Source organism: Lipophrys pholis, assembly GCF_963383615.2.
Source record: "Lipophrys pholis genome assembly, chromosome: 4".
Lineage (NCBI taxonomy): Eukaryota > Metazoa > Chordata > Actinopteri > Blenniiformes > Blenniidae > Lipophrys > Lipophrys pholis.
The window spans coordinates 15,504,910-15,616,022 of NC_137637.1; the positions used below are offsets into that span (position 1 = coordinate 15,504,910).

Consider the following 111,113-nt stretch of genomic DNA (forward strand, 5'->3'; position numbering starts at 1 on the left):
GAATCTGAACACACTTTTATAAGCACTCGTTGACAAAACAGCTTCTTTAGAACAAAGTCGAGCATCGCCTCTTCTGTCTTCAAGATTACAGGATTAGTCCTTGAAAGATTTCTTTCACTAGCACATTCTATGAATAACAGGTTCCTATGGAGAAACAGCGGCTTCTGACAGATTTATCAGGTAATCAGGCTTTGACACAGCCTCAGAGAAGCTACTCTTATTTCAAAGTCTTCACCTCTGTTTCTGTGGGAAACTCCTTCGCTTCAGTTTTCCACTCTTTATCCAATCAAGCACAGCTATCTTTACCAAACACCTCTGCAGCTCACGAGTCAACACAGTCAACCTCTGGATCGTCCTGGACAACAAACCTTGTGAACCTCTCATTAAGACACGACAAAACTATCTTTAAATCTTTCACTTTATCGCACGGATCAATATGGCCTGTTCTCATTAGACACACTCTTTCCAATAATACCTGACCTACTTTGTAACTCATAAGTAAGCATAAAAAACATCTGAAACATGACTTAACTGTCTTACTCCTTTTTTTTTTTTTTTTTTAAATAACATAGTTTCCCCATTGGGACGTGCCCTTCACTTCACCAGCAGCTCATTGCAATTTCAGCAAGTGATTACACAATCAAAGTCCTAAAATAATCAATGTCATTAAGTCATGTATAAGGATGCAGCCATTTTCCTGGCAACTTAACAGAAAAAAGAGCAGTTTCAATTTTCATGCGGAAAAAGGATGCACAGGGTCCACAAATGAGTCAAGGCTGTTCCTCTCTTTGGGATTTAAATATAGCCACGCTCACCATTACTGCCGTCACTCACAGACTTATGGTGGCCTTTTGACCTTGGCTGTACAAAAGAGACTTGAAGCTGACATACTCATTCTGAAAGCTGTGCACTCGTGTGGCAAACACACCCACAGACCCATTTCAATATTGTTATTTTTGCTTCTCTACGTTTTGACGCTATCCGTCTCAATGTTTGTATCGTTTTCACTCACTGAGGTTTCATTTGCACGTCAAAAGCTGCTGTAAGATCGCAGCAGGTAGGCAGTTGAACGTTTCCTGACACCTGATGCATGAGCTGAAGTTGTTGGGTTACAAGTCAGAGGCCCCCGGCTCTTGTTGCTGCTTGCTCGGCCACGTGTGGGCGGTGTGTTCCTGTACACAAGTCACTTTCTATTCACTGTCACAGGCTGCCGATTTCTGAAACTTATTAGTAATTTTATGACTGTGTGTTAGCACCCATAAGTTATTTCTTTGTAAAGTTAGCAACCAATCATTGCATTCTAAGAAAGAGGAAATTACAATCGAGCACAATGTCAAACACTTTTAAAAGTAAATTTCTGGGATCCCACCAGATAAAACCATAAAAGTGTGATTTTGTGATTTAAATTGTCATCATGCTCATGGGTGTATAACCTCTAGTGAGTAGTTTTGTTTCTGTTGCATTAAAATGAGTACTATAGTGTGGGTTTTCCTCCAGAGAGCTTGCTGTGTTGTGTAATCGTGTTCCAACAGCAGGTTAAATGTACAAAACAAAGTATTTTGCATATCTTGTGGCCACCACAAGATGTCCAATGGTATGTCCAGCCTTGTTTGACCTGATTTAACCTGACCCTGTTGTGATTTCTGCTTTAGTGCAGTTGTGGTAAGGGGGAACAATGCCATCCGAACTGTTTTTAGTACCAAACAAGTGGACCAAATACAATTCCAAGCAGGTTTTGGCTAATTTAAAAACAAACTCTGGTGATTGAAGTGACCAAAGAACCCTAAATAACATAAACACAAGACATAATGGCCTTCAGAAATGATGTTTTCCTACTGCAGATTGTAATTGATGTGCACATGGTTGCAAATCCTATTGCTGTTTTTGAGCGTGTATTGAGTCCACTGCACTATACAATCCAGTTAAAGTTATGTCACTGAACTTACAGCCAAGTTTTTATCTTCTGGTCCAATGTTGAGAATAACAATGCATGACCACATTTTTGGCTTTTTTAAACTTTTGACTGGACAAGTGAACTGCGTCACAAATATAACCATTGCCTTACACTTCTGCAAGGGGATTGTTAAGTGTGGCAGTATATCGCTGGTTACAATCTGCAAACGTATTGATAAATTCCACCAAAACCTTACACAATGCACCTTTAAAACTGCTGTAGCCAATATGTTCAGCTATACTAACAGTGCAAAGTCAGCCCATGATTTTGGTTCAGATTGGAAGAAATATTGATCGGATATTGGATGGATTCAAGTGCTTTAAAAACATTTATATTCTGCAGTTGATAAATCCCTGTGACATTAGTGAAGCCATATTTATTCCTTGATGTTGAGTTTTATTGTTTGTTTTTATTTTAAAGAGACATAAACAAATAAAATAAATAAACAGACTAAAAATCAAATGTCATGCACATTTGATTTTCTTTTACCTGCAGAAACCTTTTTTTTACGATCATCAGGCAATCATAATATGCTTCTCGTGATTTATGGATAAGTTGCAAGGGTTTAGAAACTACAGTCAACTGCATTTAAAGTGGATTAATACACAAGAGAAGGCAAACAGGGTTGATGTGATTCGTGACAATTGCTCTCTTTGAAAAATTAAATATTAAACCTTGTTAGCGGGATGCTACATGAGACTTGGTTTATCGACTTAAGATATATTTATAAAGGAAGCAACTGGGTGAATATACAAATTACAACTGTAAGAATGTCCCATAGCAACAATATGCTTAGTAAACATAAGAGTGTCAGTATTAGAATTTGATCCATTTTACTCACATTCAGCTACTTATAAATTCCCAAGCAGCAATTTGTCTTTGTGCTCTGATGGACTAGTACCTGAGTGTATCCTGCCTTCCTTCATACTCAGCTGGGACCCGCTGCAGCAGCCCCTCCACATTGAATTGTATAAAGTGGTATAGAAGATGGATGGGTGGATAGTTGCAATGATTAAAAAGGATGTCACCCAGGCGTTTTAGCTAAACTTGTTTGAGCATTTTTCACTGTTGTCACGCAGTCTTATTCATATGAGTTCGACTCCCACACACAACAGGCAGTTAGAAATAGAGGAGAGAAAAAAAGAAAAGTTAGCTCACATTATGCTAAGAATAAATTAAACTGTGACTCTGTACTTTAACGACCAGCGCAACAGTTAACTTGAGTACAATTTAATAATATAATATTTTAGATATAATAAATGTAAGAAGATAATCAAATAGTTGCATATCTTTATATGTTCATTATTATTTCTTGGACAGTCAAACAAAATTTGTCTTGCAGGTTAAGTTCACTTGGAATTCTTATTATACCCACAATAAACTTTGTTGTTTACGTGTAACCTTTAATTTATATATTTTTGAGAAGTTAGTGTTTCTCTTTTTTATTCTACCACTTAAGAATCCAGAACAAAGCACTTCCTGTATCTTGGCTTCAAAAAGAGCAAACAAGTACATGGGTTCACTGTAGGATAAAGGCCTGCATCCCCTTAAATAGGACTCTTATAAGCTCAGAGCTGGCCAATCACAAGCTTTTTCCCTTAAAGTCTGACCACAGCACTCACTTGGTCGTTCCTCAGTTATTTCAGGGGAGGCTTAACATTGAACATGATGACAAAGATGACCAAAGAATGGGTGTGTGAAGATCCCTCTGCCAAGTCCTCCAGCTGCATTCAAGGCACAGGACGATACAGTGGCGCTAAGATCGGCTCAGAGGAAAAGTAATGTGACTTTTGAGCTCGGGATAACGCTTCTGAGAAACATGGAGGAAGAGTTATGACACAAGAGAGACATTAACATGACACATTAGTGGGAGCGTGGCACACCCAATTCCAAGGAGGCCTGTTAGACTTCACCAAAACGTATCGACACGGCAGCCCGACACTGGAGTCAGCAACACCCGCACAAACTCACAAGAGGGCTGCTGAAGGCTGCATGTGCAGCGACAGTTGGAGTTTCATTTTAAAAAGAATATCACTTGCTCTTATCTACTTCCCTATTTTTGTGAGCTAACAGTTTATTCTTACACTGTGTTTGACAAATTAAACATATTTTTAGACAGAGAATGAAATCCTATGAATTCACTGTTGGGAGCAACTTTATCTCAACAAACACAAACGTATCTTTTTCCCCGGCACACACAAAGATTAAAAATCGCTAAAATCGTGGTTTCTTGTTTTTTCATTGCCTAACAGCAACCAGAAGTGTTTATTTTCCCATCAGAAGTGCTTCCCCCCCCAAAAAAAACCCCAGAGTGCACCCCACGCCATTACGCTTCCCGGATGTGAGTATGTTATAGACCAGAGACACAGCATTATCCCCGGGGGGCTGGACCTGCTTTCCAGGTTGTGTTAAACTCGTCAGGACCCACATGCTGGTGTCTGAGCAGGAGCTGACCCTTAATCAGTGAAGCTTTGTCCACAGCAACTGACAGCAACAATTATCTTCCCTGTAGATAGGTGGGTTGTATACCGGGGGTCCAGTGGGCTGTGGAGAGGAAAGAGGCTGTCAGGGTTGAGGAGGGGAGGGGGGGTCCTGACTTAACCTCTGTGGCTCGTGTTTCTACTGTGCACTAATGGATGCCTGTCATCATTATGGACAGAAACAGGAGGGCGCCTGCCAGCTGCATGACCCCCATAAAACAGAACAGGAAATCCTAAGAGGGAATGAAAGGGAAAGACTCTCTTCTCTTCTTCTCTCTTCAATTATTCTCCCTCCATATTCACACTTATTTACACTTGTTAGCTTCCCTCTTCATGAGACCAGAGTATTTAAAAGTAGCCCCGGAAGAACGGAAAGTTCAGATGTTGAAATTGTTGGAATTCAATGCACCTAAAATGATTTGTTGTTCCTCAGCTGCACAGTTCCTTTACCCTTGCCTTGCATTCAGGTGAACACATCCACCGACTGTTTTTCCACCGTTGTTAACAGTGTGTATTATATTGGTCTTGTCACGCTGAGAGGGACCTGTATAATTATTACAAACGCCGGATCACCCTTTGCTCTTCAACCAAAGTCCAGGGTCTGTAATGTGACAGGACTTTGTCACACTTCTCTCAGTGGTGTCCACTGAAACGTGACAGGCACTTTATCAGAGGGCCTTCCTATCAGATCCCCAGGCGATCACGCACAAACACGCTGCACACAACGTCCCCAGGAAGTGAGATTCCTTATTACAGCCAATCAGATAACAAGACTGGCTTTATTGTAGTTCTGGGGCTATACATTAATCCACTCAGCTGGATCTTGCAGAGCCTGTCATGTGATAACTTTAGTCATTACCAGTAGTGCCATCATAATTACTGTGGAGGTTTTTTTCTTTTTTTCAGAATGTGGTAACAAGAGGGAACATTGCTGTCATAACAGTTTAGGAGCAAACTAGATATACCTGACACAATCACATGATTCGATATGAATATGTGCCTGTGTGTGTGAGAGAGCGAGAAAAGACTATTAAGCTTTTAAATCTGTGTATGGATAAGCCCGTGTGTGTTGTATGTGTGTATGTACCATGTCCATGGAGACATCTGTGTGCGTGTGTGATCAGTGTATGATTCAGAGTGCCACAGAAACAACTGGACATCCTGAGCGGAAACCACAGCCATCGAAGCTGCGTTTTCCTGCAAAATACAACCTAACACTCTCACAAAGAGTCACTTGACTGGACGCTCATATAGGAAGTGAAAGAGGAAGCCCCTCTTCCATCCTGTCCTTCATCCAAATCTTTGCTCTGCTCTTCACGTGAAGACTCACTCACAGCCGCAGCATGAAACTTCACTGTTGCAAAACAACCGAGAGGGAACCGGTTGGGGCTGGAAACGTTGAGCTTTTGGGGGTCAAACGTCTGGCTGGGTTGACTTTTACTGATCACGAGTGAAACTTTGAATTCACCAACCGATTGCCTTTTTAAAAGAGAAGAGTGCTTTACGTCACTATTTGAGTGTTGATTGACCAAAATGTCAACTTCATATGCAATCTCTTCAGTTTGTGTGTCGGTTAGGCCCGGCACAATAATCTGTTTGAGGAGTTGAGCTCGTCAAGGGGAGATGGGTATGATATCACAGATGGAAGCAGTGAGTCCTGTTTGACTGTGGGGGTCTTTTGGCCATCCCTCGTGGCTCGAGGCCTCTGGCTGTGTTCATTGGCGTTAGTGTACGTAGCCTGGCAGCCTGCATTCCTCTGCCTCTCCCTACACAATGGTGACTATCTGCAGCATTCCTCTGTCTGTGTCCGCTGTCTGAGAAGCAGCCAGGCCTTGGCAAATGCCAGCACTCAGCCAAGAGGTTGGCACAGCACTCAACTGACTCTGATGAACACATTTAAGTGTTTTCACTGAGCATTAGCCAATCCGAGGCATTACTCAATGTGTAAACGTGAGCTATAGTTAAATTTAGAGGGGACGTCTTCCCTTGAAGATATAACATACGAGCCCTCTACAGAGCTGGGTTGTGAAATAATATAGTAGGTGATGATGCCTCCCCTTTAACCTGCTTCATCATCTTGTTCTGACTTTTTTCTGTGCGATCTTTCCTTCTCTCTCTCTGTTTTTAAAAAATGCAAGCGTGTCTATTCTGAACCATTTTCTTTATCCTTCTTCAGCTATTTCTCTCTCTCTCTCTCCCGCTCCCTCTCTCTCTTTCCCTCTCTTGTTCTGATGCCACAGCCGTGCAGACACCTTTCCCTCCTGCTGACTCAGTAGCCAGCCTCAGGCGCTGTGGGCTCGGGGTGTTGGTGGCGGGAGGGTGAGGATGGAGGGGGTGGGGGCGGCGGAGGGGAAGTGCGAGGCTCCCACATCAGGCCCAGCAGCCTATCACATGCAAGGGAAAAGAGCTGGCTAATCGTTTCTACAATGGCACACAGCACACTGTCACACAGCACCACAAACCGATCCCCTCGCCAACACTTCTACTGTATTATTCCACTGTTGCTTAGAAATACACATGTGATAAAAGCGAGTGCGCAAACAGGCAGCCGCACACAAAGACATGTTCCCTTTGAAAACCACACCTACGAAAATACACCAGTGTGCGCAACGAAAAGTACATGCAAGAATATGTTAATACGCAGATCCGGCATTCAATTTTCCACAGTATTGCATGTGCAAATATGCCCTTACACAACACATTAATCACAATGCTGTATAATTTTAGACGTTTTTAGTTCATGCTGAAACATGTTCTCATACGTTCTCTTACTCATTGTGTCATTTGAAAATGATACATTTGAAGAAAAGGTTAAATTAATAAAGAAAATACTGTATCTTAGATTTCAATGTGGATTTTTATATTTTGCAAAGTAGTCAAGTAAAATGATTTACTGTGAATTAATCACATCAAAACATGAGGCATCAATCTGTCACTGTAAATAAGTCCTGTAATTATTGATTTGATTTTAATATCATTGATTATTTTTCACACTCTTTGGTAACATTAAAAGGCAGAAAAACAACACGAAGTGCAATAAAGCCTGCCTGCTTATTTTGTGCTGCATCCTTAATATTCCAAAACGCAGTCTATGTCACACACTCCCAGTGCAGCCCCTCGACCTTCATGTTTGGGGCCTGTTTTCAGGAAAAGTGCTTTTGCACCTGTGGTGTGACTCAAGAGCAGCTTTCCCTGAACAGAGGGGTGAGGTCAAAACTGCCAGGGGTCGGATATGAAAAGAGAACCTGGTGTCCCGGGTAAAGGGAGGTGCTGTTTTACCGAGCCACCTGCCCAGCTAAATTGGTGCTAAAAAGCTGAGTGGTGGCAAAGTCTCCAGTGACAAATACTCCCTGAGATCTTCTGCACAGAGGCCGTCACAAAGGTTATAAACTCAACTTACAATGTGACTACTTATCACGCATTATCGCACTGGCCTTGGGACTATTACAGTCATCCAAATATTATTGTAGTCTTGAACTGGGAATAATACGTGTTCAGGAAATTTGCTTGAGGATTAAAGAAAAAAACACAGATCAAGTGAAAAACAAAAACTCAAATCTGTGCTGTGGTTGTTGTTTCTCTCTTCCTCTGTTAATGAATGCCGAGGTGATCTGTTTGTCTGAGGAAAAGAGTGGAGGGGAAGCATGATTTCCACTCCATTTTATCTGTGCCCTACAGCCCCTGCCAGTTAGCCCCCTGTGCTTTCACATGCCGGCGTCCCACAGGAAGCAGCGCTCCATGAAGGCCAAAGGTCGGGGAAGGGGAGAAAACCACTCGTCCTTTCATTCATCACTAAAATCATACGCACTAACACTGTGCTTGTTAGTGCCCTCGTGTTTTAGTTTTAGTTTTTGTCGGTAACTAAAAAAACGTTTATTGCCTCGTATTGAAGTATTGCCAACCGGACAATGTGACTTTGGGCATATATATATATATATATAAAATAATATTAGTTCAATGTGTAAATTTAGAGAAGAGAAGATGTTTTTGTGCGTGTAGTCTTCTTTCCCTGTTTTTCTCTCATATTATTTTACTCTGGCTTCATGTAGTTTATGCAAATGCAATTCTTGCTAAAACTCCTTGTAGATACTTGATAATTAAAACTACTGTTTTGGTGCTTTTATGAGTGATATTAAAATTGTTGAAATAACACCTACCGCTACAAACAAATTGCACATCCCTGATTACAAAAGCAGAAAAAAATGGTTAAGTAAACACTTTCCTGTAGAGACAGAATTTTGTTGTGTTATATAAAATACTGATTTGTGAGGAGATGAGAGACAATTGTAAAAAGTCACAATAGGTTTATTGATCCATGGTAAATGAAAAAAAAAAAATCAGTAAATGAAAAACAATTAGCATTTGTTGCAAAATTGTATATTATGATAAAAAGAAAAGCAAATTACGAACATGTCTGTCCAGCAGAATCAGCTTCATAAAAATAATAGAAGTGTAATTTCTAGCATCATATGTTTCAGAGTGTTTTCTATTTCAACAAAGCATGAAAACAAAATTTCATTTGAGCTTAAAAAAAACAACTAAGCAAAGCAAAATCACCAAAAATGAAAATGAGCAGTAACTGAGTTATTAAAGTTGTATCATAATGAAAAGAAGGAAATATCCTCTGATTTTCAAGTATCTTCTTTCAGACAAAATAGCCTATAGATATGCCTGTATAAAATAAAAACATATCACACATGTCCTGCATGCATGCTTCTTTGCAATCTTTCATTCACAACTTGTTGCTACTTGTGTGGAGAACAATAATTTGAGTCATGTCCCGAGATTATTGAAAACTTGACGGATCCGTGGGATTGTTTGATAGAGAGCACGAAGGCAAGCTGTCAACATGAATGCCACCCTTTGGGGAATCAGTTCCGTGGGATAAAAAGTGGAAAAAGAAAAATCATATTAAATACTCGGGTGAGGAAGGGTTGTCACTGGTGGACCCAGTTTCGTGGTAACAGTTGGCACCAGACAGTTTCTCGCATTTGAGTTTGTATGCGTCCCTCTCCCGGACCAGTCTGTTGAGTTCATGTTTGAGCTGCTCCACCTGTGACACCAGGCTCGTCTTTTCGTGCTCCAATATGTGTTTCTGCTGGACGCGCTTGTAGCGGCAGGACTGTGCGTAACCTCGGTTTTTCAGGGTCCGGCGCTTCTGCTTCAGGCGCATCACCTCGTCTTTGCTGAGGCCCCTGAGGAGCCGGTTGAGCTCCCTGACGGACATGGACACCAACTGGTCGTCCGAGAAGTGCATCTCGGCGTTGGAGCGCCTGTCGTGGCGGCTGTGCGGCTGTGGCTGGAGGTGGTGGTGCGCACCGATGACCTGCTGGCCCTCCGGCGACTGAGGGGACTCGCTCCCCAGGTCATCTTTGAGATAGGGGTCGTGACAGTGGGCGCTGGGGATGCCTTGCAGGTCGGAGTGACCCGGGAGGCCCGCGTAGTGCTGCACAGGCTCGCCCAGATGACCGTAGCCCTCGTAGTCAGCCTGGAAAGGTGGCGGCTGATGGCCGTGGGGCGCACTGGGGTGTCCCTGCTGCGCCGTGGCGCCGATGAGGGCCTCCACTGCGTCTTCGGGCGTCAGGCCGAAAGCTTGAGGATACATCTGCTGAGGGTAACCCCCGTTGTTGGGTATCCAGAACTGGTCGCCCCCCGGGTTATTTCTCTGCTCGTTCGGGTTGAGATGAGGCGAGGAGGGCACCGAGTTGCAAGGTGTGCTGGCGGGGGTGGAGGAGACGGAGTCCGGTCTCTGCAGCTGGCTGCACGGGCCGATGAAGGAGCGGTCCAAACCCTGCATCGTCTCCTTCTTCACGCCAAACTTCATCAAGTCAAAGTCGCTGACGAAATCCATCGGTGTCTTCTGCAGTCCCAAATGTGAGTGCGCTTCAGCGGACATGTTCATCAGCACAGGCTGGTCTCTTCTTCAAAGAGCGCCAAGTGTCCACTGATATTTCATGCAGTCAGTCAAATCGCACTCACGTGTATTGAAATAAAATAGAGATAAAAGTACTTCCAAACTTTGACTTTTTTCTCAAGAAGAAGAAGAAGAAAACATACACGGGGAGAAAAAAAACACGCTCCAACCGAGTAAAGCTCCGCAGGACACTGAGTTGTGAATCAGCTTGTTTGGCTTCAGGAGCGTCAAAACGCTGAAGGACTGGACGCGACGCACCTCTGTCTGTTCAGGAGAAGCGCACTTTCTTCATAAAGCTGCATTGGCATGATGTCACGCCTTCCAGACTACACCTCCACCCGGCTCTCCAATGGAAACACGCTCAAGAGGACGATTTGCATAAAAGCTGCTACGAGTCTTTCCCCACGATCTGTTTCATGACCATCATCTGACCACCAATAAATGTCTGCACAGCGGGACATATTTCATACATTGTAACGTGTTTTACTCTCCTATATGTCGAGTCTACTGTTAGAGATTCAGACCAAGGTATTACACAGGATCAGCCAGAACTGATAACTTTCTCATATGTGCATCAACTTGACCTGTTTCAATAATATATATATATATATATATATATATATATATATTCTTAAAATAAGATACAACATTGTTGTCATGTTTACTTGCCTAGTTTAATTATAACTATCATAACCAATCTAAATTGTCCTATATATTTGTTATTATAATAATTATAATATTAATATGGCCAGAATAGAATGGTGTTCGGTGAGTTTACATTTGTAAAACAGCTGCCTATTTTCAGTTAAACAAACAAAAAAAAAGAGATTGCAACAAAAATTCAACAAACAGTTCCCTGTTCCTTGGTTAGCTCAAAGGTGAATACTGACAGCTTGTGGCCATTACTCTGTACTGCAGCAGTCCAAATGTAATAGTGCATGTACAGCTTTTTTGAATCCCCAGGATCTTGCATATGCACCAAGGGAAACAAGGGTGACGGAATAGTAATGGTGCTTGACAAGCTCACAGGAGATATGAGGGAAACAAACACATGAGTGTTTATGTTCATTCTTCCTGGAGTGCACAAACATGCTCCCCAGATCCTCCATCACTTTGAATGTCGGTTAGATCCTTTAAATATCCTTCTGTTATCTTTTTTTTTGGTGATTCTCACAGTATCAACTGTGCACATGTCTAAAATGAAGATAAATGGCTTAAACATCTTGTAGGATATAGTCACAAGGCAATATAACGGATTCAAAGCTCTTTGCAGATGCATTTCTGATGGTTTCACTGAAACGAAACCCAGTGACACGGAACCAGCAGCTAGCACAGTACAATAAACATGTGTCCAGAGGTCACAGTGTTTTCACAGGATATTGAAGGGTTAAGCCACGTTCTTGCCCTGACATGACCCTCTGAGGCTGTGCTTACTCCAGAGATAGTGAAAGCCTCACTGATGAGCTGGGAGGCTTGAAGCCAAAACCAATACAAACTGCCGTCCCGAGAATGGAGAGCCATTGTTTCAGTGGGCTTTATTTGCTGGGAAGAGAGGAAAAGAGGAGACAAAGTGACTGAGCAAGGATTTCTCAGGGACACATAATAGGATTAATGCCAGCGGGGCAATGTGACACTGTGTAGTGCAACCTATGCTAATTACGGGATGCTAACAGCTTAAATGCACCTGCATTACCAGCTCTAGAAAACTTCTGTTTGGACATTATCTCTGTGATAGAAACTGGGAGTATTGTGCAGACATGGAAACGCAAAACCCCTGAGTGTCCGCCAATCAAAAAACTGCTCTGAAGGCGATAAATGCTGTGGTTGCATGTAGCTTGGGGTTGAGGCTTAAAAAAAGGGACAGTTTATATTCAGCCTCAGAGAACGGACAGAATGTGTAGAAAGCATGGATGCATCCATCTCCCGAGGACACTTCTGTTTGCATTAAACTCTACAGACGATAAATACTGTACCTCTCATATTTTCTGGAGTGACACAGGTTATGATGACCTTTAAAATGTGACCCAATTCAGGCTGTAGTAACACGATCATACTCAATAGCTTTCCTTGTAGGAATCTGTAGCACCAAGACCAAACCCAGATCTATATCCATTTCTTCCACTGTTATGTCTCACCTTTCACATTCATTGTGTAAATCAATCGCATCAAAACATATCCCAGATGATGCAGCCAACTTCAAATCATCCAATAAGCGGTGTTGGCAGGCTGTCTCCCACCATGAAGGTAATAACAGAGATCATTAGTTTCTCCTCAAAGAACTGCAATATCTACAGCCTTGCAGGGGACAAAGGAATAATATCAGATGATTGGGTTTAATAGAAGAATAGAGAGTATTTTAGTCTGAATACAACCAAACAAGTTTTAACACTTGAGGTCCCCTCAGCCTGATGCTCGCCATGCCTTTGTCTCTCTCTTTGTATACACAACATCCCTCCCACATGGCAGGGTGGTTCTCCGTGCTTCAGACGATATTTTGTAAACACAAAACACCAAAACGAAAAGTGAGCTCCACTTACGTGTAGCATGGAGATAACAAACATGGAGCGAACAAGTAGCATTCGGAGAAGAACCGTGGCTCGGCAGCATAAGGCCGAAGTGATGATTGCAGGGGAACAACTCAGGTAGGGTTTTAAAAAAAGTCACAGGAAATTACTGTTACTTATATCTCCATTGTTCAACATGTTTGATTTGAACCAGGCTGAAACTTCACGGTGGAAAACTGATCAAGGACCGACGCTACCACCTGCGCACTTATCCCAACTGCTTTGTGGCACAGGAGCTCATCGACTGGCTTGTGAGCCACAAGGAAGCTGCAGATCGAGTAACAGCTGTCTGTCTCATGCAGCACCTGATGGACCATGACATTGTTCACCACGGTAGGAGTGAAAGCACCAGAGCTAACCTGCAGCACAGGAGATCATTTCCAACATGAGTTTAGAAGACTGCATTTTTTTTTTTTTTTTTTTAGTTTGTGATAAGAGGTCTGTATTCAAGGATGCCAAACTACTGTTCCGCTTCCGCAAAGATGATGGTACGTTTCCCTTCAATACGGAGGTGAAAATCTTCATGCGAGGACAGCGGCTGTATGAACAGTAAGAGCTGCAGTGTTTGAGCAGGGCCAGATAACCTTGAAGTGTCCTGTTAATCATAGAATAAATATAATTGATATCACTCATGACAGTGACTGTACAGGCAACACAGTGACTGCTTGACAAAAAAAGGGGGTTATTTAGTGTGAATAGATGTTCCTTTATGTTTTAGTTTTTTTTGTATATAATACATTTGCATACTCTATGAATCCGATCTATAACTTTGCATCCGTTTCCTCAGTCTCATTGCGGACAAAAACTCCATCCTGCAGCTGAGAGAGGAGCATGGCGTTGCATATCTGCGCTCCTTTCCTGGCTGCCAGTTCATTGACTGGCTCCTTCAGAATGGAGAGGCAGAGAGCCGGCGTCAGGGGCTGGATCTGTGCCGCGCGTTGCAGGAGCATGGCATCATTCAGCACGGTGAGACGAGTCCTCATTCGCCCCGTGATGTAAAGCTGTCAACGGCTGCCAGCAGAGAGTAGCCATCTGGGGCTTTTGCGATTCAAAGAAACCAATTCAATGGCTCTATGTATAAAAAGAACCCTGCATTTATTCCAACATATGTTCTCAAGGTTGATTCATGTTCCTTCTCTCTGTGTCTCAAAGTTGCAAAGAAGCACGAGTTCTTTGACAGTGGGTTACTCTATCAGTTCTGCATCAATTTTCGCCGCCGCCGCCGCCTGTCTGAGCTGTTGAACGAGAGTGAGCGTGACAAGGAGGAGGGCATGGCGGTGCACGCTCAAGAGGACCACCACCTCGACAGTCCATTTGTTGTGCGCAGAAACTCGCAGCGGAACAGCGGTGCCTTCCCGTCTGGTAAAACATGAAATACCTTCTTCTGTATTTTCAACAGACTTTGTGGTGCATATTATTCACATATTTGATATTTTACCTCTGATTTAATAACAGTGAAGTTGAATAAAGACCTTAAACAGGTTACCAGTGGACGTCGGGGCAGCTTGAATTCAGCTGAGTTTAACCCAGAAGAATTTCCACCGCTTGTTCAGCCATCTTCAGTCGTGGCGGTGAGATTCAATCCTAAATCAGGCAAGTGTAGAATTAATATTTGAGCTATCAAAAATGTAGTAAGATTTGAATTACCACCAAGTAGGAATGGTATGGTAAATGATATTCCTTGTCCTGTGGTTTCACATCTCTATCCTGGTGGGAGGGATCTCATCCATGATAACAACGCTTCCATTCATGAGGAGTCACTGACTGCTGTGATGACAATGAAGAAATTGCCAGTTACAGCACAGATGTATCAAGGCCTCTAATAAAAAATGTTATAAGATTTTTAGCTGAAGATATATAGGCAGTGCTACCATTTTCTAAGTATAATGTTCAGATTGTTGTTGTATCTGAAAACATTTTCTAAATTCACAAGATTGCTAATCTAATCTTTGATGGTTTACGATTTATATTTGTCAATCACATGATAATTGAAGCCTATCTGTGATTAACATGTGATTTTAATGGCGTTACAGTTCTTAAAAGAAATGTTACATGTGAAGAGTTGTTGGCACCCGGCGCACCCTTCATCAAGAAAGTGTTGACGGTAAGTTAGTACAACAAATCTCTATTTAGAATATAAACTAGATGTAGTTTGTGACATTTAACAGCATTGATTTAGTATCCTGTGAACAACAGTTTCTGAAAAACCCAAATGCCAATACTATTATTAGTGATGAAGTTGTACTCCAATGAACCTAAAGTGCAATTTACCTCCCCCGTCATCCCAGGTGATCGGGGACGCTCTGGGCTGGGGCTTTGTTGTCCGAGGTGTGGCTCCCTGTTATGTGCAGGCTGTTGACCCAGGAAGTCCTGCAGCAGCTGCTGGAATCAAGGTGAAATGAATGTCACCCAAACTGAAGAGCAAGTGGTAGCATTTCCTTGTAAAATGCAGAGATTGCACCAAAAATTTAGAGTATAACTCAGCTATATGATTGTGTTTAGGTGCAGCAGTTTGTGTGTCAGGTGAATGGACAGTGTGTACTTCACCTGGACTACAGGACCGTCTCCAGACTGGTGAAGACAGGACCTCGAACTGTTGTGTTGGAACTACTGGAACCAATCGAATAAAACTGCTGTCCAACTCATGTCCATCTTCTGTTCCGCTTGATCCAGTTTATACACTTTGGGCCAGTCGCCAGTCCAAACACAGGGACACACTACTACATTGACCTCAACAGGCAAGGTGGAGTCACCAGTTAACCTCAAATGCGTTTGGATTATGGGAAACACCTGGAAAAAACCCACAAAAGCAAAGGAAGAACATTTAAACTCAATGCCGAAAGCACCCCCCCCACACACACACACACAAACACACCTTTGAATTCAAACTTTGCAGTTTTCACTGGCTGAGATGCATCATTAAAATGTCAATATTTTTGCAAAACCAAACAATTATTACAACAACCTCAACATAAAGCCAATTTTGATTAAACCTTCTGGTGCAAAATACTGTGAAATGTCCCAAAAATAAAACTTTCCCTATAGCTGTTGCATTATGCATGTTTTCACAAACTCCTCCTGACAGCATGGCTCCGAACCTCATGATAGTTTTCATTTTTGCAATAAGGCAGCTATTTTTAATGGACGCATCAGCTTGGTTCTGAGGCCCCGTTTACACAACGTTTAAGTGAACACACACACACACACACACACACACACACACACACACACACACACACACACACACACACACACACAACTTTGGGTAATTCAGTGCTTATAATCTGACGTTAAAGCATATTAATCTTTCGGTCATTCAACAACTTTCTAAATTGTAATTTGACGTTAAAGCATATTCAACTTTAGGTCATTCAGTCCTGCCCACCAGCTCTTCGCGTCGACTTCCGTCTTTTTTCAGTCGCCATTTTGGACTGAATTCATCATTTGTAGTGGGTAGCCTTTAGCTAGCAGACACTCTCGAGCACCGGTGCAAGTTCAGTAGATATTCCTGCGACATAAAGTGGTCCTGTTGGCCATTCCTTCAGGGTTATCCCGTTCCTATGACATACGCGCCGCTCCTTTGTGCCCTTCGTCCCTTTTAGCGAGCAGCTGCAGCGTGGCAGATGTGACGGCTAACTCGCGAGCTTCGCTTACCCAGCAGCGGAGCGCCCGCACCGGCGCTGAGGAGCGCGAGCATCCCCCCCATCCCCGCCCGCTAACGCGCCCGTTCTCCAGCCCTTGATGTCGTGAGGCTTCGCCTGCAAAGCTGTACTGTAGGCGCATCACATGGTGAGTGAAACGCTGCGCTTTTATCCCCCTCAACCTTAGGAGCTAAGTGGCTATGAGACGCTAGCTTCGCTGCTCATGCTAAGAGCGGGACACGGTGCTAATTCCTGCTAAAGCTAACAATGTGCACTCTCCGCTTCAGTGTGATTAAATCACAGATCACAGCTTGAGAATAAAAAGTGGTGTCCAGAAACGGGGCTGACGCATCCTGGCAGAAAACAACCGCAGAATCGCTGATGCTTTATTCTCGGCATTATAATTCACATGTTATGATAGTAATTTACCGAGGAGGGTCAGGGTGAGGTGTGCCATCTCCTCTGCTGTGAGCTTTAACTATGTGGGTAACCTATTGAAGGGTTGGTTCCGTTTTGCGTGTATTTTGCAGCAAAGATGTATCAACTCCCAGTGAATAACCTGACAAGAATCAGGAAAGCCAGGAAAGAAGTGAAGAGGGCACTGGAAGACATTGGTTTGGACTTCTGCAAGGAAGCCGCAGAGGTGAGTGCATTCAAAGTTGCATGAAAGAAACGTGATATTATCATATCACCAGAAACGTGATATGCTAATTTTATGGAATGTCATTATTATTGAGTTCACCTGTAAACATTTACATGTATTTCGCATAAAACGAATATTTAGCAAAGATTTGAAATGTTCAGTAATTGCAATAATTGTAATTAATGCTACCCTAAACATTTCTGTCACTCATCAGCTGATTTTTATTGATATTTGTCTTGCAGGGATTCAAAGATTTTTGCCCTGATGAGCAGGTTGTACAAGACAGTCTTTATGTTGATCTCTGCGGATGGGACCCTTCATACTCCAAAAGACAGGTATGTTTTCTTCAGTGTACGGCCTTTTTTTTTTTTTTTTTTTACAATATTTATGCGCACAAGGACATGCTTCACTACATATGACGTTTTGTTTGTTTTTGTTTCTGTGATATCTTTTAGGATTACCGATCAAAGCCATTCTGCTGCACCGAGTGCCCATTTTCTTCCAAATACTACTCAGGCTACAAGAATCACTTCCGCAGCGTACACAGGAAAACCTTTGACAAAATCCTCATCAATTGTCCATACTGCACATTCATTGCAAGCAAGAGAATTGTGGAGACGCATGTTAGAATTTTTCACATACCCAACTCAACACGACAGAATTATGGCAACGCGCAGGGATCTTTGCCTGGAAGGAACTTGGTTCGACAGGGAGATGGAGTGGAGAAACCAATGTACTTTTGCAAAAAATGTACATATCGTGACTCTTTATACAACGTTGTGAGGAGGCACATCTACAGGGAACACTTTAAGCATATCGTTGCTCCGTATCTTGGTATGGTTACCGATTCGTCGCAGAAAAATGGCGCTAATCTGGTCAGTGGCAACAACATATTCTGTAAGCGTTGCCAGTTTTCCACTCGTAACTATGAGGTGCTAGTTCAGCATGTTATAGAGTACCACGAGCGCATTGGGGCTCAAGTAACAACCATGATCGGACATGCTAACATTACTGTGTCCAAACCTCAAGGCCTACCCCACAAGGCTCCTCTGATGGGTGGGCGGGGCCACGGCGTTAGAGCAGAGCCGATAACGCAACCGGTGATTGGCTATTTAAAGCCAGTGGGTCTTGCTAAAAGTCATTCATCCATGGCAGCCAGTCAGGTACGCGTCACAATACCTAGCAACAGCACTGTGGGTGACAACAGTGTCGCAGGTGTAAACACATCACAGACACAAAAGTGGAAGATTTGCACAGTTTGCAATGAGTTATTTCCCGAAAACCTGTACAGTGTTCACTTTGAAAGTGCACACAAAGCAAAAAAAGTGTGGGCACTGGCCAAGTACATCATGAAAATCCACAACTTCACCAGCAAGTGTCTGCTTTGCAATCGGTACCTGCCCAGCGATACGCTGCTGAACCACATGCTGATCCACGGCTTAACCTGTCCGCAGTGCCACTTAGTGTTCCACAATGTTGAGAAGATGATGGAACACGTGGCTCAGACCCACCCCGATGATTTCTCAGGACCACCCGGTGCAGCTCCTTTGACCTTTGACCTGACCGTCAAACAAGATAAATCCAGTAATGTTCAGCTTTCCGTTCTCACTTTTAACATGAAGGAGCCGGTCAATGGTCAGGATCAGTCAGTGGCTGCTCGGCCTGTCCTCCCGCCTCTTGTCAAACTGCCCAGTTCCAGAATGGCAGAGAAGAAAAGCGAGTCACTTGGCAGAGGTTTCCAGTCAATTCTTCAAGCGGGTGAGGTAGGCAAGACTGTGTGTCCGCTGTGCTTCACCATCCTCAAAGGTCCCATCACTGATGCTTTAGCCATGCATCTGAGAGAGCGACATCAAGTGCTGCAAACGATGCATCCTGTTGAGAAAAAGTTGACCTACAAGTGCATCCATTGCTTGGGGGTGTACACCAGTAATATGGTTGCATCCACTATCACACTGCATCTTGTGCAGTGCAGGGCTGTTGGTAGATCCCAGACTAGCTCCAGCTTCAGGTCTGCCCTGACTCTCAACTCGTCCGGGGCAGGTATCCTCAAGAGGCAGCTACCGACACTGACTGCTGCTAACGCGAAGAAGATGAAGCTTGGCAAGGAGTCCAAGTTACCTGGAAATCCTGCTGAGTCTGAGGACTTTGCTCTGGATCCTAGAAGCTATGAACACAAGACGTATGAGGCCAGGAAGAACTTCCTGACAGCCTACTTCAACCGGAGACCCTACCTTTCTTCCCAAGAGGAAGAAAAGCTGTCTGCAAGTCTGTGGCTGTGGAAATCCGACATCGCCAGTCACTTTGCGGCCAAAAGGAAGGTGTGCGAGACGAGCTGCGAGACTAAGAAGCTGTCCGTACTGCTGGGCTTTGACATGCAAGCTTTAAACAAAGTTAAACATGACATGGTTTTCCCAAGTAGCAAGATTGATGGCACTTCGGGCACACCATCTGTAGGCTTGAAATCTAAAGCCACAAACCAAAAAAAGAGGGACGCGACATTAAAAAGTCCCCCGAAACTCACGACGTGCACAGAGCCCATTTCACTTGACTCGGACAATGAAGCAGAAACCGAGGTTAAACCTACCGAGAATGGTGACGTGGAGAAAAACCAGCCTGAGAGCGTACTGTGCGACAAGTCTGAAGAGCCTGTAAACCCCACAAGTGAGACTCAATCTTTGGAAGAAATTGATAATTTGATCAACCAGGAGAGCTCTTTGGCAGAAGAGGACACGAATGCCTGTGTGAGCCTCTCTTAGTGGCCCTGCCAAGTTTTGTGCCTTGGTTAAGCAGCAGTTCAGTTTTAAAAAGGATGAATTGCATTTGAAATGGCAAAGCTGCTCAAGGCAGTTTCAAGTTTGAAATGACATGGGTCACTAAAACACTTCAATTCCAAATGTGGAAGTCATGGTAAAGAAGAGCCTAGTTACATTACAGCGCATCAGTACACAACTGTGGGTGACATTGTATATATTTTAGACATTGTTCTATGTTAGTTTCTCCATATAATTTGTGTTACTCACTGGTTGACTGTCACAAAAACATGAAGCAATTCTACCAATTGACCTACTTCCACACTTTGTTTCCTCAGCTGTGACAAATGTATAATATTTTCATTTCATATTTAGGATGTGTAGAATATGCTAATTGCTTATGTACACGTTTTAATAATTTTGTTTGTCTAATAAAAGACCACTTTAACGGCCTGTTAGTCATCCATTTTATTTCATGATGAAACAGTTGTCCATGTAGCCTGTGATGGAGTTATACAATGTAAAGCACAATAGAAGTTTTAATCATTTATTCATTTTAGTGCAAACTTTGTTGGTAATCCTACTTTTAGTTATTTACATTTTATAGATGGAATTAGTCACTGAGAATGTTTTACACACCATCTTTTAAAGATCTATATTGGAATTTAAAAAAGTTCTTAGATTGCATAACACTAAAATACTTCGAACTGACCAGCAACATTTATTATCAAAATGTAATTTGAACACAACATTTAGAAGTGCTAGTTTTATGACTGGTAGAAAAAGGAAAACTTTGCAGAGAGACTGCAGAGAGGACTCTACTGCCCTCCCACCCACAGCATGGACCGTGCTCACTTCTGCCTTCAGGCTGGAGGTACAGAAGTGTGAAATGCAGAACTGTAAGATTTAAAAAATCCTTCCCCACTGCCATCAGACTCCTGAACAGCTGGTATTCATAACTACATTGATAACACATAATTGATCAAACTGTTATGCCTGTTGTACATAAACACTTCTTTATGTAATTTGGCAATTTTTACGTACTGTTTTTTTCTTTTTTTTTTAAAGCACTTTCTTTTGCAGGCTCTTTTTGCAACATTAATGATACTTAATTGTGCACAGGAACATGTTTTCTGATATACTTGTAAACTTGAGATTGAAATTGCTCCATATGAATTTGTTAATGTTGATCAGTAGTCATTAAATGTAGCAAAAACATTTAGCTAAATAAAAAACTCTCCCATAAAGGGTTACTTACAGAAAGTCCCCTATAATTCGGATTTCTACACCTGCGCTCATCATGAATGGCAAAAGCACGCCCCGCCCTTCTCAGCCTCTGATTGGTCTCCACTGGTACTCGCGCTACCTGCAGCCAGTCATGAGCCTTCATGTTTAGGCTTTAACGAACCAGCTCTCCGTCACGGATGGATCACCTGTGATTTTTCGGGGCTTTCTGAGAAAACGCCCCGTGGGACAAACTTCTCCCGCTGCGCGCTGTCATATCACAACCCTCCTTATTTCCGGGGTGTGTCTGTCGCTGATTGGTTGATCAACAGGCGGGGGCGGGACTTCTGGTTGGTTCTGCAGCGCAATTGGCTAACCGCCGGCCTGTATCAGGCCAGTCTGCAGCTGCTAAAATGTACTGGTGGTGTCAAGCCAGCCCCCACTTCAGAAAACAGTCAAGCCAGCCGCCGCTCTATTTCGCGGTGCGCCCATATAACATGCATTACCGTAAGAGTCTACTAAACGGATTTCAAAATAAAATTGACGTTCCAGTGAACGAGATCTCACGTTCATTAAGTTAGTTAACACAACACAAATTAATACTACTGCTAATATTAACAACAAACAAAGAAAAATGATTGGGTCATTAATACAAACTATTAATAAAGAAATAATAAAACTTACTGCCCGCTGAAGCAAAAAACAAAACACATACACACATTTCAAGTCAGTGATGTATTGATGTTACTATAATACTATAAACATCAGCCGATTCTAATCACTTATCTTAAGTTAAAAGCCCAACAAAACAGTATAGCTTGGCAAAATTCATATATAACCCATTTGACTTCAGATTATTAGTCGGCCAGCTAATGATGTGGCATATCAACACAAGAGCCTTCTGAAATAACACATCTGGGCTCCAATTCCATCCAAATTCAGACTGAGATTAAAAGGAAATTCCCTGTTATCATAAACCCATTCCATGTCAGACTGATAGTAGGCCACCTCAGGATGTCACTCACCAAGGACCAGCCGAATCTGATGTGGGATATCAAATTGGACATTTTTGACATTGAGATGTAATAGTTAGCTAACATTTCTATCGCACTCTGATGTGCACCAGAACTCAACATGCACTGCGTCCCAACGTGCGTGGGTGTGCGAGGACCCCTTTAACGCTGCTTGAATCTTTAATTATCATTATTATTTGACTTTCTTCTTCTTAAGTTTATTGTCATTGCGCAATTGTCAAAATTGCTCCATAGCACCCCCTATAATGTTTTCACGTTTGTAACATCTACTACGAGCAACACGTTTAACAGGTTTCACCTATATGTCCAAGAAATTCTTTAGATATATGCAACACGTCAAACGGCACAAAAATGTCACTGACCCCCATATTCTAAACCCAACACGGAGTCCATTTTGTGTAATGCGTGAAACGCATGAAACACAATCCTCTTAGGTGGTAAATTCTAGAGGCCCGAAATCTAGTCAGAATACACAAGAGGCCTTCCTGATGAAACGTATCAAAATGTAACTATAATCTCAAATAGTGTGGCCTCAGTGCGCCAGTGAATATGTGATGGTTCGTCATGAAACAGCAGGTGATGTGTAACTCTGCTCTACATTCTGTGATCTGCCTAAAACTTCACGTGCCATCACAGTGCCGTGCCGAACGCATCCATATGTTAATGTCCATTCATAGCCATAGCGCCACCTAATGGTAAGATTGTAAGATGGTAAGAGGAAGTTTAAGGAATATATTTTCACATAACGTGGCCCCAATCTTTGTGACAACATCCTTGAGAATGGCAGGGATATGAAGCACACTAGGACAAAAATGTATCGCAATACCAAAGGATTTAATCTGGACAATATTGAACCATCCAAGGTGGATGTCATTCAGTTAGCTGACACTACAAAGAATCATCTCCGTTTGAGTTCATGTTTGAGTTCATGCAAAACCTTCCTGATCACCAGGTTTCATGACATTACTGTGGAACTTTAGCTGCACAACAAATTCAATAGTCTTATTTTCATTGCTTAAAATTATGCTGAAATTCACTCTGTTGAATTGAATAAAGACTGTAGGCGGAGTAGTGAGCCACAAAAACACACAGAAGACTGGGAAGTAATTGTGCAATTTATTGCAGTAGTCACACAATTCTGTGTAAATATTTGAAAAGAAACTGAAAAGGATGGAAATTGTTTTTTTTTGTTTTTTTTCCCCCCATTCGGGCTGTGGGCGTGGCCCAAGTATGCAAATTGGCCACGCCCACATCCCATATGCAATTTGCACTTTGCAAATGACATCATGTTGCTAACATCCCAAGATGAAAGGTTCAGGACAGCTTGGGATGTCAACGCAGAACATTGCCTTTGACGTTTTCACCTTAAATGTGTGTGTATGGTCAGCTTTCATTTGTTCGTGAAAATTTATTGCACAAACAGTTCAGCGAATAACTCAGCGAATATCTCAGTGAATCTCTCAGTGAATAACTCAGCGGATATCTCAGGTGAATATCTCAGCGAATATCTCAGTGAATCTCTCAGCGGATATCTCAGGTGAGTATCTCAGCGAATATCTCAGGTGAATATATCAGTGAATCTCTCAGTGAGTATCTCAGCGAATATCTCAGTGAATCTCTCAGCGGATATCTCAGGTGAGTATCTCAGCGAATATCTCAGGTGAATCTCTCAGTGAATCTCTCAGTGAGTATCTCAGCGAATATCTCAGTGAATCTCTCAGTGAGTATCTCAGCGAATATCTCAGAAGCTATGTCTACACAAACAGCTCAACCTACTGACACAAGGGAAAAGGTAAGTATATTTTTTTAACTCTAGACCACAAAACATTGGGTGAAAATTGAACATGAAACTAAAACTGGTGTGAGCCATTCTGGCTGGGCGACCATGAGCTTTGTTGGTTATTTAAGTATTAATAATGCGCTCATTTATTAGCTTTAGTAGTATTAATTTGTGTAATTTGTAACTTAGAGATCTCGTTCACAAGAACGTCAATTTTATTTTGAAATATATGTGGGAAGGCTTTTACGGTAACGCGTGTTATATGGGCGCACCGCTATACAGAGCGGCGGCTCGCTTGACTGTTTTCCGAAGTGGGGGCTGGCTTGACACCAGTAAAAATGTCTGTGTGGTGTTTGCATCCACAACTGTATCCTTTATTAAGCTCATAGCTGCACCCCCAACAGGAAAACAGCATTCCCATTACAGTAAGTATATCTGTCAGTGATGAAAGCCTCATGTTGGCACGCTGGGTGTAGTTCGGGGCTGTTTAGAAGCGTTTCCTGTGCAGTGTTTAGCAGCTAGTTAGCACATGAAGCTAAAACTGGTAAGAGCCAGTCTGGCTTGGCGACTCTGAGCTGTCAGTGAGGGCAAGTTGGCACGGGGGCGCACATATGTGCGTAATGTTGCATCGTAATGTTACATCGTCACGTTGCATCGTCCTGTTACTGGGCCTCGTGAGCTGCTCCTCCACTAATGTAGTTTACTCGGTCATCTCATATTTATTCTAAAGTCTTTCCTGGTGTGTTTTCTAACGGGTTTAATCCCTTTTTGTTGGTATGGTATGGTATGGTCATACATCTGTGTTTGCAGCATTTTCTTTAAATGAACATAATGTTGACTGAACTAAAAAGTCAACATTGTGTTTCTACCTTATTGTTGGGAAACGTGGTCTAGAGTAAATCTGTGTTGAACTTGTATGAGGGATGAATTTGTATGCCACATAACTTTTGGTTCAGTGAGATGCTGTGGTTAATAGCTCTATGTTTCCAGGTTACTACTTCCGTCCTCAACCAGAAGATTTCCATGACTGCCGGAGGTCTTCTGTCCGATTTGGCTGGCAGCCTGTTGGAGGGCCAGCGTGCGAGAGGAATGCCGTGCAGCAACCGAGAGCTGGTTGAATTCTTTTTGAGCCAAAGGCTGTCTCAGAACAATTATCCGTCCTCCCTGCTGAGGCCGCAGGATGAATTGACTGATGAAAACGACGCCAACCCGTTCAGCAATGGCTCGGCGGTCAGCGGCAGTGCTGAGGTGTCACAGCCTCTGAGCGGTGACACTCACCCTGCCAAGATGACTCTTGTGGAATCGGCTGACAGGTTTGAAGATCTCTTCAAGCAAGAGTTTAGTGAGCTCTCCTTGCAGCTCAACGTCAGTCGAAACATGACCTATCACGGCTTCAAGAGCGTGATGGACGAGGTCTTCAAGGATGGTGTCAACTGGGGCCGTATAATAGGCCTGTTCGTCTTCGGCAGCACATTGTGTCTGCAGTGTGTGGAGAAGGACTTAGGCAGAATGGTGCCATGCGTCGCAGACTGGATGACCATGTACCTGGATGAGCACATCACTCCGTGGGTCGAGAGCCAAGGGGGATGGGTGAGTCAGCATGTGGTACAATGTCTCCTATACAGATTTGTTTGGTTCCTGACAGTTTTCAAAAAGAGCTCTGATGTTGGCTCTAATGTAATCCGGACAAAACCGTTTCTGTTGTGAATAGTGTGTTTTCGTCGTTTCCACGAGAGCTTCCAATCATTCAGATAGACTGGGCTGTGTGCGACACACCTTCCCATGGCCTTGTTTGATATTATATCAGCTCTTTCCTTTGAGCCACACATAAGGTGTACATACTGTAGAAAAGAGGCTTTTCGTGTATTTTGCTTACATGGAATAAGTTCTGGGCTTATAGAAACGCCATTTCAGTGTGTGAGGCATTTGGGTGACTTTATAACGTCAACTGGTCTGTGCAGAGCTAACAAGCTGCCAACCGTAAAGAAATCCAGTGTTTGAGTCAGCCAGGCAGAAGAAACACTTAATGGTGCTACTCCACCTTAAAGACACAGACTGACGGCTGCACGCTCTTGACAGAGCTCAGAAAAAAATTTAGACATAAAGAAACAACTTATCAATAGATGTTTTTGTGAGTGCTTCAAAGTGTTTGCTTGCCGAAAGCAAATCTGACAATAGAAATCCAGAAAAGTGAAAACAACAACTACTACTAATCTAATCAACATTAATAGTTGATACCAGCAATGTCTAAAGTATATGTCAGGGTATATTTAAAGCCAAATACAAGAAACTTGCCTTCAATGAGAGAGTTACACATGATAACATGTTTTTTTTTTGGGGTGATTTCAGCAAACCTTCGCGGACATTTATGGGAACCACGATGCTGCCGGCCAGAAGAAACCCCGATGGGCGATGAAGAAGTGGCTGCTAGTCGGAGGGGTGCTGCTAACTGGAGTGCTGGTCGGCGTGTACATGGCTAAGAAAGGGTGAAGGGGCTGCTCCTCGGTCACCAAGGCTTGCCCCGTGTGATGCTCGGTCAACAGAAGCAGAACATGTTTACAAATAAAGCCTAGTTTGCTTGTGCACTGACAGGATGTGGATTCTTGGCTGATTCTTGGTGAAAGCATCCGTAACATGTAGCTTGGTGAGCTGGTATACGTCTCACCCCGCTTCGTCCAGTGTTTTGTTTTTGGTTTTTTTTGGAAAGTATTTTTTTTATTTTTTTTTTTGAACACACAGCAGAGTATTTAAAGGCGTTCGTCTACAGACTGGAAGTGCTTTAAATGAACCTGATAAGCTACAAAACAGGGGAACAGATTCAGCTGGTTTGATGAGCCTGCTTGTTTGTTTTATATTGTTTTGTTTTGTTTTTCTTTTGTGCGTTACCTGAGGACCAATTTTTATGACTTACAAACTGACAGAGTTATATTTCCTTTTCACTGTGTAATTTTCAGCTCCTTTTTTTGGCTGTACCAGAAGCATGCTTCACAAATAAATATATTTATGTTTTTTCTTGAGTCTTGAGCTCATTTTGTTCCATCGGTTGTCCAGAAAACATTCAACATGCCCTCTCAAGTTCTGATGTGATGAGCGATATACTACAATATGTGGGAAGCACTTTTGCCAATATTGTCATCGAGTTATATTTATTTCAAGTTCAAAGTTAAAGAGAGAAGAAGGACTTCATGAAGGCAGTCGATGAGCAGGAAGTGCTCTTGTGACTTCCAACAGCAGCAGGAGATGGCCAGGATCTCACACAAGACTTGAAGCAGCTTGAAATAAGCTTATGACTCTTTTCATCTTTCCAGTCAGCTTTAAGTGAATCTGTTTGGGTCCAGAGCTCTAAACAGCAGCTGCTCTCGCCAAACGTCTTACACCTTCTTGTATCTTCAGGCAACTGTCAAGTAAGAAGTCTCGCTCACGATGGCAGCGATTTTGTCTATGAAGAATAAAATCTTACAGGGAACAGTTCAGTGTGAAATTATCTGTATTTGATCTTTTACTTTCAAATTCAAATCAAGAAATGCTTGATACAATATAGGTTTAAAAAGACAGACCTACATAATGGTCACTTTGTAAAATAACTATTGACAAAGGCCTTTGCACATAATTATATTTAGTAAGATTCACTTCCATGTCTTTATTCTACATACTCCCATTTTGTTTTACATCTCACAGAGGAATATCAGTGATCTTTAAAATCCACAGCTCAGTTTTTTTTTAATTCAAGTTCACGCAATCATTCAATGAAATGCACATTATAACAATCATGACGGGAACATTGAGTTCAGGAGAATACCAAACAATCTAAGCTGACACTATTGGAAGTTGTAAAAGGTTATTGGTGTTTAAGTTATGTCCCCGGCCAGCTCAGTTGGTAGAGCATGAGACTCACCACCTGCAGGAAAGGTGGAAAGGTTCTTAATCGGTGCAAGGTGATCTGGGTGACAGTGCTCACACTGCCACCCCCGGAAACGGATAACGGAATTGGATGGATGTTTGTGTGTGTGTGTGTGTGTGTGTGTGTGTGTGTGTGTGTGTGAGGTTTGCCCACTGGATGTGGTCGGAACTATTGCTGGGAGGCCCACAGCGACAGTCCGGGACCAGTGGTCATCGAGCCCGAACACTGCCCCCCCACCCCCGAACCCCACAGAGCAGAGAAGGCCCGAGCCGCAGCGCCCCGGGCCAGCTATTTTGATGACAGGACTGAAAATATAATTTTCAAGTATTTTGGGTTAATGAGCTAATGGGTTAAGCTCAGACAAGAAAATCTGCTACTGCACATAAAAACAAGTCTTGAAATTCACCTATAAATCAATTTATTTTATTTTATTTAGCTTTTACCATTTTGATTTAATATGGTGTGTTTTATTTTGATTAATTTTTCATATTTTTTTAAATATAAAGTTATGTATTGTGGTATTTCTTTATTTTGTTTACAGCACTTTAGTTGTGTGTACTTGTTTTAGATTGATTTATAAATAAAGCTTGGTTGTATTGAATATCAAAAGCAGATATTGATTTGGGATGGGATTTTGTAGCAAAGCAGTTTTGTAGATATTTCTTCCTAAATGCAGAAAGTGAAAGATACTGAAATGATTTCAGTCATAAGAGACTGAATATGAAAAATACAAATTGTAAAAAGAGGATATAATTACAAACATACAATAGAGCGTGGTAAACGCGCACAGACAATACAGATAATAGAAACACAGGTTCATTCTATCTTTTCTGTTAACATTCATGGGTGGGATGACTAAAACATTTCCAACATTCCTATGGTTTGCACAAACTCCATGTAATCTTCTCACATTAATGCTGCTGGAATGAAAATGGAATGCCGTCCTCATGCACCCAGTTCAATGCCATGATCAGGAACAGCTGATTTGTAGACCGACAGACGAAGCACACTGAGATGCAGAAATGTGGCGCTATCTCTCCCCTGCAGCGTGCATTGTCCTGTGTACATCCTGTTGCGGGGGGAAATGGAGCAGCAGTAAGTCGCTTTAACCATCTGGGGGAGCTTTTATACCACACATTTCATGGAGGGTGTGAGCTGTGCTTGCTTGCTTGTTTTTTTTAATGACACAGTATTAATTGCGATCTGGGAGTTTTTTTCCTCCAGAAGATCTCACAGCAGTGAGGAAGTTTTAAATTATTATTATTATTTTTTTTTATCTGTCTCACACTTTCTTCCAAACTCACAAGCAACACAACTTTTGTTCAGTCACTTCAATGTTGTAGCTGCTTCTGGAGTAGTAAACCGTAGTAGTACGAGTAATGATAGTAATAGTAGTAGTAGTAGTGGTGGTGGTAGTGGTGTTGGTGTGGTAGTGGTAGAGTCCTGGAGTACATTGTGGGGAGCAGGGAGAGGGCAGCCAACGGATGGCCTTGTGATTGAGCTTGAGCAGGCCTGTGGTTGCTAATCTACCCCCGTCATTTGTTGCCATTTCCCCAGAGCAGAGCTGACAGCTGCAGCAGATAAACAGCAGATAGAGACAGTTGAGGAAAAGAGTATAAATTATGAATGTGCTTGCAAAATCATCATCATCTTTTTTTTTTTCTTGCACTTGTGGCTACTCATGATGATCACTCCTGGTAGAAATCGATAGATTTCTTCTTTTTTCTTTCTCCACTCTCGGGGTGTTTTTAGGGGGAAACTGTGTATATCTGGTGAGTGGAATCAAATTGAAATACTTTTCATTTCACTCTGTAAACGTGCACGGCGTCATGAAGATCAATTCCTATCACCACGATAGGCCGCCTATCGACTGTGACGATTTCACGAGGCCGCACTAAGAGGAACCGGTTGAATATTGTTTGATGAGTAGCTTGTGTGAAACGCTCCGAATCGCCAGTCCTGCCTCTGAGCTCGTTTAGTCCAAAAAACAGTCGGTGGTGTGTGTCATGCACCGTCATGAGTGTGCGGTGTGGCCGGACGTTCAACGGGCCACGCAACGTGAAAACAAATGCATAAATGAAATTGTATTTCTCTTGGAGGTCTGCAGTGATGACGATAACACTAATAAATACATGGATGTGTCTCTAGCGGAGCGTTCTCCGTGCACTCGTGGGTTCAGTAAGATGGCGGGATTCAGTTGTGACATAGTGATTTTGAAACCAAACTGTTTTTGTGGAGCAGATTCGCACCGTCGCCCGTCTTCTCCTGACAGGCCCCCACCAGCCTTCAGACGAGCCCTCTGATGTACTGTATGTGTTTATCTTTATTACCTTAAAGTGCAGCGCTGTGGCCCTCGCTGACTAACTGACAGGGGGTGTGAGGGTGGCGGTGCCAACAGCAGGTGGATTGTTTGGGGGATCTGTGGCCTCAGTGATAAGTTATCAGTCATCCCCCAGTCCTGACTGAGCAACCCCAGCCCTGCTGCTCCGCGTGAAAAATACACTAAACACGGTCTCTGAGCTGTGCTGTGTTTACTGCAGGATGTTTTAAGACTACTGTAAAGGAAATGTCATTCAGGTGACTTTCGATTCAAAGAGTTTCCTTTATCTGAGTGTATAAGTGAGAGATTACAGTAGAGGAATTTTGCAGAAAATAATGTAATCTAATCTTCAAGCCGCAAAACATGATCAATATGAAACAGCCTTCTGTGGTTTATTGTGTCGGATTACCCTGCATAAGCAATCACAGGAGACTTCCTTCAAAACAAATGTCTTCAGACGGCTTAACGAAAAGCATTCACTCAGATATATGTTCAGTTTGTTTGCAATTAGAGATATTCAGGGAGAAAAACAATTTTAAGGGACGGTTTATACACAATAGCTCCTGTCACATACAAAACACACGACACCAGGAGGCAATCCTTCACAAAATATCAGCTCATCCTACTTTTTAATGTTATTTACTTGACAGTACAACTAATTTGTTCTTTAATTTGCCCTTGATGAGGCAATTTCTTTCATTCATTTTGGTCTGTCTGTGTGGCGGCTGAAGTTATTTTTCAGACCATACAGTCAGTTGTTTTTGGGTTGATTTTGTTCAAGATGAAGCTGCACAACAGCGATTAAAGGATGATTATTATCATGTATAACTACAGCAAAAAATATAATTGTGTTGAATGTTTTTTAGTGTCACAGGATATAAGTACATCAATGAAATTTTTATATTTTCAGGTGCTTTCACTCTGATTGTTCAAATCCTCAGACCTGAATGCTTATTATATAACTATACTGTATTATACTCCTACATACATTATACACAGATGACAAGCTCTGATGCCAATAAACATCATTTTACATGTGATTACGAGTAAGTCTCCCACACCATCATCATCTCAGACCTATACATCAAGACATGGTAATAGAAAGCTGATGCGCACGCACGCACACACACACACACACACACACACACACACACACACACACACACACACACACACACACACACACACACACACACACACACACACACACACACACACACACACACACACACACACACACACAACTCCTTCTCTCTATTCTACTGGGGATGAGTAACTGTGTGTGGCTGAGCTCGTTTAAATTTTAAACCAAACTTAAGTGTTGCACTTTAGTTGGATTTTGCCCAAATTCTGTGGCGTGAACTATTTGCATACCTGCTCTGCACTCCAATTACACTGCCAAAGTGGAGCGCTGCCTGCACAAAGGCACCATTATACCTGAGTAGAAGAGTACAATACCATCACACAAGAGACTTTACTTCAGTCAGGTCACTGGGCTGAATGGGTGAGCAGATAATTCAAATGATTTGAATAGCAGAGAAAATGTCACACGTTTCTTTTTTTTCTTCTTTCTGTAGAGTTTTATTGTGGCAAAATCATTTTATGCAAATACAAAACAGAGTCATGTAACACAAAGCTAAAGTGTAGTTATACTACCTGAATATAAAAAAAAGGAGGGGTTGTCACTCGGATAGGGAAGTCAAATCAGATTGATCTTTGTATTTACAGCTGACCGAATTCCCTCATCAGTGTGTTTGAGTAAAGCGATTTTTATCAGACTTTCAACAAGGGTTCAATCTAGATAATAGTGTGTGTTTTCTCCAGAAGACAGTAAGTGGTTGAAATACATATGTACAAAATCCACGTCAATAGCTGCCAGAAAAGCAAACAAGCATGCTGATTCCTAAGTATTTAAATATATGTAACAGGGACCTCTTGTGTTGGCTCACACCAGAGTAGGCACCATGCCAGTGTTGAGGTGGTGTGCGTAGGGTAAGCTTGCAGACGTGTGCAAGGGAGACGGTGTAGGGATGAGGTGTGACGCGTGGCCGTAGGTGAGGAGAGTCCCGGGGCCCAGGGAATAGGGTCCAACATTGTCATCCAGCGAAATCGGCTGAGTCGCCTCCGAGTACGAGTCCAGCAAGGCCGCCTTCTTGCTCTTCTTGTTCTTATTGGAGACTTTTCGGTTGCGGGTTTGAATGCCGTCTTTCTTCATGGTGAGAGGGCGGTTGACCTGGGCCAAGAGAGGAGATGGGTTGTTTAGTGCAAAGGTTGAGTGACATTCCTTCTTGAAAAGATGTAATTGTGAGTTTGGGTGAGTTCACTCACATTGTGCAGTTTAAAGTAGAGCCCACAGGCATTGCACACGGGCTCTCCATTGGCGTTGCGCCGCCACAGCGTTGTGGTGCTTGTGTGGCAGTTGGCGCACAGAGTACCGGCACGCTTGCTCACAATCTGGAATCCAAAGAAAGGGAAATGATCATGGCTTCCAAACCATTTCATACGGTTGTGTCCAGAAAGAGCCACCTCAGTGTGTCATACCAGTCTCTTCTTGGGCCGGATCAGAGGTCGATTCTGGCCGTTCATCTTGTGGTACAGTCCACAGGCATTACACAGGTAGTGGCCCGTACCATCTCGGCGCCACAGAGGAGTCGCTGTGGCTCCACAGTTAACACACTCTCTGGCCTCTATTCAAACACATAACAACATTGTCATTTGCTCATGGATTGCATATCTTTTGTGGAATTACACATGTTTGCAAATCTATTTTGTGAGGGAGTTCTTTTCTTTTGAAGATTACTTGTAAAACTTGCAGCATCATAACCCGGTATGGTACTGATTATAAACTACATATGTTTTCAGTATACAACAACTGTGACAGAAAATGAGACATCTCTGTGAATCTTTACCTGGAGTGGATATCCTCATCTTGTTGCGGAGTTTGGGGGAGTACGAGGGGCTGATCCATGCTCCAGGGCTGGAGTAAAGGGCAGCAGAGCTGTAATCCTGTGGGCTGCCACTCATGTATGAGCTGTAGGGACTCAGCATGTGTGAGTGGGTGGAAGGCGTGTACATACTCCCAGCTGCAGGAGTCAGGTTCAGGAAACTGCTGCTGGCACCCGACCCCCCCAGTGGGCTCAGGCGCTCAGCCTTCAGGGCCTCCTGAAGTCGTGGGCTCTCACTGCCCTCTCTGCTTGGGGACAAGTATCCATCCCTGCAGGAGGCAAAGGGGGAGGTGACACCGGGGGTGTAAAGCGAGGTTGGTGTCGGCGAGAACAGCGAGGTCTTATTGAGAGGGCTGCCGCTCCAGGAGGAGGATGGGGGGTTGTAGGGTGAGGTCAGGGAGTGGCTGGTAGGCCCATCCAGGAGCTGGAGGTTGCTTAGGAGACTCGGAGAGGTGAACATCTGCCGAACTTTAGAAAAGACGGACAAGAAATAATAAAGTTTGATTTGTTTTGATTTGATTTGAAGAGAAAGTCAGGTTACTGTTCAAAGGTTGGATGATGATATTAATTTGCTGAAAGACAGTGGGTTTAACAACCCACCCGCGCTGTGCCTGTAGACGGACGGTGCTCGGTTATGGCTCTGGTTGGAGAAGAAAGAGGGAAGACTGGTGTAGTCGCTGTCCTGGCTGGAGAAAAAACCCTCTCCATCTTCTCCAGGAGGCAACAGAGTAGCATCGGAGGGGAAACCAGCCAGAGGGTCTGAACTGAGGAGAGCTGGAGACACCCAGTGGGAATGTTCTGATGAATCATCCATGTTGATCTGTGGCAGGAAACCAGTAAAACACAAAGAAATCATCATAATGTTTCTGTCAAATCCACTCTTTAAGATCATTTTACCAAAATGTCAAACTGAAATTACATTTTATACTGTCATAATGGAAAAACCCTGTAGACATTATTGGAAGCTATACTGTTGAATTTTACATGTAGAGCAACTTAAATGTACAGTTTCCAGTGTTTCCAGCAAACAGTGTTGCTGTGAGAGACAAGTTGTGTGTCAGTATTTGTGCCTTTTATATGAGGAAGCCCATATCTTCATTCTCAGATATCTTTCTTTCATCATCTTTCTACTGAATTCATTCACTGCAGGCCCTTCATCCAGTCTCTCTTTATTCTCAATGCCCACACCACCACTTTCTACCAAACAGCCAACATTCAGGAAGCTCTTCTTTCAATACCAGAGTTTAATGACTTTGCTGCATTGAGAGCTCGTCATTTGGCACCAGCCTCACTGTGTGGCTTGCTCCTGTGCTTGGGGGAGATGACCGTATAAAAGAATATATGATGAGTTGACATGGAGACTGAGGGTTCACAGCAGTCTGAGGCGTTCTCTTTAAAAATGTTACTTAACCGCGTGGTTGACGTCAGTACTTTATATTTTTGGTCGTGTTTAACATACATGAACACCCAACACTCCGAATATAGTCCTTGAACCTGTCTCGACGCTCACTGGAAACAGACCAAAAAAAGCAGAGCGAAGTTCCTCGAATTTCTGATATTGCTCAAGACGATGAATGAAGGAAGCCGTGACTCTGATTGAAGCGGTGGTATTATCACCCAGTTCTTCACCTCATAACAAGCAGTGCGACTTGAAGTGATCATGGACGAGATCTCTCGACACCAAGCTTCTTCAAACTTCCTTTTCTAGGATCCTCATTTGACTGCGGCTGAAAGTTACAACTAAAAATAAATGTCACTATAAATGCACTGACACAGCCAGTGACCAAACGGTTGCTGAGTGGCCTGACTACAATAGGTGTGTGCCAGTTATTGGAAAGGCGAAACTTGCCACCCCGGGGGACGCCCTTTGGGGTGGACACAGAGCACAATGTACAGAAAAAGATCAACTGAGTTGCGTTTGCAAATTTAATTTTTTTTTCAGTTGTGAAAGTGTGAACAACACTCTGCGTGACACATCTCAGAGGAGCGTGTGAGAAAACGAGTAACAATTTTTTTTCAAAGGTATGACAGTATTTGAACAATAAGTTGAAATGTTGAAATTCGCCGCTTCAAAATTGTGACAGATGATTGAATTGCACTGCGTTATAACAATATAAAAGGAAGTTTCGCTGCAGTGGAGGCCAGTGTCATTGGTATCTTTAGAACGAGGCTGATAGTGACCGATAAAGCCTGAGAAAATCTGATAGACACCCTTATTATTATGACAGATATATGCCGCTCCACTGATACAATGTGACCCTAATCTCATCTGATTAATCGAACTTTGCTGGACGAGATGTGTAAAAACAGAGCAGGCTGAAACGGCACGCCTTATGGTGTCTGGTCTGATGACAGCGTTCAGACAAACTGTTTCAAAGACAGGAGAACGGCCGAAAGAAGTTAAGAAACATTTCGTTTTTTATGCAAATTAATTCAACTGTTTTGCAAACGCTGGAACAAATGGACTCCACCTCTTCAGTTAGATGCTTGCAGTGTCGGCAAATATACATTCAGGTGAACGAACTAAGCTTCAAAAGAAGCGTTACTTTAATCCCACATGAAATCAACCACGTCACCCGAATGCATTGCTGTCACCTGTCATATCTCTACGAGTCACAACCAGGCGATTAAAAGCCTGAAATCATCAGATTCCTAATTGTTGTCAAATGAATTCATTCAACAAAGTGAACAACTTATTTTTTTTTCTCTTAAATTCAATTTTTGTTTGTTCTACAACCAAAAGGAGACAAAACACAGATAGGTCACTCACCGGTGGTTGTCAGAGATGAGCGAATGGAGCCGAAGGACCTGGTGGTCTACTTTATACTGCCGGGTGGAAGGTGGCGCGACTTGATTGTTGACCTCAGTGGTCGAGTGATGGATACAAGAACAAGTTCTCCAAACAGCAAACTTTAGGGCGATGAGGCAGTTTGTGGGAGGGGTTGAGGGGAAACAACTTTTTGAAAGACACACCTCTCTGGTCCAGAGACCTTACACTGGGTCCCACATATACTGAACGTACAACAGCCAACTCCTACTGAACTGTGTAAATAATTCCCTGAGAACACGATCAGTGGATGTTTGTAGCATCTAATAGCATGAAAGTGAAATGAAGGTTTTAAAACGGGGGCTGCTGTGCTCTTCCTTTAGTACTGCGTGTGCTGCTTGTGAAGTTTGGATAACGTGTGTTTTCCCTGATGAGATGAGCTGAAGCAGCAAATATGAAATGTTTATCAGCAACAAACCAAAGTCACTATCAAACCAGTCGGCGAGACAGACTGGCAGGAATCAGCAGGTTGAGCTCCTTTAATGCGATGCATCTAAATTAGTCCGATTCAGACAAGAACACATATTTAAATGTTCTTATTATCCCACAAGACAAGTGTACACATACAGTACACACGCAGGGCTGTTGATGAAATGTTCATGCAGGCCCTGATAACATCAAGCCAACATGGAAAAGAGTTTAAGAGACATTTGAACAAAGCAAATGTAAAATGCAAAGACGCAATTTCTTTGTGGTCCGGTGAAGCTTTTAGTGGAACACAGTAATGCAAATAGGGGAAAAAGTGCCGCAATCATAAGGACAAGATATGGTCAGCACGTGTCCTGGCTTTGCACAAGACTGACACTGTCTCACTCATTTGATAGTCAAAACAGTTCCCAAACTTTCCTTTACTCTTTGTTCATTTACAGTTTCCAGGGAAATCAGGGGAGGAAAAACAGTTAGGAGCAAGAAACGCTTTTATTTTATCCTTTGACTTTGGGACTTTTTTCAGGCATTTAGGGGCCTGCTGCAGTAAATGAAAATGTAAAATGAAAGTTAAGGTAGATGAATGTCTTTGTTGTGCGTGAATCACCTATTACTCCAAAGTTGCAGCGTGAAGTTCTCCCTGTGTGCCAACGGTGATGAACTGTTAAAAACTAGTCAAGGTCAAGAAGGTCAGCACCTTTGAAGATGGATATCAGAGGAAACAGATCCCCAATTAAATATTCCCCTCATCAGGGATGCCCCTTCTGAAGGTGATAACTTTGTTATTGGGAGCGCAGGAGAAATAGATACCTGTCGCTTATCTTAATTGCTTGTTGAAATAAGGTGGGGATAAGATAAGATTCTGAACGATGTGTCAAACTCGGTCTTGTTTCCAGGAATCCTCTGGTAAAAGTGTCTTTAGGTCATTCTTGTCGGTATTTCCACCTCAAAACACAAAGACGCACCAGAATAGAAAGCAGAAAATGAAGAATATAAGGGGAGCCAGATTCCCATTTCTTAATACGGGTTTATCGAGGGCACTGTTTCCTCAGTTAAAGAGGTGATCTGAACACCCCAGCTTGCTGGAGCATGCTGTGCTCGAGGGACAGACTGTAATGTCTGATAGGTTTGATCCTAATTAGTGCGATCTCCAACGACATTTGTTTCATTTTCACAGAAATCCACTGTTTTGTATGTATTCCGTGCTCCTTTTCTGGGGCTGAGTGACGCGAAAATGAACTGGGAGTGAGCCGAACCGCTCAGAGAGCATCAATGTGGAGTGAGTGCAGCGCGAGGAGAGCGAAAGTGATAGAGTGAGTGAGACGAGGTCTCTGTGGACAGCTGGGCAGGGATGTGGCGGCTGCTGCTTGTGCAGGCGGGCTGCTCTGCCCTGATAAGACTTTATCAAGATGAAAGGAGGAGGCCAGGAATTACATGCCCGCCTGCGAGCTGTCATACAGCAGCACCAGCGTACAGTCAGACCTCCGGGACCCTGCAGCCTGTCCGTGGTTGTAACGTGTACAGCCAGTGTACACCCCTCCACCCCCACCCCATCTCTCCCGGGCAAACACACACACACACACACACACACACGCACACGCACACGCACACGCACACGCACACGCACACACACACACACACACACACACACACACACACACACACACACACACACACACACACACACACACACACACACACACACACACACACACACACACACACACCACATGCCCACTCTGCTGACAGTATCTCAACAGAAGCAGCTTGAGCTGACACTGGAGCATCTTGTTGGGCAGTTGGGGGGAATTGTTGTACGAGCTCTTTGTAACTGGGTGACGGACGGCTCTATGTTTCATCAGTGGACTTTGAGGACAGCGTTCTGACTCCCAAGAAACTGGCTTCCGTGAAGACAGTGGTCTTATCTGTGCGATGCAGAGCTCTCTCGCTCTCTCTCTCTCTCTCTCTCTCTCTTTCTCTCTCTCTCTCTCTCTCTCTCTCTCTCTCTGTCAGAGTCAGTGTCAAAAGTATGAAAGCAAATATGGATCAAAAATCTATTTGAAACGTATCAGTCGTAATGTCTTTTCATTTTCAGATTAAAACTGCACTTTTGACTCAAATAAAATTAATAATCAATCATTCAATCTGCATTTTATTTTTTTTATTTTTCATGACTGCTTATTCTGTGACTTTATTAAAATGAAAAAGTAAATGACGTTTATGATCTCATTTTCAAAAGATTCCCCGGCAAATAGTGACCAAAATTCAATTTGGAATGTCAAATTTGAAAATTAAAATGCATCAGCAGAAATGCTTTTTCAAGCTTATAGCTGCATTATTTACTCATATACTGTATAAAATTAATAGAAAATCACCCAAACTGCATTTTCATTTTCTTATTCAGGTTGCACATTTTATGAGAGAACTCAAAAGAAAACACAAAGAAGAGATTGCTTTTTCGTTTTCATACAAAGAAAAGGAGCAAAACCCGACTTTGCATTCCCAAGCGGCGCAGGAGAGTGACCTCAGTGGCCGCTCTCCTAATTCCATACAAAAGTTGGTCACAGCTATTATTTGCCGAACCCTAATCCTAATCTGGGCCTATAACTTCAGTCTACCTGTGGAACATGTTTTCACCTCTCAGTTTTAAAGATCATCCTCAAATTCAGTCTAAATGTTTACATCAGTCCCTATGAGTCAGTGTACAAACACATACACACACACGCATGCATGCGCGTATGTCTATTTTTGTGATGTTTTCATTGTTTAATTTAACACTGACAGCCCCTAGGGTACCCGCACTTTAACCTTCCTCCCACCATCTTCTGTAGTCCCTTATCCAACTCAAGGTGGTGGAGTAAAATCCAATTATGTAACAAATGACTGTTTGCCCAAAGGCCTGAAATCTCAGCTGCAGCAGGCAGGATTACCAAGTTATAGAATGTTTTGCTAAACAGACCTGACTATGGACCTGCTTATTCTCACTATGAAGCACGTTTATTAACCACTACACTGCCAGGCAGCCCACTAATCTCAGTAGAACATAATAAAGTGTGTTTTAACAGTCAAGACCTGTTTGAATTCACCGTGGACACTCAAAAGATGAAATTACAAGGAAATTACAAGGAATCCAGTTTTTATCATATAATTTATCATATCAACATCCTAAAATCAGGATGCATCATTACAGCCCAATTTCTATCAAATTTATCTCGTTATTCCTCACGTAGGCTTTGTGAAATTATCGATGAAAAAAAACAAGACCATCAACAGAAAAGCGAAAATAGTACCAGTTGTTGTATAATCTTCCTTTAGTGACTTTCCATTCAGTGAGAGGAATGCTTAAAATATCACAATGAAGATCAATCTGAATCGAACCTGTGTTTCTCTCTTCAGTTGACTTTTTCCTGTATGTTTATTATTATAATGATCCTTTAAATTCACACTGCAGATTCTGTTCTAAAACAATGAAGTGGAGGACATAGTGTAGATGCGTCCGTAATTACTTACAGTGCTGCTAAGGCTCCAGATATTTCAAAGTGTTTATTTCAAATTCAATTTTATTGATTTTCAGTGGACACTACAGATAATAACACGTGAGTGGAGCAAAGGTGGAACACCTGAAGGCTATACTGCCCTCAAGTGGAAGATAAAGAAACGACATACATGACTGAATTTATCAAGGCTGCTGTGGAATGTTTTATATTTTTGAACTATAATTTGATTAAATTAAATTTCAATATATTTCAGTTATTCAGGATTACGCGCTGGAGTTTTTCTTTCTTTCTTTGTAAATTTGTAGTTTTCCTAATACCATAAAAGTTCTGGTTTTGATTATATGCAAAGCAAAGCAAGATGAGAATATAAGGGTTAAATAACTTACTAAAAATGACTTACTAATTACTCTGCAAAACTTTGAAAGTACACAAATGTTAACGATAAATAGACCTTTTTATATTAGGGCATTAACACTTTGAACTCTTTCGCACTTTGAACTTTGTCTTGTTTAGTGTTTGTTTTCTTTATAAATAAAGTTTCTTCTGCTGATCCTGACAAAAAGAGGTGAGAGGTCATCTGTGATCACAAGCAGACATATGAAACCTTCCAAACAGCGAGGACCTACTCCTGACTGACAGAGCTGAGAGCTGGAGACACTAATGCGATTGTAAACAGTTACGCCTTGAATATAAAAAAGAAGAAAAAAAAATCGTTTGGCAAACTGCCACGAGCTCCGGTTGGGAATATCTCATCTCGCTATTCACCTCTGTGGCGCAGTGAAGCGCAGTTTTCCGGGAGCACGTGAAGGAACAGCAGGAGGAGAAGCACCTGATCGCACCTGAACATGAGTGACAGGGTCAGAGACGCTCCGGTTACCCTGAAGATCATCCTCATAGGAAACTCTGGGTAACTTTACCTTCTGTTCTTATTCACTGAGACGCTTTAAACTGACTGACTTCCCCGACTCTTTCACTTTCACTGTGATTTACTGTCGCGTTTTACCAGAAGGTTCCTTTGTGTGTGTGTGTGTGTGTGTGTGTGTGTGTGTGTGTGTGCGCGTGTGCGCGCTCAGGGTGGGGAAATCCTCCTTCATGAACAGATATGTGTATCACCGCTTCACCAACATGTACCGGGCCACGATCGGAAGCGACCTGCTGTCCAAAACAGTGCACGTGGACGGAAAGACGGTCACCCTGCAGGTGCGCGTGTCTCGCGGTACTTTATATCTCTGTCTTTTGTCTGCCCCGGAATCAAGAGATCCACAAGTTTATTTGAGAGTTCACATGTAGTTTTAGGGCTGAAGTCACAGTTAAATTTAAAATTTGTCAAAAATGAAATTTTGCTTGAAATATAATTTATTTTTTTAAGCTGGGGGTCAGGGGGAGGCTTTTTCCCCAGCATGGATTTAGAATTTTTGACAAGAAATCGTGATAATCAATGGTTGGATCATAAAACAGTTTACACTCCAACCATTGATTATTGTGTTTTATTTATTGCTTAATGTTCTTGGTCGCTAATTAATATGATATAATAAACCTTTGTGTGACAACAGTTGCAGTCTGTTTATACAGAATCTGTTTATACAGAATCAAGAATCAAATTACCTCAAATGTGACTGTTCAGCTTAGGAACATACTTGGATAGGATCAGGTCTTACATTCAGTTACTAGAAAGGCTGCACTAAAATAGGGATCTATGTATGTGTGTATAGTCTTGTGTTTTCGTGGGGCCTAAAAACATTTATGCCGATCCAGCCGACTTTTGCCCAAAGTGCTGGACTTTATTGCAGTTTATGTGTCTTCAGAGGTCAAGATTTGATTTTGATTGAAGGTTAGGGACTCAGTTGTGACCGTTCGGTTTAAGGACAAGTTCATAGGAAAGCCCTACAAAGATAGTGACGCAAGTCCGGAGCTGATGTGAGGACCTACATCTCTTTAAACACTCACCGCAGTGGGGACAGAAAGTCTTGAGCCAAGTGTAAAGTAGGATGTATGGTTCTGGCCGTGCGATCTAAGGGTAGAGCCCGTCTGTAGGAAGCAAACGCAAGTCAACAAGAAGTAAGGTGTGTGTGTGTTTTCAGATCTGGGACACGGCGGGCACAGAGAGGTTCCAGTCTCTGGGCACACCGCTGTACAGAGGAGCCCACTGCTGCATGCTGGTGTTTGATGTCACCTCCAAGGCCAGTTTCTCTGCACTGGACGCCTGGAGGAAAGAGTTCCTGATCCAGGGTGAACCACGGGATCCCACCGACTTCCCCTTCATCGTCCTGGGAAACAAAACGGATTCGAGCGACCGGGAGGTAAATCTAAGTCATCACCTCCCCAGAGAGCAGAAGCATTCAGACTTTATTGCTTCAACAAAGTAAAAATCTTCCAAATACAATTTACTTTTCTTTTTGAGCATAGTTACTTTCCATCTTGTGGTTACTTCAGGGAGCAGTTTACATTTCTGTTCTAATGTAACTTTTTTTTTTTTTGCAGGTGTCTCGGGGTAAAGCCCTGCAGTGGTGTGAGGAAATAAATGCCGAGTACTTTGAAGGCAGCGCCAAAGAGGACCTGGGCGTGGAGAAGCCCTTTACGAGAGCAGCTCGGTGCGGCTTGCAGCAGGTAACCCGGAGACGACAAAACACACGGAGCCTCCGTATGTTTAACATGTTTATTTTATTTTATTTTTTTTGTTTGATGATAAAAGATACATTACTCCCTACAGTACAAAAAACACACATTGGAAAATACAGGACATTTCCAGATAACCTGCAAACAGCCGAGAGAAACTCGCAACACCTGTGAGTGCTGAGCGGAGCACTCGTCCCAGTGTGGGAGCGGGGGGGGAAAGTTCAGAGAGACCTCGGCACTGCTGATGATGACCTATCTAACGAGGGTGCAAAAAGAGTGACCCAGCAAAGGTACTGTGGAAGGAAAGGACACAATTGTATACCACATGGAGAGAGGAACAAACTCATTAAATGTTGTTTTTTTTTTTTCCATCTTTTTTTTTTTTTTTTTGTTTTTCTGAGGACCTTCAGCTTATGGGCTAACTTAAGGCATCACTACTAAAATACACTGCTTGTTTTTTTTTCGTTTTTTTTTTGCATGCATGTCTAGTTTTGTTCAACAGACACACCGACACGCACAAAATTATGAATGCATATGAAGAAAAAGTTCGTTGTTTTTTTTCCCCCCTGGAAAGAAATCGGGAGAAGTCACAAACGGGGGGTGGCCGAGGTCACGAGCCACAGAAAAAGGCGGCGGGTGGGGGGAAAACCTCGGCTCTTGCTCTTCCTGGCCGTTACCACCACAAATGAATCCGCCCTTACAAAGTAGATATACACTCGTGTCCAGTCAGAGGCCTCCCTGTACAAGTTTGTACTGTAATGAACCTAGCAGTGATTCAGACTCCTACAGTGAATCCGCTTGACAGAAGCAAATTAGAACAATCAGGGAGACTATATATATTTATATATATATTTGTTTCTTTTATAAGTAAAGACACAAAAGGCAATCAAGCGATGACCAACATGTAAAAACTGTTTGTTACAGGTAATTATATAAAAGGCCAAGATGTCGTCTTTGTTGTTTTGTTTTATTCTTGCTCTATGAAGGAACTAATTTACAAGTGAGTACACTCCGGCTATGTAAGCTTTCTTCCCCAGACACCCTCATTCAAAGACATACGGGTCGACATGTCACAGTCAGCTTGCACACCATCTGTAGTCTGAAATACAGAGCCGTGAAAAGAAAAAAAAAATTGAATTTATTAAATGGTTTCACATACATCAATTGGGGGCGGGGGGGTCTACTAATATAATTTGCCATTCTAAAAATTAAAGAAGAGGTGAGACACCACATTCATAAGCATAAAAAGTGTACAACTGATCGGGATGCTGAATGGTGGGGGGGGAAGAGCTGATGTTAGGTTGTTGTTTTCTTTTTTCCTTATTACCCCGTGAAACAGTCCACGTTTGGCAAACGAAGCAACACAAGCATTGAGCAGTAAACAGTAAAGTAAAAACTCTCCTCTCCCTGGGTCCACTTCAAAGTTCCCTTCAGTCCTATAACCTCTGTGGTTCTACTTGGAACAATTACAAAAGTCTCTCTCTTTCGTGAACGTCTGGTAACAACATACAACCAACTGAATGAAAGTTTTCTTTTTTAAAAATATAGTGGCAACCTTAACACAGCCACCCATCTTCCCACGAACACAAACTATGGAGGGGAGGGGAGGGGGGGGGTGAACAAGTTAAAAAAAGTGATGCCTTTTAAAAATGCACGCAACATACACACAGGAGAAAAAAGAAACTGCTTAAAAAATACAAAAATAAACTACACAAAAGTTCTTCTGCGTCATTGCTTTTGCTAATTTTTTGGGAAGCTTTTGCAAGATTTTTTTTCTTTTAATGTGTGCTGCAAGTCACAGTCCTAGCAAAGTCCGTCATTCATTCTCTACAAAACTCTCTTCCGCTGCCATTTTCTCCTCCAATTATTTGTTTTCTTCTTCCACTTCCACGTGTCGGCCACCAGTCCTCGTCGTGGGGTAAAAAGCGTGCACAGTGATGACATTACCAGGAGACTGGAGTCCAATACGATGACTGTACAGACTTGGTTCTTGATGGGGCAAATTAGTTTGAGAAAAAAAAAAAAAAAAAGACGGGGGAGAGAAAAAAAAAAAAGAAAAAAAAAAAAAAGGATGTCCTCACTTGTGGAGGACAAGTGCTTTATTTGTTTCCATACCGATTTTTCCTCTCATCGCATGCCTACGCAGCCTTTTTCAAACACTGTACATCAATTTATGTAGTCTCTCTCTACATCGCCCCAGAATTCACATAACAGACAAAAAACAAAACAAAAAGGTAACATAGCGCTCAGGCTGGTTCCCAGTTTGTGAAAGATGTAAATGCTTCTCTATACTGTTCCAACTACTGAAACAAGCCAAAAATAGATGTTAAAAGGATGGAGAGGGTATGTGGTTGAAAAAGATAATGTGCTTCTAGGTTTGTGTTGCTCTAAAAATAGTACGACCAACAGAACGAGGAAGAGGAGGGTTTATCTACAGAAACATCTCGGATCGACTTTCATCTCGGCTTCATACTGTTGTTCTGCCTCCATTGCTGTCTTGATCTGAGACGTTGGGGTAGGTGGAGGATGAGATTAGGATGAGGATGAGGAGGTGGAGAAGAGGGTGAAGATCAGTCTTCCTGATAAAAAGGACAGCGAGTGGAAAAGGGGGCAAAAGACTGGGAGGGGTCTCTGGGCAACCTCACTGGTCCGTCCTTGCTTTCTTTGGACCAGTAGTCTTACTGCAAGTGGGAAAACCAGAGTGAGTATCACATGCGGCTGTTTACATTAAGCCGACATGAACATTAAGACACACTAACACTGTACTTACGTATCAGGAGAGGTGCCGGGTCTTTTGGGGGCCGGTTTCGCAGACGCTGCATCTTTGCCAGACTCTACAATGCAGAGAGATGGTTAGACGATATCTACTTATCTAGGAACTTTACTTTCTTTGACCATTTGCGAATGTGTGTGGTCACCTTGTAGCCATCGGACTTGGGTGGCAGGACCGTAGCCCTTCTCGTTGCGGGCGGCGATGCGGAAGATGATGGCAGGCTTGGTGGTGTAGTCGATGTGAGCGTTGGAGAGGCTGGTCGACTGCACCAAGCACGAGGGATTGGGTCCACAGTACACGCGCATGAAGGCGAGCTGGGCCGGGGTGGAGGCCTTGGCTTCCGCTGTCTGGTTGCTCTGAATTGCCAAGTACACAGAGTACTCGATGATCTTCCCCGACGTCACCGAGGGCGGCTCCCAGGTCAGGTGTGCACCATCTGGACTCTGAAGAGGGACAGTGTACAGATGTTAATCAGAGTACAAAACCATGGCTCACACCATGACGTTCAGCACGTCTGTTGAAGGGAAAAGTATCACAAGGTGTGCTCACCTTGCTGATTTTGATGGCGCAAGGTGCCCCCGGGAAGCCTGGTAGGCAGGTCTTGAACGCAGAAATCTCTGAGAAAGCTCCACGCCCGCAGGCATTGATTCCAGCCACACGGAACTTGTATGCGGTTCCAGGCTGCAACTCCATTTTCTTCATCTGGCTGTAGTCTGGCATATTACCAGAGTCATCCTATCCAATAATAAAAAAAAATGGCTGATGAGATATACTGAAAGCCATGAAAGCACCCCTCCCCCCCGGGTGAGAGACACTTACATCTCCTTGAGAATCATCTGTGGGCACGAAGAAGTGGGTGACAACCATATTTGTCACTTTAACTATTCCAACGTCAAACCATTGGTTCTCTTTTTTTACAACAGGCTTCACAGGAGTTGGCTGAGGAGCTCGTTTCTGTATGAAAAACACACATACACACCATTGTGTCAAAATATTTTTCATTCCAAAGCAACAGAATGAGCTGTATTCCTCGAGGGACTCACCTCTCCCTCGATGCCATTGGCGACCTCCGCTAGTGCAGCTGCTGCTTGCAGCTTGGCCGGACTGGCCACAGATACAGAGGGTGCAAAAGTACTTGATGGAGCGAGTGCTGTGTGATGGAAAGAGCAACACAAAAACGGTCAATCTGATGCGCAACACAACAAAGCGAAGAAAACAAACGAACCCTAAATAGATCTAGCAAAGAGACTCACTCTCAGCAGTGGTGCGTGGCAGGAGAGATGCCACTGCGCTGGTGACTGAAGCAGCCATTTCGTTGTGTCCGTTGCTCTCGACAGAGGGGTCGTTGAGGCTGTCGGCAGGCGCGAGGCCTTCGGTGGGCAGGCTTGTGTCCACGGCGGCCTGCTGGGCTGCGGCTTGAGCCTCCTGCAGCTGCTGCTGCTGTTGGACTAGTGCAGCCAGCTCCTGCTGGGTCAGCATGATGGGGATGCTTGTGGTTTGCTGGCTCTCTCCAGCAGCATCACCCTCATCTGTGAACAGAGCTCACTTTTAAAAGGGAAACATGATGCAAGCCTTAAAAGAACAAATTTATAGAGAGAGAGAGAGAGAGAGAGAGAGAGAGAGAGAGAGAGAGAGAGAAAAAAAGACCAAGCACTTTCCATGGATAAACAAAACCTTGATAAGAATGACATCAAGTCTATATAAAACTGCTTCCACTCACTCATTACGGCTTGCTGTGCTGCCTGGAGGACAGCCTGTATAGCCAGGGCCTGAGCTTCTTCTGTGGCCGCCGCCTGAGCAGCTGCCTCTGCTGCTGCGGTCACGGCCAGCTCCTCGTCTGACAGCCCCGTCACCATTAGTGTGGCGCCCTGGCCTTCAGACATGAGCTCTGATGGCAGATTTAAGGCTGCCGCTGCTGTTGCTTCTCCCTGGAAGTACACATCAGAGCACCTCCAATGAATTAAACAACAAAAAACAAACCAAAACAACTAACTTCATGCCAGCATGAATATTCCACATTTAAGGCAGCAAATGACTGTGTGACATTTTACAGTCTTTACCTCTGCTTGTGTTTCCATGGCAGTAGCACCCTCCGCTGTTGGAGCAGCTTCTGCCGACGCCGCTTCATCGGTTTGCATGGGTTCCTCTGTGGAGCTGGCGGCAGTGCTCACTCCCTCTGTGATCGAGGAGATCAACTGCAGGGAGATTAAAAAAAAATAAAAATTGCATCATAACAAAATATACTATCCTCCTCTTATCATCAAATCCAAACATGAAGAGCAACTAATTGAAAAAGAAACGGCGAGGTACACTTACAGGTACAGAGGGTCCTGGGGCTGGCGTCGACTGAGTGACAGTAGTAATGGCCCTGCCCTGGGTGGTGGTAGCCAGGCCAGCAGCTGCAGTTGTTGAGGCCACTTCTGTGCTGCTGGTGCCTTCTGCTCCTTCTTCTGTCTGCTGGGCTGCTGAGGGGACACAAACACATTAAGTTTGCAACCAGTGGTATGAAAATACAAGACTTGTGTACCAGGGCGGGCAGCCTGTTTACATACCTGTGTCTTCCCCCGTCTCCATGCTGCAGCTGGCAGTGGTGGCTGTGTTGGTGGTCCCAGTCTCATGTGTTTCACAGGGAGGGTTGGAGCAAACCCTCTGGACCGTGCCCGTTGCTGTGCTGGTCTGATCTCCTCCCATATTGGAGGTGGCTGTGGACGGAGTGTTGGTGGTCCCCGTCTCGTGAGTTTCACAGGGAGGGTTGGAGCAAACCCTCTGGACCGTGCCCGTTGCTGTGCTGGTCTGATCGCCTCCCATGCTGGAGGTGGCTGTAGACGGAGTGTTGGTGGTCCCCGTCTCATGAGTTTCACAGGTTGGGTTGGAGCTCCCACTCTGCACGGTACCCGTTTGGCCTGTGTTCATGTTCGATGAAGCTTGGGTGGCTGTATTGGTGGTGCCCGTTACGTGGGTCTCACAGGGTGGGTTAGAGCACAACGGCTGTCCACCTTGTGTATTGGACGACACTGTGGTGGCTGTGTTCGTTGTCCCTGTTTCATGAGTCTCGCACGGCGGGTTGGAGCACATGCGAAGGGCAGACATGTTGGAAGATGCGGTTGTGGCTGTGTTGGTGGTTCCTGTTTCATGGGTCTCGCATGGAGGGTTTGAACACACTTTCCCAGCGCCCATCGCAGCGGAGGAGGTGGTGGCGGTGTTGGTGGTTCCTGTCTCATGAGTCTCGCATGGCGGGTTGGAGCACACCTGTCCAGCTCCCATGGTGGCGGACGAGGTGGTGGCGGTGTTGGTAGTTCCTGTCTCATGAGTCTCGCACGGCGGGTTGGAGCAGACCAGGGTTACTGTTCCTGAGCCTTCTCCTGTTGCACCAGCCTCAGTGGAGCTGGGCTGCTCAGACGTTGGTGAAGCCAGGATGGAAACAGGCAGGTCCTGCACTGGTTGAGCCTCAACACCACTGGGAGTCGTGATCAGAGTCACTTGTGTGGGCTGGTTCTGAAAAAAGAAAACAATCTCAGATTTCCTGAAGACTTGCTAAATATTCAAAAACGGGAATTACACAAGCTACCCCGAAATCGTTTTGTGGTAATTGCTGTTGCTCCTTGGTAGTTTCCAGCAGCAACATTTAAAATTTGTAGCATTTGTCTGAAGTTACAACACAGTAAAAAATGAGATACAAAAATAAAACGACACTTAAAATGATGTGGTCTCTGTAGCACCCAATTATTTTGCAAACTCTTTTTCTGAAATTCCAATATGGTTTCTTGCCAGAGTAGGTTGAAGTTTCCGTGATTGTGTTTACGTGTCAGTGTCTGGTGCTTTGTCATCGCATTGGCTCCAAATGCTAGAGTGAGCAACTACATCATGTGATAGAAAAAGGACAAGTAAAAAGATCTTGACTTTGTAAGTGAGCTTGATATTCTGAGTGAATAATCCTGTGGCACAAGGCAAAGATCTTTGAGATATTAGTAGTTTCTTCCATTGTAATTTATTGGCCAGCCTCACTTTGAAATGATTTTGTACTAAATCTATATTGAACTATAAAAGATTACAATGAACTACTGTGACTACTTTGTGACCTGATGAAGATGATTCAGTCTGATGAGTAATGCAGCCATTGCACCCTACCTGCACTGTAATTGTGGAAGTGGGCAGTGTAGAGGCAGAAGTCAGACTTGTCTGGGCAGCGGACACAGTTATGGCAGATGGGCTGATGACCTGGCTGGACAAGGTAGCAATGGTTCCCAGTGTGGTAATGGGAGTAACCAGCGAGGCATTGGAGCTGTCTACGGCGCCTCCTGCCAAGCTTGTGGAGACTGTACCGGTGACTGTGCCAAGAGTGGTGACGCCTGGAAGGAAACGGGCATCAAAAAATGAAAAAAAGAGGACAATGCACAAAGTGCCAATTCTGTGTAATCCAATAATAAGTTATCAAACAAATCATAGTATTGGTCCTCACCGGTAGTTCCCTTAACAACCAGAGTGGTGACAGTGGGCTTCACAGCAGACACAGTCACTGGTGTAACAAGACGAACACCGCCTACTGTGCTCATGGGCACAGTGCGCAGAATCGTGCCGGGCTGCCCAGGAGCACCCTTCAAGACCACCTACAGACAGAGGAGCCAGGTTTAGCTTCTTCAAGTGAACAATAACTGGGCAGAAAAAAGAAAAGCACGTGCAAAGAGATCATCGTTTGGCCAGATTACCTGTGTGAGTCCCTGCTGGCCGGCTGCAGTGGCGAGTTTTGGCATTGCAGTGATGATTTTACCAGGAGTTCCAGTGGTCATTACTTTTGTGGTAAGGATTGTAATGGGTGTTTTCATGCCTGCACTGCTTGTCACACCTGCAAGTACCAAATAAGTTTGCATACTTAAAAGTCAACATTCATCCGATTACGTTGACTGAAAACACATATTACGTCATATGAATATACTTAAGCTTTATTTTTTTTTTTAAATGTCTTAAGGTACACAACTTGCACCCTGTTCAGATTAATGGTTCTGTCAGTGTAAACTTTAATGGGGTTATACCTGTAGCTCCAGGTTGGGACATGATGGCGGACATCGGGATGGTCTTAATGATGGTGGTGCCCTGTTTAGTGGTGGCCGGAGAGACGCCACTGATGTTGAGGATAGTGGGCTTGTTGCCTGCACCTCCTGCCTGCGAGGTGGTGATGATGGTCGTGGGCTTGCCGTCAGCAGAAGTGACCAGCTTCAGGATTGTTCCGGCAGGGAGAGGACCCTTTGTCTGAGGAGAGAGGTACATGTTATGCGATCCATTTGGAGAAAGACACCTGGCACCTGTCTCCTGTTTTTTGTCCTGCACTCATGCAGATAGCTGACCTGTATGAGCTGTGTGAGAGGGTTACTGGAAGCCTGGCCTGTGACAGCTGATGTCTGCACTGGCTTGGTTTGTACCACAGACATCATCTTGCCAAGGTTGGAGATCTGCAGACATAGGAGAGAGACACAAGTTCACAAGTCACCAGAAAGCATCAGACAGCACAGGGAGGTCAGTGGGACGACGGGCCACTGAACTTCATCATTCTAGCCCCAACTGAAACAGTCATGCAGATCACTAACATCAGTCACTTTAACACCCCCCCCCAAATGACTCAAACTGACTCATGTCACTATATTGTGACTAAACACAGTACGCACAAACAAAAACACACAGCAAGTGCACAGAAGAAATGTGTCATCATGGTATGACTGACAGTGTGGAAGTGCTCTCGGTGAAGTGTTTCAGTATTACATTGTGCTACAGAATTTGTGTTTTCTTACCAGAGTTCCACTGCCACCCATGGTGAGGGGGCTCTTGACCAGCGTTATAGTCTTGGTGACTCCACCCACCACAGTGGTGACCACCTGGGCCTGCTGAGCAACTGTGACGGCACCAGACTTGTGCACAGTGATGATGGGTCTGGTGGTGGTGGGAGAAGAGGCCGTTGCTGTGCCCACCTGAGCTGCAGCCGTCTTCAACATGCGGGTGGCCGGGTTACTGACCTACAAGCACAGAAGTATCTCAGCAACTGACTTGTGACTGCCAGAATGTACACACTGTTGGAAACAATGACAATTCCTGAGTGCATACCATGACTGGAGAAGCCACCTTCACTGTGGCTGTTCCAGGGGAAACTGCTACGGTTTTGAGGATGGTGGCACCTGCAGGAACGTTGAGTAAAGTGCCCGCAGAGGTTGGGGGTGGGATTTTCTGTGTTGCTGCAGCTGCAGCAGCTAAAGCTGCCATGCCACTCATCTGAGGGCTGCTTCCAATTGGCTGCAAACCGCAGAATAAAATTTTGTTGAGCACAATTGTTTTACTTTGAGTTAACCGTTATCAAAATGAAAAGCTTTGCAGAAGAGCACGTACCGATCCTTGGGTGGTTTGGGCAGGCACTACCATTCGAACACCCGGAGGAAGGGATGTCACAGTGACGGGGGATTTTCCTGGCTGGCTGGGTCGAACTGTGACAATGGATGCTCCTGTTGCCGACTGCTGGGCTGCAACCTTTAAAACAGCTGTAAAAACACAGGAAGCAAAATGAATATTTTCAGTATTGGCTCTAAATAATTATTGGGCATTTACAAATGTTGAGCTTTCTCATTAAGAAACAGTCAATATAGAAAGTTGGAATGATTGGTTATTGTGTATTACCTGTCTGTGGTAAGCTCTGAGCAGACGTTGCTGCAGCAGCCAGTGCAGGGCTCTTTGGAGAGTTAAGTGGCTGCGATGGGGTTGCGCTCATGGCTGGTGAGGCAGCTGGAGTTGCAGGGATGTCGTACTTCTGCAGCTGCAACAAGTAGGTGTCAGCTGTGGAGACGGCACCCCAGCTCACCTCCAGAGAGTTCGTGTTGGCACGGACTAGCTGGACCCTGGCTGGCGCATGTGGGCGCTCTGAGGATTAAAAAACATAAAAAACAAAACATTTTAACAAAAGTATGAACTTAAATACCCAAAACAACAATGTAGCTCATGTAACAGCAACACCTCACCGGTTTCCAGGTACCAGAGGTCTTTACAACAGACTTGGTTGTTCCAAGCTTTACGATAACCATCACGACCGCTCCAAACGTAGAGTCTAGAATTGATGGCTACAGCACAGTGGCCGGCGCGGGCCCTCGGGATGTTGTCTTCCAGAGTATCCATCAACACGGTTTCCCAACACATGGAGTCTAGACAAGCAACATACAATCAGTACTGGTATTAACTATTTCACTTGATTGTTTCTTAAGGGAAACCTTTGATAATAATATGATGAACAAACCAAGATTTAGGCAGGCGAGAGTGTTTGTGCATTTCCACTCTTTCTCATGTGTGGCCACTTTGACATCGTCCATTACCAATGGAACCCATCCCCCAAAAACATACATCCTGCACCAAGAAAAAAAACATGACATTGACACCCTCATAAACAGTTTGTCTATAGAGACATGCTACTAAAATGAAAATGGAAACTGGTTGTGCTCTTTGAGATGGGCAGAAATTGTCGTACTTGTTTGTGATGGTGGTGGCAGAGTGGAGACTTCGTGGAAGGGGTGCTGTGCCGCTTACTGATGGTTTATTCCATGTCAAGGAGTCTGGAAACAAAGAAAAGCAGCAGGGTGATTTATAAGACAAAACAAAATGAGGAATTCTTGAAAGCAACCAAACAAATCAAAGCACTTTGTGACACAGAATAACACACTGCAGTGAAATGTTCAAGTCCCTGAAAGTGAGGCCAATTGTTCAATTGTCTTTGTGACTGAATTTAAATATCTCTCTTTACTCAGGGAACATAAACAGGGCATTTACAATTTCATTTTACAAACTTACCAATATCAAGCGTCCATAAATCTCCAAGGCGACAGCCACTCATTCCTCCATAGATTATCAAGCGAGATTTCCTGCTCGTCTTTTCTGTATATACCACTGCTGTGTGGCTCTCACGAGGAGGAGGCAGAACTCCGTATGTTATTGGAATATCCCATCCGACCACACTGGATCCCGCACGAAGCTCCAGTGTGTAAAGATCGTTCAGGTATCTGAGAAAAAAAACAAAACAAAAGTCAAAGTATAGTTACACACTGTTGTTGAAGTGCACGCAGTTGATCACCAGAAAGCTCTGCAGGCTATTCAAGAAGAAAACTGTACCTGGGAATGTTGTTTTTTGGGTCTTCACTGTCATTGGCTAATCCACCAAACAGGTAGCATTTGTTGCCAACAAGCGAAAAGCTGTGGCCGAGGCGAGGACAAGGAGGGGGGCCATTCTTCGGGTTTTTCGCTTTTAACTTCTTCCATTCCCATCTGCTTGCCTGAATCAGAAACCACCTCTCGATTAGCCTGCAGCTGGAGCTGTGTCCAGCAACTCAAATGCACATGTAGATTGTCACTGAGCCAGTCTTGTTGAAAGAAGAGGATGCTCCACCAATAAATGTGACTTGAACAACACTTTCAAGGAATTAATCTCTGCTCTGCCTGACATGATTTAAGAGTTGGACGCATCTACTGCACAGTGTAGTCAGAAATAAAACAATTGTTAATTGGACAATGGAGACACTTGGAAACTTGTTATGCTGGTTTTGCTCATTAGCCAAGACTGACTTTATAACTGATTTGTAACATTACCTCTTTACCACTTCCCTTTTTATTCAAGATCTAAAGATTTTACAATGAAACTAACTCAATAGCCAAACAATGAGAACGTTTAACATTTAAAAGCTACACAAGTATGCATTGCTCCTTCAAACATCTCTCACTTGAGCCGCGGTCCTGCCACACAGTCTGTGCTGGGGCGCGAGGGTACGGTACGGCAAATCACACCCAGACCCAACTTTGCTGCGCAGTACCGCAGAAAGTACGGCTAAGATGTAGACAGGGTTGTGAACTACGTGGGGACGTGCAGGGTGAAGAACGGGGAAGTAGCCGGCCGGCACCGTGGCCGTCCCGGGTAAAAGCCTTGAGCCTCGTTCTGTGACACAGCATAAACTTTCACGTTGTAAACAGCAGCGTCCAGCTCACGCTCAATCTCCTCCTGTCCTGTTACTGAGAGGAGCGTCTGCCCCTCGTCGGAAGACCGCAATGTTTTGTCGCGCGCCGACATTTCAATAAAATGTGTTAACAAAATCACCCATAAGAGCAAACGGCGCATGTAAACAACGGGAGGGTTAACGGCCGATGAAATATTCAAATTTCGTGGGCAAGTCGAGAGTGATGATCGTCACTACCAATCAGCAGACGGCTGCGTTGTCGCTCTTCCTTCTGAGACCCCTTCCTCAGTGCTAGGGGCTTCAACAGAGGGGTGAAAAATCGAAGCCCGTGGTCGCGTTTTTTTCCGTACCATCCACAGCTTTTTCGGTGGGACCACACAAAAACCTGTGCCGCCCCGGCACAAAACGTGCGGTGGGACCGCAGCTATCCAAGCACACGTGGAATTAGCAGATTTGATGAAACCAGCATACTTGTTACCCTAAAATGAATTTCATTGACAGAGGACCAGCGGACAGAGTAATTGAACGTCAATGGATTGTTCTAAGTGAAGCATTAAGCAAGCACTTCATTTTTTCCTTTTTTTGTGAACACATTAAGGATTAATTAACGTCCTTTCTTTTTGCAGGTTATGTCAGATGCAGTAAGAAAAGCTTGAATATGTACACATGTAACATGTAGTTCAACTTACAATGCCATACTTTGTGTGAAACATCAATAAAAATTAATGCTTTCTTTTTTAACAATATAAGAGCTACAATACCGGCCATTTTTAAATAATACTGGAAAATGTTTGCACATAATTAAAATAAAAACGGATCTATTGAAATTCTTAGTTGAAATCTAATCGTCTCAGAGTGAAACAGCACGTAAGCATTGCTGCTTTTTTCTGTACACAGATTACCTGTAATTCATAGAGATCATTGCTGTACTTTCCATACTCCACCATCCCTCCAAACACCAGTAACCGTGTGCCATCACAGACAAAACCGTACGCAGCACAGCCAGGAGGAATATCACCACGGACGGCTGGAATAAACCACTGGTTTGTTGCTAGAAATGAAAAGATGGACAACGAGGTTACCTTCGGAGCAGCTCGGCTTAATCAAAACATTACAACTTTGATGGTGATTGTGACCCTCCTAGAAAGATTAGTTTATGAACTAATAAATTAATTTAAAGACAGACCTCAGACAAACACACACACACAACATTATCCTAGTCTGCTTGTGTCCTTATTGGTTTGTGTGCAGGAAACTAGGGCAGTGGATGTGCTTAAACCAACCAGCATCATCCATTTTATTTCAGCCCGCCTTTTTTAACATGCATTAAAAGCCTTTTCCCGGCAGAGGGGGCCAAACTTAATCAGACACGGAGACGTTTGGCCTACTGGGGCCTTTACTTAGTTTTTGCTCATCACGAATACATGTTCAAGTTTACAATTTCAGGTGCAGATTTAACACGTCTGCACATCTGAGCGAAGTGGGTTCGTGAAGGGAAACAACACTGGGCTCACTGTGCGCAACAAACAGCAAAGGCTCGTATGCAAAGTTAATCTTACCTGTGTTGTAGACATGCAACTCATCAACAATGCCCTCGTTTCCACCGCCAAATACAACCATAAGTTCCTTGATGGCCACAGCTCTGTGTCCATGTCTGGGCCGGGGGACGGGACCGGACCACCCGAGGACCCGCTTCCATCTCGGCTGCAGAACCGACGCCGTGGTCCCAGACACCGCGGAGCCAGGAGCAGACATGACTTCTACCCAAATAAACAAGAAAGAAGCGTTTGGACACAAGCGTTTAGGGAATTGTGAAACAAAGTTGAGAGCAGCATCTTGACCGCGGAGTGCAGTTAACTTCAGCCAGTGTTTGTCCGGCCCAGGGCAGCTGAACGGCTAACGCGGCTAGCTCGGTCTGACAATCACCTCCGAGCAACTCTACAGTATGCGCCCGATCTCTCAAACAACTCCCCGGTATTAATCTCCGGAGTACGTTTGGCGTTGTGGCAGCGAGAAAAACACATGAAGTCGTCGCACATCTTAGTTTGGGTTGTTTGTAGCCATTGAATTCAATCCATGGAAGCAGCCATCTTGCAGCCAAACAAACCCCCGCTAACGCCGCTGCCCGTCTGAAAAATGGCGGAAGCGAATGAAAAAGAAAAATACAAGCTAGCCAGTACAGTGCACCGCCGCGAAAATACGCTGCACTAAAAGCAAATCTGTTAACAGTGCACGAGGCCAACCAAGTAAACGCACACAACACTGTAGCCCCGACTTAATGAACAGTTAAAATCAGTAGCAAGGGGTCGGCTATTTTCATGCTGCTCTGGGAGTCGCCATATTGTAGCTAGCAAGCGTAGCATTTTACACATCCAATTTTAACGCACAACTTACATTAAAGAAGTATCTCAAGCGCGTTTTAACAAATGCAAGAGTACGCAAAACAACACACAATAGCTCTCATCATATAGGTAACTGGAATAAACTAAGATTTAAGGCGCCTCTGAGCGGCTAAATTGATCATAGCGTTAGCTGCGCTCGGTTAGCGCTACCGGCTAACCGCTTAGCACCAATTTGCTTAAGCTAACAGCGTTAGCATCACTGCTGGCATCTGTCAAAACGTCGCGAAATTTTACAATTAAATTCAGTCCGATTTTAGGTTCCGTTGGCATGCATAATCTACCTGACACAAATGAAGTTGGAACACCGGTGTGAAATCGCAGCTAAAAGGACTTAAACAATGTAAACACAGTGTTATGTTTCATGCCGTCTCTGGAAGCAGCCATCTTTTCGACTATCGGCCTACTTCTACAGCTCCCACAAGAAAAATGGCCGGGCGGTCTGCTACAACAAAACATAACAAACACGATAAGGCACGCGAATTGTGACAATTCACTTACTTATTTCGATGCGGCGATTGCAAATACACGGGTATGTGCTCTGATCGTGCGGTAATAATCCAAATTCATTCGATTTGTGAAGAAGTATTTCCTCTCATGCCTGCCTGGAAGCTGCCATCTTCTTGACAACCAGAGGCGGAGGAAAATGGCAGAGAGTTGGCGTCACCCAAAGTTAACATGGCGACCGGGACCCGCTCGCAAACCGTTCCCCACAAAAAAACCCACACAGAGGTTGGCACCTGCTGCTTTAAGTCAACACAAGATGCTCCGTGGAGGGCTGTGCTTTCACGGACACGACAAATCTGCGCAAAGTGAACGTTTCACGAGTTTGGGTAATTTATAACAAGTTGTGTGACAGCAATAGGGTTATTGTCCCTTACTAAAGATGGCGACATCCGTGCCCCAAACCTCGTATTTTGTTAATATTTTGGGTTATGCTGATTTATTTCCTCCAGCAATCTACTTCACACCACACAGACATGGACAACAATAATGTATGAGCGCCTATTTGCAGATTTAGCGCGAACACAAACTGACAGTCGGCACGCCCACGTCCATATTCAGTGCGCGGTGCGCCCCCCATCGATTCAAACAGCATCATACCGCAATACTTGGAAAAAATGAAAAAAAAGAAAAACAAACAAACAAACACAAAAATTGCAATTTACAGTCTACGCATTTGCAGTTTCTGCTAGGCAATAGACAAGCGTCACAAAATGCAAGCTCATAAATTCAGTATCTAGAAAAACTAAAAACTAAAATGAAGAGGCGGGAATAAACAAATAGATATAAGATAAAGTGGGGATGGCAAGCGAGGGTTTCTTTGTAAGGTTCAAGTCCTCCACTACAGATCTTCCCAACCTTTGTCTTGAGGAACCCACATTTTCCCAAATGTGAACTTAGGCGGCCCCACCACTCCGTATAATTAAAAACAAACACAGCCACATATCACACTATATGTGACAGTTTCTTTATTATATTCTGTAGTAATGACTTTCTTTCCTCTGAGGCTCAACTCTTTGGGGTTACACACTGTCTCGGGGTGTTTGGTGTCACTTCAGCAGTTTCAAACTTTGATTTGCCCGTTTTTCACTGCAAAAGATGAATTCAGCTGTAATTTTGTCCATTGCTTCAATGAAGCCATGTTCCATGTAATTCTCTTGGCACACTTTTTTCTTTCTGACCAATTCATCTTTGTCTTTAACCATTCTTTCTCCCGCTGCTGATTGTGTGTATTGTGGACACTTAAAAATAAACTTTTTTTTCTTTAATGACTGACTCACTTCTAATGTGAATGCATACTCACCGATTGCTAAAACATAAAACAAGTGTATTTTCAGAGTAATCTGGGATGTTTCAGGCTGTTTGATGAGCTATTTATTACTGAAGACCGTTACTATGGCTTTTAAGGATTTTCTGGTTAGTGTGTTTATTTTTTGTGTAATACACACTTTCTCCTGTAGATGACAGGCTTGAGTCGGGTTTACTTTGTGTGGTTTGCTGATTATAACAAATGAGTTATTTGCAGGCATGTGACATGTGAAGAGAGTCCCTTAAATACATATATGAAAACACAAGTTTTTTAAAACTGGCTTTGGGGGAAACATTCCATTTCCAGGCATACAGTCTCCCTTATAGACTTAATAGTCAAGATTCCTTATTTTCAAATGAACCTGCTACCTTGGTTCATGGTTAGCCCACTATGCTGAGAATGATGTAAGATTACTTCACAGTTTTTGCTTACCTCATGATATTAACTGTACAAAACACCCTACCCTGAAAAGTCCACCAAAACAGGAGCAAAATTAAATGATGTGTCTTTTCACTTAAAGCCATTTTGTCTGATTACAGTAAGAGAGCTTGTCATCTTTGAAATAAAATCAACAGAACAGCAACTCCAGATGTTGTCCGTTTTTATGTTCCAGAGTAGATGATGAGGTGAATAATCAAAATGTCAAAAAGTTTAGGTTTTTTTTTGCACCTTCACTCTCTATATTTTCCATTTCACAAAAATCTAATATGCTTTGAATTTATCATACTTCTTAAGAAACATTAAAAAAAAAAAAAAAACTCTAATATACAAACACACTTTTTACCAAAAGCAAACAATTCTTAGCATGATTTTTTCTGTGTACTTTCTCAACCTGACATATCAAGATCTCGGAGCAGCAAATGTTACTGCGAACTCTAAATATTAACACGTACTTACATGTTGTCTTCCATGTCAATTCCAAGAATGTTGGGATGATGTATACAATCTACAAGTAGTGCGACAGAAAGCAATCATTGTAAATCTGGTCTGAACTAAATCAAGGTTTTATTTAGTTTTTTTGATTTCCCTTTGAGTCGTTGCTCTCATTTCTCTCTTTACAATGCCTCCAACCTGCAGATGTGCCTTCGACAGTAATAAGATAATAGCAAACTAATACAAAAAAAGAACAAATAGACTTCCTTAACACACTTTACTTTGAGTGTTTAATCAGAGTCAATGTTTTCTTTCTCACAGCTTGTGGATGGATTTATTGAGTGATATGGAAATGTTCTATATCTTAATGAACACGACCCTCTAAAAGTTTAACCTTTTCCATTTTTCAGGGAATAGCTTCAATTTTGATATTGTTCGCTTGAAATTGCTGTAATTTCAGAAGAAAGGAGGAAAAGTAAGATGGTGGAAGCGTGTTGGCACTCCTCTCATGCAGGAAAAAGGATTATGTGAAGAAAGACTCGGTCAGACAGATTGAAGAGTCACTAAGCACGTCATTACATTCATCTTGAGAGTAGAGAAGGGATAAAGGAGGATGCCATCTCCTGTGCTGGCACAATGACCAAACACATTCCTGTTGTTAACCTGCTCCCTCGCCTACTTAACCTCAAGTGACAGGGAGAGCAAGGACAAAGGTTTTATTGAGAAGTTAGTCCACCTGACATTTGCACAAATCAGAACGTTGTGCAGTAAATACAATAGAATAGAATAGAAATACTTAAATAATCTCTGAGATACATTTTTTGCAGCATTGCTCCATACAGAATAGAACACACAGAATAAATAACATACAAGTTAAAATATCAATAAGGCAGAATAAAAATAGAATGAATAATATTAAATAGTAATATGCACACGGCTAAATGGTGACGAGCATAAGTATTAAAGATGAAAAAAAAAGATGAAAAAGTGAGGCATGAACTTTTCCGGACACTTTATTTGTGTCAGTTAAAGTTCACAAAATAGTGATCTTTCCATGAGGAGAATGAAAGAAAAGTTAACATATAGAATACAATACAATACAATACAATACAATACAATACAAAAACCTTATTAATTAATTCGTTGCAGTGATGCTTCACACATAACAGAACATAACAAAGAGAAATAAATAGAATAAAAAGTTAAAATATCAATAAGACAGAAGGAAAATTAAATAAGCTATATTAAATATTAGCGTGTACAAGGCTTAATGGTGACAGATAAATTTATAGAAATAATGATATTGACTGAAAAATACAACTCCATTTATAAACAGGAGTTATACAGTCTTATGGTCACATCCTGTGACCATAAGACTGTGGTACCCTCTGGAACATGCACATAATTATTCAAACCTACTTTATATATAATGAGCTATTTTCATATTTAAAAATAAACATCTTCCCCTATCCCTTGTGTATGTGAACTCAGTCTCACTGTCTCTGTGCTGGACAGGAGCGATGTTTACATTTGGAACGAGTTCCTCATCACATTGTAAAGGTCAGATTTCAATCAGGTTGGCTAAAAAATAAGGCGTTCTAATCTTCGGAAACAGTCATATACGTAGTGTGAGCAAGTGGAGTAGCAGGTATTGGGGGTCAGTTGAGGTCAGACGAACGCCTCCATCTTCAATACTGCACTTGGCTGCCAGTATAGGTTTTACAGACAGTAAGAGTCTTAGGAGGCGATGGAGAAACGTAACTTTGAAATCCCAAAGAGATCACGATGTGAAGTCTCACAGGTGATGTGGATTATAGATTATGGCAACAGGATGTTTTTGAGAAGGAGTATTTTCACACAGTGGTCTGCGACAACAGATCTGCACATCAGCCTGTTTAATAAGCTTTGTCATTGTTCTTATGGGCTCCGTCACACCAGTTAGATTATTTCAAATACTATAATGATTATTTCAAAGTATGAACAAATGTGCCAGAAATTGAAATCAGACTTTGAACCTGTATTGAGTCTTTGCTTAAAGATGTGGTAACGTCACACAAATCACATCACATTCAAGAGACACAATAATAAACAATAATAAACAGCAGTTATCAGTCAACATTTTAATACGCCGTGTTAGGGATTCTATCTGAATATGTAGTTGATTGTTGTATCTAATTGTTAGTATAATTCATCATCTGTTTGATCCTCCAGGGTGCACTCTGCTATCGCCCCCAGTCAGCTGGGAGGAGCTCCACCCTGAGTTTGATAAAACTATAGAAGATCAATCAACCCTGGAAAATGATACAAGAAGACAAGTTTTTCTCACAATAAGAAATGTCACAGCCCAATAATCCTGTAAGTCGTTTTCAGCAATGACAGCAACGACACGGCCATTTTTTTCAAACTTCACAGTTTATTGTGGCCACAAGGACGTCATCCTGGTGAAGAATCCAGGGACAACCTGGGCAAGTGCGACAGTGGAAGAAGGAAGCGTGGATGAAATCAGTGGTTATATTCAGTGAGGGAAAAACTGAGTTTCCTTGTCTCTAAATTTCACATTGGAAAAAAAAAAAAAAAAAAAAGACAGGAAAGAAGAAACAGGGAAAGGCCTGAATTTGTGAAGAACTGTGGCAAATCAATCTGCACATTTTGAGCGGGCTAACATACTGCATAAAAATTTGCTTCTCTTCTCTTCTATTTTCTTTTTTTTGGGGGGGGGGGGGGTAAAAAATAGAAGCAGCATTAATGTCAAAACCTGTACATAAAAACTATTCCAAAAAACATAATCTTGAAACTTGAAAACTCAAAAATGCTAATCTATTAGATATACAAAGTTTAAGTGACTCAATTTATTGGCTTCTGTTGTGCTGTTTGTTTTGTGCTATTGGTTGGCGTGGGTTTTAAATGTATATATAGTTTGTGTTTGTCTTTGTGCTGCCCTCTGTCACAGTGGATGATCTGCCTCATTTCATTACACCAAACACAACCTTCCTCGTTACAGCTATGAGTTTTCTATCTTCTTCTCTTTGTCACTGTCACTAAGTCAGATATCAAAGCAGGTCTCGCTCCCGTCTTGCTACCAAATCAGCCCTGTTTATGTCATTTCTATATACAACTCCATTTTCTTACTGGCATTCAATTTCAGGAACCCCACAGAGATAACAGACGAAAGCTATCCAACTGAGAGTAACTCTCATGATTTACTTGTATTTTCTCTCCAGTTAATTGATTAGTTGCCCCTCTCTCAAATACAGAAATAAATTAAAATTGAAATCTTAAAATGCCAAGAATATCATTAACCAATAATAAACATTCAAACTCAGAAACACTATCAAAAATGTAAAAATTCCCTTCTATTTACTCTTGGTCTTCTTCTACCTTTCAACTCTGGAATGTGAATATTAAACAGACTTACTTCACCATAACTTTGTAACTTCTGGAAAATTATTCTGTCTATTGATATTTTTTGTGACCAACAACAGTGTGACACGCCATGGAGAGATTTCAACACATAGTGCTTATAAACAGCTTGACATATCACAAATAAAAGTAACGGGAGAAAATAACATAAATTAACAAGGAATGTAGGACAGGTTACTTAACTGAGGACTTTGTGTCAAAGGGAATGAAGTATCTGCTTTTATTGTGAATTTATGTCCACTTTAAGTCATCTAGATAAACCAATTGTTTCCCCTTTCAGATTTTGCTTGGGAAAAAAAAACCATTTGCTTGGAGATGGTGTCAGGCTTTTACCATACATAACAATGGCTGTCCTGATCTACTCTGACTAATCTCATATTTATCCGTTTCCTGCTGTGTCTCCCAAGGAGGCCATCCACAAAATGATGACCTACAAGAAGGATACTGATGTGGATTCTAATGCAAACACCCTGCTCTGAGTGGGTAATCCCTGCTTGATCCAGACACGATAACAAAGGTAAAGATCATCCATCCTAATACCAACTGAAAGCAGGTTGGTCAAGGACAGACTGAACGTGATAAGCAGTGTTAATAGTGTTGGTGATTGGATTAGCTGCCCTTTCCTCTATAATGGAGTCAAGTGAGCTTCTTTTGTTGTGAGAGTCTTCAAAATGAACAATGAAGTTTCCTCACAGGAGCACAAAATTTACGCACATCTACATTTTGTTCGAAGGCGTTCATCTGGGGGTGCAGTTGATCATCCCCTTCAACCTGAAGTCGTACCTCAGTGACGTTTGCAAGCAGAATTGTGGTCGACTTTATTGGTTTAAGTTTTATTATTCCATTCCACATCGCTTCCTGTCGTATTTAATCTGCTAGAACAAAGCTTGGAGTTTATTTTGCTGAGTAAATCAATTAATTAATTAGTCAATCAGTCAATTAATTAAATGTTGGGGTCAGACAGGCCTATAAATTTACTCCCAGTTCTCTCTAATGCCATGCTACTGAGCACAACCTGGACACACAGAGCTGTCGGGCGCATGAAAGTTCAGATTTGATTTTGACCGATTCTCAATGCTCAGCAAAATGAAGCACGGCCGCATGACCGAGCTCCCAGAGGATTTCTGGATCCCCATTCCTTTGGATACGGACAACATGACATCCCTCAGCCCTTTCCTAGTACCCCAGGACCATCTAGCAAATTCAGTCACATTCTACGCAATGGCCGTGTATATGTTTTTTATATTTGTCGTGGGCACTTTCATCAATGCGCTTACTGTTGCGTGCACCATCCAGTACAAGAAACTTCGGTCCCACTTAAACTACATCCTGGTGAACTTGGCTCTGGCAAACCTTCTCGTGTCTATGGTGGGTTCGTTCACTGCCTGCTGCTCATTTTCATCCAGATACTTTATCTTCGGCCCCCTGGCATGCAAGATTGAAGGATTCGTGGCAACGCTCGGCGGTAAGATGAATCTGGAGAGACTGCTATTTCCAACTTGGATGTTTGTGTTGTTCTCTGATGTTTAATCTGTATTGTTTCAGGTATGGTGAGCCTGTGGTCTCTGGCCGTGGTAGCATTTGAAAGATGGCTGGTCATCTGCAAGCCGATGGGTAACTTTATTTTCAAGCCTGACCATGCCATGGGGTGTTGTGCATTCACCTGGGTGTTTGCAATGATTGCCTCGGTTCCCCCACTTTGCGGATGGAGCAGGTCAGTATTTACTTCTATCACACATACTTTTGCACTCATTTGCCAGCAGAGCCTCAGTGATGACTCGGTTTGCTTGTGATCTCTGCAGATACATCCCCGAAGGCCTGCAGTGCTCCTGTGGGCCAGACTGGTACACCACCAACAACAAATTCAACAATGAATCCTATGTCATGTTTCTCTTTTGCTTCTGCTTTGCTGTTCCACTCGCCACCATTATTTTCTGCTACACCCAGCTGCTCATTACGCTGAAGATGGTGAGGCGGCATTGAGAAAAACAAAACAAATGAACAGTAATTTTGACTGATGACATATAACATTAAATTAGCTGATACACGCAAAAGGCATGATATTCTGCTTGGTTCTTGTTCCCAACAGGCGGCAAAGGCCCAAGCTGAATCTGCCTCCACCCAGAAGGCGGAGAGGGAGGTGACCAGGATGGTGGTGGTCATGGTGATGGGCTTCCTGGTGTGCTGGGTGCCCTACGCTTCGTTCGCTCTCTGGGTCGTCAACAACCGCGGGCAGCCATTCGACCTGAGATTTGCTTCAATCCCGTCTATTTTTTCCAAGTCCTCCGCAGTCTACAACCCGGTTATCTACGTTGTGTTCAATAAACAGGTTAGTTATATGTCCTGACGCAACGCAAAAAGCCAGCGTTTAACCAATCATGCCTCAGCATTTTGGTGTCCAACACATTTAGTGTTGCTCCTCCGGTGATAATTACTACAACACAAAATATAGGAAAACTTCTTTTTAATAACAACTCTTAATCATGTGCTAAAAACAAAGCAGATGATAATGGTTAGAAGCAGCTCTTGAATATCAAGGATCATCCTTTTGTCTTTCAGTTCCGGTCATGCATGATGAAGATGCTGGGGATGAGTGGCGGAGAGGATGAAGAGTCATCAACACAGTCGGTTACCGAAGTCTCCAAAGTTGGACCCGCTTAGACTGGATATATATGTCATTTCTTCTGTTTGTTCAAGGAACTGCTGTACGAGTAACCGAACTCATTTTGTCCTTGTAAATATGTACACATGATGTTCTGTGCAATGAAATGCGTAGTTATTTGGATGCTATTCCAATAGGGAGTGATTTACACTTTTTTGCAAAGCAAACTCAAAAAAATTAAAAATAAAAAATGTTCAGAAGGTGTCTTGTGGTACATGGATGATTTTTTTTTTGTCTCCTCTGAAATCCTCATGTACATTGTCCTCTTCACCGGGTCATTGTAATGATAGAGCCACCATGAGCGGCTTCCACTATTACACTAGTGGTGTCAGTTTAAGATCGGTGAAGCTGGCATAATGCCAGAGAGGTAACATGGAGCTTGAGCTAAACCATTAGAGCGGATTAAACCATTCTTTAAAGGAGATTATCAGCCCTAATGTTTTTGCAAACGAGATTAGCAGAGAAAGACCAGCTGAGCTACTTCTTAAGAAAGTGGGATTAACCTGTTTAAAGAAGTTTGATGTCAAAAACAAATGTTTGGTAGCGACACAGGCGTTAAACAGGTACACAGGTTCCTCTTTGTTTGTGTTCATGTTTCGTTTTTCAGACATTTTGTGGGGGGCGATAAATGAAATATGCTCAGAAATCTGTCGATAGCAACAAGCATTCACATCCAAAAACATTGGTTATTATCTTACTTGCCATCAAGAAGTTCTCGCGATTACTCGATGTATTTTAAGCAGCTATCAGACAACATTGCTTGTCCTCATTCGTCTAGAAAGGGGAAGTATTCAAGCTGCTGGCAACCGACACGACAAAACAGACTCTTTGGCATCGGACTATAAAGGACAGATGACGGAACCTCTAAACGTCTTACGCCACATAACAATCAATGAATCAGTCAGTTATTGACTCAATTGAGCTCCTTATAGAGATAAGTGTCATCCTGGGCGCCTTTATAAACATCAGCACACAGGCAGAGTGGAAGATCCTGAGAGAGAGAGAGAGAGCTCCCGACCTCATCATAGCTTTTGGATTTCTTTGTTGGAACTTCATTTTGTGACATTTAGTTTGAGTTACTGGCTCAGCGGTGAGGAACCTGAAAGCTGCAACAATGAGGACCACTCGCGCTATGGAGCTTCCAGAGGACTTCTGGATTCCCATCACTCTGGACACTGACAACGTAACAGCACTTAGTCCTTTTCTGGTCCCTCAGGACCACTTGGGGGGTTCTACCATATTCTATGCAATGGCGGGATTTATGTTATTTATATTTGTGGTTGGCACTAGCATTAACACGGTCACCATTGCATGCACCATGAAATACAAGAAGCTCCGCTCCCACCTCAACTACATCCTGGTGAACTTGGCAGTGGCAAACCTTCTTGTGTCCTGTGTGGGCTCTTTCACTGCTTGCTGCTCTTTTGCATCCAGATATTTCATCTTTGGACCACTGGCATGCAAGATTGAGGGTTTTATGGCAACGCTTGGAGGTAAGATCATGAAAGTGGAGTTCCAAACCCTTCTTCACCCGGATGCAGAGGAGATCTTAATGGCTTGTTTATTGATTTCAGGTATGGTGAGCCTGTGGTCTCTTGGTGTGGTAGCTTTTGAAAGATGGCTGGTCATCTGTAAGCCCCTCGGAAACTTTGCTTTCAAGCCGGACCATGCTTTAGCATGCTGCTTATTCACCTGGGTTTTTGCAATGTGTGCCGCGGTACCTCCACTGGTTGGGTGGAGCAGGTAAGCATCATCTAACTCATGCTCCTAAATTCAACCACAAATGCAGGATCTTCATCTTGTGCGCATGTCTTGGCAGGTACATCCCCGAAGGTCTGCAGTGCTCCTGTGGACCAGACTGGTACACCACAAACAACAAATACAACAACGAGTCCTACGTGATGTTTCTTTTCTGCTTCTGCTTTGCTGTTCCCTTTGCCACTATCATATTCTGCTACTCCCAGCTGCTCATCACCTTGAAAATGGTGAGACAATACATAAGGCATGAACAACTCAAAGTCCACATATCATATCGGTATAAATGTCCCCGACATGTATTCTCTCTCATCTGCAGGCAGCCAAGGCTCAAGCTGAGTCTGCCTCCACCCAGAAAGCGGAGAAAGAGGTGACCAGGATGGTGGTGGTCATGGTGTTGGGCTTCCTGGTGTGCTGGATGCCCTATGCATCCTTTGCTCTTTGGGTTGTCAACAACCGCGGGCAACCATTTGACCTGAGACTGGCCACAATACCGTCCTGTCTGTCCAAAGCCTCTGCAGTCTACAATCCAGTTATCTATGTCGTCTTCAATAAACAGGTCAGTTAAAAGTTGTGGTGAAAGAATTTGTGTTTTGTAGTCTCCCAACAACTGATTCACGTGATTTAGGATATGGCCGAAAAATCATTTTTCAATAAAACTTTCAGAGTTTAAAGAAGTATTGTGTTTTTTAAGAAAACAATGCCTCTCTGAGAAAACATCACACTGCTGTATTCAAAGATCTGGGTATTTCTGATCCATTTATGTGTAATACTGACCAAAAGAAAATGTACAAGTACTCATCTGCCAGAAAAATAGTACTTGTTATATGTTTGATTAAAGATTGTCAATATGTTGCATTTCCTCCCAGGATTTTCTATTCAACTAGTTTATGTCCATTTTGTATGTATATATCTTTGAGCTGAGGAGATTCTCAGCTCAAAACCAAAAACAGGTATCAGAGCATTAGTTAATGAGAAGAGCATCAGGATGTGTAATAAGATGTCAATATACCGGAGTAGAAATGTCATTGTCTCACTTGGAGATGAAAAAACAGAAATCTTAAGTTGCACAAAGTACTTTTTATTGAATGTATGTGGTTAATTTCAGTTTCAACTTCTGAATTTCTGACTCTTTGTTGTCGGGACCATTGTGTAATTCAAGAGTAACTTGGAAAAACTAATTTTGCGTTTTCTTCTTGCTTTTCAGTTTCGTTCATGCATGTTAGCAATGCTGGGGATGGGTGGTATCGAGGAGGAAAGCGCAACACAGTCAGTGACAGAAGTCTCCAAAGTCGGACCTGCTTAGACCTGCGACACCAACACTTGCTGTTCCTCCTGCCATGAATCACTTATGGATTGTAAATAGCACAAACAATGCACATGTGTTATTGTGTCATGTAGATAAATGAGCCAATACTCGTAACAAATTATAAATGATCTGCAAAGTTAAAAAAAATTAAAAAAAAGCTCCAAATATATTTCCAGAGTCTGTGTATTGTTGATTCTAGATAGCACATGTATCTGATTTGAAGTATGGGAGTGGATCAATAACTGAGGGCTGCTCAGTCACTACAACTTGACTCATTTAACCCAGTTCTGGAATAATTGTGGAGTTTGCATGATTACACAAAACTCCACCATTTCTGATATTAGAGATGTATTGAACATGTAATGGTTCCCCACAAGCATGAACTGAATAAAATCAAAATGTGTGACTTAAGTCTTTATCTAAGTCGTTGGCACACGCCAGATGAGGAAGAGAGGGAGGAGACATCCTTGGGGCGTTTGAGGTCGAGAGACAAGACTTTTTCAAAGCACAAACTTTGTGATATCAGATTGTGGAAAGTGTTGCTTGTCCAGGGAAATCTAATCTGAATTCCTGCAGACTCGGGTGTCATCTACTCTTGAATATTTCTAAATTGGGTTTAGTTGTTGAGCAGAAGCCTTGTGGCTGCATAGTGTTGTAGTGGTGAGCCCTCTCCATGTGCAGTGAGGAAATGCTTGGTTTAAGTGTGTGCTGGGGGGATTTCTATGTGTGTAACAGGGTGTAGCCTGCCTTTACCTCAGCTGGGATAAACTCCAGGTCAAATTAAAGTTGGATAAAGTGCTATAAGACATGGATGGAGGGACAATAGAATTGTCTCGAGGTCATCTCAGGTTATTGGTGATGTCTCTTTCACTTCAATCATTATTCAGCATTAAACAATAAGAGCATTTTTTTTAAATCGCTATGTAAGCTCCACCTTTGTATGTTGTGTATGCTTGTTTTTTTTTTTGTTTTTTTTACATTTTAATTGGAAAACACTAAAGTTTGTTTCTCACAAAATGGTCTGAAACGAAGTAACTGTTGGCTGTCGTTGGCAGTGTGGACATTTTTGATCCCATTTTCTGGGCACGTTTATTTTCTTCTCTGAAGAGCAGATACTATGGTTTGGTCCACAGTGATTTGCACTTCTGGTCGTCAGTGTCCTCATTTGCCCCCACCCCAATAGATCAGGACACCTTTTCAGGAAAAGGCAATCAGATTAGGTGGTTCAGTAACACAATGTGCTTACACTGGGAGGTAATGACGTGAACTTTACCGGCTGTAGTATAGAGATACTTATCTGTGTCTCAGCTCAGAGGTATATTGCTGTGGGAATGCAGGTAAAGCTTTACATCCTGTCTGTCAGCCAATTAAGCTGAGCCTCAGCAATAGTACCACTACCTATAAATGCAGCCTGCTTTCTCCACTGGAGAGGAGAGGAGCACAGGAACATCATGATAGTCATCAATACTGGATAGATTTAGAGCGAATGGAACGCCTTGTATTTCTAGGTAGTATGACTTTTTTTTCTTTTTTAAACAATGTAAAAAAAAAAAATAGTTTGATACCCAACATGAGAGAAATACGGGCCAATCAAGTAGTGGATTTCCTCAGAAAGCTTCTGGATTCACGTCCCTCTGGACTCCATCACTGAGTTCAGCCCTCATCAGTTTCCCCAGGAACATTTAAGAAACATGAGGATCTTTTACTCCGCGTGAGGCTTCATATTTTTCCTTTTTGCGAGTGGTTTCCTGATAATTGCACGTACGGGACACCCTGGTGATCATGGCCATGGTAACCTTCCTCACGTCCTCTGTGGGCTCTTTTATTTGTTTTTGCTGCTTTGCCGTCAGATGCATGATTCTCGGACCACTAAGATGCAGTTTAGAAGTTTTTACATCAACTGTTGGAGGTAAGGAGCAAGTACACACAGTATGTCACTCAGGCAGCACTGTATTGCACTGTATTCCTCTATTCCTCAGACCTTTGTGTAAATTCTTCTTTTAATGCAATGCTTCTCATAATGTTTCTTTAAAAGCAAAAAATGGGAAAGGTAGCCAATAGCATGGATGATCCCTGCTGGTGTGAGCCTTGGTTGGACTTGGGGGACTTTCTGTGTGGTGGAATACATTTAGCTTCATTTAGGTTACTCATTCATTGGCCATAAAGATACAAACTGTGTTTAGTACTAAGTGTGGTTAAAAATGTCTAATGAGTTACAAAATGGTATTTTACCAAGTAGAAGGATTTATTCAGTAGGGAGTGGAATATCTGTGTACAAAGAGCCTCAGTTTAATTTCAGAATGTCAAAATAATCTTATTTCACCATTGTTGCATTGGTTTGTCTGACATTTTAAACCAAAGCTGTCTGTTTTATGTGTCAGACTTAAGTCCTTGAGCAATCTAAATATGTGTATTTTTGCCTGTGTTGTTTTTGTTTAAGTTAATATCGACAATTTTTACGGTGACAGAACTTTTTGTGCAAAATGTTTATCTTTTATTTTGACAAAAATGCAAAAATAAACTGACAAGGACAATGTCAACAAGGTTGCAAGTAGACAAATAAAGAAGTTTTTTCTGAAGTCGGACATTTAATTTCAACCATCAGACCTCAGCATGTTTTCATATATATTTTGTGTTTCCTTCCAGGTAGATCAGCTGGCGGCCTCTTGCTGTGATGGCACTTGAGAGCGAGAGATGGCAGGTTGTTTGCAGGCCACTTGGAAACTTCACCCTCACACCAACGCATGCTGTAACATGCTGTTCAATGACATCACAGGTTCCTCTTCTGGCCGGACGGGGTCGGTCAGTATTGAAAGACACTTTGCCTTGTTTGATGCACACAAATCTTGAGGGTGGCATTTGTCTTTACTTGGCAGGAAATCAGAGTGGTATTTTCCCTGTTTGCTGAATATGCAGACATTTAAGTATCAGGTGGACACCTACTGGACAGTGAGGCTGAGGTTGAGACAAAACACCACTACATTATGCATCAAGGTGCCAAAAGGGTCTGAGGAACTTTAGAGTTTGGCCCACCAGATTGAATTATTATGTAAAAGTGCTCAGATTTACTGGTATATCTAGTTATTAAGTACAGACTATCCACTCATGGTTACTGTATTATTGTGAAATTATTAACACCATATAAGTTTCCTTCACTTTTTTAAAACAGCTGCGGAGCTGCTGTGTCAATGCCCCGGGATGTATTTTCTGCCCTAAACAAATCCTTTTCTATCGTGTTGTTGGTTTATCTCAGGTGTTTCTTTGCTACTGTGACTCGTTTAGAAATCCATCTCCTTCAATAACATGTGCAATGTATGACTGCAAAAGATTGATTCACTCAAACAACCCAAAATTACACGAGAACACCATTTGACTGCAAACTAAATGTTCTAACTTAAGCTGAACTTAATGAATGAATGATTAATTAAACTGACCTAAACAGTGCTGGTGATTCAGCTCATGTTTGACGGCAACAATATTACATCCGTGTGCATATCAGTAAGATTTACTGAGAGTGCTGAGAGCTTTCTGAGTAACTAGTTGCATTTATTTATGGTTTCTAGTAAAGTGTCTTCACCACTTACTAGGGAACTTTAATCGACAGTTGAGTAGTGTGTTGTTGTCTATCTCTCTAGGGTTTTTTTTTCTTTTTGCAAATGAACAGAGAAGGTCAGCAGTCTTCCTCTTCAGCTTCTGCTTTGCTGTCCCTTACTGTACAATAATCTTCTGCTCTGCACAGCGGCCTTTCATGCTCAATTTGGTTCGATGTCAAGGTTCATTGTCTAATGTAAAACTGTCAGATGTTTGACACTCCAGTCATAGATTATCATCTAAAATCTGTCTCAACAGGCAATGAAACCCCAAGCGGAGTCGGCCTTTCTCCAGAGAGGCAGAGGAGAAGGTGATCAGGATGGTGGGGGTCGTGGTGGTGTGCTTCCTGCTGTGCTGCATGTGCTACTTCACTCTGGGCTGTGGATAGTCACGTGCAACCACTTGACTTGAGACCCCCACCCCCCGTCGTCCCTCCAAGGCCCCCACAGTCTACAATCGTGTCATTTACGTCCTCCTCAATAAACAGGCTGGCTCTCTGCCAAACACTCTGAGCGTGTCTGACGAGAGACTTACCAGGACCTCGAATGCTCCCTAGCGGTGGCATTGGAGAACTACAAACGACTGAGAGAGAAGTGAACGCATTTTGAGTTCAGTTAATAATTACAGCTTTATTTTCTTAATGGCTATGTTGGACTTTAGACTCACTGGACAGAAACTTGACGTGCAGAATCTCTATAATGAATAACCTACAAAAAAGGGGTAAAATAAGAGAGGGAGAACATTGACAACATGACATTATTCGGAAAACATATTCTTTTTTTAATTTCACTTTTACATAGTTCATTTAAAAGCATTTACGAAATTTTAGGGTTTATGGTTAACCAGATTTGATGTGATTTGAAATGATTTTTGATGCCGTTTGACACTCAAACTATGTAGAAATGCACCTTGAGATTTTTAACACGGCTAGTAAAACCCTTTGTAAAGCTTTTAGAAATATTATAACTTCTTGGATTTTCTTTTTTGACATATTATATATTATAGTGAGTGATGATCAGTGTCGTGGGAAAACGTGGAGATAAGAAAGAGGAACCATTTATGAGTCAGTCACTTAAGTCTATAGGGTTTCATCTCTTCAAGTTAATGCTTAATTTTGATAGCTTGAAAAATAATAAAAGAGCAGTGATAAGATAAAAGGTTTCAAGTCATTAAAAATGTGTGTCTGTGTTTTTCACTGTGTTCATGTACATTTTTCTGTTTTGTGTTTTGTAAAAAAAATGTTAATCTCTTGAAAACTATGAAGATTGAGGTCACTGAAACCCATTTATACTAAGTTATTGCTATTAGAATCTATTGATGTCTGTGAATTAGCTGTTTTTATGTAACTCACAAGTGAAGAAACATGAAATATGTTTGTATTATGATGGATGATTGTATTGATTTTCATTGCTGTATTGTATTTTTCCTTTGAATTGAAGTTGCACAGATCAAGGAGAGCTGTTATTAAATGTGCTTTGTAAATGAAATCTGACTTGAAGAGTTACTGACTTGGTGGATAAGAACTATAGCACCCTGAATCAGATCATTTTAATTCACATACACCGATGTGAATTTCCTGTCAGATACCAGGCAAAACCATAGTCTGTCTCACGACTGAATTTCAGCATAAAGGATAATGCGTATGAGCTAAGGTTACCCATGGTTAAATGTATTTGATCCCACATTATATATTAAAAAAACATCAAGGCAAGCAGTAAAGTGACATCAAAATGGATAATGATATTTTTATAAAGCAGGAGTTTATTCCTGCTAAAATCAATACAAATAATTCAGAAAGCAGCACTGACTGACTTCATAGTCGAGGCTCAGTTGGTAGAGTGGTCGTCTCCCAATCGAAAGGTTGCAGGTTGGAATCCCATTTCCTCCTGCCCGCATCCCGAAGTGTCCTTGGGCAACGCTGAACCCAAAACTGCTCCCATTGGCCACAGCTTCCATAGTTGTGAATGTATGTGTGAATGTGTGGATGTGATGAACGATGTAAAGCGCTTCGGGGCTCCTCACACAGCTGTAAGGCGCTATATACAGTAAGTGAAGTCCATTTACCAATTAAAGTATAAAGTAAATATCAATAATAAAATCATTAGTTCGGTATATATGTAAAATACTGAAAAGCAACTTTTAAACCTGATTCTGAGTTTGCTGTATGTGTCTATATATAGTCTGTATGTAGTCTGTATATACTGTATAGTCTATAGTATACTGTATTTGCAGCATTCAGCCAACAGAGGGTGCACCTCTGAAGGAAGAAGACGTTCAATTTACTGAACCCCACCTTGTTTCATTTCTTCTTGAACGCAGCCTTTACACTTATGATGCCTTAATTTATAACTTAATTCACACATTCTGATCAGTATCCATTACTTTTCCATGATTCCTGTTTAAATTGACACAATTCGATGGTTTTAAGTACTTTCTAATCCCCCACACCCCACACCCCTCATCCCCACACCCAAAATCCTCACAGAGACTACAGAGCTTCATTCTAAAGAATTGATGCAATTCCCACAACATTGTGACAATACTAAATTACAAATACAACTATTGCAAAGAAGTACAAATATGTATTGATTTCTAAAGCATTGGTTTGATCCCCCTCATCAAAAATACAGACATGTAATTATTGAACTTGATTTCATATTACATTGTTGGATTATAAATATCTGAATGAAAACAGCAACCTGAGTCCAGTGTTAACAGAACTAAAGAGCTAAGCTTTGCCCCACTGAAAGATCAACCATTTCAATTTGAACAATTGTGAAATGATAGAAAAAAAAGTAACATTTTTCAGAGCTTATTTTCCAGTTACTATAAGTTTTCTTAGATTTTTTTTTGAGCTGCTTCATCTTCTTTAATATATGTTGAAGATTTAAAGGAAAGTAATTACGAATGTATGTATTTCTTAACGAATCACAGAAAGTCAGATGTCCTACTTCACAAAATGTTCCATTTTTATCTGAAATGTGTTTTGAGTGGAGGCATAAAGTAATCTAAACCAGGAATACTTGAGTAAAGTAAACTTGACTTGATTGGGGAAAAGTTATTTACTTTGTATCTAAAAATAAAACAACCTTTATAATAAATAATAAAAGCGATCTAGCATCTATTTGGTTGCTCCCTTTTTCATGGGTGCAATTTGCAAGTTAATGCCACTTGACATGGGCTCCAACGATTAAACGAACAATTCCCATAATTACTTGGATTCAGTTTTATGAACTACACATCCTACAGAAACAACATGCAGGACCATTAATGTGATGAATTACCAATCGTTTGCACTTGTTATATGCACGTCATCTTTTCAAATGCTTTAACACAATAAGCCAAAGAGGTTTACCTGAATGGGATTAGTCTTTCACTTCTGTGCCGGCAGTTCCACAAGCTCCTGTGGTAGTAAAAGGTAATTAATGCTAAAATATTTAGCGGAATAAATGCCTTTATTAAGCTAAACCAAATTATTCTTTATTCATTCCTTTTTCCGCATTGACTCGGTGTGCACCCACATTGGGGCGCCGCGGGGAGCTGATGGGGGTTCAAGCGTCATCCTCAGCGACCCACAGTGGTGACCTGTCCGCAGTGGGAATCCAACCTGCACTCACAAAACCAAGTCCGCTTCGTCATCCTTTCAGCCACTACTGTCCTTTTGAGCTGCATAAATAACAAAATGAATACAATTTTGCTTCAGAAATTTTTTTTCAAAGTGTTTAAACAAGCTGTTTTCTTTATAAATGACATTCATCACGTGGTTATAGTCCAGAATAACAAAAGTTAAAATAAAGATCAAAAGCAAACATATGAAAATTCTGATCATTTAAAACTTGTTTTCTACAACCTGGATAACAGGAGTGTAATCTGGTGTGAGGTGAACGCAAGACCGTGCGAGTAGAAAAGGTGGACTCAGTTCACTTCACACCAGAATTCCTGATTACAGCCATTATCTGCCCCCATCTGCTGTTCAGCAGCGCCCGACTCCCGAGCGTTCCCCTCCCCTCTCGTTCTTGGTGGTCACAGAGGTTCCCGTCGGTAGTCGGGAGCAAATCCGAGTTCTGCTAGTAGTGAACTTCTAACAAACATGAATAGTTCAGAACTAGCGGAATTCCAGACCTACCCTCGAAACGTCCCAGCATTGCAGGGAAAAAGCAGTCAGAACGGGTCAAGAGGGCAACATCCTGCAGCTACCCCACCTTTTCCTCTAGAATGATACATGTATTCACATAACAGAAGCAAAAGCACAATACCTTAATACCTTTACCCAAGACATTAGTTGGCTTGCTTACTGGTTTATTTAACCACTATTACATCACAAAATTTAATGAAATCCCAACGAGGCTAAGAACTAATTCAAATACAGACACATTCGAGAATAGAGAAGTGGAAAAATAGAGGAGAAATTTACAGATTCCTTTGGTTTCGGGCTCCTGCCGCTTCTTCATGCACAGTCCTTGTCCTGTATGGAGATCTTAATAAATCGGCGAGCCATCCACCTGTGCAAGAAATGAGGTCCACAAAAACACAGAATCACGGGATTAAATTAAACCACTGTCGCAGCTTTGATTAACCTCAGCTTTCTCCCGAAGTGAACTGTTGTTCCGGAGAGATTAAAGAGTTATGGTGTGAGCATGCCAAAAGTAATTACTGTGTGTTAATCTGTTTTGTGGAGGAACCTGAGTTGTCCGTATAATCTACTTTGGTCTGCTGGGACACATAAGACATCTTCACCCGCATTTCACTTGTTCGAGGCTCAACACTGAAATGAGAGAAACTTCTACAACACAGCTGCCGGCCATTTAGTCTGTGTGCTCTGACTAAATGTTTAACTAACCACATTTGTAATTCAAATATGATGCTCTGGTGTCTTATGTTGTGGAGTATTTGGTCATTTAGTGGATGGTTTTTTGTTTGTTTGTGTGTGTGGCATAAAGTGGCAGAGCACTAACGTCCAACATGTAGAAGAGTGTTGACAAATTGATGCTGCATGGATTTTTGTATTTGGTGTTTTCTTGTTGTTGGTGTTGGAGTTGTGTTTGAAGCATGTAAAAATGATGGATATGGTCTTATAGCCAAGGAATTCTTCTTCGAGTTGTGTAAAATCACAACACTTTTTGCTTGATTAATGCATTGCTTTATATCGTGTTAACCTATGTGTATAACATATACTGCATGATCCTTACATGAGGTCCATCCATTCAGCCTCAATACCTCCTTTATGCAGACAAGGGTTGTGTGGGAACTAAAGCCCATTCAAACCAATGTGGGGAAACAGGTGGGGACAGGCTCTGAGCATTTCTTCCAGCAAATAGAAGGCTGCTAAAGAGACAGACAATAACATATGGGCACACTCATACAGTCACTGTGGTGTCAATAAATATTATATTTAAGTCTGGATGTTATACCATAAAATGTAGATGCTGATTGTGTGCAGTGTCCAGGCTTCAGTGCAGGATGTGATCAGATGGTTCTGAAAGCTGGAAATAATCATGGAACTGTGTGTCTGAACCAACCTGAATGAATAACTTTCACCCAAAGCATGAAACTGAAGGAACAGAAAGTAGCTGGCATGCAGTCCAAGCAGATTGACCCCTGAGGTTTGAGGTTGCACAATATCCAGTGGGAGTACAAGTTATTCCCCATGTGTGACCAAGTATTATCAGTTGAAGTGGTGTTATTCTACATCACCATTTGCCCTGAAAACTCACACAAAGGCACACACAGGTAGAATCTTGTTGCCACCGCAGGACCGGATCGTCAACCTGCTCATCCACACTGTGATGCTTTGAACACTTAACTACAGAGACCGCATGAGATCATAGAAAAGCTCTGTTGCTCTGTCTCCAACTGTAAAATACAGTTTTTGTCTAGCATAACATGTTGCTAATATAGTGTGCAAATGTATAAAAGAGACAGTCTTAAGTAAAAAAAAAGTTAAAATAAAATAAAATAAAATAAAATAAAATAAAATAAAATAAAATAAAATAAAATAAAATAAAATAAAATAAAAATAAAAATAAAAATAAATAAATTAATAATAATAATAATAATAATAATAATAATAATAATAATAATAATAATAATAATAATAATAATAATAATAATAATAATAATAATAATGGGATATCAGTAAAATATGTTAGAGAATGTAGACAGGCATAATAAATCGAATAGAGTCATACGTTGTTACATTTTTGAATGTATGCAAATAATTGTTCCATTTGGCTCTCATTCAGACAGCTCTGTCTGTAAAAAACTTCACAGTGATGTAACTGTCCGGGAAAACTAGGGTGAGGCGTCTTGCCCCAGAAATCCTTGACCTGAATGAATAACGGACAAGCCGCACTGCTGATCCACAGCATCCGCATGCCCCACATCCCTACTGTGATGTAAGAACGTTGTGTCCTGCTTTCAAATGCACCCCGAAAAACATTTACGGCGTCTGAACGGATGCCACTGCATAAACGATTTGGAAAAATATGAAACAGTGAGACTTTTGACCCATCTGGCAGAGCGCTTGTTATTTCACCCTGACCCATTTGGAATCTGTCCCAAGCATTGTACTAAAATAGCCAACCGACTACTATTGTAGATCAATAACATTAGATAAGGTTAACTGGTTAACAAGATTAAAGTCTATTGCGACCATGTCAAAAGTATTTATTTGAAATTTTCACACAGAACACAGGACTGATCCAATTAAACAGTCTGATCACAGTTATTGGAAAACACTAATGTCTCCAATGTCTTGCAATGCTGTTGAATGGGGAGGGCTGAGAGATTAAAAAGAAACATGCTGCACACATCGTCTTGTGTGGGTTTTATTGTGACAGGTCTGAAACAAAGAAGGTTGAGGGGATTAGACATAAAAGAAAGAGGAAGAGCTTTTCAGCTGTAAATTAAACAAGAGTTCATTCTACTGAACCACATCATTACAGACATCTTTTTCTGAAGATATCGGAGTTCATTGTTAGATAGTTCAGCAGGTAAGCTTACTAATTCAAAGCAGCCTTTCAAAGCCATCCACCTTACCACTTTTCAGGATCACAAGGTACTGGAGCAGATTTTAGCTTCCCACGAGAGAAGACAGGGTCCGACCAGCACAGGTCAAACACACAGAAACAGACACCAATGGGAGGTAACTGGAAACCCTAAAGGAAACCCATGCCTACCCAATGAGAAAATGCAATTTCAGCAGTCAAAACCCCCCAAGTCTAATTCAAAACGGGTATTTTCAAGTCTCAAGCTATAGCACCATGCTGAACATACAAAAAAGAAGCAACTTTAATTTTTAACTTTAAGAGTTAACCATCTACAACATAATCAGATTCAGAAATCTTATTGGTCATAGTGTTGTGTCAGAACAAAATCTTTTCTGTCCTCTTATACTTCAATGCAGTTTTCAGGGGTTGGCCTGGTGGTGCAACAACCCACCTAAAATCTAACAAGATGCTCTTATCCTGGTGTGGAAGTTCCTTGATTAAAAAAAAATATATATACAATAAAACTTGACAAAGATGATCGTCTTCAATGACAGTTCCACTGACAGTGACATTGACTATTCAATATTCTGTGATTGCAATAAATGAAACCATTTCATCAAAATCTTCTGAAAACGGTTGCATTATATTCATGTCCTGTTCTGTCTGGTTACTTTGGTTTTCCTCCACAGTGTAATGACATGTCTTTTTGGTACATTGGACATGTCTTCATGATGATAACTGGAGAAATCCAATCTCAGAGGGGAAAGTGTTTTTTTTCTTTATATATATAAATGAGTGATTTCACATTATATACTTCTCAAAATAACACATTTCTGTAATATGTCAATGGTGTTGTCAACTAACCTGTCAGGATCATGAAAAACAACAGGATTACAAGCTAATTTCATATAACAGCTGTAAATTTGCATTTGTTTGAAGCAAATTGCAATAAATAGCCATTTATAATGTGAAGCTAACACGTGCTGACAACTATACCAACTAAACTGCCAGCCATTGACACTGGCTGAGCAAACTGAGAGGACAGCAGCCAGTTAAGACAGTAATTAAGTGTTCAGCCTGTCGCCAAATTCCCTAATCAGTGGCTCTCTTATCTCTTAAAGACACCCTATCTTATTGGCAGTACATAGAAGTGAAGAGCTTTGCCTAAAGACAGCTGTCACTCACAGTTTTCTGCCAAAATTATATTCACTCCATAAAATTCACAACTAAATGAAAAATGTTCTAATTGTATTTGCTCACGGAAATAACTCAATTAAAGGCCAATGATAAACAGAAAGGGAGTTGTTGTGGCAGGATGTGGTCTCAAGCCTGTTGAATCACATGACCATTGTCATGGCGTCGTACTCTAGACTATTTTTTGCATCTAGGTACATATATATATATATATACAAAAAATTATAATTTTTCCAACCGTCCCATGTTGTTATATATCAACACCATTTTGAAAGGATTGCTGATCATCTTTCTTTTTCTTAGGTCATTTAGTAGGTCAAAGATTTTTTCACAATGTGAGGCAACATAGTGAGATGTTGTGTGTCTATAACCTTGTGCCACATCCGTCCACAAGTTAAAGATCTTCTGGTTGCTCTACATTCCCACGGATCAGGATGTGTCAGTGTAACCATGCCCCTTCCATCCGCTTTGCCCTTGCCATAAGGCCTATGACGTCGGATATAGGCTCAAAGCAGTGACAAAAAATCCCTTGTTCTGAGGTGAACCGACTTTCCGGAGGGATTAAAGGTGACTTGAATCACATGGCAACAAATACAACTTTGGCTAATGCTATGCTGTGGATCTTCACTTGTCCTACAAAGCTGGTTTAAGACGGGACTGTCCTGCCAGGTAGGATCCCACCCCAAAGACAAGAAAGTTCAAACAAAACCTTATTTTCTATTTTTGCCTCAGCTTGTGTTTCATAAAAAAAATTGATTTTAAGATCAATATGTGATCGTGATCACGATTAAAAACGTGATTAAGTTAACCTTCCTCTTGTCTAGGCTCAATTCGAGTCAAACCTTTTTTTTTTTGGATGGGGTGGGGGTGGGGGTGGGGGTGGGGGGGCTCAAAATAATCAGATAATGAGAAGTCAGTAAGATCTAAAACAAAGCTTGCCTATTTGTCGAGTGAAAACTTTCCCAGGGACTAAAATCAGTCGTGTATTTTACCTTTTGTTTCACCACTAATCTCCACATTCAAAGTTTTCATAATTGCCACAGTCCTGCAGGGTGTGGATGAAGAACTTTGACTCGCCATAACACTAGATGAAGAGTTCAATGTAAGCTACAAAAGTAATTCATAAATGTGAAACTTTTCTCACAACTCTGAGAGGTGTACCTTTAACTACACATTGAATCAACAAAATATGGTACATAAATTGATTTTAAGCTGCCGTAATCAGCTCATCAGCGTTCATTTATTGGTAGCATGTGACATATACAAAGAGTCTGAATTTGTTATTGAATGCATTCAGTCTGCTGTGCATCAAGAAGCATCTGATGGTAAAGTAATATTTTGAAATATAACTGGATGTTTCAAATGTGCCCTGTTGAATTATTTCAGCTTTTCTACACTTGAACAGATTTGAGGGATAATTAAACATGGATCGAAAATGTAAATTTTTTGGGGGAGTGGGTGGTTGCATACATGTGTGAGTGTTAGAATTCTCACCCCTAATCCACATCCTCAGTGAGTGGACGGAAATCCGCTTTCAAACAAGATTATTGTGGAATTTTGTGTCTTAACCTCATTAGTTTAAATTACAGTTCAAAATAAGGTTATTGCTCCTCCGCTGAGTGTCAGTGCCAAACGGCACACCGTGGCTGTAATTTGATTGTGTCCTAATCCCATCAGAGGTCTCTGGAGCACAGGTATAAAAGCTAAAGTCAGATGTGCAGCATCAGTCACTCAAGGAGGTTGCAAGTGACAAGACAGAGAAGACAGACAGTTTAGGACCTCCATCAAAGCTCACGATGGCAGAGGACTGGGGAAAACAGGCATTTGCTGCAAGGCGGTACCATGAAGATACAACAAGGGGCTCAGCCTTCGTTTACACAAACAGCAATCACACCAGAGGTACAGTATCATCATGTTGTTGTTTTAGGCGTGTTGACTTTAGCATGGCTTGTGAGAGTAGTGCCAAGGCAAAGATGGACAGCGGCAGTGTTGAATATAAGAAAGTGATTGTCTTGTGGCTTTGGTTGATAATTACAGCTTGATTCCAACACAGAGACTGAAACTGATCCATTTAAACTTACTTTATCAGTGGTGCTTTGTTTGTTGGATGAGGTTCTGAACCCCATGAGTTTTACGACTGAACGCAGTAGTGTTACATCGAGCTTTAGAGTTTCCAGAGCTCGGCCAAATTGTTATCCAGAAAGAGTTGTACTAATTTACATTCAACAGAGGCTATTCTACACTTTGTATAACAGCTGTGAATAGCGATTCAACACCAACCCCATTTGAAAAGGGATTTAAAAAAATTTTTTCACAGCCTTAAAGCATTTTCTGCTGTCTCTGGTACTCAAAGCAACTTGAACCACAATCTAAATCAAGGGAAAAGCAGCTCAGCTTGTTTACATTTGGGAAACAGATTTAAAAGTGTTAACATAAGCCTTTACATAATTCAACTCCTGGTTTGATTTTTAAAAGTCTTATGTATATTCCATAATTACATTCAACATAAAATTAAGACTATTGGGTATTGTTTTCTCTTTTTTTTTTCCAGATCCCTTTGAGGGTCCCAACTACCACATTGCCCCCCGATGGGTTTACAATCTTGCCACAGTCTGGATGTTTTTCGTGGTCCTCTTATCTGTCTTTACCAACGGTCTTGTCTTGGTGGCCACTGCCAAGTTCAAGAAACTCCGCCACCCTCTCAACTGGATCTTGGTCAATCTTGCCATTGCTGATCTTGGAGAGACAGTTTTTGCCAGCACCATCAGTGTGTGCAACCAGTTTTTTGGGTATTTTATTCTGGGACATCCTATGTGCAAGTTTGAGGGTTACATTGTGTCAACATGTGGTAAGTTATCACAGTCTTGTGCATATCAACCGTTTAAAAGCATGGAAAAGAGAAGATCCTTTGACATGAAAAGTTGCACCGTGAGTAAAATTTATTTGGGGAATATAATCTTTTGTTACACAGGTATTACTGCTCTTTGGTCCCTGACTATCATCTCCTGGGAGAGGTGGATAGTTGTGTGCAAACCTTTTGGAAATGTCAAGTTTGATGCCAAGTGGGCCACAGGTGGAATTGTGTTCTCATGGGTCTGGTCAGCTGTGTGGTGTGCGCCTCCCCTCTTTGGATGGAGCAGGTAACTTGCTGTGCTTTGTTTATGCTTTCCCTTAGCCTCACATGGGTTGTATTTGCAAACCAAACCTCTTCTTGTGACAGATACTGGCCTCACGGACTGAAGACCTCCTGTGGACCTGATGTATTCAGCGGCAGTGACGACCCTGGAGTCCAGTCCTACATGATTGTGCTCATGATCACATGCTGCATCATTCCCCTGGCTGTCATCATCCTGTGCTACCTTGCAGTGTGGCTGGCTATCCGCGCAGTACGTAATCAAACTCACATTTTAATACTTAATTCAAAGCAACATTCTGGCAAAATCTCACACTCTTGACTTGTTTCCCACAGGTCGCCATGCAGCAGAAGGAATCCGAGTCAACCCAGAAGGCTGAGAAGGAAGTGTCTAGGATGGTGGTTGTCATGATTTTTGCTTACTGCTTCTGCTGGGGACCTTACACCTTCTTTGCCTGCTTCGCTGCGGCCAATCCTGGATATGCCTTCCATCCTCTGGCTGCTGCCATGCCTGCATACTTTGCCAAGAGCGCCACCATCTACAACCCAATCATCTATGTCTTCATGAACCGACAGGTTGGCACAGCAGTCTCAGTCAATATCAATATCTTTAACAAGTCAAATAAGTTTGTGATACAACTGTATATTTTCCTTTCCCCCCACCAGTTCCGCACATGCATCATGCAGCTCTTTGGCAAGCAGGTGGATGATGGCTCAGAAGTATCCACATCAAAGACAGAGGTCTCCTCTGTGGCTCCAGCATAAACCTCCATGGCCCCCGCTCTGGAAAAAAGAAAACTATTTTGATTTGTACAGTTAATATTTATTGTTTCATTTCTCTTTCTCTTTTTTTTAGTAAATATAGCTCTCTGGCAAATGGAAAAAAAATCAAAAAAATATATATATGTATACATGAAGGAATGGATCATTACGTCACTGGTGTTTTTTCAAATGAATATAAAAATATCAAGCATATTTCACATTGTTTCAGTGTTTTCTTGCACTCTACACATCGCAAATCCTAAGATTGCTTAGGAATTGTCAATCGATTGTGACTCTTCTGAATTGTGTCAGTTTAACTGATGGGGAACCGGACAAGCATTTCAATATCTTTAGAAATCAATAGGACAGGGACTTTGTAGAGTATCATACTTGGAAATCAACATTTCATTGTGTTCAGGATTCATTCTCGATACATTAATCCATTCACCTGATGGCCTGTGGGGGGCTGAAGCCAGTCGGCTATGTGTGAGGGCAGAGCACACTCTGGACAGGTCCCCAGTCCATCACAGGATAAATACACAATATGGCAATATGGCTACACACTCATATTCACTGTTATGGGCAATTTGGTGTTACCAATTATCCTTAAATGCATTATTTGGTGGGAATTGTGTGAGGAAACTGGAATACACCTTCATACACACTGGGAGAATAAAAGCCAGATTTAAAACAAAGGAACTTCAACCTCTAATACAAGAATGTTAACGACAATTACACTAATATTACATCGTTGGACTTTTCTTCAGATATCCTCCATTAAGTGACCTCAAAAAGACTTAATATGATAGCAACAGCCTACAGCAAAACCTGTTGAGTTCCCATTTTGTAAGAACTTTACTGGCTGGATTCAAACACAGGATCAGTTGCTTTCAACATCACGTCAAATGCTCAATGTCAAATATACAGTATCACAGGTTAGCCTAGCAAACTCAAAAACAAAAGGTTCAATCACTTAAACCTGTAGTTTACAATTAGTGCTGCATTCCCAACAACAGCAGCAGCAGCAGCGTTTCACATACAACAATTCCGACAGAAAGTTGAAAACAAGGGAAATATAGCTTTCCTGAGAGCAGAAAATCCTCCAAAACAATACATCTTGATCTTGATCATGCTACTGTATCTGTGGTGTAAACCGCATCGAACGGGTAACTAAGTTTCATATCTATGGTTACTGGAAACTATAAATCACCACACTACACTTCAATCTCAAGAAAGAGATGGAAATCTGAGGCTCTGTCTATATGTCCATCTGCAGCTCATCTAACGCAGGGTAACAGGGGAACTGGAGCAGATCCCAGCTGGCTATATGTAAAGACACAATGGACACGTCACAAACCCTCACAGGGCAAATACAGAGAGACAGACAGTCACACAGACACATGCACGTCCGTGGTCAATTTAAGGAGTCCAATCCAGCTAACATGCATGTCTTTGGGCTGTGGGGAGAAATCCGAGTCGGGAGAGAAAATCTATGCATGTACATTGAAAACATGCAAATTCTCTGAGTGACTAAGGGGTACTGAATTTGAGTCCAAAGTGAAGAAAATTTAAAGTCCAACTTGCATATTGTAGACAACTGAAAAATTTAAAACATTAACAAGAACCCTAAAGCAAATTAAAAAGATATTTTACAGTATTATTTCAAAAATACATTTCACTGTTGTTGCAGTGAAAATGCAAAGAGATTGCCATCTAGTTCTTTTTTTTTTAGAAAACATATGGAGACAAAAACAACTAGATAATAGAGCAGCTATTGAAAACTCCTTGGTAAATAACACAAAAAAATAATTCATCATCCAGTTTATCATGCATCAGTCTTTCATGTTTAATGAATTCCAGTTCAAAGAGTGCTCCACCCTTTCCGTACATCTTACATAGAAATTTGCTTTTGAATGTTGAGTTTTAAAATATCATTTCTGAATAAGTAAAGGAGGGGCAAGCAAAGAAAAAAAAAACAAGAAAGTAATAATCCCTGAAAAACATTTCTGGCTTGCACTAAGAGCGTAAGAAGGGCAGCCACAGGGCCAAACTTTGGGCTTTATATCATACAATGCGACGATTTTATGAGAGTGGTTTGCATTGACTATATCAAGACTTATTTCGACAAAGCAAGTTTAAAAGTTTGTAGTTGATTGCATCCTTTAATATTTCCTTTACTGCCTCTTGTAACCTTTCTTTCATTTTACCAAACTGTATTGTGGTGTATTGTAGTGTAACACCCAATCTATTCAAATGTAAAGCAATTTTAAATGGCAACATATCGAAAGCTCCAAATGAAAATATTTATAGTAATTATAAAATAGTTTTATAGGTGCCAGCAGCATATCACAATAAAAAAGTGCATGATGAAGCTACTAATAAAGTTAGGGGATTAATGGTAGAGAAGGGAGTTAGAGGGCATGAAGCAATGTAAAATTACAAATATCTTGGAAATTTGTGTTTGTGTGTGTGTGTGTTTACATCTTATGCACCATACTTATGTACCAGAATGTGTTGGGATGTCACGACATAATGGAGAGATTCTATTCAATTCACTATTTTTTTAAATTAATTATTTCCTCACATAGTATGATGGCTAAAAGGCATCATACTATTCCTAAACGTTGAAAAAATTTTGTTTACTTAAATTAAAAAATCACTATGTTGAACTGTATGAAAAAACCTCAAAAAATCGTGCAAATCGCTTGTTTATTACTCAATAAACTCTTTACCAAACAGAAGTAGTGTATTCATAAGTAAGACCTGACTCAATCACAAAATCCATCATCCAGACAATATTGTATAAGCAATAAAGCAGCTACCAACTCATTCAGGAATTGCAATGAAGAGTATCAGCTTTCATTTGTTTTGTTTTATTTATAGTTTGTTTTTTGGGAGCACACGCTACTATTATTATTTATAGTTAGTTTTTTGAGCTCGCACTTTCATTATTACTTTTTTGTATTTAATTAAAAATGTTTGAGTGCGTTTATTTTTTCAATGTAATCTTTTTTTTGAATGCATTCTCATCGTGGTCATTTTGTCTGTTTTTTAATTCACCCCAAAAAATCCGTGTCCTTTCATTATTATTTTTCATGAGTTCGCGCTTTGAATTCATTTATTAAATAAAAAAAAAAAAAGTTTTAGTTTTTTTTTGAGCACGCGCTTTCATTGTGACAATCCGGATATGGGTGATGACGTCACGTAATGGCCGCCTTCTCTGCTGACACGTGAATTCCATGCAGACTGGCGAAGATGTCCAAAACTAGTACGTATTAACTGCTTCTATCTCACCCCATTGATTACATTCGTAATCGATGTGTAGGATTGATTTAAAACAACCTTTTTGTTGTTTTTTACAGAGCAGAAACGCGCCAAACGCCTCGGCTTGTTGGGAAAGTTTAAGGTGAGAACGACACGGCTGATGTTATGTGTAGATTCATGTCGAAGCTGAAGGTGTTATTAAACATTCACTGTACTACAGTATCACTCCAGCAATACCACATGCAGAGCTTGGAAAGTGTACATGTGGCAAAGCAAACCCACAGTGCTAATCATTAGCATGATGCTAGAAGCTCCTGGATGAAACTATTTATAAACAAAAGTCACCTCTCCATCCGGGTCACGCGCAGGTTTCTTCCGCGGTGTTATGCCGAAATGTGCTTGGTTGCTGAGAATTGCATCGCTCTCTAGTTAAATGCAAGGCAACTTTATTTAAGACGTATGAAGCAGTCAGAACACCAGCAGGAATCCCTCATCTGCACACACGAACAATTAAATTCTGGAAGATGACCTAGAATTGTGATCTGCTGTCTGATGACTGTGTTTGTACTCCAGTCCACCTTTAGGGTAGTTTGATTAGAGTAGGCCTGGATTCTGGTGCTTGGAATGGAAGACAAATATAGCAGAGCAATTTCACAACTGCTTTTCAATTCATGGAAATGTAAAGTGTAATATTTTAAACTGATATACAAAATACAATGAACTATCTTGCATATTCTGCAGAGTAAAGATGGGCAGAAGGGAGAAGCTAATGGAAGCTCTAAGGCTTCAGCTGTGCAACGAAAACCAGAAGACATTCGGAGGCAACGGGTAAATGGTGTCTGTGACATGTCTTGGGGGAAATGTGTTGATTGGTTCTATGTTTGAATAGAATCTCTCAATTTGCAACTTTCTTGATTAGCTTCAGGATCTCCAGGAAAAGCAGAAGCTGTCCAGAGATCGAGAGCTGATGAAGAGGAGGAATTTACAAAGCTTTCAGAATGACATCCTACAGCGACAAAGAGCGTTTGAGCAGAGGGTAAATATGAGCCTACATAGGCCTCAGATGAACTCTCCTTCATTGAGTTACAACTGTTTTCTTCTTTGTGCTCACAGGAGACCGAGATGCAAAGTTTGGAGAAGCACGTGAACTTTGAAAATGAGAATTCAAGAAAGGCTTATTACAGAGAATTTAAAAAGGTGCATAGCTACTCTGTCACACAGCGACTCTTGTCTTTTCTCAAACGGCCACCGACTTCTTCCTGATTCACTACTTTGATCATGTCTTCAGGTGGTGGAGGCCTCGGATGTCATTTTGGAAGTTTTGGACGCTCGTGACCCTCTGGGCTGCAGGTGTCCTCAGGTAGAGCAGGCAGTCATCCAAAGCGGAATGAATAAGAAGATCGTTTTAGTTCTTAATAAGATTGGTACGAAACCTAAAAATGTCAAAATGTCCATTTCTATTTATTTATTATTTTTGCCATTTTATCAAATGTTACATGTTTTTATATTGTTTATAGATTTGGTTGCAAAAGAAATCGTTGAAAAGTGGATAAAATATCTCAGAAATGAGTTTCCCACTGTGGCTTTCAAAGCATCAACTCAGCAACAGAATAAGAACTTGGTGAGTAAATCTCAATATGATACCTGTTAAATTATGTGAATGAAAAACACACTAGAGTTTGTTTACTGTGCATTTCAACTCAACACAGCACTTTTCTTGTCTAATCCAACGGACAGAAACGCAGTAATGTACCGGTGACACAAGCCACCACAGATCTGCTCAGTAGCAGCGCTTGCATCGGAGCAGACTGTTTGATGAAGCTGCTGGGAAACTACTGCCGCAACCTGGATATAAGGACGGCCATCACTGTGGGTGTTGTAGGTAAGTGTCACATCACTAGTGAATGTCTTCAGTCTGGTTCAGACGTGACATTTAAGTCCCGTCGGGACACAAGCAGACCACAATTACTAAGACTTGGAAGCTAAAAGCAGGAGTTTTTTTTTTTTTTTTTTGTCAAAGTAATTCAAATTCTTATCATGTCCCTCTTTTCTTTAGGTTTTCCTAACGTGGGAAAGAGCAGTTTGATCAACAGCTTGAAACGTGCACGTGCATGTAACATCGGGGCCACTCCCGGTGTGACCAAGTAAGTGACATCAGGAGGTTGATCCCGATCTCCTCATGCTTGAGCTGGTTGTCCTCGGTGCCTCCCTGAAAGCTGGATTACCCCCTGGTCAAATCGGGCAACTTCCCAGGGGGCTCCCAAAGACTTCAGTTCAGACTTATTCTCTGAATCTACATAAATGCTGCACCTTTGAACTGGAAGTAAATCTAGAAATTGGAGTTTGAGTTTAATACAGACGTCCATCCATCCATCCCCGGAGAGAAATTAAAATGTCACAGCAGCCAGGTACAGAGCACATATACAAATATAATGCAATAAAAGCACATTAGAAACTACAGGCAGTAATAAATATATAAAAATATTTTATGATGATAAAACTAAACACTGCGGGTGTAGATATAAGTATGAACACATAACATATAATCAGACATATAAAAATGGTTTATGCATACTTTGCAGCGGAGAGATTATTGTGCTTCAGTGAGGATCCGGGCGGACAGAAGAAGCTAGATTATAGAGTCTGATGGCACCAGGAAGGAACGATTTCCTGCATCTTTCTTTTAGACAGCGAGGCTGGATGAGTCTGGCTGAAGCTGCTCTTCAGGTTGTCCAGTGTTTCATGCAGTGGATGGGAGACATTGTCCGTGATTGTCAGCAATTATGCCAACATTCTCTGCTCAGCCACCTCCTGCACGGAGACGAGCTTCAAGCCAACAACTGATCCGGCCTTTTTGATCAGTTTATTTAGTATTCAAGATTACTGGATTATATTACTCTTATGTCTATTACTTAGTTGTAAAATTCAGATTAATCTAAATATTTTAAAGTATATCAAATAATATATTATAAGTAATTTATGTAACATATTTAAATGACAACTGTATGTGTGCCTGCACAAGTAAAGCAGCAACAATCAAATTATCTAAACAATGCCTAAAAAAAACATAATCTCATTGAACAAATGTTGCAGGATTTAGTAAAATGCTAAAAACCTTTCCATTACCACAACAGTTCACCTAAAAAGTGTAGGATTAAATAATCAGAACAAATAGGATGAATTATAATTATTAACAAAATTGGGGATATTATGCAGGTTACGGATAAATGATGTATTTTTATAGTAAACAAGAGTAAAAGTAGTGGGCAAATTTCCAAGGGGAACGTCGGTCTGGATCAGTACCAACTTGCCTGGACACCCAAAGCCGAAACTCACCTAATTTTGAATCAACTTTCCCAGAAACTAATAAATATTCACTGTTCAGAAACTTTGCTGAAATACACACAGATGAATGGTCACAGAGACTTTTCCTATTTCAGTTAAAATCACGATCTTAGTTGGATTAAATAATTAATTTTAGTCAGTCCCACGTGAAAGTTAACCTGGTTGATGGCTGATCGGTTTATCTTCCTCTAGGTGTCTTCAGGAAGTACACTTGGACAAACACATCAAGCTGCTGGATTGTCCCGGTATCGTCATGGCAACATCTACGACGGACGCGGCCATGATCCTGCGTAACTGTGTGAAAATTGAACAGCTTGTAGATCCACTTCCACCTGTGGAGGCCATCCTCCGCAGGTGCAACAAGGCACAGGTTGGTTCTGCAACTTCTCCAACTGTACAATTGATCCTGAACCTGTGGTGTCAAAGCTCCCCCTAGTGGTAAGGATTGGAAATGAAGGTAATTTGAAAATATAACGAGTAGAAGACTGGAGAGTAGAAATATAGAAAACATTAAATTTATTTAAACAACTACAGATAGAGATTTAAACAGATAATCTATCTGCCTGATATTTTATTTATTTTTATTTTTATCTTTATTTTATAGCACTGTATTAATCCCCAGAGGGAAATTCCTTCCCGAATTAACCCATCGGTAGCAGCCACACAGAGCAGCGCTTGGGGAGAGCTGGGGGGGGGGGGGCGAGGGATTGCTTAGGGACCCCCGATGCATGTTTTTGGGATACATTTTATTTATCTGTGAATGAATGAAAATCAGATGTTATTCTTCATGCTGCTGCTTGCTGTTTCCATGCGAGAAAGAGGTGCTTCACCTTTGACTTTTCGGTGCCTTATAATGCTGCTGCTTTGTACTTTGTGGCTGTGATTGGCAAAATCCTCATATTTGTAAAATGTCTGTGGTTAAAATTGTAATCCTGCATCATTGTATGTTCAGTTTGTACTTAACATGTAGCTTAAAATTTTCTCAGGTGATACACGCTGTAAAAGGTTTTAAGAGCCACTGTGTTAATGTTTCTGTGACTCACAACACTTATGCCTCTTTTGCGCACCATGCACAGATCATGGAGCACTATAGCGTCTCAGACTTTCACACAGCTCCGGAGTTCTTGGCCCTGCTCGCCCGAAGACAAGGCAAACTGCGAAAGGGAGGACTGCCCGACACCGACAAAGCAGCTAAAGGCGTGCTAATGGACTGGACAGGGTCAGTGACTGTCATTAAAACCTTTAGAAATGACCATCAAGCTATAATCTCAGCATTGTGTTCATCACCCCCATGTGTTGTTGTTTAGGGGAAGGATCAGCTACTTCACGCACCCCCCCGAGACGCACACCCTCCCCACACACGTCAGTGCTGAGATTGTTACAGAAATGGGGAAAGCCTTTGACTGGGACGAGCTAGAAAAAGGAAATCAGGAGGTCATCGCAGGTAATTCACGACCTACAGATGAACTTTACAATGTGCTTTAGGCCCAGCAAGTGTGTGTGTGTGTGTGTGTGTATGCTCCCACACTGTAAGAATGTCTGTTCTAATGTTTTTTTTCTGCTGTTGCAGACTCGTCATGTCCTGATGTCCAGATGGGATTCTGCATGGAAAACACAGGCATGACACAAGGTGGTCTGGATGACCTCCACTGTGAGCTGGACATGGAAGGAGGCTCAGTGGAAGAGTCGGCATTCAAAGAAGAAACCGAATCTATGGAGGACGGTCAGGATCCAGAGGTGAGAAACGCGTCAACTGAATATCGGCAGGTTACATTCAGCATTGACTGATTTTATTCCATCATGTCTGATGTTTTGTCTCAATTAAAACAGTTTGGACCAATGACTGTGGAAATAAAATCACATAAAAAGAATGATTTGCCAGCAAATGATGCTGCACCAAAGGCCCCAAATCTGAAGGACATCTTGGCTGTGGATCCTCTACATCAGGGTCAGGCGCTCCTGGCCGCGAACAAGAAAAGGAAGAAGCGACAGAAAAGAGCTGGTTTGTATATCTTTTTTTTAATCATTCCAATACAGCTGTAATCTTTCAGTGTTCAAGAAAGAAGTTACTCATTTAGCAAAAAGCAAGCCTGATGCCGAAAGGACACGTGTACTTGGTGTTGTGCTCAGTAATTGTGCTCATGTTGGTTCACACAAGTGGGTAACTGCATTCTCTTGTTTTTCTTTCTTCTACAGACAAAATCGCCACCAAACTGTCAGACACACTTACTGCTGCAATGGACTTCTCATTTACATAGCTGACCTCTGGTTATAATAAATGTCGGAAACTGAAGTTGTTTGTGTTTTGTTTTTGTGTTTTGTTTTTGTTAACATATAATTGAGATTGTAGTTGACGTAAACACAAAGCACATTCTATCTGTAAATCTGTAGTTCTATACTTCAGCCTAGTTTCCATTGCACAGAATGTGACGGGACAGAGCATAATGGTACGGTAAAGCAAAGTGTACCTCTTTCGCACGGTCAGAGTGCTGTTAAAATGTAGGTGGGGTTGTGAACGATGCAAGTATGTGATGTCAATATGCAACAGTAGTCATGGCTGTCTCAGGACCAAGGCCGGAAAAAAAAACATTTAACGAAACCAGTGTACGAAAAGTGGAGGATGTAAACAACGGGAATTATACAGCCGATTAGATATTTGAATATTGTGGGCTTGTCGAGAGTGACGTAAATCACTGGCCAATCGGCAGACAGTTGAGCTTTGCTCCTTATTGAAGCCGTTCTGTAGTGCTGGGGACCCCAAAGGAAGGATGATGGAATATGGTCAAATTTGGGTACAGTACTTTAGGTACCACCCACAATTTTTGTCAGTGAAAACGTACGAAAACCCGTCCTGTAAAGTACCATAACATACCATATACTGCGCAGTGGAAACAAGGCTATTGAGTTATTTGGTCTTCAACAGCAAGGTAGCTATTGTGGTGCTGCTAAAGCAAATATAATATATTCCGTTTTAGTTCTGTTAAGTGCTGCAGAGTTCTGACTAGTTTTAGTTTGTCAATGGTTTGCTTTCTTTCTTTTTGGGGAAATCGTAAAAAAAGGATACTTCATCTTTTTTTTCAACTTACTGATACTTTACTGATTTTCTATTGGCTCTCAGTATGACAGAACTAAGAAAACGTCAGTTTTGCCCGGACCAATATGGCGGGCGCATTGACGCGTCACTTCAACAGCGCTGTCAAGTTCCGGGTAACGTGCTTCTGATGACCTCATCCCGTCGGCTCGAGGTAAATAACAGTGTGAAGTGGAGAAGCGAGGGACCGTCGAGTCTGTATTCATCCACCTGACGAAATGGCAAAGAAAACGGAGGACTCCGGGGATTCTTGACTATGATTATGTGAAACACTCCACCCTCCATTGTAGGTATTCTTGTCTGAAATAAGCTGTGTGGCTACGTAGCATTAGCTTGTTGGGTAACTGACGGTGGCGGCTCGCTAGTTAGCTCAGCTGCAACTTCCTATTTTCGCTTTGCCGAGGCTCTGTCTTTCTGTCCTACTGAAGAAAAACTGTCTCCACCAAAACCAGCGGTATGGCTGGCTGTCGTTCCGCTGTTTTAAAGCCACTTTCGGTGTCACGCCAGGTGTTAGCCAGGTGTTTGTTGATGAGGGCCCGTTAGCAACACCGAGCTGTCAGCTGAACTCTGATCGCTAACTCATGACGCTCGCTCAAAATAGAGATTGCGAAAAGTGAGCCAGCAACTCGCCAAAGTGGCAGTAGAAGTGGTCAAAGACTGGAACATCAACGAGACTGCAAAATAGTAACGCAGTGTCGGTGTAGTCTGATGAAACGAGCACTTGAGCGGATCTTTCGTTTTTTTTTTACGTAACTGTCCCGTAAGTCGGTGTAACGACCAGACACATGCTCAGCCTGTTACAACGTGTTTTCAGCCGTGGAGCTGTGTGATCGTTGAGAGTGGAGACAGTACACCCATTGATTTCACCCAGAATGTGGTGTGCAAAGTCTGGAATGTGATTGCACCGCAGACACAGCGAGTCCCACCATGTTACGTAAGAAACCACAAGCGGGGAGGCAACGTGTAGTGACCCAGTGCTGCAACCCCGAGGGTGTAGCGCTACATCCCAGGTCCCTGCACAGGTTTGGTGGGATAGATGGGCTGTAATTGAAGTAAATCAAAGCATGTGAAAATGGTGTACCAGTAAAAGTATTTCAGGAAGATGACGACCTTATACTTTCTGACCACCTCTTTAGAAGCTTTGATGAGTCCCATGCCATCACGACTAAAAGCGAGTGGACAATCAATGACAATAGATTCTAGCCAGTTGCCCTTTTACCAGCATTATCACCTATGCAACGCTATTTCTATGGGAAATCTGTTGTTTACTTCAGATTGGGTGCACTGATGTTGATGGTTTTATTGACATTGAAGTCATCATTGGGGTTTTTTTCCCCACACAGGCCACTGGGTCATTGTAATGTTGTGGTCTTAATTTTGCCATGTTAAGAATGTCTTTAAATCTTGAAGGGGCAGATTTCTGCTGCATGTGCATTTCTTTGGTTATTTTCTTTTTTTAGAAGCACAGCAATGGGCCACAGATAAGTGTTGACTTGGATTGGCTTGGATGAGTGGAGGAGCCTTACATATTGAATGATCAAGAGATAAAGAGTTTTAGGTTGTGAAGATTCGCTAAATATTTTGTGAGTAAGTTTGTGAATTCAGTATCAAATCTCCTCAAAATGATATTCTGATCATTTAAAAACAGGTATTAAGGTCTGTCCACCCATGTTCTTTACTGGTTTTTGCCCACGATACAAAAACATGCATGTGAGGTGAATTGGTGACACTAAATTACCCCGAGGTGTGAGTGTGTGGTTGTTTGACTCTCTGTGATGGACTGGTGACCCGTCCAGATGTATCTTGCTCTCGCCCATAGTAAACTGGGATTGGCTAACCCTAACCCTCGACCCTCCACAGAATTAAATAGTACAGAAGATGAAGAAATGGTTATTCTATACCACTTCGTTCAGCTGAGGGTTGTGGAGTTCGGGTACTGATCCCAGATCAATATGGAGAAGGAGGAGGATACACCCGTGAAAGACGGGACAAACACAGAGAGACAGACTGTGACACAAATCACATTCACAACTAGGGGCAATTTAGAGTCACGACACAATCCCGACACACCACATTGTCACTTGTATAAATAGGAAGGTTGTGGACTGTTTATACAGATATTTTTCGAGATGGCACCAAGACTACATGAAAGCAGGTTTAACTGACTTCTCAAGCTGAGTAATGTTTTTTGATTTTTTATCATTTTCCCTATTGTCAAACACTGTGTGCTCTTTGAGCTCATGGAATGTTTTGATTTTTAATTTGCACAGTTGCATGTGATACAACAAGTGTATTACTTTAACACTTTATGAATCATTTCAAATTACTGCTCGTTGAGCATCTGTTTAAGAGATAAAGAGTTTAAGTGAGATTTTTTCGGATGGTTCTGATGGTTGCGATGCTTCTTGCCTGTGTTTTCCAGCTCCAGCCCTACATTTGGACCTGCCTCAGCCATGTCGTCTCGCGTGCTGCTGCGGCAGCAGCTGATGCGAGAACAAGCCCAGGAGCAGGAGAGGCGCGAGGCCCAGCGGCAGGCCTCTGCCTCTCAGCTCCGGGCCTCTGACTCCACTCCAGCTATCTCAGTCACTCTGCCTCCAAATGCTGCCCGCCCACCGCCAGCACAGGTGCCAGTTGAGGTACTGAAGGTAAGATTGGCCGTTTGAGCATTTATCGCACCCGCTCTTCATTTGTTGTGACTTACCCCAAAGTCTCCTAACGGCTGTTTACATGATCAGGTGCAGACTCACTTGGAGAACCCCACTGAGTACCACATCCGGCAGGCCCAGAGGCAGCAGGTGAAGCAGTACCTCTCCACCACGTTGGGGAATGGGGCGGTCACTCAGACCTTGGGCGTGTCCCCAGTGCCACAGTCCAGTTCAGCTCCTGAAGTGGCCCTGACTGCCAGCAGCGCCCCGAACAGTCCCATGGCTCTGCTGAACATTGGCTCCAACAAGGAGGAAGTATGTGGAAATTCCTGCTTTGATTCTTGTGGTTTATTGTCTTGTGTGTGGGTTTTTTTCTTTTGCTGATGGCAGCAGATTACACAACCTGATTAACGGTTGCTCTTCTTCAATGTACAGGGCCTTTTTGAGGAAGTTAAAGTCTAGACTTCTGCTCACTTCTTGCTTAATTACATTGTGCTGGTTCTGTAATGATGTTCCCGAAGGTCCCACTCTGATGATGCATGCCTTTTTTCATTGTATGCTCACTGGCCTGTTGTCACAATAGGATGTTAAATACTGCACTTACAGTTTAAGCATGCCTGTAGTGCACTTGTCCTCTCCCTCTTTGAAATCAGGCCTCTTCAGAGCTCCTACACCGAGTTAAATGGTTGGTGTTAGTATGTGGATGGCTTTAGGCTACAGAACACAGTGTATACACACAGTACTCACTACTATTACAATACCTACTCTGAGTGTTTTGTCCTAACTGCTCTCTCCAGATTGACGACGTGATTGATGACATCATAAGCCTCGAATCCAGCTTCAATGATGACATTATAACACTGATTGACTCAGGTCTACAGCTGCCGAGCACGGTATGAAGAAGAGTGTGACTATTCAACTGTGAAAGATTCGTTCTTGAAGTTTCCTGCAGAGTTGGAAGCCGCGTGGTCGTCGGTGCAGCGCCGTCACACACTTGCGTATTGTGCTTCAAGGGTTTTTTCTGTGAATGGACGGTCTCGTTTATGTGTGGAACTCTGAAGTTGCTTGTAGTAAATATACACTTCTGGCACTCAGTTGCTATTCGTCACGAACGTGCGGGCTGGGCGGGGTGAAGCCATGAGAGGACACACGACAAGGAGAAGTGAAACAAAGTGGATCGCGCTCATTAAAAGAACAGAACAGCATATCTGTGGGCTCGATAAGAGCTTTCCAAAATTCGGCTTCAAAACAGAAAATGAGGATTATGGTGATGCTTTTGGAAGAAAAGAAAGAGAGCGAGGTAAACCTATATTCCTATATTTTGGAGAAGGTAATAGATCTTATGTCTTTTCCTTGAGCGGTATAAAGCATTTTTTCTAATATTTGTCTCTAGGCACAGTTAGTTGTATCAGCGTTTCTCTGACACTCCAAAAAAAAAACACCCAGCCGCACTAGAGTAGTAATGAGAGAGTGTTTTGGGGCAATTTATAACTCTACTGTTGTTACTTAGCTCCCAGGAAATCTGTTGGATGTCTACCATAGCCCTGGGATGGCAGCGCCTACTCTCACTGTCAGCAACTCCTGTCCTGCTGATCTTCCAAAAATCAAAAGGGAAATTACTGGTACAGTAACTTGCTTCTTGTAATCAGCTCCCTCATTTTCAGCAAATTCCCAACATTCCACGCTATAAAATTATCTTAACTGGATTTCAGATGCAGATACCAAAGCACTATTAAAAGAAAGGCAGAAGAAAGACAACCATAACCTCAGTAAGTCCAGACTGTCATCAGACTGTCATCAGACTATTAATGGCAAATGGGGCAAAAACCCTTAATTCTTGCAGCTTGTCTGTAAAGAAAGAAGTACGTTTTGTTTTTGTCCTCACTTGTCAACTCCACCTTTCATTTAAAGACCGTTGGTGTTGTGGGTAATGCATGTGTCTTTGCTTTGCTGTCTGCAGTTGAGAGGAGGCGAAGATTCAACATCAATGATCGTATTAAAGAGTTGGGAACTCTGATACCCAAGTCGAGTGATCCGTAAGTTAAACCAGTATTTCAATGTGTTGCTTCTTATCCACGCTAACGATTGAAGTAGATGTATAGTGTTGGTAATTCAGAAAGATTTTGAAGTTGTTAAACATGTTTTGTTTGTTTTCCAATGTCGATTCGATGACAGAGAGATGCGCTGGAATAAAGGCACCATCCTCAAAGCTTCTGTGGACTACATCAGGAAATTGCAGAAGGAGCAGCAGCGAGCCAAGGACGTTGAGATGCGGCAGAAAAAGCTGGAACAGGCAAACCACAGTATGATGTTACGCATTCAGGTCAGCATTTTTTCCTCCTGGTACCGTCTGTACAACAAGCGCTACACATTCAGGCCACTTCTGCAGTCCACTGGAGCTGCAGCTCGTCCCACTGAAGCCAGATCTGAACGTATTCTCTCCGGGCCTTTTTTTCTTCTTCAGGAACTGGAGATGCAGGCGCGACTCCATGGCCTCGCAAACCCCAACAGCCTCCCAGCAGGCTTCAGCTCTGACGGCGCTCTGCTCCAGCAGCAGGCGGCTCCACAGCCCGGCCAGGCGGGAGGAACCACCACCCAGAGCCTCCTGAGCCTGGCGGCCATCGGGCAGCCTCTGCCGGCCTCCTTCCTGTCCCCGCCCTCCTCAGACTCCCCTGCAGGGGTCACCCTAAGCAGTCCGCTGGACCTGGGCAGCCTGAGCTTCGCCGAGCTTGACGAAACCTCCGCCTCGGGGCTTTATCCCGACGTGGGACTGGGAGACATTCTCATGGACGACGGGTGCGCCCTGTCCCCGGACAGGGTGGGCGAGCCGCTGTTCTCCCCTCTGTCACCAGGTGCCTCGAAAAGCAGCAGCCGCAGGAGCAGCCTTGAGATGGACGAGGACTTGTGATGAAGTGTGTGTCTGTGTGTGTCTGTGTGTGTCTGTGTGTGTGTGTGTGTGTGTGTGTGTGTGTGTGTGTGTGTGTGTGTGTGTGTGTGTGTGGTCAGACTTTCTGTGTGTGGACACAAACGTCAGGAGGTCGCAGTCGCTCTTTAAACAACACAAATACACTCACGAGTGTATCCATAGAGTAATAAGATTACCGTGAGGAACAAAAGTAATGCCGCTATAGAAGATAGTGTATTCTCCTGGAAATGTTTGCCATACAGACTTAATTGTTCTCGTTCCTGTTTGGAGCTGCTCAGATGGTCTAATCTGGGCTTATAGATGCAATCTTATTCAAATGGAATATTCTATATATTAGGGGCATGGACCTAGTGTTTAGGAATAACACATTCTTATATAGATTTTAAGATTAAATCAGAGATTTAAGAGGGATATGATGTCTGCTTGAATTTATTATTATGCTTAAAATATTTGTACGGGAAAAAAAAGAAAAAAAAGCTGTGAGGTTTCTATTTTACAACAATACCGGCATAACAAACATTAAGAGATGCCAACATACAGTTTGTTTTTTGTTGTTGTTGTCCCTTTTACTGACTGGAATCAGGGTTTCTTAATAGCATGCTCATTCATGTTGGGTTGATTCACCAGCAGCTACAGAAGGGATCTTTGTAAAGTGAATTGGCACATTGTGAAATATTTACTGCATATTGTATATAAGAGTATTTTATTTTGAGCAATTTCATTGCACCTTATTTTATGGCAGTCTATGCATTTTATGAAAGCTTTTGTGTCTGTTCTTATGCCTATCTCACACACGGCGGACAGAAAAACACCCGTGTTGCATGTGTTTCTTAAGAAAAAAAGAAAAACTAAAAAGTTCCGAGCAGCGGGACGTCGCCCCTCCGCTGCTGCAGCTAGTTAGCCAAAGCAGGATTTCTTCTAGAGTAGCTACAAATTACAAATCAGCTCTTTTTCATTGAGAGATCCACTTGGTCAATGGAAATGCAAGTGTGTGAGAAATGCAGAACAATTTTATCCTTTTAGTACTGTAGTTCATGACCTGTTTCTTTTTTGATACCGGAGCGTGTGGTAGGTCGCTCCCCATGACTAATACGTGTTGTCCAGTAGCCTCCTTTTTGCTTTTCACAAAGTGACTCTTCCAGAAAGCATGATCTCCGAGGATTTGTTTTTCTTTTCGATCATATATCACATTTTGCATTAATGTTTTTTTTTTTTTTCTAGTCCTGACCTCCAGAAACGACCACTATTCTCACCTGTCTAATCATGTATAACCGTGTTTGTTGAGTGGAAACTGCAATGCAATTACTATTCTGTTGAGTAATCACAAACGTTAGGGAGGCATTTAGTTTGTCGGGCTTTAACACAATCTTATGTACAGTTAATGAATGTGTGTTTGACAAAAGTACCTGAATATTCTTAGTTTCTGTAACATTTGTTTTTCCTCTTTTGTTAAACGACAAATGTTTACAGCGGCCAAAAGAAACCCATCCGTTTTACAGGTGCGTCTCCCCAAAAAAATTGAATACAATGGAAAAGTTCAATTTTCCCGTATAAATTTCTGTTTCACAATAATTTCAATCACTTCGCTTTTTGTTTTTCATAGTAAGTCATTCAAATCAAAAGTCCATGATCTTAAAGTATTATGTTTCATCATGTCAAATGGTTTTACCCTGGGGTTTTTTTTTTTTTTTTTTTTTTTTTTTTTTTTAGCGAATTATCAAAGATTAATTTAAAACCTCTGGGTTTACATGGATTCTGTTGTAATGTTTCTATAAGCACCTGTTCATTGCAAAGTGATGAGTGACTTCAGGAATCCTCCTCAATTCATTCTGGACTCTGATAGACTTTCAAGCTCAAAGCTTCTCCACTCCTTCACTTCAACGCCGTGTCCTTCTCACGTCCATAACGTGAAGTACCTGTAGCCACGAGTCTTACCCCGACGTTCATTTTGAGTGCTAACACTGACTGTTAAAAAAAAAAACCAATGTACGTATCTTGTTCCTACGAGTTGGCATCCCAGAAGGTTTTAACAAATAAAAATGATTCTCGGTCGTCGGTGTCTTTAAGAATCCTTCGTTTGGTCGTTCGCGGCCGTGCTCAGTGGTGAAGCATCTGAGAGATTTCCATGGCCAGGTCCAGGCACTCGGTGGCCTGCAGGCAGATGTCGCAGAACCGGCAGTCGCACGTGAAGCAGCGCAGACCCAGGCACCCGCAGACGTCGCAGTGGCGGGCGACGTCCAGGACGGGCTGCAGCGCGCCGGGCTCGCAGCCGCACAGCGAGGAGCACAGCCACCACAGACATCCGTTGCAGCCTCTGATGGTGGCCAGGAGACAGTCCAGAGGCTGGCAGAAGAGGCAGGCCAGGAGGACGGCGGCACAAAGGTCTGGCGTGGAAAGAAGAGGAAGTGAGTGAGAGGGTGGAGGTCAGGCAGGGACACTCGCGAGCTGAGTGCTCTCACCGTCTCCTCCGGGCTCATTGTGAACTCTGGAGGTTTTGAGGCTTTCCGGACTCTTGCTGATGGATGTGAACGGCCGACTCACTTCAAGGACGGTGCGCGTCTCCACCGACGGCTGCAGCAGAGCGAGCAGAGGTCTCGGCTGGTCCTTCTCAACGGCAGGATGGAGACAGACCGCGGCCGCAGTCTGTCCTTCACGCTTTGCTTTGCGTCCAGCGATGTCTTGGAAGTGAACAGACATCCAACTCAGAAAAGTGATACTTTTAAAGGGTAAACAAATGGACGAGTCGTATTTCGGTGTACCTGTTGTTGTTGTTGTGTGTGGGAAAAGGTGAACGCAGAAATCAGAGGAAGATAATTCTGTGTCCTCAGTGAAGAGCTGCTCAGAAAAACTGCTGACTTCAGCAGCAGAACCTGAAAGACACATCGTTTCATTCATTGACCTGCTGGATGATTAACTTAGACTCCCTTTTAATTTGTATAATTTGTATACATATCTTATTATTTTCTGACATACGGAGGATTTCGAGAGGAACTTTTTGATTGATTTAGAATTTTCTGAAACATTCTGTGAAACAGCCCACAGTTTTATGATAGCGGCATTATTCTAAAGTTACAGTCATCATGTTATAAACCCTCTTGCTGAACTTGGACTTTGTGAAATTCATTTTTCCTGCATTAACCCATCTTATTTCCAGGAGGCAGTGAGCACCACGTCCACTCCTCCAGCCTGGAGGCCACCTCCCACTCCCCCATAAGGCTTGGATTGTGGCCACAGGTTTGTGGTGTTTCTCTTTTGGCTCCTCAACCTATTTGTACAAATAGCTAAATATAATATGAGGAGATTGACATAGACAACCAAGGTTCTAATCTGGCAGATTATTTGAACTGATTTTGATAGATTTGGAGCTGTTGGAGAACGCACCTGTTTGACCTGCGCTGGAGTTGAGGGTGGACTTCGATGCTCCGGGTAATGAACCGTAGAGCTCTGGTTTGTTGTCACTTCTGTCGTCCACCTTTTCACTCATGTCTGCAGAGTTCCGTTTATCATCCATCGTGTCATCCAGTGAGATGTGCCGTCTGCTTCAGTCTCTTGGAATAAATATAAGAGAGATAGAGAGATCATTGAATTTGTACTGGAAGAATGACAAGTTTTCCTCTTTTTAAACTAATAAGGCTTATTTGATAATAATGCTAAGATGAGTGATAAGTCATGTGTAAGACGGGGATGGAAGAAAGGAATTACTAATATTACTTGGGGGACTGTATTTCTATGACTTTTCTTTTTTTTTTTTAACAAATGTGTAATTTTACTGATACTTAAGTCCAGTATACCTGATATATACGTCACACCTTTAACCCTTTGTTGGGCAGATGACCAAGTTTGGTAACGTCCACATTTCTACCCGTAACTTCAAAACTGTTGATGTGAGGTAAAGTAGTGCCTGTGCAGGACTTCTAACCACAATGTGTTTGGTGTGTTGGCCCCATATTTGACAATATTCACTGTGCACATGAACAATTGCAAGTTTTAAAATGATCATTTCAGACAAATGTGAACAGTACCCTTCAGTAATACTTAAAACTATGAGCAAATAAAACTAAAATCATAAATAAAACATTAGAAATACGTATTTACAGACACATCAAACAAAGACCAATTCCAAATTCATCTATTCGGTCAGTACGAGATGCTCTAAACCACATATAATGATAAATAGTTCCATTTAAAATAAATGTCATAAATGGATAAATAACTGCTTTGGGTGATGCAATAATACATCTAAAGTTTAAAATGTGCTGATGTGTTTTTAATAGAAGGACATTTTACTTGAATACTTTCAATAGCTACTTTTAAATGTTCTTTTTTTTTTTTTTTTGCAATGTCACACTAGTTTTTCAGCACTAATTGGCAGTCCTCCTCCCACCTCTGCAGGTAGATACTGCAGAGATACTTGGATCTGTAGCTGAGGTTTTGTGGCTGTTAGTGATGAGTGGACATCTTGGAAATTGCACAGGAGTTAATCTATTATTCATCTCCATTTTGGATACATTTATAATGTAGAGGAAAGGCGGCTCATGGATGACAGCTCAACAAGAAAGGGAAATATTCAATCTACCAATATCAATCAATTATATTTTGAAGTAATATTTACCTTAAGTGAAATGTCCTGAGGTTTTGTTGTTGTTGTTGGTTTTTTTTCTTTTGTTTTTTAAGTTTCTCTGGTATTTTGGTAAAATTTCACTTAGATTATACAGTTTAGTTTACAGGACATGGATTTTATTTGAATCTGTTAGAAAATCTCCCAGTGACAAGAGCCAACTTTATATCTGATCAAGAATTATATTAATATTAATAAACACAATCCTAAAACCCATGATATATTTTTTAGGATTTGGTCATTTATAGAATCCTGCAAAATCAAGTACTTTGAAATTGTAATTTGAAATAAATGTAGGGTTTTTAGGAATTATATGTACTTACATTTCATGGCGATCCATGATGCAGTTGCAGTTTCACAGATTCACAGATACATCATTAAGTGAACTGTCAGCTGGAAGCAGTGGTGGAGGCATTACACTACAGTCTCTCTCTCTCTCTCTCTCTCTCTCTCTCTCTCTCTCTCTCTCTCTCTCTCTCTCTCTCTCTCTCTCTCTCTCTCTCTCTCTCTCTCTCTCTCTCTCTTTCTCTCTCTCTCTCCCCCTCTCCCTCTCCCCCTCTCTCCCTCTCCCTCTCCCTCTCCCTCTCTCTCTGTATATGCGTCTTTGTCTTTAACTTTAAAACAAGGCAATTAATAATCTTACTCTAAATAGATTAAAACAAGTAGTCAAGAAAGGCATAATAAATAAAGCAAAAACTTCATTTTGAAAATAGAGGAAATAAAGTAAGCAAAATATATTGTTTAATGAAAGGCCTGAGCAAATAATAGCATTATCATCAAATTGCCTAATGTGTGGATTTTATTACTGGCAAATATAAGTCTACTTATATTTCCATGTAATGGTCTTATATTATAGACGTTTTCTTTTCTCTTCTGAAAGAGAAAACAGACAATGTTGAAGAATGCCAGCAGGTGGCGGTAACTGTTATTCTGCCACCAACGAAGAAGACCACTGGCGAGAACAGCCGAGTTCCGCCGATCGTAAGCGAAGTTATATCCGCGTAAATCTTAGCTTCGAGCTAGCCGCTGAACTAAAAGATCCCTGTTTGGCTTTTTATTCGTTACTGCTGTGCTGTAGGTTTATTTACAGAAGAACCAAATACTTCGGGCTCCGACGTAATGGTAAGTACGAGGAAAATAGCGCTCTTTTCGGTCAAACATGAGAAAGTTGGCTAATGTATTTGGGCCCAGTTATCCGACAGGAGCGTGTTGTGATGCTCCGAGCTGTGCTATCATCGTCTGATCCGGAGCGAAGGAGAAGCGAGTCTAAGGAAATAACACGAATTCACGCAGGAACTGAGGATTTCTATTATTGCAGAGAGGAATGCGAAACTCTTCTTATAAATGGATGCCGCCAGTAGTGCTGAGGGTTGATGTGTCAGTAGTGTCAGTGGTGGTGAGGGTTTGAGTGTAAACACACAAGATAGGTCACCATTTATGTGTCTTTGTTTGGTAGGAAACTTCACACCGGGAGAACATGCAAACTCCACACAGAGACAGTCTTACTGTGAATCCAGGATGCTAACCACTACATCATTGTACTGCTCTTAGGCCAGACGAAACCTCATCGCCAAACGCCAACTGTAGTATTCATTATTCAGCGAAATATAGTGACTGCTTGTATTTGTTATGATTTCACATATTGGACCCATATAGTTTTGTTGTGGCTTGGAGGAATCATGCGTTCAGTTTGAAGCTGCTCTCAGGGTCAAACTGTTAAAGATTGTAGTAATTTTAATTTCACATCACTGAACTTCCAGAATGGCTTCACTCAAATCGGTAATTACTATGGACACGCTACCGTTTTTCTGTTGAAGCAGGCAGCTCTACAAAGGGCGATTGCAAGTTGTTACTTACAAAACATGGGCGATGTATTTAAAACAATCTGAGTCTCCTGTTTTCTCTTTCTACTGTTACACATGTAGTTTCTGATGTGTGTTGCTCTCTTCAGGACAGTGAAATGTCCGACGTGGACCCTCTACCAGGTCCTGAGGCCAGCGGTATGGAGGGGGAGAATGCGCCACTTTACTGTATTTGTCGGAAACCAGACATCAACTGCTTCATGATGTAAGCTCATATTGCCGGTTGTGGTTTCAGCCGTTTAGTTTTTAAATTTGTGTTTGTCTTGAATTGCTTGTTGATTCGTTTCTCAATTACAGTGGCTGTGACAATTGCAACGAGTGGTTCCACGGCCACTGCATCAGCATCACTGAGAAGATGGCAAAGGCAATCCGGGAGTGGTACTGCATGAGATGCAGAGGTTGGTAGGAATTCTTTGTTTCTCATTGTGGGCCCTTGTTCAGTGACGTGATTGATTAAGGCGAAACGTGTCTCTTTGTGGTCATCAGATAAAAACTCCTCGCTGGAAGTGAAGTATAGATCCAAGAAACCCCGCGATCGAGACGTCGACTCAGACAAAAATGAGAGACAGTACAGCACACCGAGTACCCCGGACTACAGGAGTGAGAGACGGCGTGGATCGAAAGTAAGTTAGAGGAAATGAATGCAGATTTAAAAAGTCTGTGTTTTACAGAGCAAGGTCACTTGCAGTAAATCACAAACGACTGCAAAGTTGTTCAGTTAACCTGTTCTTATCGATTCACAGATGAACTGACTGAGTGTTTGATGTCTTTTAAGGTGAAGCGTTCGGTCCGCATGTGCGGAGAATGTGAGCCCTGCTTGAGGACGGAGGACTGTGCGCAGTGTGACTTCTGTAAAGACATGAAGAAGTTTGGAGGCCCGAACAAAATCAGACAGAAGTGCAGGTTCAGGCAATGCGAAGTTCGAGCAAGGGTGAGCCATTCTATCCCTCTATGTATTCTTTATATGGTAAGAAAAGATACCAAGAGACAAAATGTTGGATTTAAATCACAGAAGCTTAAAAAAAGCTCAATGCTTGTAATTTCTGCTAACTGTGCATTTCTTAATGGCGGCATCATCAAACGTGCAAAATGTCTGACCTTTGTTTTCATGCAGAAAATGCTGCGTGTGAAAGAGGAGGAGATGTCTCTGAGAGAAAGGAGGGAGAATTCCCACCACAGACGGAGGCGATACTCGGAGGACTATGACAGCGAAGCCGAGCTCTTCCAGCAGTACAGGGCAGCAGGACTAGACGACAACATGGTAGAGAACCACACATCAATGCATTTTGACCTATAGAGAAACACTTGATCACGGATTTACATCGTCAATAACCGTGTAATCCCAGGCGTGGGCCACCGACGACGATGACGAGATGCCTTTCAGTCCCGCCCCGCGTAAGAAAGCTATCAAGGTGAAGCACGTCAAGCGGCGGGAGAAGAAGTTTGACAAGAAAGTAAGACGCTTTCCTTCCCAGAAACTTTCAGCATCAACTGTCGAGATCATAAATGTCAGTAACGCGTCCGTTCTGCTCAAACTCTCGCAGAAGGAGTCGCGCCGCCACAAGCAGAAGCAGAAGCACAAAGACCGAAGCAGACACAGCGAGAGGGGCGAATTTCGAGATAACTCGGGACAGCGTCAGTGCCTCGGGCCGAACTGCGTGAAAGCGTCGAGGCCCAGCTCCAAGTACTGCTCCGAGGACTGTGGCATGAAGTTGGCTGCCAAGTGAGACTCAACTTTTCATCTTTTATTCAACAGCAAACAGATTTGATAAGATTTAGCGCTCCCCATCGTGAGTTGATTGAAAGTATCATCAAAGGAAGACATCGGTGAATGTGCTGTAAGGTTTTTTTAACCCTACTGAGTATTGTGCAATCAATGACTTTGCAATATTGGAAGTGATTAGATTAAGCTGCAAATATATTGAATTTGGTGTCCAATCCATTAATAAATCAGCTCTCCTTAAGATTGTGACAGTACACACTGCAATCTTAAAAAAGTAAATAAACAAAATTGAAGTGTTTTTCCACATCAACATCCATCTCTTCATGAAATATTTGCAGACATGTGGACACAGTGATTTACAGTAAGGGGAAGGTTCAGCACACTGCTGATCGAAGCTTCAGAATTTGCCAAAACAGAAACATAAATTGGTATTTTTAACTCGTCTTGGCAGCATCCGTGCAAAATTAGTGATGTGTGGACCAATCACAGCCTTCGCTGTCTGCCTCTCTTAGAGGATTATGTGGAGCATATTTTCTCACTCATTTGCTTTAATGAAATGACGGTTTGCTCATATTTGGCCAACTTGTACCAGTTGTGTAAGAAATACTAAAGATCTAACATCAAAAGTGTCAACTTTTATTGTTTAAAATTATGTAAGCAGCGGCTGTTGGCTTTAATGTGTTTTTAGTGAATCTTGATATGTGACGAACGCTACCAAATCCTCAAGAGAAGGAAAGCACTGACCTCGCTCACGCTGGCATGTCTGCCTGTCGATCCACAGCCGCATCTATGAGATCCTCCCTCAGCGCATCCAGCAGTGGCAGCAGAGTCCCTGCATCGCCGAGGAGCACGGCAAGAAGCAGCTGGAGCGCATCCGGCGGGAGCAGCACAACGCCCGCATGCGCCTCACCGAGATGGAGCGGCGCTTCCACGAGCTGGAGGGAATCATCGCCAAGGCCAAGCAGCAGGCGGTGCAGCAGGACGAGGAGGTGAGCTGGAGGTGGCCCGCACGCGCTCCTTCACTGTGGTTTGTTACTCCAATCAGAGGCGCTGACGCCAGAGGACACGCCTCTTCTCTCGCAGGTGAATGAAGGCGACAGCGAGGACACCGACCTGCAGATTTTCTGCGTGTCCTGCAGTCATCCCGTCAACCCCAAAGTGGCCCTGAGACATATGGAGAGATGCTACGCAAAGGTGACGATTTATTTCAGTCCTGTTGCTGCACACAAAAAAATAAATCAATAATTGTCGACCTAAAACACCGACACTTCTTGTGTCTCACACAGTACGAGAGTCAGACCTCCTTCGGGTCCATGTACCCGACGAGAATAGAGGGGTGAGAGAATATAATGCTCAGGTTATTTCTAAAGCAATTCTTTGTAGATGAGCTGCTTCACTCACTTATTTTTTTTTCTTTTCTTGAAGGGCAACTCGACTTTTCTGTGACGTTTACAACCCCCAAAGCAAAACGTACTGCAAGAGGCTTCAGGTTTTGTGTCCAGAACATTCCAGAGATCCTAAGGTCAGTGAACCATCTTAAGTCCTGAGGAAACCGACACCAGGAAGTCCACAAACGTATCAAAAACATTTTGGTGTCCAGATCCCAGTGGATGAGGTGTGTGGATGCCCTCTGGTGAAGAATGTGTTTGAGCTGACTGGGGACTACTGCAGAGTGTCCAAGAGGAAGTGCAACAAACATTACAACTGGGAGAAGCTGAGGAGGGCCGAGGTGGACTTGGAGCGAGTCAGGGTGGTGAGTCAAACCTCAGCACAGCGGCTTATTAACGCTCTGGTCTGACTCTTTACCGTGCCATTTCAAAGTATCTCATTGAAAACAGGAATTGAATCAACTCTTCAGGCTCACCAGGTGTCTTTTTTCTTTTTTTCCCCCCCAGTGGTACAAGTTGGACGAGCTTTTTGAGCAGGAGCGCAACGTCCGGACTGCAATGACCAACAGAGCCGGCCTGCTCGCTCTGATGCTCCACCAAACTATTCAGCACGACCCTGTGACCACCGATCTCCGTAGCAACAAGGATAGGTAGTCCGTTAAAGCTGTAGACGAGGGCTGGGCTTTTACAACTATAGAACAACGGTCAATTTGATAAACTGTTTCTAAGCAGACAAATATTTTAACAAGTGTGATGATAATGTGTGTGTGTGTGTGTATATATATATATATTTTCTGGAAAGTGGTGATCGGCTGCTGCTGATTGGAAACTGCCGGTTTTGGTATGATCACTTAGAATAAACAGTTCACAACATCATCAGCTTTTTGTGTGTATGTTGTTTTTTTTTTCCCCCCTCCTAGAATTGCAATACATTTTTTGTATAATTTGATAATGCAGCCTAACGTGTTTTTTTTTTTTAATTGTCCATCAAACTCTTGATGAATCATAAAGAAAACTCACAACAAGCGTCATTAGAAGTAATGATTTCATATAGAATGAGGTTTGGTAAAATTATTTGTAGCATATTGTTATCAAGACAAATCACAGATTTAAAGGAGGAATTTCAAACTTGGATTTTATCGAGAATGTACTGGACCAGCAAAATGATTGTGCTATATTTTGTGTCATGCTATGTTTATGAACTATATTTACAAATTTGAATGTTACTTCTCACGATTCCTCCTGGGGCAAAAAAATTTGAAATGTCCAAAAAACGCTGGCGTTGCATCTATGATTTACTTGACTTAAAGTAGAATTTACATCTCCAAATGTGCTAACAGACCTAGAATTTGATCTGCCTCTGTTTTCTCTTCAGGGCACATGATTCCTGTAGTCTTCTGTGTGGCTTCAATGCAAATGCCACTTTAATAGCAATGAGTCTGGCTTGTTACGTTCACTACTAGTACAAAAACTATACAGTCAACTTTTTTTATAAGTTGCAAAGTCATCTGTCGGGACAGAATAGGCCTTCTGGTGGGTGAATTTTAGGTCATAGTTTTCACACCTTAGATCAAAAGTTCCTTTTCCAGGCAAATTTCTGATGCTAGACATTTCTGCATTGACTTGATATAACTGATAGTGTCAACTTCCCCAACACTTTGTGTATGAATAAATGCACTGCGATAAAAGCATTTTTTTTAGGAACATTTTATTTTAAAGTCCCTCTTGAATTAAAGCCCTATTCATAATAACATTGGGGTTGCATATAATGAATAAGAAAATAAGATATACAAAATACTATGTATAAGTTGGTGCAGCTTGGTAACAATGTTTTTAAAACATTTCCCGGATTGCCATGAGAAAACACAACCGTCCATATAATAACATTTTATTGTTAAATTTTCTCTTCTGATGATCAGTGAACGCAGCACAGTTCAATGGAAGCGAAGAAGCGGATCAACAAAGAGGTTTGATATTGAACAAGAGAAGTCACTCACTTTCGTTTTTGCTTGTTTGGGATTCTGGTTCGCTTTCTTTCCAGCCGTGACGGCTAAAGTGTGAACGAGACTATCAGTATTATTTTAAGCAAGTAC

The 111,113-nt window shown here is 42.2% G+C and overlaps 13 protein-coding genes and 1 long non-coding RNA gene across 16 annotated transcripts; 9 read left to right on the forward strand and 5 right to left on the reverse strand.

The window, feature by feature from the left end:
* Positions 1 to 8,719: 8,719 nt before the first annotated feature.
* Positions 8,720 to 10,613, reverse strand: mafbb (v-maf avian musculoaponeurotic fibrosarcoma oncogene homolog Bb). Its single transcript, XM_080461786.1, has one exon. The coding sequence runs from the start codon at positions 10,334 to 10,336 to the stop codon at positions 9,341 to 9,343; it is 996 nt and encodes a 331-aa protein (XP_080317912.1). The 5' UTR covers positions 10,337 to 10,613; the 3' UTR covers positions 8,720 to 9,340.
* A 2,272-nt stretch (positions 10,614 to 12,885) lies between these two features.
* LOC308108735 (DEP domain-containing mTOR-interacting protein) lies at positions 12,886 to 15,955 on the forward strand. 2 transcript variants are annotated; one of them, XM_080461918.1, is made up of 9 exons: positions 12,886 to 12,990; positions 13,067 to 13,245; positions 13,338 to 13,461; positions 13,700 to 13,878; positions 14,065 to 14,274; positions 14,368 to 14,505; positions 14,946 to 15,016; positions 15,201 to 15,305; positions 15,415 to 15,955. In XM_080461918.1, the coding sequence occupies exons 1-9, from the start codon at positions 12,893 to 12,895 to the stop codon at positions 15,538 to 15,540; spliced, it is 1,230 nt and encodes a 409-aa protein (XP_080318044.1). In that variant the 5' UTR covers positions 12,886 to 12,892; the 3' UTR covers positions 15,541 to 15,955. The 2 variants fall into 2 exon arrangements, with proteins under 2 accessions (XP_080318044.1, XP_080318045.1); XM_080461919.1 differs by having other exon boundaries at positions 15,421 to 15,556.
* On the reverse strand, positions 13,336 to 17,017 carry LOC308108736. Its single transcript, XR_013935297.1, has 4 exons — positions 16,298 to 17,017; positions 15,460 to 15,702; positions 15,184 to 15,291; positions 13,336 to 14,679 (listed from the first exon to the last, which is right to left on the reverse strand). It is a non-coding gene; the product is annotated as an uncharacterized lncRNA (long non-coding RNA).
* On the forward strand, positions 16,333 to 20,400 carry adnpa (activity-dependent neuroprotector homeobox a). The gene is made up of 4 exons (XM_080461915.1): positions 16,333 to 16,701; positions 17,084 to 17,196; positions 17,439 to 17,531; positions 17,652 to 20,400. The coding sequence occupies exons 2-4, from the start codon at positions 17,089 to 17,091 to the stop codon at positions 19,950 to 19,952; spliced, it is 2,502 nt and encodes an 833-aa protein (XP_080318041.1). The 5' UTR covers positions 16,333 to 16,701; positions 17,084 to 17,088; the 3' UTR covers positions 19,953 to 20,400.
* Positions 20,401 to 24,260: 3,860 nt separating this feature from the next.
* Positions 24,261 to 27,000, forward strand: LOC308108491 (bcl-2-like protein 1). Its single transcript, XM_080461470.1, has 3 exons — positions 24,261 to 24,409; positions 24,975 to 25,574; positions 26,334 to 27,000. Exons 2-3 carry the CDS (start codon positions 25,008 to 25,010, stop codon positions 26,472 to 26,474), a joined length of 708 nt encoding a protein of 235 aa, XP_080317596.1. The 5' UTR covers positions 24,261 to 24,409; positions 24,975 to 25,007; the 3' UTR covers positions 26,475 to 27,000.
* A 4,769-nt stretch (positions 27,001 to 31,769) lies between these two features.
* gata1a (GATA binding protein 1a) lies at positions 31,770 to 36,975 on the reverse strand. The gene is made up of 6 exons (XM_080460648.1): positions 35,921 to 36,975; positions 33,751 to 33,970; positions 33,115 to 33,618; positions 32,747 to 32,892; positions 32,534 to 32,659; positions 31,770 to 32,438 (listed from the first exon to the last, which is right to left on the reverse strand). Exons 2-6 carry the CDS (start codon positions 33,962 to 33,964, stop codon positions 32,151 to 32,153), a joined length of 1,278 nt encoding a protein of 425 aa, XP_080316774.1. The 5' UTR covers positions 33,965 to 33,970; positions 35,921 to 36,975; the 3' UTR covers positions 31,770 to 32,150.
* A 3,709-nt stretch (positions 36,976 to 40,684) lies between these two features.
* LOC308108583 (ras-related protein rab7) lies at positions 40,685 to 42,820 on the forward strand. The gene is made up of 5 exons (XM_080461668.1): positions 40,685 to 40,807; positions 40,974 to 41,100; positions 41,982 to 42,200; positions 42,382 to 42,507; positions 42,611 to 42,820. The coding sequence occupies exons 1-5, from the start codon at positions 40,746 to 40,748 to the stop codon at positions 42,695 to 42,697; spliced, it is 621 nt and encodes a 206-aa protein (XP_080317794.1). The 5' UTR covers positions 40,685 to 40,745; the 3' UTR covers positions 42,698 to 42,820.
* Positions 42,821 to 43,633: 813 nt separating this feature from the next.
* Positions 43,634 to 57,381, reverse strand: hcfc1a (host cell factor C1a). 2 transcript variants are annotated; one of them, XM_080461667.1, is made up of 28 exons: positions 57,159 to 57,381; positions 55,818 to 56,018; positions 55,161 to 55,309; positions 53,423 to 53,583; positions 53,105 to 53,313; positions 52,785 to 52,869; positions 52,557 to 52,663; positions 52,285 to 52,464; positions 51,947 to 52,186; positions 51,662 to 51,810; positions 51,383 to 51,568; positions 51,073 to 51,294; positions 50,632 to 50,736; positions 50,320 to 50,536; positions 49,996 to 50,132; positions 49,749 to 49,896; positions 49,418 to 49,638; positions 47,842 to 48,784; positions 47,606 to 47,751; positions 47,350 to 47,484; positions 47,010 to 47,217; positions 46,543 to 46,818; positions 46,333 to 46,439; positions 46,109 to 46,243; positions 45,839 to 46,024; positions 45,435 to 45,732; positions 45,287 to 45,350; positions 43,634 to 45,197 (listed from the first exon to the last, which is right to left on the reverse strand). In XM_080461667.1, exons 2-28 carry the CDS (start codon positions 56,011 to 56,013, stop codon positions 45,158 to 45,160), a joined length of 5,250 nt encoding a protein of 1,749 aa, XP_080317793.1. In that variant the 5' UTR covers positions 56,014 to 56,018; positions 57,159 to 57,381; the 3' UTR covers positions 43,634 to 45,157. The 2 variants fall into 2 exon arrangements, with proteins under 2 accessions (XP_080317793.1, XP_080317792.1); XM_080461666.1 differs by having other exon boundaries at positions 47,606 to 47,754.
* Positions 57,382 to 63,761: 6,380 nt separating this feature from the next.
* Positions 63,762 to 65,848, forward strand: LOC308108663 (blue-sensitive opsin-like). Its single transcript, XM_080461804.1, has 5 exons — positions 63,762 to 64,228; positions 64,309 to 64,477; positions 64,566 to 64,731; positions 64,853 to 65,092; positions 65,323 to 65,848. Exons 1-5 carry the CDS (start codon positions 63,838 to 63,840, stop codon positions 65,422 to 65,424), a joined length of 1,068 nt encoding a protein of 355 aa, XP_080317930.1. The 5' UTR covers positions 63,762 to 63,837; the 3' UTR covers positions 65,425 to 65,848.
* Positions 65,849 to 66,229: 381 nt separating this feature from the next.
* LOC308108276 (blue-sensitive opsin-like) lies at positions 66,230 to 68,898 on the forward strand. Its single transcript, XM_080461105.1, has 5 exons — positions 66,230 to 66,918; positions 67,000 to 67,168; positions 67,245 to 67,410; positions 67,500 to 67,739; positions 68,388 to 68,898. The coding sequence occupies exons 1-5, from the start codon at positions 66,540 to 66,542 to the stop codon at positions 68,484 to 68,486; spliced, it is 1,053 nt and encodes a 350-aa protein (XP_080317231.1). The 5' UTR covers positions 66,230 to 66,539; the 3' UTR covers positions 68,487 to 68,898.
* Positions 68,899 to 81,869: 12,971 nt separating this feature from the next.
* LOC308108275 (red-sensitive opsin) lies at positions 81,870 to 84,841 on the forward strand. Its single transcript, XM_080461104.1, has 6 exons — positions 81,870 to 82,162; positions 82,815 to 83,111; positions 83,235 to 83,403; positions 83,484 to 83,649; positions 83,733 to 83,972; positions 84,063 to 84,841. The coding sequence occupies exons 1-6, from the start codon at positions 82,060 to 82,062 to the stop codon at positions 84,159 to 84,161; spliced, it is 1,074 nt and encodes a 357-aa protein (XP_080317230.1). The 5' UTR covers positions 81,870 to 82,059; the 3' UTR covers positions 84,162 to 84,841.
* A 2,495-nt stretch (positions 84,842 to 87,336) lies between these two features.
* Positions 87,337 to 101,443, forward strand: gnl3l (G protein nucleolar 3 like). The gene is made up of 22 exons (XM_080462145.1): positions 87,337 to 87,426; positions 87,521 to 87,564; positions 88,164 to 88,250; positions 88,342 to 88,458; positions 88,536 to 88,619; positions 88,711 to 88,846; positions 88,940 to 89,043; positions 89,160 to 89,304; positions 89,479 to 89,566; positions 90,960 to 91,137; positions 91,844 to 91,986; positions 92,075 to 92,211; positions 92,338 to 92,504; positions 92,598 to 92,773; positions 96,281 to 96,503; positions 96,594 to 96,818; positions 97,301 to 97,396; positions 98,014 to 98,125; positions 98,216 to 98,272; positions 98,464 to 98,539; positions 98,679 to 98,826; positions 98,968 to 101,443. Exons 1-22 carry the CDS (start codon positions 87,414 to 87,416, stop codon positions 99,409 to 99,411), a joined length of 3,000 nt encoding a protein of 999 aa, XP_080318271.1. The 5' UTR covers positions 87,337 to 87,413; the 3' UTR covers positions 99,412 to 101,443.
* An 83-nt stretch (positions 101,444 to 101,526) lies between these two features.
* On the reverse strand, positions 101,527 to 102,940 carry LOC308108997 (myoD family inhibitor domain-containing protein 2; the record flags this gene model as incomplete). The annotated part of the gene is made up of 3 exons (XM_080462328.1): positions 101,527 to 101,813; positions 101,889 to 102,107; positions 102,811 to 102,940. 3 exons carry the CDS (start codon positions 102,938 to 102,940, stop codon positions 101,527 to 101,529), a joined length of 636 nt encoding a protein of 211 aa, XP_080318454.1.
* Positions 102,941 to 105,001: 2,061 nt separating this feature from the next.
* cxxc1b (CXXC finger protein 1b) lies at positions 105,002 to 110,040 on the forward strand. The gene is made up of 14 exons (XM_080462144.1): positions 105,002 to 105,169; positions 105,999 to 106,114; positions 106,207 to 106,307; positions 106,396 to 106,532; positions 106,685 to 106,840; positions 107,024 to 107,170; positions 107,256 to 107,363; positions 107,454 to 107,632; positions 108,414 to 108,621; positions 108,716 to 108,826; positions 108,919 to 108,968; positions 109,058 to 109,154; positions 109,233 to 109,385; positions 109,528 to 110,040. Exons 1-14 carry the CDS (start codon positions 105,167 to 105,169, stop codon positions 109,672 to 109,674), a joined length of 1,713 nt encoding a protein of 570 aa, XP_080318270.1. The 5' UTR covers positions 105,002 to 105,166; the 3' UTR covers positions 109,675 to 110,040.
* Positions 110,041 to 111,113: the final 1,073 nt, after the last annotated feature.

Coding starts and splice junctions, on each gene's coding strand:
- mafbb (XM_080461786.1), bottom strand. CDS start 10,336: ATGAACATGTCCGCTGAAGCGCACTCACATTTGGGACTGCAGAAGACA.
- LOC308108735 (XM_080461918.1), top strand. CDS start 12,893: ATGGAGATAACAAACATGGAGCGAACAAGTAGCATTCGGAGAAGAACC. Junction 13,879..14,064: donor GCATGGCATCATTCAGCACG/GTGAGACGAGTC, acceptor TGTGTCTCAAAG/TTGCAAAGAAGCACGAGTTC. Junction 14,275..14,367: donor CAGCGGTGCCTTCCCGTCTG/GTAAAACATGAA, acceptor ATTTAATAACAG/TGAAGTTGAATAAAGACCTT.
- adnpa (XM_080461915.1), top strand. CDS start 17,089: ATGTATCAACTCCCAGTGAATAACCTGACAAGAATCAGGAAAGCCAGG. Junction 17,197..17,438: donor TCTGCAAGGAAGCCGCAGAG/GTGAGTGCATTC, acceptor TTTGTCTTGCAG/GGATTCAAAGATTTTTGCCC. Junction 17,532..17,651: donor CTTCATACTCCAAAAGACAG/GTATGTTTTCTT, acceptor GATATCTTTTAG/GATTACCGATCAAAGCCATT.
- LOC308108491 (XM_080461470.1), top strand. CDS start 25,008: ATGACTGCCGGAGGTCTTCTGTCCGATTTGGCTGGCAGCCTGTTGGAG. Junction 25,575..26,333: donor TCGAGAGCCAAGGGGGATGG/GTGAGTCAGCAT, acceptor GGGTGATTTCAG/CAAACCTTCGCGGACATTTA.
- gata1a (XM_080460648.1), bottom strand. CDS start 33,964: ATGGATGATTCATCAGAACATTCCCACTGGGTGTCTCCAGCTCTCCTC. Junction 33,619..33,750: donor CGTCTACAGGCACAGCGCGG/GTGGGTTGTTAA, acceptor TCTTTTCTAAAG/TTCGGCAGATGTTCACCTCT. Junction 32,893..33,114: donor GATGAGGATATCCACTCCAG/GTAAAGATTCAC, acceptor GTGTTTGAATAG/AGGCCAGAGAGTGTGTTAAC.
- LOC308108583 (XM_080461668.1), top strand. CDS start 40,746: ATGAGTGACAGGGTCAGAGACGCTCCGGTTACCCTGAAGATCATCCTC. Junction 42,201..42,381: donor CGGATTCGAGCGACCGGGAG/GTAAATCTAAGT, acceptor TTTTTTTTGCAG/GTGTCTCGGGGTAAAGCCCT. Junction 42,508..42,610: donor CTCGGTGCGGCTTGCAGCAG/GTAACCCGGAGA, acceptor TACTCCCTACAG/TACAAAAAACACACATTGGA.
- hcfc1a (XM_080461666.1), bottom strand. CDS start 56,013: ATGTCTGCTCCTGGCTCCGCGGTGTCTGGGACCACGGCGTCGGTTCTG. Junction 53,584..55,160: donor ATGATCTCTATGAATTACAG/GTAATCTGTGTA, acceptor TTTCTGATTCAG/GCAAGCAGATGGGAATGGAA. Junction 49,639..49,748: donor GGTTGTTAAGGGAACTACCG/GTGAGGACCAAT, acceptor GTTTCCTTCCAG/GCGTCACCACTCTTGGCACA.
- LOC308108663 (XM_080461804.1), top strand. CDS start 63,838: ATGCTCAGCAAAATGAAGCACGGCCGCATGACCGAGCTCCCAGAGGAT. Junction 64,478..64,565: donor CCACTTTGCGGATGGAGCAG/GTCAGTATTTAC, acceptor TGATCTCTGCAG/ATACATCCCCGAAGGCCTGC. Junction 64,732..64,852: donor TGCTCATTACGCTGAAGATG/GTGAGGCGGCAT, acceptor TGTTCCCAACAG/GCGGCAAAGGCCCAAGCTGA.
- LOC308108276 (XM_080461105.1), top strand. CDS start 66,540: ATGAGGACCACTCGCGCTATGGAGCTTCCAGAGGACTTCTGGATTCCC. Junction 66,919..66,999: donor TTTTATGGCAACGCTTGGAG/GTAAGATCATGA, acceptor TATTGATTTCAG/GTATGGTGAGCCTGTGGTCT. Junction 67,411..67,499: donor TGCTCATCACCTTGAAAATG/GTGAGACAATAC, acceptor TCTCATCTGCAG/GCAGCCAAGGCTCAAGCTGA.
- LOC308108275 (XM_080461104.1), top strand. CDS start 82,060: ATGGCAGAGGACTGGGGAAAACAGGCATTTGCTGCAAGGCGGTACCAT. Junction 82,163..82,814: donor AAACAGCAATCACACCAGAG/GTACAGTATCAT, acceptor TTTTTTTTCCAG/ATCCCTTTGAGGGTCCCAAC. Junction 83,973..84,062: donor ATGTCTTCATGAACCGACAG/GTTGGCACAGCA, acceptor TCCCCCCACCAG/TTCCGCACATGCATCATGCA.
- gnl3l (XM_080462145.1), top strand. Junction 88,251..88,341: donor AAGACATTCGGAGGCAACGG/GTAAATGGTGTC, acceptor TTTCTTGATTAG/CTTCAGGATCTCCAGGAAAA. Junction 88,620..88,710: donor ATTACAGAGAATTTAAAAAG/GTGCATAGCTAC, acceptor TCATGTCTTCAG/GTGGTGGAGGCCTCGGATGT.
- cxxc1b (XM_080462144.1), top strand. Junction 106,115..106,206: donor GACATCAACTGCTTCATGAT/GTAAGCTCATAT, acceptor TCTCAATTACAG/TGGCTGTGACAATTGCAACG. Junction 109,386..109,527: donor ACTTGGAGCGAGTCAGGGTG/GTGAGTCAAACC, acceptor TTTCCCCCCCAG/TGGTACAAGTTGGACGAGCT.